Below are 140,388 nucleotides of genomic sequence, written 5' to 3'. Positions count from 1 at the left end.
GCCGTCCTATCGCCTCCGACCACAAAACATCTCCCCCGTCATTTTCTGTTACTTTCCTGACGATTCTAACAACATATTGAATCACCATTTATCGACATCCAGGATGTAACCTACAACTGCCCGACGCTCATTATGGTTGACTTGAACATTGTGCCTTTGTGGTTGTGTTACTATTCAGACACATGAGTGGGTCAAAAGTTTACATACACTAAGTTGACTGTGCCTTCAAACAGCTTGGAAAATTCCAGAAAATAATGTCACGGCTTTAGAAGCTTCTGATAGGCTAATTGAGATAATTTGAGTCAATTGGAGGTGTACCTGTGGATGTATTTCAAGGCCTACCTTCAAACGCAGTACCTCTTTGCTTGACATCATGGGAAAATCAAAAGAAATCAGCCAAGACCTCAGAAAAAAAATTGTAGACCTCCACAAGTCTGGTTCATCCTTGGGAGAAATTTCCAAACGCCTGAAGGTACCACGTTCATCTGTACAAACAATAGTACGCAAGTATAAACACCATGGGACCACGCAGCCGTCATACCGCTCAGGAAGGAGGCGCGTTCTGTCTCCGAGAGATGAACGTACTTTGGTTTGAAAAGTGCAAATCAATCCCAGAACAACAGCAAAGGACCTTGTGATGATGCTGGAGGAAACAGGTACAAAAGTATCTATATCCACAGTAAAACAAGTCCTATATCGACATAACCTGAAAGGCCGCTCAGCAAGGAATAAGCCACTGCTCCAAACCGCCATAAAAAAGCCAGACTACGGTTTGCAACTGCACATGGGGACAAAGATCGTACTTTTTGAAGAAATGTCCTCTGGTCTGATGAAACAAAAATAGAACTGTTTGGCCATAGTGACCATCGTTATGTTTGGAGGAAAAAGGGGGAACACCATCCCAACCGTGAAGCACGGGGGTGGCAGCATCATGTTGTGGGGGTGCTTTGCTGCAGGAGGGACTGGTGCACTTCACAAAATAGATGGCATCATGAGGAAGGAACATTATGTGGATATATTGAAGAAACATCTCAAACATCAGTCAGGAAGTTAAAGCTTGGTTGCAAATGGGTCTTCCAAATGGACAATGACCCCAAGCATACTTCCAAAGTTGTGGCAAAATGGCTTAAGGACAACAAAGTCAAGGTATTGGAGTGGCCATCACAAAGCCCTGACCTCAATCCTATAGAAATGTTATGGGCAGAACTGAAAAAGTGTGTGCAAGAAAGGAGGCCTACAAACCTGACTCAGTTTCACCAGCTCTGTCAGAAGGAATAGGCCAGAATTCACCCAACTTATTGTGGGAAGCTTGTGGGAGGCTACCCGAAACGTTTGACTCAAGTTAAACAATTTAAAGGCAACGCTACCGAATACTTATTGAGTGTATGTAAACTTCTGACCTACTGGGAATGTGATGAAAGAAATAAAAGCTGAAATAAATCATTTTCTCTACTATTATTCTGACATTTCATATTCTTAAAATAAAGTGGTGATCCTAACTGACTTAAGACAGGGAATTTTACTAGGATTAAATGTCAGGAATTGTGAAGAACTGCCAGTATTTGGCTAAGGTGTATGTAAACTTCTGACTTCAACTGTAGTATGGGCCCTGGTCAAAAGTAGTGCACTATATAGAGAATAGGGTGCCATTTGGGACGTAGACATAGTTAATTGGGGTATTCATGAGTCACTTTAATGTAGTTACATTGAGAACTGTTGAGTGACATGCCTGTTCTCTCCCTGTTGGACATTTCTCTGAGGGCACAAATTGGCTTCTTTCTCTCTGAAGTCTAGCCACCTTTGCTCTTTGCTCAGTCCAACCCTTAATTTCACGTCCGTTTTCTAAGAAAATAGATTTACTGTTCATAAACACCTCTCTGTCTTTTTATCAATAGGCGAACATGAAGGCCAAGTGGTTGAAATGAAAAACAGCGCCATAGCAACCGCATTCTCAGTGAGTACACAACAAACCAGACAGCGTTCTGAAAGAGCAATTATTCACTTTAGAGGAGAGATGAGAGCATTCTGCACTCAGAGAAAAACACACTGCTCTGCTATTGGTTTTCTAAATGACAAACAGGTTAGGTACCTAAAATGTATTCATAAGACTATACATGATAATAATAGTCTTATCCTATCCTTAATCTAACAATTACTAAGTGGGGATAGATGTGAAAGTGCATAAGCAACATTAATCAGGTCACAATCAACGTCCTCATCAATCACGGAGAATCAGCAACTGCAGAAATATAAATTGCATGGCTTTGAAATTGGGAGTCAAGAGTAATCTGCCACGGTCTCTGAGCGACACCAGCTTAGACCTTGCAGAACAGAGCAGAACATAACAGAGTAGAACAGGGCAGAACAGAGTAGAACACATTAGAAAAGGGTAAAACAGAGCCGAACACAACAGAGCAGAACAGAGCAGAGCAGAGTAGAACAGAACACATTACAACAGAACAGAACAGAATAGAGTAGAACAGAACAGGGCAGAACAGAGCAGAGTAGAACAGAACACATTACAACAGAACAGAATAGAGTAGAACAGAACAGAACAGGGCAGAACAGAGCAGAACAGGGCAGAATAGGGCAGAGCAGAGTAGAACAGAGCAGAACACATTACAACAGAACAGAGTCGAACAGGGCAGAAAAGAACAGGGCAGAACAGAGCAGAACAGAACCGAGCAGAACAGGGCAGAACAGCGCAGAACAGAGCAGAACAGGGCAGAATAAGGCAAAACAGAACAGGGCAGAATAGAGCAGAACAGAGCAGATCAAATAAGGTGACAGGGAGCTGAACTCAGCAGGCCTGTCTGGGCAAAACCAGAGAGGGAAAAACATGACATTTTGGTCTTTTATCCTGAGCACACAGAGTAGCAGGCGATGGAGAAACGTAGAGAACAGTCAGACTAAAACTTAATCAACACTACATCTGCACTGACTGTGGGGCCGTGCTGCACCAAAAACAAGCACAGAGGATCAGGAAGTGGTCTGGGGTTGAGTCTTGTGTGGTTGGGCTGTGAGTTCATACATTTCGTCTTGTGTGTTGGAATTCTACATGAATACTACTCTGGGGTGTGTTGCTGTTCAGGTGTTAGTTGAGTTTCACACCTAGGATGATCAACAACAGACCACAAGGCACTGCCATTGAAAGGGAATATGCCCACCGAAAATGTTATGGGGTTATCATCGGTTGACATAGGGGATGAATACTGAAGGGGATACATCGTGCCACATCCTAAATGTGACAGCCTGGCTCGATTCAGTCTTATGTAGCAACATTTTAAATAGTGTTTAAAAATGTTTTAAAGTAGAGACTCAGAGCTAGAAAACTGTATATTATACACTACAGTTGAGGAACAATGGGAAAGTAATTCTGCTTTGAAAGTTAAAAGACTTGTAACATCACGTTTGAGAAAATGGCCCTTGAATGTTTTGGTACACCTACTGGAGAGCTCTTCTTTGTCTGCACCCATTCAGCATCGTTCACACCCTCTTAAGCCTTAGCCCCACCCATCTCTTTGAGGATTCACATGTGAGGCCATGTACTGAACAACCAAAAATGTCAAGATTAAAGGCTGGTTTATACTACGCTTGCGTTCATAAATGAAATCTGGAGTGCCAGAGTGCGCTCAGAGCATTGTCAGATTGACCGGTTCATAAATTCAGAGCGTTTCCATCTCAGAGCGTTCAGAGTGCACACTGGACACTCTGGCCAAGGAGTAGGGTTGATCCGAGCATTCTGATCTAACAACAGCAATCAAGCACCCAAGCTAACTGGCTAACGTTGGGTAGCTTGCTAGCTATGTCCAGACACAAATGAGACCACTCTGACCATTTTACTCACCGTAGCAGAGCTGGTTAGGCTGTTTTCATGTTATCCAGAAAGTAGGTGACTGTAACTGTGCTGCTGGCAACAATTTAATTACGCTTTTTTTTGCCAACGTTTACTGACACTGGCCATATTCAACGGGTGTTGAGCGTTCGTAAATTAATTCTGTTATTATGGCACAATCAGAAGAGAGTGCTCTGAAAGAGTAGATAGCCAGAGCGAATTTACCATCTCCGTCTATCAACAGTTGTCGCAGTGATATCATGAACATTCTATTGAAATGGTTACGGGCATAGTCTTTTGTTTAGAAGTGTAGCTAGCTAGCTAAACAACGAACCATAATCCCAACTCATAATGTTACGACCCTGCATTAATCTCCTTCATCTCTTGATATCAACCTCATCTCTCAACATCAACCTCATCTCTCAATATCAACCTCATCTCTCAATATCAACCTCATCTCTCAATATCAACCTCATCTCTTGTGACACGGAGTATCTCCAACCCTTTTCCAGGTCTCACCGGAGAGGACCACCTCGATCAGGTCTCCCTCATGGATGTCCTCCGCTGACGTCAGTCTCTGCAGGATGTTCTCTGAGGTCAGATCATGGCGGAACAGAAGGATCTTGTCGTACATGCCAAAGAATCCACACTCTGGGAACTGGGAGGAGGATGACAAGTATTACAGGTATGTTTAGTTTACACAATATGTCACAGTGCAGTGCTTCCAATAACTGATAGTATGTATAACTCAGGCCTGGGATTCTCAATTAAAAGTAATTTTTAGTTCAGGAATCGGTTAAGGCATATAGAGCAATGTTTTTTTCTGAGAAGGGATTGTGGATGGGGCCCTTGTAGACCTACACTACAAGCAGGAAATGAGTGAAGCGCAGTTTGCATCGAGTGTGTGTGCAGCAACCAGCACAGCACAGAGCGAGTGACAGCAGGAAATTGAACCCACAGGCTCCGGACTGGTAGCTGCACAGCTCTCGTTAGGAGCTGCAGAGATGAATCTCGTCTAGTCATGAATTATGATGAGGTCCTGTCATTGACACCTTGCTGCCTTTAGCTGTCTGTCCTGCTACAGCTACAGATACAGTACAGCCCAAACAATATGACACCCAACTGACAAGACCATAACAATGTGCCATATTGACTGATTGACTGACATACTAAAATACACCACACCACAAGCCAACCAGCCCAGTTCAACCCAACAGCATACAGACACCCCCCAGAAGCAACAACCAACCACCTGACACACTGAACTACTAAAAGACACGGTGACCCCGAATAACACATCACCATAAAATATGCATATGCAGTCATCAGTCAAGCAGTAGCCCATGAAGACAAAACCACACAGTCCTGTGTGTGTCAAGAGACAATACTTTGTGTCTATAGAGGTCAACAGCTTGTTGAACTCTGCTAATAGTAAAAAGGCAGTGTCATTTATATTACAGTCAAAACTTTATCGACACATCGGCAACGGACAGCCATCCACCCAGGGGACAGGACACTGTATCTGTAGGAGTTAGAATCAGAACGTTAATCTGACTCCGAAATCCGTAATAGAGATAATGTTCATGCAAATCAGACTAAACTGAGCAAGACAAACAAGGAAGTGAGATGTCCTCTGTCTATCCTATCAGAATGAAGTATTTAGGTCTCCTATTGGATGGAGCCTGCATGGAATAATGTAAATGTGATGTGCCACAGGGTGGATGACTGTTTATGGTTGATCCCTCAACGTGATATGTCTCCATGTATTTTATGTCAGACATAGGGTCATCTCATGTTATACTTTAAGGATAAAGTAAATCTCATCATGATTCAATATCATAAAAATGAAAGATTATGATCTTGGGGCGATAGGGAAATGGAAATGTCAGGATATATCTAATCGGCCCCATGAGTGGAGGTCTCCCACTGGGCATAGACGTCAATTGTTAGATTACCTGTTAGATACCGCTGCACTGTCGGAACTAGAAGCACAAGCATTTCGCTACACTTGCAATAACATCTGCTAGCCATGTGTATGTGACCAATAAAATGTGATTTGATTTGAATTGAATGTCTATTCCACATTGGTTCAACGTCATTTCATTGAAATGACGTGGAGACAAGGTTGATTCAGCTAGTGTGTCCCCAGTGGGCTGCCTGGTCACATGATGCAGCATGACATTACTCTGTTTTATATTAGAGGCATAAAAAAAGCCAACTTCGTAGTACTGCAGTACTGTCTGTAATCCACATACTTGCCACAACGATAAGCAATTGTTGAGCACCACAGATATATCATATAAATCAAGTGCTATTTGCATGTGAAAATGTCATGGGATACTTTTGCTACCCCGTAACGTTTACAATTTTGCCGGTGGCCTAGTCTTTGATTGGGTGAGCACATCTTACAGAGTGTGACTTTAATGGGAAAAACTCAGCAGCGATGTGAACTCATGTAAGAACAGCCGATCCCCTCTGTGTTAAACCACTATTAACTAAGCTGAACTCTGGCAGACACACAATCTCTACTCTATTATCACACTCTCATCACACCCTAAAGAGGATTTTCTGATTCTGACGACTCAGTCTGCCACACTAGTAAGACGTTAAACATGATCAGATCACTGAGGAGACTGAGAGAGAGAGAGAGAGAGAGAGAGAGGTCTGGGTCATGCCTGAACCCTCATCCTCATCCTCCACCCCGTCCCTGCTCGGCTCACTACCCAGGAACCACAGCAGAGCAGCACAGCAGAGCAGACTGAGCATCAGTGGTGGCCTGGTTCCGTTACAGGATGCCTTTGGTACATAAGTCCATCTAAACAGCTGAGCCCCACCTCCCTGTCCTGTCGTACTACCTCTAATCTCTACAGTACTCATATGCCATTATCTGAGACCATTGACTCAGTAAGTCTCTATCGAGGGTAAATAATCCAACTCTGACGTGAACCACACACCAACGTCAGACTAGGATGGATGCCTGCCCACATGTACATACCTCTAGGGGTGGAAGGTAGCCTAGTGGTTAGAGTGTTGGACAAGTAACCGAAAGGTTGCAAGATTGAATCCCTGAGCTGACGAGGTAAAAAAAATCTGTCGTTCTGCCCCTGAACAAGGCAGTTAACCCACTGCTTCTAGGCCATCATTGAAAATAAGAATTTGTTCTTAACTGACTTGCCTAGTTAAATAAAGGTCAAAAAATACCTCGTAACCCTGCACTTTGACCTGCTACTCCCTGTATGTACTCTAGCTTCATTCGTGTGTTTTATTTATCTTGTGTTTTTCTTTTCTTATTTGAACTCTGCATCGATGGGAAGGCTTGTAAGTAAGCATTTCACTGTACAGTCTACACTTGTTGTATTTGGCACCTGTGACAAATCAAATTTGATTTCAATGAGATCAGGCCATATCAGTTCATCTGGAGCAGAGTCCTCCTCTCTCACAGGCACTGGCTCATGTAGCGTCTTTGTCAGGATGATTACCAGACTGCCAAGCCAAGGCTGTGTGATAATTAACTTTAAGACGAGTGTGTGAGGGGCCAGGGGGATCTATTTTCTGCTATGTGTGCATATCGCACAGAAGATACTGCAAATGCAGAACCAGCTGAAGTTGCAACAGACCAGGAAATAGGTGTGCTGTTGCACTGTACGGACAAATTTGACTGTGTTAAACAAAACCCGAGCCTCAACACGAAATCAAGCTATCAACTGACGCACAACAAGACCTTGAGTTAAATTCGGGTTGCACTCAACGAGACATCTAAAACCCTGAATCAGACACAGCCATTTTACTCCCGTATTAGTCTAAAATGTAAATAGCTGATTTGGTTCTGGTTGCTAAGATTACCCCCGTATATAGCTCTTGACAAGACATTAAGGGTACATCTATCAGTGTGTTGGATGAGCGGAGAGGCTCTGGACAGGGCAGCTCAATAGGAAACAAAAGGTAAACAGGTATTTGCTTGTTTCCCTGTACCTCACTGACCTGTCACCTCACTAGAACACATAGCATAGATGCCATAGGACAACAGGAAGTTAAGATAAGTGGGACATGGTTGCCATGCTGTCCACAGCCCTGTCAACCAGAGGGCCTCATTAATTTGGATGGTAAAGGCATTCCCCTCTGGATTAGTATCGACTATGAAATAGTTTTTTTTGTTATTCTAAAGGGGAAAAAATCCATTGTTTTTGTCTGGCCACTGTTTTGAACATCTTCAATTGCCATTATAGCAATTTATACTGAACAAAAATATAAACGCAACATGCAACAGTTTCAAAGATTTTACTGAGTTCAGTTGAAATTGAAATGAATACATTAGGCCCTAATCTATGGATTTCACATGACTGGGCATTGGTGGATCCATGGGTGGGCCTTGGATGGCATAGTGCCACCTGCTTGGCAGCCAGGCTCACCCACAGTCAATCAGAATGAGTTTTTCCCCACAAAAGGGCTTTATTACGTACAAAAATACTCCTCAGCACCCCCCCGCAGGTTAAAATGATGGATGTGGAGGTCCTGAGCCGGCGTAGTTACACATGGTCTGCGATTGTGAAGCCAGTTGGACCTACTGCCAAATTCTCCAAAACAAAGTTGGAGGCAGCAAAATGAACATTACATTTACACTTTAGTTATTTTGCAGATGCTCTTATTCAGAGCCACTTACATGAGCAATTAGGTTTAAGTGTGTTGTCTTGGCTGTGTGCTTAGGGTCATTGTCCTGTTTGAAGGTGAACCTTCGCCCCAGTCTGAGGTCCTGAGCGCTCTGGAGCAGGTTTTCATCAACGATCTCTGTAATTTGCTCTGTTCATCTTTGCCTCGATCCTGACTAGTCTCCCAGTCCCTGCTGCTGAAAAACATCCCCACAGCATAATGCTGCCACCAACATGCTGGTGCCAGGGATGGTGCCAGGTTTCCTCCAGACGTGACACTTGGCATTCAGGCCAAAAAGTTAAATCTTGTTTTCATCAGACCAGAGAATCTTGTTTCTCATGGTATGAGAGTCCTATAGGTGCCTTTTGCAACTCCAAACGGGCTGTCATGTGCCTTTTACTGAGGAGTGGCTTCCGTCTGGCCGTCTTCCGTCTGAGGAGTGGCTTCCGTCTGCAGAGACGGTTGTCCTTCTGGAAGGTTCTCCCATCTCCACAGAGGAACTCTAGAGCTCTGTCAGAGTGACCATCAGATTCTTGGTCACCTCCCTGACCAAGGCCCTTCTCTCCCGATTGCTCAGTTTGGCCACGCGACCAGCTCTAGGATGTGTCTTGGTGGTTCCAAACATCTTCCATTTAAGAATGATGGAGGCCACTGTGTTCTTGCTGCAGGCATTTTTGGTACCCTTCCCCAGATCTGTGCCTCGACACAATCCTGTCTTGGCGCTCTAAAGACAATTCCTTCGACCTCATGGCTTGTTTTTTTCTCTGACATGCACTGTCAACTGTGGGACCTTATATAGACAGGTGTGTGCCTTTCCAAATCATGTCCAATCAATTGAATTTACAACAGGTGGTCTCCAATCAAGTTGTAGAAACATCTCAAGGATGATCAATGGAAACAGGATGCACCTGAGCTCAATTTCAAGTCTCATAGCAAAGGGTCTGAATTCTTATGTAAATAAGGTATTTCTGTGTTTAATTTTTAATACATTTGTAAAAATTCCTAAAAAACCTGTTTTCACTTTGTCATTATGGGGTATGGTGTGTGGATATATATATTTTTAATCCATTTTAGAATTAAGGCTGTAACGTAACAACATTTTGAAAAAGTCAATGGGTCTGAATACTTTCCGAATGCACTGTATATAGGACGAACCAACCATGTTGCTTTGAGCCAGGTAATTACATTCTGTTAGGTTTTGAGGCAGATCAAATCGAATCTATGTACTCGTACAAAACATGGCCACATTCAAAGGGACCCCCCACCAACGCACAGAGACTGCATCCCAGATGGCACCCTATTCTCTACATATTGCACTACTTTTGACCAGAGCACTATGGGCCCTGGTTAAAGGTAGTGCACTACATAGGGAATAGGGTGTCATTTGGATTTACCTGTGAGCATTAACAGCGTTAGCATTAGGCTACTATCATCTGTCTAGGGCTCCCGAGTGGTGCAGCGGTCTAAGGCACTGCATCTCAATGCTAGAGGCGTCAATACAGACCCTGGTTCGATTCTAGGCTGTATCACAACTGGCCGTGATTGGGAGTCCCATAGGGCGGCGCACAATTGGCCCAGCGTCGTCCGGGTTAGGGTTTGGCCGGGGTAGGCCGTCATTGTAAATAAGAATTTGTTCTTTAACTGACTTGCCTAGTTAAATAAAGGTTAAATATAAATAAATATTGCCAACCCTTAAGCCTCCACACAGATACTGTTCAAATGTACACAACTTTCCCTTACGAAATATTGATCAACCCCTACAAAAATGTTCATTAATTATAATCCACATAGAAATTCCCATCTCCTGTTGCTGCAGGAATATTTTCTGGTGTAGCAAACTGTCTTAAATGAAGATAATGTATTATCATCACGAAAACATATAGTGTCTTTAGCTAGCTTTTTACCAGGGCACCAAACATGACCTTTACCCTTAAGAGTGCATTCCTGGCTGTGATGTCATGTGATAATCTGCTGCTGAGCGGTGTGTGTGTGTGTGTGTGTGTGTGTGTGTGTGTGTGTGTGTGTGTGTGTGTGTGTGTGTGTGTGTTTGTGTGAGCCAGTGCACATGTGTGTGTGTGTGTGTGTGTGTGGCGTGTGTGTGTGTGTGAGCCAGTGTGTGTGTGTGTGTGTGTGTGTGTGTGTGTGTGAGCCAGTGTGTGTGTGTGAGCCCATGTGTGTGTGAGCCAGTGTGTGTGTGTGTGTGTGTGTGAGCCAGTGTGTGTGTGTGTGTGTGTGTGTGTGAGCCCAGTGTGTGTGTGTGTGAGCCAGTGTGTGTGTGTGTGTGTGTGTGTGAGTGTGTGTGTGTGTGAGCCAGTGTGTGTGTGTGTGAGCCAGTGCACGTGTGCATGTACTAGATGTTGTTCTCACAGAGCTTTTAGGCATTTGGAGCCTTACATAAAACAATCTACAGTGAGTGTACAAAATATTTTTCCATGATATAGACTGACCAGGTTAAAGCTATTATCCCTTATTGATGTCACTTGTTAAATCAACTTCAATCAGTGTAGATGAAGGGGAGGAGACAGGTTAAATAAGGATTGTTAAGCCAATTGAGATATGGATTGCGTATGTGTGCAATTCAGAGGGTGAATGGGCAAGACAAAAGATTTAAGTGCCTTTGAATGGGATATGGTAGTAGGTGCCAAGCACACCGATTTGAGTGTGTCAAGAACTGAAACGCGGCTGGGTTGGTCCACCACCCAAAGGACATCTAGCCAACAGCAGGCCAGTGGTTGAAAACAGGTCATTGATGAACGAGGAGAAAGGAGGCTGACAGTCCAGTACAACGTTGGTGCCCAAAGACCCATAGAAGAATGCACAACTCGTCACACCTTGACACAATTGGGGTATGGCAGCCAACGTTCTTACAGAGTTCCACTTCTTTCATCAAAAACCAAGAAACTACGGTTGCAGTGGGCTAAGGACGAAAAACACTGGACACTGGAGTAGTGGAAAAACATTGACTGGTCTGATGCTTTCTGGTTCCTGCTGTTTCAGGCTGATGGGAGGACTAGGGCATGGAGAACCACATGAGTACATGCATCCATCATGCCGCATGTCTTCATTGCAGGCTGGTGGTGGTGTGATGGAGTGGGGTGTGTTTTCATGACACACATTGGGCCCCTTGATAAAAGTGGAGCAACGTTTGAATGCCACAGGATATCTGAACATCATTGCCAATCAGGTGCATCCCTTCATGTCAGCAGTGTATTCATCTGTGAATAGATTTTTCAGCAGGATAATGCCCCATGCCACAAGACTAGGATTGTCCAGGAATGGTTCCACGAACATGACAGTGAATTCAGCTTACTGCAGTGGCTTGCACAGTCACCAGATCTCAATCCAATTGAGCATCTGTGGGATGAGATGGAACGACCTATTCCGAGTCGAGATCCACTACCAGCCAACTTGACACGGCTTTGGGAAGCATTGGAGTCAACATGGGCCAGCATCCCAGTGGAACGCTTTCTAACAGCATCCTATGCCCCGACGAATTGAGGCTGTTCTGAGGGCAAAAGTGGGTGCAACTCAATATTAGGAAGCTGTTTGCACACAGTGTATATAACCCATGCTGTTAGCATCAGGAATCAGGCAGAATACCATTACAGATGGAGTTTAACAGCCAGCTATGCATTCCCATCTGTATCACCATCAGTTACCCTCATCTAGTCTATATACCATACATACAGCCCACAGCACATTGTTGCATTCATTCCCCTTTTAATGACCTGTCTCCATCAGATATCATCAACTTTGCAATAGAGGCCTGATCCTGGTGGATAGCATAAATAACTCTTGAATTCTCTCGATCACGCAACTCTGACTTAAGCATAAATCATGTCAATAGTATATTTGTGAGAGAAATCGAGTCACGCATGCAGACCTCAAGATCTCATGGATTCAGCCCTATATGACAGAACAAGCTATTAATATATATATATAAAAAACTCCCAATTGTCTAGGTAGAGAAAATTGTGTTTTTTGCCATGCATACCATAGCCTGAGTATATGGTTGCCAAGTTACAAACCGCTTGTTCCTGCGCAGAGGAAGTGCTGTCGTCTGTAGAAGGTACATAGCTCTGAGTCTTCACAGCCCAACAACTGAGAGATAAAAGTGTATTTTGTGGCTCTTTGTGGAACAGAGGTAGAGTGTTTGTGCATTCCATTCTTCTGCTCTGAAATGGGGCCATGAACAAGGCTCAGGGTACAAATTGAAGATAATAGTCTGTGATGATCTGAAAAGTTAGAAACAATCAACACACACACACACAACATCACAATCATACAAAGAACAGCTATGTGAGAACACCATCACCCAGCCCTCAGAGACAAATTGTTCTCCAGACAGACAGAGAGACAGACAGACAGACAGACAGACAGACAGACAGACAGACAGACAGACAGACAGACAGACAGACAGACAGACAGACAGACAGACAGACAGACAGACAGACAGACAGAGAGTTTACCTAATCATTTAGAGACAGTTGGACATGTGGAGAATATGTAAACACACTCTGACTGCTGCAGAGTCTGACTGTATCTCCATCCCAAATGGCATCCTATTCCCTGTTTAGTGCGCTACTTTTGATCAGGGCCCATAAGGCTCGGGTCAAATATAGTGCACTGTGTATGGAATAAGGTGCCATTTGGGACGCGTACTGTGTGTATGTGTAACGTCCTGACCAGTAAAAGGGTCATTTGTTATTGTAGTATGGTCAGGGCGTGGCAGGGGGTGTTTGTTTTGTGTGTTTTGAATTTTTTTGGGTTCTAGGGTATTTTGGTTCTAGTTTTCTATTTCTATGTTTCTTTTTCTATGTGTGGCCAGGTATGGCTTCCAATCAGAGGCAGGTGTCTTTTGTTGTCTCTGATTGGAAGCCAATCTTAGGCAGCCTGTTTTTTCCTGTGTTTTTGTGGGTGGTTAGTTTTCTGTATAGCCCGTGTGCCTTATGGAACTGTTTTATCGTCTGTTTATTTTGTTTTGAGTGTTCTTTTCTAAATAAAGAAGAAAGATGAGCACTATACCCGCTGCATTTTGGTCACCGTTCATCGACGCACGTGACAGTATGTAGGAGTCTGAGAGGTAGCATTGAGAAAATGCAGTGCTCGACAAAAATACCAGACACATATCATGTTTTAATAACATGCTGTTGATAAATTCAGACTGCATGGTGGACTAAATGTGTATAAAGAGAGTCCATATGAGACCAGTGATTTGACTATGTGTTTTAGTTCTAATGCATGACCTCTTCCTCTGCCCCTCTTGCCCCCTTAATAAGGGATGGGATTGTGTTTGTGTGTGTGTGTGTTTACACGCACATTTGTGTGAGTATGTGTGTGTGCAAGTGTGTATGACTGCAGAACCTTTGCTATCCCTATGTCATTTATTTACAATGGGTTAAATTCATGTTCAAAAGAGTGATTTGAGGCTCAAAAGACACCAACAGTCAGCCATCTTCCATCTTCTTCTTCTTCTCAGATTCTGAGACATGCAGTTCTTAGCAACTACTCCAAATAGCAGTTCCCTTCTGTCACTCTTCTTTCTAAGCCATCAGTCGTCATGTTTGTTTGTGACTCAGGAAGTCACTGCTATGTCAGAGCAAGGCAAGGCAGGCAGCTGACCCCACCGAGCCATACACACACCATACACCGAGCCATACACACACCATACACCGAGCCATACACACACCATACACCAAGCCATACACACATAATACACCAAGCCATAAGCCCATACACCGAGCCATACACACACCATACACCGAGCCATACACACCATACACACACCATACACCAAGCAATACACCCACCATACACCGAGCCATACACACTTCAGACTAGGGGAGGAGAAGGGGTACACATAGCCTCGTCACATCAGACCAGAGGAGGAGAAGAGGTACACACAGCCTCGTCACATCAGACCAGAGGAGGAGAAGGGGTACACACAGCCTCGTCACATCAGACCAGTGGAGAACGGGTACACCAGCCTCGTCACATCAGACCAGGGGAGGAGAAGGGGTACACACAGCCTCATCACATCAGACCAGTGGAGAACAGGTACACACAGCCTCGTCACATCAGACCAAGGGAGGAGAAGGGGTACACACAGCCTCATCACATCAGACCAGTGGAGAAGGGGTACACACAGCCTCGTCACATCAGACCAGGGGAGGAGAAGAGGTACACACAGCCCCGTCCCATCAGACCAGTGGAGGAGAAGAGGTACACACAGCCTCGTCACATCAGACCAGGGGAGGAGAAGAGGTACACACAGCCTCGTCACATCAGACCAGGGGAGGAGAACGGGTACACACAGCCTCGTCACATCAGACCAGGGGAGGAGAAGAGGTACACACAGCCTCGTCACATCAGACCAGGGGAGGAGAACGGGTACACACAGCCTCGTCACATCAGACCAGGGGAGGAGAACGGGTACACACAGCCTCGTCACATCAGACCAGGGGAGGAGAACGGGTACACACAGCCTCGTCACATCAGACCAGTGGAGAAGGGGTACACACAACCTCGTCACATCAGACCAGAGGAGAAGGGGTACACACAGCCTCATCACATCCATAGAAACCCTTCACCCTCCTTCAATGGATGTTAGTTCTCATCCCTCCTTTTCCACAGACCAGAGGAAGAGAAACAAGTCCTTCATGACATCACCAGGGAGTGTATTTTTACAACATAACTACAGGGCAGCCTCCCAAATGGCACCCTATTCCCTACATAATGTACTAATTTTGAGTAGGACCCATAGGACAATAGTCGAAAGTAGTGCACTATGTAGGGAATAGGGTGCCATTTGGGCCGTAACCCAGGAGAGTGATGGTGTCATGTCAATGCTTAGAAGAAGAAAACACACTGGCGTGCTCGTTGATTTGATTTGTTTAGTATGAGTCACAGCCAGTGACCAAGTTCCTTTAAAATGGTCTAAAAGTCTCTTACTAAAACATCAAACTGAAAAATGCACTTTGATTTAATTAGTTTACACAATCCCTTATGCTTCCTTGCTAGCTGGTTGTAAGGATAAATTAGTAAACAGTGCTAAGAAAACACACGCAGACACGCGCACACACACACACAAGCAAAGACAAGCAGTGTCCCAGGAAATGACTCCAGCAGGTCAGTACGTGAGGAAAAGTCATCTCAGATTTGAACACACCACCAGCTTATTGCAATACATTCACTGCAAATGATGGTACATTTTCACAGCAACTGAGGGAGGAGGACTGGACTGTTGTTTCTGTGATATCAGTGACATCACTGCCACTAACGGTTGCTGTGGATGTACTGCATTGTTGAGTAGATGAGGGGGCAATGAGTTTATAGATACACTCACTGTTTCAGGAAAACAAACACCTCTCAATATCTACAGTGCCCATATTAGGACAGCCTCAACACCATAAACACCAGTGTAGTACAAGGAGCTGTGGATGTCTCATCTAGTGACAGAGAGGTTCAATCTTTATGCATCCAGTCCTACACCAAAGAGTATGTCATCAGGACTTAAGCAGGTTAAACCTATAGCTAGAGATGCAAATTAGCCTCGAAAGCTTCAGATGTCCCTGTCAGTTTCAGCACGTTCAGCAGCATGGAATAAACAATTAAGTAAGGTATATGGTCGTGACTTATTTCCTTCTTGTCCTGTTATAGGATAACATAATGAGAGACAGAGCTCTATCCACTTCCTCCTCTTCGCCTAGAGGACAAGGCAGACCAACGGTGGCAGCGCAGCAGGTAGACTCTGACCACAGAACATCGGCCGTCATTTTCTATTCATTTCCAGATGATTCTACATGTTGAACCGCCACCGTTTGTCGACAGACAGCAGGCGTCTACTGCGCATGGCAAACATTCATTATGGTGTGTTTTAAGAGCACAGCAGACACACGCAGGTGAGGAACAATGTGTGAGGTGACTAGAGATCATCAACCCCCCATTTACAAAATTACAATTACACTCTCCAATATTACCAGAATGCCTGTCTATGGACTGAAGGGCACTTTGATATAATAATCACTTAAAGCCTAGTGGATGAAACTCGGCTACTCTTAATGGGGATTGTATAATCGTGCCCTTGCCTGGCCAGAGGGATAATCCCATCTCAGTGCAGAAGCCCATGGTTGCGTCCCAAATGGAACCCTATTCCTTATATAGTGCACTACTTTTAATCAAGGCCCATAGGGCTCTGGTTAAAAGTAGTAGTGCACTATATAGGGAATAGGGTGTTATTTGAGTCTCAGGCCATGTTTCCGTAGCACAAAGCCAGCTTTGAAACAGGTCTGTGGGGCTGCAGGGTTATGGCACATGGCCTTGCCTGGCCCACTTGGAACTCATCCCTGGACCTCCAGGGAATAAACACACCTCTGTGTGTGTGTGTGTGTGTGTGTGTGTGTGTGTGTGTGTGTGTGTGTGTGTGTGTGTGTGTTGTACACACACCACACACACACACACACACACACACACACACACACACACACACACACACACACACACACACACACACACACACACACAACCCAGTACATATAACCACATTAATGCACATACACATACGCATACACACACACATATAGTACCGGTCAAAAGTTTGGACACGCCTACTCATTCAAGGGTTTTTCTTTATTTTTACTGTTTTCTACATTGGCGAATAATAGTGAAGACATCATAACTATGAAATAACACATATGGAATCATGTAGTAACCAAAAAAGTGTTAAACAAATCAAAATATATTTTATATTTGAGATTCTTCAAAGTAGCCACCCTTTGCCTTGATGATAGCTTTGCACACTCTTGGCATTCTCTCAACCAGCTTCATGAGGTAGTCACCTTGAATGCATTTCAATTAACAGGTGTGCTTTGTTAAAAGTTAATTTGTGGAATTTCTTTCCTTCTTAATGCTTTTTAGCCAATCAGTTGTGTTGTGACAAGGTAGGAGTGGTATACAGAAGATAGCCCTATTTATTTTGTAAACGACCAAGTCCATATTATGGCAAGAACAACTTAAATAAGCAAAGAGAAACGACAGTCCATCATTACTTTAAGACATGAAGGTCATTCAATCCGTAACATTTCAAGAACTTTTTAAGTAACTCTTCAAGTGCAGTCGCAAAAACCATCAAGCGCTATGATGAAACTGGCTCTCATGAGGACCACCACAGGAAAGGAAGACCCAGAGTTACCTCTGCTGCAGAGGATACGTTCTTTAGAATGAACTGCACCTCAGATTGCAGCCCAAATAAATGCTTCATTTAACAGAGACATCTCAACATCAATAGTAGGTGAATGGATGATCTCCGCATGTGTGGTTCCCACCGTGAAGCATGGAGGAGGAGGTGTGATGGTGTGGGGGTGCATTGCTGGTGACACTGTCGGTGGTTTATTTAGAATTCAAGGCACACTTAACCAGCATGGCTACCACAGCATTCTGCAGCGATACGCCATCCCATCTGGTTTGCGCTTAGTGGGACAATCATTTATTTTTCAACAGGACAATGATCCAAAACACACCTCCAGGCTGTGTAAGGGCTATTTGACAAAGGAGAGTTATGGAGTGCTGCATCAGATGACCTGGCCTCCACAATCACCCAACCTCAACCCAATTGAGATGGTTTGGGATGAGTTGGACCGCAGAGTGAAGGAACATATTTTTTGGTTACTACAAGATTCCAGATGTGTTATTTCATAGTTTTTATGTCTTCAGTATTATTCTACAAAGTAGAAAATAGTAAAAATAAAGAAAAACCCTTGAATGACTAGGAATGTCCAAACTTTTGACTGGTACTGTACACACACACACACACACACACACACACACACACACACACACACACACACACACACACACACACACACACACACACACACACACACACACACACACACACACACACACACACACACACACACTGGTTATTTCATGCAGAGTTAGATTAGATTGTGAGAGATACTTGTAAATAGCAAATCTCCTCGACTCTCAATTGGATCTCCATGGAAGACTGGAGCCAAAGATATAGTCGTATGATTACAGTATAAATTCAATTCACTATAAAACCTTTAACACAATTTAATTACAAAGTATAGTTCATGACATCCATTTCCAAGAACTTGGTTTTCCAAGAACTTGTTTACAGAACGAAAAGCAGAATGAGATCGCTTGTCAAGGTCACCATGACAACTTCCATTTAGCAGAGCAAAACTATGTGAAAAACTAAAAAGAGCTTGCATCCTAAATGGCACCCTATTCCCTACAGATCCTGGTCAAAAGTAGTGCACTATATAGGGAATAGGGTGCCATTTGGGATGTAACCTATGTGAAGAAAGTGTTTTGAGGTAAAGTGAATGTTTCCTGGTAGGTATGAAGAGAGGTCAGTCCCTGTTTGTGTTCCAAATGGCACCATATTCACTATGTAGTGCACTACTTCTGACCAGGGCTCGTAAGGAATCCCATAGGGCTCTGGTCAAAAATCAGTGCACATACACATACACACACACACATACAGTACCGGTCAAAAGTTTGGACACACCTACTCATTCAAGGGTTTTTCTTTATTTTGACTATTTTCTACATTGGAGCATAATAGTGAAGACATATAAGGGAAAGGATGCCATTTGGTACACACACCCCTGTCCACATGGCAGCAGTGTGCTTTCTCCTTGGATACCTCCCTGGATACCACCACTACACTGCCCTACCTGTTCTCTGGCCTAGTCTCTGTTACCGGGGCAACGCTCAACACGCTTAAAAGTGATACCCGACCGACAAGGACCTTTTGAGTAAAGAGTGGGAGACTGATAGAGAACTGGGATGGGGTGGGGTGGTTGAGGTTCTCTCTCTCTGGTGATGTTTTATAGTCTTTGATAGAGGTAAACAAGCTATTCAGCATAATAACAAATGGATAGACACCTTATGACATTTTTCATTACTTTTCACCACATACTGATGGAATTGGAAACAATGAACTACCTGTTTGCTCCCCATATGCTTAAAAGCCGTTACGGGGAGTCAAACATAAAAGCTGAGAGGAATTGAAACAGAAGAATGTAAAAAAGTCACAAAGGCCAATTGATTGAATTAGGGCTACAGTTGTGTAACCATCACTCACTGTGCAGTGCACCAACCAGGAGAGGAAAGGAAGCCACACACTCAAACTGTTGCCTGCTATAAGACATCAACAAACACTGGCCTTCCAACCACAGAGGTAACACATATACATCCCAGGGAGGTAAAGCTATTCATTAAACTGCCTTTAGGGGCAATTTGAGACCGTGTTTCCTATTCGTAAGCCAAAAACCCCATATATCCCTCCCTGTGCAAATTAGAAGCTCTTTGTAAATGGTAGGTTAAACAGTATAATCAAATCTCAATTAGTTTGCTCTCTGAAAAGATGGTCTTTTGTATTATGGTTTAGGAGACAAGTATGTCATACCAGTACATGTTTGCCTCCCAAATGGCACCCTATTCCCTATATAGTGGACCATTTTTTTTTACCAGGGGGCTCTTGTCAAAAGTATTGCACTATGTAGGGAATAGGGTGCCATTAAACATTTAGGGAAGATTCTCATTGACAGAAGCTTATTTTAAGCATTATCACATGCACAGGGATAACTCTCCCTTAACAGGCTAACCATACACGAGAGACTGATCACACATTGACTACTCTATTGACCAGATAAGAGTGCTGGTCTCTGAGGGTGGTAAACTGGAGCCATATACACCCCTATTAGACTCAGATAAGCAACGAAGAGCACTCTCTCTTTCTCTCTCTCTTGCGTGTGTTCTCTCTCTCACTCGCTCCCTCTCTCTATTTATCTTGCTTGCTCTCGCGCTCTCTCTCTCACTCTCTCTGTCCTGCTCTCTCTCTCTTGCTTTCTCTCTCTCTCGCGTTCTCTCTCTCACTCACTCACTCCCTCTCTCTATTTATTTTGTTTGCTCTCATGCTCTCTCTCTCACTCCCTCACTCTTGCTCTCTCTTGCTTTCTCTCTCTCTCACTGTATCTCTCTCTCTCTTTTCTGGGAGAGATAAGGAAAGGTCTGGCTCATCATGTATAAAGCAATTGATTTAAAATAATATTATTTCAGACCGGGAGGGGTTGATGACACAATAGGCCCGTCAAACTATGGGTCTGAAATAGTGAGGCTATTCTACTTTGGAAGATACAGCTCTAATACAGTTCTGACACAGTTCTGATACAGTACTGATACAGTTCTGATGCAGTACTGATACAGTTCTGATACAGTTCCGATACAGTAATGATACAGTTCTGATACAGTACTGATTCAGTTCTGATGCAGTACTGATACAGTTCTGATACAGTTCCGATACAGTTCTAATACAGTTCTGATACAGTTATGATACCGTACCGATACAGTTCCGATACAGTTCTAATACAGTTCCGATACAGTTATGATACCGTACCGATACAGTTCTGATACAGTTCCGATACAGTTCTAATACAGTTCTGATACAGTTCTGATACCGTACCGATACAGTTCTGATACAGTTCTAATACACTTCCAATACAGCTCTAATACAGTTCTGACACAGTTCTGATACAGTACTGATACAGTTCTGATGCAGTACTGATACAGTTCTGATACAATTCCGATACAGTAATGATACAGTTCTGATACAGTACTGATTCAGTTCTGATGCAGTACTGATACAGTTCTGATACAGTTCCGATACAGTTCTAATACAGTTCTGATACAGTTATGATACCGTACCGATACAGTTCCGATACAGTTCTAATAACGTTCCGATACAGTTCTAATACAGTTCTGATACAGTTCTGATACCGTACCGATACAGTTCTGATACAGTTCCGATACAGTTCTGATACAGTTCTAATACCGTACCGATACAGTTCTGATACAGTTCTAATACGGTTCTGATACAGTTCTGATACAGTTCTAATACAGTTCTGATACAGTTCTGATACAGTTCCGATACAGTTCTAATACAGTTCTGATACAGTTCTGATACCGTACCGATACAGTTCTGATACAGTTCTAATACAGTTCCGATACAGTTCTAATACAGTTCTGATACAGTTCTGATACCGTACCGATACAGTTCCGATACAGTTCTAATACAGTTCCGATACAGTTCTAATACAGTTCTGATACAGTTCTGATACCGTACCGATACAGTTCTGATACAGTTCCGATACAGTTCTAATACAGTTCTGATACAGTTATGATACCGTACCGATACAGTTCTGATACAGTTCTGATACAGTTCTAATACAGTTCCAATACAGCTCTAATACAGTTCTGACACAGTTCTGATACAGTACTGATACAGTTCTGATGCAGTACTGATACAGTTCTGATACAGTTCCGATACAGTAATGATACAGTTCTGATACAGTACTGATTCAGTTCTGATGCAGTACTGATACAGTTCTGATACAGTTCCGATACAGTTCTAATACAGTTCTGATACAGTTATGATACCGTACCGATACAGTTCCGATACAGTTCTAATACAGTTCCGATACAGTTCTAATACAGTTCTGATACAGTTATGATACCGTACCGATACAGTTCTGATACAGTTCCGATACAGTTCTAATACAGTTCTGATACAGTTCTGATACCGTACCGATACAGTTCTGATACAGTTCTAATACGGTTCTGATACAGTTATGATACCGTACCGATACAGTTCTGATACAGTTCTAATACAGTTCTGATACAGTTCCGATACAGTTCTAATACAGTTCTGATACAGTTATGATACCGTACCGATACAGTAATGATACAGTTCTGATACAGTTCCGATACAGTTCTAATACAGTTCCGATACAGTTCTAATACAGTTCTGATACAGTTCTGATACCGTACCGATACAGTTCTGATACAGTTCCGATACAGTTCTAATACAGTTCTGATACAGTTATGATACCGTACCGATACAGTTCCGATACAGTTCTAATACGGTTCTGATACAGTTATGATACCGTACCGATACAGTTCCGATACAGTTCTAATACGGTTCTGATACAGTTATGATACCGTACCGATACAGTTCTGATACAGTTCCAATACAGTTCTAATACAGTTCTGATACAGTTATGATACCATACTGATACAGTTCTAATACAGTTCTGATACAGTTATGATACCGTACTGATACAGTTCCAATACAGTTCTAATACAGTTCTGATACAGTTATGATACCATACTGATACAGTTCTGATACAGTACTGATTCAGTTCTGATACAGTGTACTGACACTCCAATAAGTGTAGGTCAAATCACGCCAAGCATTCAGGCATGCCGTAGCCTATTGGAATTAAGTATGCAAACTTAAGCAAAACAGGTCATATAAGAAGCGATGCACTGTTATCAATGAACAGAATCTACATGATAGAAACACACCACATCACTTTTCTGTTCCTCATCAGCTGGGTCAATGCTTGTCCTCCAGCCCTCACAACAAGTTAATGGGCTTGACATTGATGCCAGTCAAATCCTATGTTCTCATTCCTTGTGTGGGCAGTTATCAGTAAGTCAGGCTGATATTTCCTCATATGGGAAGCTATCAGCAAGCCAGGCTGATATTTCCTCATGAGATGGTATGACCAGCAGGGTCATTACATTTAAATCTAAAGGACTAAACAGACCGCACTGACTAACGGTTAAAAGCAGCATCTGACCACAGAACATCGGCAGTCATTTTCTGATAATGTTCAGATGATTCTATGTGTTGAATCACACCGTTGGTGGACAAGAACAACCAGCAGCTGATCTACTGTGTGTGTTCTCATGTAGATCTGTATCAGTCCTAACCCCACTGTATCACTGTAACAGTCTAGCTTCCGTCCCTCTCCTCGCCCCTACCTGGGCTCGAACCAGGGATCCTCTGCACACATCGACAACAGCCACCCTCGAAGCATCGTTACCCATCGCTCCACAAAAGCCGCGGTCCTTGCAGAGAAAGGGGAACAACTACTTCAAGGTCTCGTATCAGTCCTAACCCCACTGTATCAGTCCTAACCCCACTGTATCAGTCCTAACCCCACTGTATCATTCCAAACCCTCTGTATCAGTCCCAACCCCACTGTATCAGTCCTAACCCCACTGTATCAGTCCTAACCCCACTGTATCAGTCCTAACCCCACTGTATCAGTCCTAACCCCACTGTATCAGTCCAAACCCTCTGTATCAGTCCTAACCCCACTGTATCAGTCCTAACCCCACTGTATCAGTCCTAACCCCACTGTATCAGTCCTAACCCCACTATATCAGTCCTAACCCCACTGTATCAGTCCAAACCCTCTCTATCAGTCCTAACCCCACTGTATCAGTCCTAACCCCACTGTATCAGTCCAAACCCTCTGTATCAGTCCTAACCCCACTGTATCAGTCCTAACCCCACTGTATCAGTCCAAACCCTCTGTATCAGTCCAAACCCCACTGTATCAGTCCTAACCCCACTGTATCAGTCCAAACCCTCTGTATCAGTCCTAACCCCACTGTATCAGTCCTAACCCCACTGTATCAGTCCAAACCCTCTGTATCAATCCTAACCCCACTGTATCAGTCCTAACCCCACTGTATCAGTCCAAACCCTCTGTATCAGTCCTAACCCCACTGTATCAGTCCTAACCCCACTGTATCAGTCCAAACCCTCTGTATCAGTCCTAACCCCACTGTATCAGTCCTAACCCTAACCCCACTGTATCTGTCCTAAACCTAACCCCACTGTATCAGTCCTAACCCTAACCCTGCTGTATCAGCCCTAACCTCACTGTAATAGTCCTAACTCTACTGTATCAGTCCCAACCCTAACCCCACTGTATCAGTCCTAACCCTAACCCTACTATATCAGTCCCGACCCTAACCCCACTGTGTCAGTCCTAACCCCACTGTATCAGTCCTAACCCTACTGTATCAGTCCTAACCCTACTGTATCAGTCCTAACCTGACCCCACTGTACCAGTCCTAACCTCCACTGTACCAGTCCTAACCCCACTGTATCAGTCCTAACCCCACTGTATCAGTCCTAACCTTACTGTATCAGTCCTAACTCACCCCACTGTATCAGTCCTAACCCCACTGTATCAGTCCTAACCCCACTGTATCAGTCCAAACCCCACTGTATCAGTCCTAACCCCACTGTATCAGTCCTAACCCCACTGTATCAGTCCAAACCCCACTGTATCAGTCCTAACCCCACTGTATCAGTCCTAATCCCATTGTATCAGTCCTAACCCACTGTATACGTCCTAACCCCACTGTATCAGTCCAAACCCCACTGTATCAGTCCAAACCCCACTCTATCAGTCCTAACCCCACTGTATCAGTCCTAATCCCACTGTATATGTCCTAACCCCCCTGTATCAGTCCAAACCCCACTCTATCAGTCCTAACCCTAACCCCACTGTATCAGTCCTAACCCTAACCCCACTGTATCAGTCCTAGCCCCACTGTATCAGTCCCAACCCTAACCCCACTGGAGCAGTCCTAACCCCACTGTATCAGCCCTAACCCTAACCTCACTGTATCAGTCCTAACCCTAACCCCACTGTATCAGTCCTAACCCTAACCCCACTGTATCTGTCCTAAACCTAACACCACTGTATCAGTCCTAACCCTAACCCTGCTGTATCAGCCCTAACCTCACTGTAATAGTCCTAACTCTACTGTATCAGTCCCAACCCTAACCCCACTGTATCAGTCCTAACCCTAACCCTACTATATCAGTCCCGACCCTAACCCCACTGTGTCAGTCCTAACCCCACTGTATCAGTCCTAACCTTACTGTATCAGTCCTAACCTTACTGTATCAGTCCTAACTCTGACCCCACTGTATCAGTCCTAACCTCACTGTATCAGTCCTAACCCCACTGTATCAGTCCTAACCCCACTGTATCAGTCCTAACCTTACTGTATCAGTCCTAACTCTGACCCCACTGTATCAGTCCTAACCCCACTGTATCAGTCCTTACCCCACTGTATCAGCCCTATCCCTAACCCCTGTGATTCAGTCCTAACCCCACTGTATCAGCCCTAACTCTGACCACACTGTATCAGTCATAACCCCACTGTACCAGTCCTAACCCTAACCCCACTGTATCAGTACTAACCCTAACCCCACTGTATCACTCCTAACCCCACTGTATCAGTCCTAAACCACCTGTATCAGTCCTAACCCTAACCCCACTATATCAGTCCTAACCCCCTGTATCAGTCCTAACCCCTCTGTATCAGTCCTAACCCCACTGTATCAGTCCTAACCCCACTGTATCAGTCCTAACCCCCCCTGTATCAGTCCTAACCCCACTGTATCAGTCCTAACCCCACTGTATCAGTCCTAACCCCACTGTATCAGTCCTAACCCCCCTGTATCAGTCCTAACCCCCCTGTATCAGTCCTAACCCCCCTGTATCAGTCCTAACCCCACTGTATCAGTCCTAACCCCACTGTATCAGTCCTAACCCCTCTGTATCCGTATGATTCACAATAAGGAGCACATGATGTTGATAGCCAGCTATACCTTAGGGAACATCAGACTGACTACATGGCATTGACTACTGAGACAACTTAGATAACGTCATTTCATTTCCAAGTGTTTGAGTCAAATACTCATTAACACGCTTCTGTACAGCTCCAAAGATCCTTGGCTATTTTTACTCTGTATTGTACTATTCCTGTTCCTTTTCGCAGTGGACAAAGGGCTTTCAACGTAGAAACAAATAGCACTGTCTGACAGGGACAGCCAGTAATTCAGATCAAATCAAATGTTATTCATCACATACACAGATAACAGCAGGTATAAAAGCTGCAGAGAAATGCTTCTGCGCTAACTCCCTCAACAATACTCCCTCAACAATACTCCCTGTCACGGATCCCCCTGGTACTGCTGCTCATTCCGTTCACCAGCTCCGGAGGTCTACGTCACTGGCCTTCTAGGCATCACTGAACTGGATTCATTACCACCAACCCCGGACTGTCTTGTCTCATTACACAGATCTGGTTCCCATTCCCCCTGATTAGTATGTTATATATGTGCCCTCTGTTCCCAATTGTCCTTGTCAGTTATTGTTACCATGTCCGTTGGTCTTGTGAGCACCTGTGCTGTTGTATCGGCTTCCATGCTTCGTGTTGTTGTGCACTTGTTTTACGGGTCTTGTCCCGTGTATTATTTAGAGGTTTACACCTCACTCTTTTGTTTGGGTGGAGAAAATTAAACCCCCTATTACATATTCCTGCGCTTGTCTCCTATCATTATACAGCGTGCTAGAATAACCGACCCACTAAATAGAGACAGCAGGAAAGACCGAGCTGTTGACCTTCGTAGAGACAGTCCAGCACCATCCTGCGTTTGGAGGGGAATGTGCAGTCCCTCCAGTCTCCAGCACCGGTTCCGGCGCCAGCCCCCATACCACTACCTGCCTCCGTCCCATCTGAGCTGGTTTGCGAAATACCCCTGTCCTTCCCGGAGCGCTTTGATGGTGCACCAGCAAAATGCATGGGATTCCTTCTGCAATGCAACCTGTACCTCGCTATGCCGAGGCTGTCTCCGGGAGACACAGAGTTGCCACCGTCATCTCGCCACTGACCGGACGGGCCCTGGACTGGGGTGCTGCGGTCTGGTAAACGGGCGGACCCAAGGTCAAGTCCTACGAGCGCTTCACCCTGATCTTCCGCTCAGTGTTTGATCATCCTGTGGAGGGCCGAGAGGAGGGTGAGCGCCTACTCCGACTACGCCAGGGATCTAGGACCACCTCGGTGTTCGCTCTGGAGTTCCGGACCATCGCAGCCTCCACCGGATGGACGAGTCGGCTCAGGTCACCGTGTTCCGCAGCGGACTGCGGGAGGAGGTACAGATGGAGTTAGCCTGCCGTGATGACAACCTGTCACTTGACCAGCTCATCAGCATGGTGATTGTTTGGACAACCTCCTGCGGTCCCGACGAAGACCTGAGCGGAATCCGGAGCCCATGGCTACACCTGCTCCATGGCCAGAGCCGATGGAGGTGGGCTCTGCACGTTTGCCCGAAGGCAGAGCATCGGAGAAGGAGGAATATAGGCCTGTGCTCCTATTGTGGATATTGGGGTAATTTCTCCACAACCTGCCCTCTATCCACTAATAGGCGAGGAGGTGACAAGCCTGGGAATTCTCCTGCTCCAACCCAGGTAGGATGCAAAATCTCCCCTACTTCTCTGTCAACTCAACTAGTGTGTTTTCCCATTAAATTCCCTGAATAACCTAGCCCCTCACTACCATTAGCTCTGATTAATTCCGGAGCTGCCAGGAATCTTTTAGACTGGCCACTGCATTACACATTCCTTTGGTTCCCCTACAGTCACCCATTTTGGTTCCAGCCCTGGATAATCGTCCAATAGGGACAGGGCTCGTACATCACATCACTGTTCCCGTTTCTCTGCTGACCCATGACACTCATTTGGAACAGATCACCTTTCTGATTATAGACACCCCACACACCACGTTGTGTTAGGTCTCCCCTGGTTGAGTTGGCATAACCCTGTTATTTCCTGGTCCAAGGGGAGACTGCTGGTTGGTTGCAGGAGTGTCAGGGGACTTGTCTTGCTGTGTCTGTCAACACCACTACGGTGGAAAGTCCGGACCACGCCCCTTAAGTGGAGTTACCGGAGGAATACCAGGATCTGCATCAGTTTTTCTCTAAAATCCAATCTACACGCCTGCCTCCTCATCGCCCCTGGGACTGTGCCATTGACCTGCTGTCTGACACAGCCCTCCCGATAGGACACGTCTATCCTCTCTCCTATGCGGAGACCGTTGCCATGGAGACCTACGTACAGGAGAGCCTCCAGCAGTGTTTTATCCGCCCCTCTACGTCATCAGCCTCCTCAAGCTTATTCTTTGTTAAAAAGAAAGATGGGGGACTGTGCCCCTGCATTGATTATCGAACTCTGAATAAAGCCACCATTAAGTTCAGCTACCCTTTACCCCTCATCTCCACCATCATCGAACAAATGCACAGGGCGCAGTACTTCAGGAAACAGGACTTGAGAAGCGCCTACAATCTGGTGCACATTCGTGCAGGCGACGAATGGAAAACAGCCTTTTCCACGACCACGGGCCATTACGAGTATCTCGTAATGCCTGTCTAATGCTCCTTCAGTTTTCAAGGCCTTTATTAACAAAGTGTTTCGGGACATGCTGGGACGGGGCGCAGTGGTTTATATAGACAACATTTTGGTCTATTCTGCTGCCCATACCCAGCATGTCTCGTTAGTCAGGTCTGTGCTGGGAAGACTGTTGGAGCATGATCTATATATATATATATTTTTTTTTACTTTGTTTAATGAATTTTCAACACCTGCATTTACAAAATAATTGCACTATAAAGTTATTTGGTAGTAATACAAAACAACACATCAAAGACAACAATACAGCAAAACAAAGAGAGGGACAAACATATTTTTTAAAATAAAATAAAAAGACAAGAAAAAATATATTTTGATACAGTTGTTACCAGTCAACTAGCACAGATTGTACAGTCCTTAACATCTGAGATGTCGTGTATACACATACCAAGCCTCTTGCATCACCAATAGATAAATATACAGTGAGGGGGAAAAAGTATTTGATCCCCTGCTGATTTTGTACGTTTGCCCACTGACAAAGAAATGATCAGTCTTTCATTTTAAAGGTAGGTTTATTTGAACAGTGAGAGACAGAATAACAACAGAAAAATCCAGAAAAACGCATGTCAAAAATGTTATAAATTGATTTGCATTTTAATGAAGGAAATAAGTATTTGACCCCTCTGCAAAACATGACTTAGTACTTGGTGGCAAACCCCTTGTTGGCAATCACAGAGGTCAGACGTTTCTTGTAGTTGGCCACCAGGTTGCACACATCTCAGGAAGGATTTTGTCCCACTCCTCTTTGCAGATCTTCTCCAAGTCATTAAGGTTTCGAGGCTGATGTTTGGCAACTCAAACCTACAGCTCCCTTCACAGATTTTCTATGGGATTAAGGTCTGGAGACTGGCTAGGCCACTCCAGGACCTTAATGTGCTTCTTCTTGAGCCACTCCTTTGTTGCCTTGGCCGTATGTTTTGGGTCATTGTCAGGCTGGAATACCCATCCACGACCCATTTTCAATGCCCTGGCTGAGGGAAGGAGGTACTCACCCAAGATTTGACGGTACATGGCCCCGTCCATCGTCCCTTTGATGCGGTGAAGTTGTCCTGTCCCCTTAGCAGAAAAACACCCCCAAAGCATAATGTTTCCACCTCCATGTTTGACGGTGGGGATGGTGTTCTTGGGGTCATAGGCAGCATTCCTCCTCCTCCACCAAACACGGTGAGTTGAGTTGATGCCAAAGAGCTCCATTTTGGTCCTGACCACAACACTTTCACCCAGTTGTCCTCTGAATCATTCAGATGTTCATTGGCGAACTTCAGACGGGCATGTATAAGTGCTTTCTTGAGCAGGGGGACCTTGCGGGCGCTGCAGGATTTCAGTCCTTCACGGCGTAGTGTGTTACCAATTGTTTTCTTGGTGACTATGGTCCCAGCTGCCTTGAGATCATTGACAAGATCCTCCCGTGTAGTTCTGGGCTGATTCCTCACCGTTCTCATGATCATTGCAACTCCACGAGGTGAGATCTTGCATGGAGCCCCAGGCCGAGGGAGAGTGACAGTTCTTTTGTGATTCTACCATTTGAATAATCGCACCAACTGTTGTCACCTTCTCACCAAGCTGCTTGGCGATGGTCTTGTAGCCCATTCCAGCCTTGTGTAGGTCTACAATCTTGTCCCTGACATCCTTGGAGAGCTCTTTGGTCTTGGCCATGGTGGAGAATTTGGAATCTGATTGATTGATTGCTTCTGTGGACAGGTGTCTTTTATACAGGTAACAAGCTGAGATTAGGAGCACTCCCTTTAAGAGTGTGCTCCTAATCTCAACTCGTTACCTGTATAAAAGACACCTGGGAGCCAGAAATCTTTCTGATTGAGAGGGGTTCAAATACTTATTTCCCTCATTAAAATGCAAATCAATTTATAACATTTTTGACATGTGTTTTTATGGATTTTTTTGTTGTTATTCTGTCTCTCACTGTTTAAATAAACCTACCATTAAAATTATAGACTGATCATTTCTTTGTCAGTGGGCAAACGTACAAAATCAGCAGGGGATCAAATACTTTTTTCCCTCACTGTACATCACTCTGGAACTGCAGGGAAATGTAGTCATTTAACATAAGAAAAGAAGGGAGCCCACATTGCATAGAATTTGTCTATAGACCCATTGAGTGTGTGTTTAATTTTTTCCAACTTTATGCAATTCAAAATGTATTTAATCTAAAGAGCATGAGAAGGGGTTGCAGAGGATTTTCATCTAAGTAAAATTAATTGTCTCACTAACAAAGTGACAAAGGAAATGATATCCTTATTCATTTTGGTCAGTTGTATTGTGGATAAGGAAACCACAAATAATGCAATAAAAGGGTCTGGCTTGATCTGTGTGCCGCTTAATTCTGAGAGTGTGTTAAAGATGTCTTTCCAGAAACCAACAAGAGATGGGCAACACCAAAACATGTGTACATGATTAGCAAGAGACTGGTTACATCATACACAATTAGGGTTCACATCCTTGTAAATTTTGGATAATCTTGCTTTGGTCCAGTGGGCCCTATGAATGAGTTTGCATTGAATGAGACCGTGTCGAGCACAAATAGAAGATGTATGTATACTTTTGAGTGCGCTTCCCATAGTTCATCTGATATTTCCTCATCCAGTTCCTCCTCCCATGTGAGCAAATTTGACTATAGATTATTGACAAGGTGCCTTTCAGAGTAGGAAGTGGGATAAGAAACGTGTCAAACTGTGTTTCACCTGGAAGGGTGGGGAATCGGGGATCTATGCTATGGACGTAACTCCGGACTTGTAAGAACCTACAGAAATGATGTCTGGGAAGACCAAATTTAGCTGATAATTGTTCAAACATACTAAATGTATTGTTAATATAGAGATCTCTGAATCTTTTAATTTTTAGTTTTACATTTTTTAATTTCACCTTTATTTAACCAGGTAGGCTAGTTGAGAACAAGTTCTCATTTACAACTGCGACCTGGCCAAGATAAAGCAAAGCAGTTCGACACATACAACAACACAGAGTTACGCATGGAATAAACAAACATACAGTCAATAATACAGTAGAAAAAGTCTATATACAGTGTGTGCAAATGAGGTAAGATAAAGGAGGTAAGGCAATAAATAGGCCATGGTGGTGAAGTAATTACAATATACCAATTAAACACAGGAGTGATAGATGTGCAGAAGATGAATGTGCAAGTAGAGATACTGGGGTTCAAAGGAGCAAGATAAATACATAAATACAGTATGGGGATGAGGTAGTTGGATGGGCTATTTACAGATGGGCTATGTACAGGTGCAGTGATCTGTGAGCTGCTCTGACAGCTGGTGCTTAAAGCTAGTGAGGGAGATAAGTCTCCAGCTTCAGTGATTTTTGCACTTCGTTCCAGTCATTGGCAGCAGAGAACTGGAAGGAAAGGCGGCCAAAGGAGGAATTGGCTTTGGGGGTGACCAGTGAGATATACCTGCTGGAGCGCATGCTACGGGTGGGTGCTGCTATGGTGACCAGTGAGTTGAGATACGGCGGGGCTTTACCTAGCAAAGACTTGTAGATGACCTGGTGCCAGTGGGTTTGGCGACGAGTATGAAGCGAGGGACAGCCAACAAGAGCGTACAGGTCGCAGTGGTGGGTAGTATACGGGGCTTTGGTGACAAAACAGATGACACTGTGATAGACTGCATCCAATTTGTTAAGTAGAGTGTTGGAGGCTATTTTGTAGATGACATCGCCGAAGTCGAGGATTGGTAGGATGGTCAGTTTTATGAGGGTATGTTTGGCAGCATGAGTGAAGGTGTCACGAACGTTTAAAGGGGCGGACCAAGGCGCAGCGTGAGTTGAGTTCCACATACTTTATTATATAGTGAAACTACCAAAACAATAAACAAACATAAAACGAACGTGAAAGCCGTAGTGCTAAACACACTAACACAAACAATATCCCACAAAGCAGGTGGGAACAGGGAACCCTTAAGTATGATCCCCAATCAGAGACAACGAACATCAGCTGCCTCTAATTGGGAACCATACCAAGAGCACCAACATTGAAATGAAAAGACTAGAACACCCCCTAGTCACGCCCTGACCTACAACACCATAGAGAACCAAGGGCTCTCTATGGTCAGGGCGTGACAGAAGGATGCTTTGTTGCGAATACCGAGACTAGACCATGTTGAGAAAGCACCATCAACCATAGATGGGGGAAAAGCTGGGTTTGAGGCTACCGGAGCAAAAGAAGAAGTTGTCTGAAACCCAAAGTGGTGCCTAAATTGATTCCAGATCTTCAATGTTGTTTTGACACATATATTTTTGGTGGAGGAGTAAGGGCCTGTAACGGAGGAGTGAGCGAGGGAAGACAATGATGCTGGTATAGATGATACGGCCTCCATCTCTAGCCAAATTGGGGGTGGGAATATCTCTCTGCTCTGCAACCTGTACTGAATGATCCTAAGGTTAGTGGCCCAATAATAGAATCTGAAATCCGGTAGCGCTAGACCGCCATCTGGTTTGGGCCTCTGCAAAAGCTGTTTTCGTATCCTTGGGGGCTTTTTGTCCCATATAAAAGGTAGAATTAGGCCGTCAATCTTTTTGAAAAACGTATTGAGAAGAAAAATCAGTAGGCACTGATAGAGATATAAGAATTTAGGGATAGTATTCATTTTAATAGAATTAATTATTGCGACTAAGGAGAGGTGGAGCAAAGACCAGCATTCCAAATCGTCCTTAGTACGGGTCAAAAGAGGAGCAAAGTTCGCTTGAAAAAGGTTTTCAAATCTGATTGTGACATGAACCCCGAGATAAATAAAACTACTGTGAGCAATTTTAAATGGCAAGTTATGTAAAGGGGATTTTTTTTTGCGGCCATATTAAGCAGCATCAATTCGCTTTTATTGAGATTCAGTTTATACCCTGATAAGTGACCGAAGGATGTGAAAGTGGCAAGGACAGCAGGAACAGAGACAGAAAGGTTGGATGTGTATAATAAGCATGGTCTATATGTTAAACAAGAGAAGTATTTGTTTTTTCTCCAGTGGTCCGTGTCCTTTTTGGGCGACCTCATATCCATGGAGGGAGTGGAGATGGAGATGGAGATGGAGGAGCAACGCATCAGCGCAGTCAGGTCATGGCCCATCCCCAACTCTGTGAAAGCAGTCCAGCGATTTCTGGGGTTCGCCAACTTTTTACGGAAGTTCATCCGGGGCTTCAGCACGGTGGTGGCGCCTCTTACCTCCCTGCTGAGAGGAGGTCCCCAGCGGCTTCATTGGACGGTGGAAGTGGAGAGGGCATTTGAGACACTGAAGGCATGCTTCACCACTGCTTCCGTGCTGGCACATCCTGACCCCCTTCATCGTCGAGGTGGATGCCTCCAAAGTAGGAGTCGGGGCACTGCTGTCCCAGCGCACTGGAACCCCTCCAGAACTGCGGCTATGTGCCTTCTACTCCAAGCAGCTGAGCCCCGTCCAGAGGAATTACGACGTCCTGGACCGGGAACTCTTGGTGGTCAAGAAGGCTCAGAAGGCGTGCATGTTGTGTAAATCAAATGATACAAACCCCCCAAAAATCAATTTTAATTCCAGGTTGTAAGGCAACAAAATAGGAAAAATGCCAAGGGGGGTGCATACTTTCGCAAGGCACTACCTCAACAATGCTGCCTCAACAATGCTCCCTCAATAATTCTCCCTTAACTATTCTCCCTTAACATTTATCCCCTTAACAATTCTCCCCTCAACAATCCTAGCCTCAACAATCCTCCCCTCAACAATCCTCCCTCAACAATCCTTCCCTCAACAATCCTCCCTCAACAATCCTCCCTTAACAATGCTCCCTTAACAATGCTCCCTCAACAATGCTCCCTCAACAATTCTCCCTCAACAATGCTACCTCAACAAAGCTCCCATGACCAATACTCCCTCAACAATGCTCAAGCAACAATGCTCCCTATACAATGCTCCCTCAACAATGCAGTACAATAGCAATAACAATAATATCAATAAAAAAGTAAAGTAAAAAATAACAAGTAATAGAATAGGTAGTATGCATAGTAATAATATACTATATTTACTAATATAAAAGGTGTAGTGACTTGGTGTGGATGGCCCAATACATCACTGGAGGCCTATAGCAGTACTTTAGGTCTGTTTTTGCTTAAGACAGATAAATTCCAAATCTATCCAATAATTAACGTGACTGTCAGACAGGCAGGTCAGTGCGCTCTGGGCTTAGGAAGGAGTGCAGAGTTGGCCAGATAATAGAGACTACAGGAGATGGTTGTCTGCATGGCTGAACTCACTGGCAATATTTAACCAGGCTGGAATGCAGTGGGAATATCCATTCAAATTATATCCAGTCCCTATGTCTCCAAAAACACCATTCCTAGAGCTTGTCTACGTCGCAAATGGCACCGTATTCTCCTATGGGCTCTGGTCAAAAGTACTGCACTGAAAGGAGAATAGGGTGATATTTGGGACGCAGCCGTTGTCTGTCGCTTAACACATTAAGCAAAGAGTGAGCGTGACTAATCCACACCATCCACACCTTGTAAATGTTACACCCTACCCTGGAAGGCAGAGACCCCCACAATACAGACCCACACATACCGTAGATGTCACTTCTCTACTCTCTAGAAATACTACTGAGAACCAGTCACAGGAGATCAATTAAAAGGAAGAAATCTTTGTAGACAGGAACTGAAAATGTAATGTTCACTTGAAGAAACAATCAATGTGATGTAACTTATCATTCTATTTTGGTTTATCTCTGAAAGATGAATTCCCAGCGAATAACAAAACCAGTCAAGAGGAAGAACCTACATTCATTCCACGGGTATCCGATTACTCCACCCCCTACTTGATTGATGAATTAAGGTCGCTAATTAGTAAGGAACTCCCCTCACCTGGTTGTCTAGGTCTTAATTAGAAAGGAAAAACCAGCAGACCCTTGGCCCTCGGTGGAATGAGTTTGACACCCTTGACCTACACAATGTAGACTCTGAGAGTAGAGATGGCTTTATTTTTGGGGGGTAATAAATTACATTGAATCCATTCACTTTGGACATCACTGGTATTTCATCTGAAAATGCCTCTATTGAAAAACTCGACATTTTAGAAAAGGCTTCACGCACATCATTTGTATTTATTATGGATCCCAATTAGCTGCTGCCCAGAATAAAAATATTACATTTCATAACACTTTTCACAGCCCATTAAGTGTGTTATCTCTGGCCACTACTCTACTACCACATATCTACAATACAAAATCCATGTGTACGTGTGTGTATTATCATATGTATGTTTCTGCGTGTGTCTGTGCCTGTGTGTGTGTATGTCTCTTCACAGTCCCGCTGTTCCATAAGGTATATTTTTATGTTTTTTTAAATATTGCGTCAGCTTGCGTCAGTTACCTGATGTAGGATGGAGTTCAATTTAGTCATGGCTCTATGTATTACTGTGCGCCTCCCATAGTCTCTTCTGGCCTTTGGGATTGTGAAGAGACCTCTGGTGGCATGTCTTGTAGAGTAGGCATGGATGTCCGAGGTGTGTGCTAGTAGTTTAAACAGACAGCTTGGTGAATTCGGCATGTCAATACTTCTTACAAAAACAAGTAGTGATATAGTCAATCTCTCCTCTACTTTGAGTCATTAGAGATTGACATGTTAGCTCTCCGTGTAGATTTAAGGGCCAGCTGTGCTGCCCTGTTCTGTCCCTCTTTATGGCACCTGACCACACGACTTAACAGTAGTCCAGGTGTGACAAAACTAGGGCCTGTAGGACCTGCCTTGTTGATAGTGTTGTTAAAAAGGCAGAGCAGCACTTTATTCTGGACAGACTTTTCCGCATCTATTTGCTACCGTTGCATCAACATGTTTTGACCATGACAGTTTACTATCCAGGGTTACTCCAAGCAGTTTACTCACCTCAACTTGCTCAATTTCCACATTATTCATTACAAGAGTTTTAATTGAGAATTAGGGTTTAGTGAATGATATGTCCCAAATACAATGCTTTAAGTTTTTGAAATATTTATTGTCACCCATTCTGAAACTGAACCCAGCTTTTTGTTAAGTGGTGCAGTAATTTCACTCACTGTAGTAGCTGACGTGTAAAGTGTTGAGTCATCTGCATACATAGACACACTGGCTTTATTCAATGCCAGTGGCATGTCATTAGTAAAGATTGAAAAAAGTCAGGGGCCTAGACAGCTGCCCTGGGGAATTCCTGATTCTACCTGGATTATGTTGGAGAGGCTTCCATTAAAGAACATCCTATGTGTTCTTTTAGACAGGTAACTCTTTATCCACAATATAGCAGGGGGTGTAAAGCCATAACATATACATATTTCCAGCAGCAGACTATGACCGATAATGTCAAAAGCCACACTGAAGTCTAACAAAACAGCTCCCACAATCTTTTATCAGCAATTTCTCTCAGATAATCATCAGTCATTTGTGTAAGTGCCATGCATGTTCAATGCCCTTCCCTATAAGCCTTCTGAAAGTCTGTTTTCAATTCATTTACTGTAAAATAGCATTGTATCTGGTCAAAGACCATTTTTTCCAAAAATGTACTAAGGGTTGGTAATAGACTGATTGGTTGGCTATTTGAGCCAGTAAAGTTTTTTTTATTATTCTTGGGTAGCGGTCTGACTTTTGCTTCCCTCCAGGCCTGAGGACAAACACTTTCTTGTAGGCTTAGATTGAAGACATGGCAAATAGGAATGGCAATATCGTCCGCTATTATCCTCAGTAATTTTCCATCCAAGTTGTGAGACCCAGGTGGCTTATCATTGATAGACAAGAATACTTTTTTCACCTCTTTTCGGAATTCAAAATTACAGTTCTTGTCTTTCATAATTTGGTCAGTTATACTTGGATGTGTAGTGTCAACGTTTGTTGCTGGAATGTCATGCCTAAAATTGCTAATCTTGCAGATGAAAAAATAATTTAAGTCGTTGGCAATTTCAGTGGGTTTTGTGATGAATGAGCCATCTGATTCAATGAATGATGAAGCTGAGTTTGCCTTTTTGCAAAAAATGTCATTTAAGGTGCTCCAAAGCTTTTTATTATCATTCTTTATAGAATTTATCTTTGTTTCATAGTTTCTTCTTTTTATTCAGTTTAGTCACATGATTTCTCAATTTGCAGTATGTTCGCCAATTGGTCGTGCAGCCAGACTTATTTGCCATTCCTTTTGGCTCATCCCTCTCAACCATACAATTTTGCAATTCCTCATCAATCCACTCAATCCACAAGGATTTAACCGTTTGTACAGTCATTATTAGTAACTTCAATAAGCAATTTCATAAATGTGTCAAGTGCAGCATCTGGTTGCTCCTCATTACACACAACAGACCAGCAAATATTATTTACATCAACATAGAAATCATTGCAAAATGTACTGTATGACCTCTTATACACTATATTGGGCCCAGCCTTTGGAACTTTGTTTTTCCTAGACATGGCTACTATATTGTGATAACTACATCCTATGGATTTGGATACTGCTTTAAAGCAGATCTCTGCAGCATTAGTAAAGGTGTGATCAGTACATGTTGATGATTTCATTCCTGTGCTGTTTGTAACTAGCCTGGTAGGTTGACTGATAACCTGAACCAGGTTGCAGGTACTGGATACAGTTTGAAGCTTTTTCTTGAGTGGGCAGCTTGTGGAAAGCCAGTCAATATTAAGGTCATCCAGAAAATATACCTCTCTGTTGATATCACATACAATACATTATCAAGCATTTCACACATATTATCCAGATAATGACTGTTAGCACTTGGTGGTCTATAGCAGCTTCCCACAATAATGGGCTTTAGGTGAGGCAGGTGAACCTGTGGCCATATTACTTCAACAGTATTTAACATGAGATCCATTGAAGCTTTTCAAGAATGTGGCTCTGAATATAGACCAGAACACCGCCCTCAATGGCATTTCTATCTTTTCTGTAGATGTTATAACCATGTATTGCTACCACAATATCATCAAACGTATTATCTAAGTGAGTTTCAGAGATATGAATGTCATCTGTTACTAGCAAGTTATTGATTTCATGAACCTTGTTTCTTAGGCTACATATGTTAATGTGGGCTATTATTAGCACTTTTCTGGGATGCTTGATTTTTTTGTGTTGCTTTACTGGGAAGCTTTTCAGAAGTAGACATGACAATGTTATTTATATTTGAGCTGATAGTGCAGGATGAGCTGCACACAGTGGACTTCCGACTAGGGCACACCGCCTCAGTGCTAACAATATAACTCTGGTTCATAGGCACATGAATACTGTATACAATAGCTGTAGGATTGACAGAGGCATTCAGGGGAGTTAGAGGGACATCAATTAGGTTACTTACATTGTGAATGCCAATGCCCCTGGGATAATGTACATTTGCTGCAGCATTACGATAACTCAGCAACACAATGGTAGGGCTTATCTAGGCTGGGCTTGGATCATTGATAAGTCATTGTCTCAACAAAGCCATGAAATGCGTAGACAGAGTAGAGCATCTTCTGTTTCCAGAAGGTGTCAAAGTTATCTATAAAAGTGATTCCAAAAGAGCTACAGTAATCTTTTAGCCAGGTGTGTAATGCCAGTAGCCTGCTGAATCTTTCACACCCGCAGCCCAACGATGGTACCAGACCATAGTTGGGTGCTTCTACACCTGCATTGCTTGCTGTTTGGGGTTTTAGGCTGGGTTTCTGTACAGCACTTTGAGATATCAACTGATCTAAGAAGGGCTTTATAGATACATTTGATTTGATTCGACCTGAAATAATTTGCTGCTTTTTGGAATCATTACTCTTATTGGGCTCTATAGGGAACATCAAAATGTCTTTACCCGTCACCCTCACAATTAACTTAATGTGCATCCCAAATGGCACCCTCCTATTTTGTTTCATTACAACCTGTAATTTAAATTGATTTTAATTTGGATTTCATTGAATGGACATACACAAAATATTCCAAATTGGTGAAGTAAAATGAAAAATGTAACTTGTTTAAAAAAATTCAAAAAATGTAAAACGGTAAAGTGTTGCGTGCATATGTATTCACCCCCTTTGCTATGAACCCCCTAAATAAGATCTGGTGCAACCACTTACCTTCAGAAGTCACATAATTAGTTAAATAAAGTCCACCTGTGTGCACTCTAAGTGTCACATGATCTGTCACATGATCTCAGTATATATACACCTGTTCTGAAAGGCCCCAGAGTCCACAACACCACTAAGCAAGGGGCACCACCAAGCCAAGCAAGAGGCACCATAAAGACCAAGGAGCTCTCCAAACAGGTCAGGGACAAAGTTGTGGAGAAGTACAGATCAGGGTTGGGTTATAAAAAAAGATCAGAAACCTTGAACATCCCACGGAACACCATTAAATCCATTATAAAAAAATGGAAAGAATATGGCACCACAACAAACCTGCCAAGACAGGGCTGCCCATCAAAACTCACGGACCTGGCAAGGAGGGCATTAATCAGAGAGGCAACAAAGAGACCAAAGATAGCTCTGAAGGAGCTGCAAAGCTCCACAGCGGAGATTGGAGTATCTGTCCATAGGACCACTTTAAGCTGTACACTCCACAGAGCTGGGCTTTACGGAAGAGTGGTCATAAAAAAAGCCATTGCTTAAAGAAAAAAAATAAGCAAACACGTTTGGTGTTCGCCAAAAGGCATGTGGGGGACTCTCCAAACATATGGAAGAAGGTACTCTGTTCAGATGAGACTAAAATTTTGCTTTTTGGCCATCAAGGAAAACGCTATGTCTGGCGCAAACCCAACACCTCTCATCACCCTGAGAACACCATCCCCACAGTGAAGTATGGTGGTGGCAGCATCATGCTGTGGGGATGTTTTTCATCGGCAGGGACTGGGAAACTGGTCAGAATTGAAGGAATGATGGATGGCGCTAAATACAGGGACATTCTTGAGGGAAACCTGTTTGTCTTCCAGAGATTTGAGACTGGGAGGGATGTTCACCTTCCACCAGGACAATGACCCTCAGCATACTGCTAAAGCAATACTCGAGTGGTTTAAGGGGAAACATTGAAATGTCTTAGAATGGCCTAGTCAAAGCCCAGACCTCAATCCAATTGAGAATCTGTGGTATGACTTAAAGATTGCTGTACACCAGCGGAACCCATCCAACTTGAAGGAGCTGGAGCAATTTTGCTTTGAAGAATGGGCAAAAATCCCAGTGGCTAGATGTTCCAAGCTTATAGAGACATACCCCAAGAGACTTGCAGCTGTAATTGCTGCAAAAGGTGTCTCTACAAAGTATTGACTTTGGGGGGGTGAATAGTTATGCACGCTCAAGTTTTCAGTTTTTTTGTCTTATATCTTGTTTGTTTCACAATAAAAAATATTTTGCATCTTCAAAGTGGTAGGCATGTTGTGTAAATCAAAAGATACAAACCCCCAAAAAAATAAATTTTAATTCCAGGTTGTAAGGCAACAAAATAGGAAAAATGCCAAGGGGGGTGAATACTTTCGCAAGGCACTGTAGTGCACTACTTTTGACCAGGACCCATTGGGGAATAAAGGGAATAGGTTGTCATTTGGGACGCCGCTCTAGACTCCAAAACCAGAGATCCCACTGCCACCCTTTCATGGTCCAACATATCACACACGGTTCACATTACATAGTCTGAATAACCATGGGATTTCAGATGAGTTCAAGCCCCTCGGCAGCACAATCTTTTCTACATTAAACATTTCACAGAGTGTGCGTTCCAAATAGTACTCTATTCACTACTTAGTACCAGTGCTCTGGTCAAAAGGAGTGCACTATATAGGGAATAGGGTGCCATTTGGGATGCCAACAGGCCAGGGATGTTATACAAGGCCTAAGGCTCCTACAGAGATCGAAGCCCTTAAAGCTGAACACATTCTACAGGAATGTGATAATGACCCTCGCCTGTCCAATAAAGAGGTAACATGCCAACAGTGTCGGATGTAGCTCTGTTCCAGGCCGTTAGTGTGGCTTGCTAATGCCGAGCCTTCCTAAACATTAGCAAGCCGCACTAACGACCTGGACCAGAGCTAGAATAGACATAGAGTCCCACCAAGCACAGTCATCCATTCTGGTGATCCTGAGTTTTAAGAAACAGGAACAAGGCAAAGAAAGACTGAACGAAACCTGCTCAAGCGATTTCCCCAAATCCACCAGGGCCTTATATAAGATGATTTGTGGAGATTATGAAATGAGTGTGCCTCCCTCAACTCTAGTAATTGGCCTGGTTTATCAATCAAAAAGGGCAATCATAAAAGTTTATATAAATCCTTAGGAACCGTGCCGTGGTACTAAACAAATCAAATCAACGTTTATTGGTAGCGTACACAGATGACAACATGCTGAAACAACGGCAATTCCATTGTACGTATCTCACAGCGAAACTGAATTATTATTCTCCAACGCACAAGCAGCAGCATCACCAATGCATTAAAGGGGCTCAGTTGTACCCAGAGAAATCACAATCAGATACCATGTACATTTACCAAATGTTGATAACATGCCCTATAAGGCACTTGTTATTCCCTATGGGCTATCCCTGAATTCCACTATTACAGTGCCTTCAGAAAGTATTCACACCCCTTGACAGCCTAAATTTAAAATGGATTCAATTTAGATTTTGTATCACTGGCCTGCATGTCAAAGTGGAATTATGTTTTTTGAAATGTTAATAAATTAATAAAAAATTAAATGCTTAAATGTCTTGAATCAAAATATATTCAACCTCTTTGTTATGGCAAGCCTAAATAACATCTGGAGTAAAAATGTGCTGAACAAGTTACATAAGTTACATGGATTCACTTTGTGTGCAATACTTTTTGAATGACTACCTCATCTCTATACCCCACACATACAATTATCTGTAAGGTCCCTAAGTCAAGCAGTGAATTTTAAACACAGATTAAACCACAAAGACCAGGGAGGTTTTCCAATGCCTTACAAAGAATGGCACCTATTGGTTGTTGTGTAAAAATATTAAAAGCAGACATTGAATATCCCTTTGAGCATGGTGAAGTTAATAATTACACTTTAGATGGTGTATCAATACACCAAGTCACTACAAAGATTACAGGCGTCCTTCCTAACTCAGTTGCTGGAGAGGATGGAAACCACTCAGGGATTTCACCATGAGGTCAATGGTGACTTCAAAACAGTTACAGAGTTTAAAGGTTGTGATAGCAGAAAACTGAGGATAGATCAACAAAATGTTAGTTACTCCACAATACTAACCCAAATTACAAAGTAAAAAGAAGGAAGCCTGTACAGAATAAAAATATTCCAAAACATGCATCCTGTTTGCAATAAGGCACTAAAGTAAAACTGTAACAAATGTGGCAAAGAAATGTACTTTATATCCTGAATACAAAGTGTTATGTTTGGGGCAAATCCTTAAACACAAGTCCAAATATACACTGGAGTTACTTAGCAAGATGACATTGAATGTTCCTGGGTGGACTAGTAACAGTTTTGACTTAAATCTGCTTGAAAATCTATGGCAAGACTTGAAAATGTCTGTCTAGCAATGATCAACAACCAACTTGACAGAGCTTGAAGAATTTAAAAATAATAATCCAGGTGTGCAAAACTCGTAGAGACTTACCCAGAAAGACTGACAGCTGTAATCACTGCCAAAGGTGATTCTAACATGTATTGACTCAGGGGTGTGAAAACGTATGTAAATGAGGTATTTCTGTATTTCATTTTCAATACATTTGCAACATTTTCTACAAACATGTTTTCACTTTGTCATTATGGGGTATTGGGCGAGAAAAACAATATTTAATCCATTTTGAATTTGGGCTGTAACACAAGAAAATGTGGAATAAGTCAAGGGGTATGAATACTTTCTAAAGGCAATGTATTGTAAGTGTGTTTTGCAAGATGGAAAGTCTCTCTCACCCCCCCCCTCTCTCTCTCTCTCTTTCTTTCTCTCACATTTCCTCTCTTTCTCTCTCTCACATTTCCTCTCTTTCTCTCTCTCACATTTTCTCTCTTTCTCTCTCACACTTTCTCTCTCTCTCATGCACTTTCTCTCATCTCTACTCTTCCATATACCAGGGGTTCGTCCCAAATTGCACCCTATTCCATATATAATGCAGTACTTTTTACCAGGGCTTTTTGAAAGGGTGGTAGTCTTCGCAAGGGAGAGGAGGACCTCAGTCCTCTTCATACTATAACACCACACCATCAGATGCCTAATGATAAATTGGATTAAAAAATGTATAAACCAGATTCTAGGCTACATAGTTAACCTTTGTTCTCTCTGCTGTTCCAGTCTTGTCCTGTGCACTGGCTGAAACTAATTGTTAGCCTATGGCACTTTAGAGCAGGAAATACACTCCACCAACATGGCACAGCTCCACATGCAGTACTGTGGGAGGGGTGGGTGGTCAGTCAGTCACTCACCATCAGCACAGTTCTATGTCATTCATGTCACACAATGTGTGTAGTCTAATAATGACCATAAAAACAATGGCGGAATAATGAAGTTTCTTAACCTACTCCCTAGACTTGACGCCCCCACGGAAATAAAATTAGCATAATACAAAAATCCCCATAAAAATGTGTACATTTAAGCTAGAGATCTTTTTTTTTTCATTGGATGCGTCTCAATCTACCTCATCCGCCGATGTCGCACTTCCGCATCTGTGTGAAAGGTGACAGATTACATTTTTCAAACGTAACTTTTTTTAAAAACGTTCTGAGAACGAAAGTGAAAATGTCGCCTGTTAATTTGAAGGGAGGTTCTGAGAACGTTTTACTATGGTTCCCTGAAAGTTTTCTTGGGAGATTTTAATGTTCTGAGAACGGAAATTATTAGTTGGTTATTTGAAGGTTGGTTATTTGAAGGTTGAAATTATTGGTTATTTGGTTTTTGAATAATTTTTAAAACTAACTGAATGTTTCAATAAGACTGCTAGCTTAGGTTAACTGTTTTTAACTGCAAGCACAGATAGGACGCATGGAAAATGAAATGTGCTTAGGCATTAATCACACAAACACGTTTTATTTTATTTAGTATGGTATCAGTGAGATTCAAACCCATGATCTTCTGTTGTCTACCCATTGAATTAGTCCACTGCGCCACCAGGATGGAGATAGCATACTGTCTTTTTTTAACTAATACAAAGCTGTTCATTTTAGTCTATTCAAACAGACCCCATTTCAAAGGAAACAATCACTCATTAATATCAGGTGTGGCCAATTAGTGGATGCGGCCAACTTACTTAACAAGATAGAGAATAGAGAGAGTTTTGTTGACACTGAGAATGGAATGTATACGTTTTTTAAATAAAATTCTTAGAACATTCTTTGAGCGTTACTAATGTTTTCTTGTGGTTTTCCTAAGGTTCTGAGAACATTACTTTAAATGAACCATGAGGAAACCTGCAGAAAACCTTATGCTGAAATTCCCATGGCAGAATGTTGTTTCTCCTAATTTGAGAACATTACTTTAAATTCAACCATGAGGAAACGTTATGCTGAAATACTGAAATTCCCACAGAAGAACATTGTTTCTTAACTTTCTTTAAACTATTTGAGAACATTCCCAATGCAAAACCAGTTGGAGAATGTTCATAGAACATTACCAACATTTAAATTTAAATCTAACCATGTTTGAACTTTTAGGAAACTTTCTCTTAAATTAATGAAATTCAAAGAAAATAAAGTTTTTTTGTCAAGTTCCTTAAACGTGCTGAGAATGTTCTGAAGCCAAGCAACTATCCTGCACCATTCCCAGAAAGTTGTGGGAAGGTTGTTTGCAAAATAACCATGAGATAACAACGCTCTGACCAAGCTCTAAGAAACATGTGATTCTCAGAACGTTATGTGCTAGCTGGGTGGTGACTAATATTATTACAATGGCAAGGAGCTCAACTGTATCTCAGTAGCCCATCGCCTAGTGATTTTCAGAACTGATGATCATGATCATGATCTCTGTGAAACTTCACCAGCTGGAGTGTTCCAACCATAGAAAATAGAATGATGTGATAGAATAAAAACATCTAGTTCTGTAGTTCCAACACTGGGTTAAGAGTTTGCAATACAGACAGATCTGTTTATTAGAGCAAAGTGCAATTGTTTGGACTGCATCAATTAACTTAACAGTTTTAGCCTCAACTCTGTTTCTTCCAGCTAGAATATACACACATCACATATCGGAACCCCAATCTCCTTTTTTTTTTTTTACACACACTAGCACCTCTTTGTCTGCTGCCTACAGCAGCCTGCAACCATGGTATGTGACAGGACAGGGAGGGTGGGGCTGACTACGGAGCTGAGCCGGGCAGGCTGGTGCAGCCCGGGACAGTATGGCGGCCTGCAAGGGAGGGGAACTTCCCCACTGTCTTCCTGGACACCCCGGGGACTGTTCCTGTTCCCCTCCTACAGGAGAACAAATATTACATGGTCCAACATACCGTAAATATGGGCCCGGAGTTTCAATACTCCCACACCAGGGGGGATTACGTCTCAAATGGCATCCTATTCCCTATATAGTGCACTACTTTTGACTAGGTCCCATAAGGAATAGGGAGCCATTTGGGACAGTTTTTGAAAGTGAGGTGGTGGGAAGACATATCAACATCTCTTTATGGTATGAACCACCATCAGTAATGTGATGTACATGTAGTTTTGTTGTTGACCTATATAGTATGAATAGTGGATACTGGATACACTCATGGCTTCCAGAGAAGTCTAAGGATAATGCTTAGTGCAAGATTGAAGGCCAAGCAAGCAGCCTCATAACCATGTGGTTAAACGAGATGGGTCGATTGCAACGAACGCAGGTTAATGCTGGATTTCTTAAAATTCTACAAACGGGAGATGATATGCACCTGCATGTTAAAACAAACTTGATTGAAACCAAAACCTCACAAGAACAAACCAGCAGTTCAGTTGTTCTCTCGCTGTTACTGTGTCAAGTGATTATGATACTAGACAGCTGCATACGTTCTCGCCCCCAATGAAATATCAACATATCAGGAGCATCAGAAAATGTAAGGCTGATGAATTTAAAAAATACTTATTAGAGTATAGAAATATAGAAGTAGTAGGCCTATATTTCATTTAAACGTTTTTAATATATTTTAAATCAAAAATATGACATAGGCCAAAGTCATCGCGACTGAATTGATTTAATACACATTTGTAGTCTGGACAGTCCAGCAGTGGTGGTCAGTGTCATTTAAGTGAAGTAGGATGATTTTATTTTTTATGAGCATGGCCTTATTTCTATTACAGCATATCGGATGACTGTCATTCATATTCCAATCACCCAGCTCAATGTAACATCAATAGGTTTAGGCTACTACATGATACTAAAATTTTCCCTTTACCCATCATGAGGTTGCTACAACCTAGCCTATGAATGAAAGTTTAAAACGTAGGTGCACAGGTCGAGAAGTTTTTTTGTAATCAAAGTGACAGACAGTGACACATGCAATTCTGCCTTGCACACTCTTGCCTGCATCTAGCTGATCTAGGGTGTAATAATTAGTCCAAAAGTTGCAAATGTGAGTTTCTATTAGACAAATTCTGGTATTTTTATCCCCGTTACGTTCTGTTTGCTTCTGTTTAAGAAGCATTTTTCAACAGAATTGGCAGAATGAATACACCCCTGATCACACACAAACACAGTTCACTTTCATAGCAGCCACATAAAAACAGCACTTTGATCATTTTGTATATTATTCCTTCTCACAACTATCCTCTCACCTTTTCCCTTTGCTTGTGGACTTTAGTGCACAACACATCTCCTTTCTGTGACCAGACGAAAAAACCTTTACAAGCCAAACCTTCATATCGTGACCGCTAACTGCTACACACAGCCTACATCGTTGTCACTTCATAGTCTACATACACTACCGGTCAAAAGTTTTAGAACACCTACTCATTCAAGTGTTTTACTTTATTTTGACTATTTTCTACATTGTAGAATAATAGTGAAGACATCAAAACTATGAAATAACACATATGGAATCATGCAGTAAACAAAAAAGTGTTAAACAAACCAAAATATATTTTATATTTGAGATTCTTCAAATAGCCACCCTTTGCCTTGATGACAGCTTTGCACACTCTTGGCATTCTCTCAACCAGCTTCATGAGGTAGTCAACTGGAATGCATTTCTATTAACAGGTGTGCCTTCTTAAAAGTTCATTTGTGGAATTTCTTTCCTTCTTAATGCGTTTGAGAGAATCAGTTGTGTTGTGACAAGGTAGGGGTGGTATACAGAAGCTAGCCCTATTTGGTAAAAGACCAAGTCCACATTATGGCAAGAACAGCTAAAATAAGCAAAGATAAAGGACATTCCATCATTACTTGAAGACATGAAAGCTATGATGAAACTGTCTCTCATGAGGACCGCCACAGGAATGGAAGACCCACAGTTACCTCTTCTGCAGAGGATAAGTTCATTAGAGTTATCAGCCTCATAAATTGCAGCCCAAATAAATGCTTCACAGAGTTCAAGTAAAAGACACATCTCAACATCAACCGTTCAGAGGAGACTATGTGAATCAGACTTTCATGGTCGAATTGCTACAAAGAAACCACTACTAAAGGACACCAATAAGAAGAAGAGACTTGCTTGGGCCAAGAAACACGAGCAATGGACATTAGACTGGTGGAAATTTGTCCTTTGGTCTGGAGTCCAAATTGGAGATTTTTGGTTCCAACAGCCGTGTCTTTGTGAGACGCGGTGTAGGTGAACGGATGACCTTTGCATGTGTATTTCCCACCATAAAGCATGGAGGAGGAGGTGTTATGGTGTGGGGGTGCTTTGCTAGTGACACTGTTTGTGATTGTTTTAAAATTCAGGACACACTTAACCAGCATGGCTACCACAGCATTCTGCAGCGATACGCCATCATATCTGGTTTTGGCGTAGCGAGACTATAATTTGTTTTTCAACAGGACAATGACCCAACACACCTCCAGGCTGTGTAAGGGCTATTTTGAAGGAGAGTGATGGAGGGCTGCATCAGTTAACCTGGCCTCCACAATCCCCCGACCTCAACCAAATTGAGATGGTTTGGGATGTCGGACCGCAGAGTGAAGGAAAAGCAGCCAACAAGTGCTCAGCATATGTGGGAACTCCTTCAAGACCGTTGGAAAAGCATTCCAGGTGAAGCTGGTTGAGACAATGCTAATAGTGTGCAAAGCTGTCATCAAGGAAAATAATATTTGTTTACACTTTATGGGTTACTACATGATTCCATATGTGTTATTTCATAGTTTTGATGTCTTCACTATTATTCTACAATGTAGAAAATAGTCAAAATAAAGAAAAACCCTTGAATGAGTACTTGTTCTAAAACTTTGGACCGGTAGTGTAGCTACTAAAACGAACGCGTTAGTAAACCCAATGCAATCATGTAGTACAGTGTACAGTCAGAAAGCAGTTTAGCAGTTACACTGGTGGGCCCCGTTGGCACAAAACCTTACCTTGACTTGGATGATTTCCAGTGTTGAATAGCCATAGGTAGCTAGCTAACATTGCCTACCTCTCTGTTTGAGTAGGCTAAACTAGCTAGCTGCATTATTAGCTAAGTGAAAGTTAAAACAAATACAACCAAATATAGCTAGATCTCTCTCTCGCTCTTGCTCTCTTGCTTCTCCTTAATTTTGGAAGAAATGAATTTGTTCAAAACTGTTAAACTATTGTCTTTCTCTCTCTTTAAGTCAACTACTCACCACATTTGATGCACTGCAGTACTAGCTAGCTGTAGCTGATACTTTCAGAACTAGATTAATTCTCTGATCTTTTGATTGGATGGACAACATATCACTTCAAGCTGCAAGAGCTCTGATAGGTTGGAGGACATCATCCAGAAGTTGTCATAATTAGATCCAAGGTCAGTTTTGCGTTTCACCTCCTGATGATTATGATGACTGACCGTGTTACAATTTAAAAAAAACAAGGCTTAATCATGCTCTCTCTCTATCCATCTGTCTCTAATCTGCAGGTATGTTTTGATGTGAGAGAGGATGCCAGTCCCGTCATCGCCACCTCACCCGCTCTTAAGATAACCTTCGGGCCAACTGGGGGCCCAAGGCTAGTTAGGAGACACCGCTAGAGTCACTGTAATTGTGATGAACTGAGAGAATATTAGGGTAGCACTGTAATTCATAAATCATATGCTGTCTGCCTCTGTTCTTACCTCTTTCCCTTTTTGTCTTCTACACCTCTCTCCCCACCTCGTCTTTCTTCCTCGTTTTATAATGCACACCATATGCATTGAAGTACAGATTGAACTTGTATTTATAATATAATATTACAATTATCATAATTATAATACATGTATTATGTATTTATAACACCTGGATAATGAACTTCTTTCAATAAAGCGTTTCACATCAACTGAAATTAAGTATCTCATTGAAATACTATCCTGTGTCCTCAGATTAATGCAAATGAAGGGAGTTAGATATGCATAGTGTTTTTTCAGAATATATGAATTACAAATCAGCCTTTACTTAAATCATGTTTCAAGTTACAATGTGTAATCTTTTATGTCCCAGGAGCAGGAGTGGTAAACACTGTTGAAGTGTATAATTGTTATACATACATGCAGACACAGCATCATTCAAAGAATGAAGTTTGATACACCTGGTACTGGATATGACTAAAAAATAATGTCGCAGAGATTCATACCTGAACCACACCTTTATTTGCCAAGGAAGAGTACATGATCAGTGAATATATTCAATGTACAGGCTACAATGTGAGGATCTCATGTGTGGTAATAACTACAGTACACGTATATAGGACTTGCATCCTTGGCACAATAAAGTTATTATATTCTACTCAATCCATAGGCTTCATTAATGCCATTCAGACTTGAAGTTGATACAACAACTATGATAGCTGAGGTTCATACATTGGTATGAATATTAGTTCAGAACCAAACGTTTTAGGGTCCATACACAGATTGGCTACATACTGTAGCTAGCTACACATCCATAGGCATACAGTTATTTTTATCCTCCACTACACAATAAGCAAGTAAAAAGTTAGCTAGCTATGTTACTTCAGCTGCATTGCAAGGCAAGCTTACATTCAATTTGCAGTAAATGCTTTAGCTAGCTAGATTTTTACATCCACTGTTTCCCAAGACGACAGCCTGGTTTGCTGGTTTTCTCAAGAGTCCCTAAAACATTAAACAACACGAATTACAATGTCATACTGTACTCATGTCATAACACCAGCTAGCTGGCTAATGTTAGCTAGTCAGTTAACTTGCTGAGTCGTAATTTTCCAAAAATTGACTTTATGACAAAAATATGCACAATCGTTTGTTTGTCTCTACATTAACTAACATATTCCTCTCAATTGTACATTTTTAGCTTGACTCGTTATGATGTTGTAATTACTTACATTTGCTTCCCCGTAATGTTTTGTCAGCCATCTTTGTTGAAGAAAGCCACCAGGGACGGGTGGTTCGCGTCAAATTCGTCATTGGAACCACTCGATATGATTGGTCATATAAAAACCTTGGGACCCAAATGCAAAATGAGTGCTCTAACTCCCCCTTGTGGTGGTCTGGAGCAATAAAGCCGTGACGCTGGGTACCTCTAAGTCCCGCGGTGTAAGCTCGCAACTTGTAAAGGAGGAACCATTGTATGTAAGTCTATGGAAGAGGTTGAGAACCATGAGCCTCCTAGATTCTGTATTGAAGTCAATGTACCCAGAGGAGGACAGAAGCTAGCTGTTCTCCGCCTACACCATGGTCCTACCCTACAGAGTGCTGCTGAGGCTACCGTAGACCTTCATTACGAAAAAGTGTGTTTTAATCAACTATTTGGTGACATATGAATACATTTAGTATAGTTTCATCTAAAAAGGATAACTTTCTTTAATTTTTCACTATTTTTATTTCTATGAAATTCACTGAGGAGGATGGTCCTCTTCTTCCTCCTCTGAGGAGCCTTCACTGCAGTCCAGGGATATTTCCCCCCGATCTTGATAAGAAATTACCATACTTTTTCAAGCCAACTTACTTTTTTCCTTGTACTTTTACCACTTTCCTTCCCCAATTGGTAGTTACAGTCTTGTCCCATCGCTGCAACTCCCGTACGGACTTGGGAGAGGCGAAGGTCAAGAGCCATGCATCCTCCGAAACACTAGCCTTCCAAGCCACACTGCTTATTGACACACTGCTCACTTATCCCAGAAGCTAGCCGCACCAATGTGTTGGAGGAAACGCCATACAACTGGCAACTGAAGTCAGCTTGCAGGTGCCCGGCCCGCCACAAGGAGTTGCTAGAGAGCGATGAAACAAGGACATCCCGCCGGCCAAACCCTCCCCTAACCCGGACGACACTGGGCCAATTGTGCGCCGCCTCATGGGTCTCCCGGTCACGGCTGGCTGTGACACAGCCTTGGATCGATCCCAGGTCTGTAGTGTCGCCTCAAGCGCTGCAATACATTTTCTTTTTAAAGACAAGTTGTAATTAATGGATTACATAAATTGGAGAGAAAAAATTATAGTAACAATAGGGTAGACCATATTAGTTTTCCATTCATACAAGGTGTCGGGTAAATTGCCACATTAGATTTGTCGTGGTAAACGAGGAAATACTTTATTTCAGTTGTACGGACTGATTGTCAAAATAGATAATTCGTCGTCAGTCTACTAAAAAAGCAGGATCAATTTGTTCCATTGATAATACCCACCAGAGGGAGGAGTATTCTTGAAATTTTTTGGCAGCAATCAGGAATAAAAGATAACCTCGACATAAATCGATGGCAAGTGATGGTTGCAATTGAGATCAGCTGTGCGAGTGATTTTAGCGCAATGTTTTTTAACCAGAGATGACCTTGAGTTAGTGTAACAGTGTAGGTTCCGTCCCTCTCTTCGCCCCAACCTGGGCTCGAACCAGGGACCCTTGCACACATCAACAACTGACACCCACGAAGCATCGCTACCCATCGCGCCACAAAAGCCGCGGCCCTTGCAACGCAAGGGTAACAACCACTTCAGGTCTCAGAGCGAGTGACGTCACCGATTGAAACACTATTAGCGCGCACCACCGCTAACTAACTAGCCATTTCACATCGGTTACATTAGTACGCTGGCCAATGGTCGTTGCAATGGGCCCCATATGTTTAAATTGAGGATTAGAAAAGATCTGATGTTGCACTATGGCTCACACATAGAATGAAAAATGTTACACCCCTTTTCTTTGATAAAATCTATCACGGACAGTAAAAACATGCCTCTACAGTATATTGTGCCATCGCTGTTGTGTCAATCACTCATCATCATAACAAAATGTAGTTTTCATACTTTTACTCAAGAACCATACAAGAAACAACTTGTTATACATTGCTCTGTGTATTTGTCACACAAATAGAAACTGGGAGTGGTATGTGTGATAAGGCCATATACCTTACAAGAGCAAGTGAATATGTTGTTGAGTAATGTAGACTACTCTGGGAATCCTATATTATCTGTGTTTTCCAGCCTACCACAGTATTTCAATATTTTGCAAAGTAGGAGGGAGAAACCGTCACCTCTCATCTAATCAACCCCTGGGGCATCTATTGTGTGCAAAAAACAGGTGTAACATTCATAAGCAGAAACCAAAACAGAATATTACACCTGTGAAAACCACAACTATACAGTATATATCTGCCCTGTTTCAATTGTATTTCTCTCAAATGCAACCTCTTGTTGTTTTATCACACTGATGCTTACTTGACAATATAACGCCTCACCTCATGGTTCAACACTACACATCTGTACGCTCTATAAAAAAGTAATAACTACAAAAAACAGTCCAAATATGAGTTTTCTAACTCTTAGAAAGCAACAAGGTCTTTAAAAAGCGATGCCCTCTGTAACAGTCTAAAGATTGTAGCTTACAAATAAATAATGTGTATTACAATTTGCTATACAGACCACTAAAGGAGATTGTGTGTCATATTAAATTTATATATATATATATATATATATATTATTTTATTTTTTTATTTTTTGATGGTCGAATTAATAAACTAAACTAAACTAAAATCCCAATAAAATATGATGAATATAGCAAGTCACAGACAACTGTAAAATAATTTAGAGTGTATAGTTTTTGTTCAGGTTTTAATGCGACCTCATGTCTCCATGCATGCCCATCATGAGGACTATATGGCCAAGAAATGGTTTGTCTTTAGGGTTAGGTTAGGGCTAAGGTTAGGGTTAGGGTTAGGTTAGGGCTAAGGTTAGGGTTACTGCTGTAAGTACATTGTCATAATGAATCATTATAATATTTGTTGCACTGTAATTACATTGTAGTTAGTTACACAGTAATAACAGCACTGTGATGTAAATTGTTACCTTACCTTTTGGTCCACTATTGAACATACGAGCTCCTTCACCGCAGATAGCCCGGACAGATCGCTGGCATCCAGGTTCACCGTTTCCCTGGTGAGTCCGATCTGGAGAAGAAAAGACACCCCATGGAAAGAGCACCCGGAGTTGGTGGGGCTCGGGGCGCTGAGACTCCCATTTGACAGTCGACTGAAGAGTGTCGCCGGCGGGCTTGGAGACGGCGAAGGAGTCGGTGAGGTGACTGGATTCGGAGCCACAGAGAGGGGGCACAGTCTGGGTAAGGGTGGAGGGGAAGAACTGCTGCAGGCAGACATTGGCTGTCTTGTGTCTTCTTGATGAGGTAAAGAGGCAAAGTTGACCGACATTGAAGGTATTATTTCGAATAACAGCTCTCAAGTTCTATTCAACAACATCGGCTATGTTGCGTCTTGGTAATTTGTTTAGAATATCCAGTCGGTTGAATAAATGATAGATCATTCAGGGTGGGAAACGAATTCTAGCACCACTGTTTAGCTTACTTTTACAAATAAGACATCTTTGATGTATTATTGAACATCAACTCTATAAACAAATTAACAATTACTCTGAAGTGTAAATTGTGACAATTCCTCTTCACAGCTCACACGAGGCACATAACAATAAATAATGTTCAATGAAAGCATGTTGATTCTTCCTCCATTCTCAGCTCTACACCACTCCGAGGATAAAGTGCTTCTGCAAAAAGCCCCCAACCATTGGAGAATGTTCAGCCTCAGCGGAACAGAAGCCAGTTCTTATGGTGAGTAGAAGAAACAGCCACAGTGCAGTCCTTCTCAGTTGCAACTCCATGTAGTAGAACGTTTGTAATTCCCCGTAAATTATCTGGTAACAAATAAAACTATAGATGAGAGTAGGTAATGGAGAACATTTCTGAGGGGAAAAAACTATCCTGTCGGATCAATGAGTCAGATTGATTGATTAGCCAAAAGTTACTGTAAATGAATAGGCTGCAAAACAGCTTGTACTGTATACAATCATTTAATATAACCATTTAAAGGGTATCAATAATAACAACAATATAACAACAGTATTATTATCATCATCACTTGTTGTTCCTTTGCATAATGAATTTAAACTTGCCTAATACATCTGAAACCAAGACACATCTGGATATGTGCTCTCATTTGATTGGGAGAGGTAAAACATGTTCATGTAATTGCTTGTAATAGGATTAAATGTACATAGCCTATGCTTGATCTATTTCACTTATAAATGCCCACACAAAGTCCGTAGACGTGCTAATTGATAAGGAATCAAATCTTTGAAATACATTTACCTTTTCGAAAAGGACTGTTTTCACTCTCTGGAGATGAAAAATGTGTGTGTTAATTCTTATCTTCCAAGAAGTTCGAACGCTTGAACTGTGATATCACGATGGTCGGGTGTGAGTGTTTAGATTTGGCTCCAAACTCCCTATTTTGGCATGAGTGCAAAGCCTGAATATTTTGCCAACTATACTACTTTCCTTTCCAAACTTTCTTCATGTAGCCAGATAGCAACCAGTTCATCAGTATCCTATATCGCACTGTAATATGCCGCGTTCGGAACTAGTCGGAACTAGGACACTCGGAAATGGTTGAACGCGGTTGAACCTAACTGGTTGAACGCGGAACGTGTATATCGTCAAGTCGTAAATGTCCGTGTTTACTACTTTCGACTTGTGTGTAAACGCGGTATTAACCCTCCCGTCCCCACTCATTCGTAAACAACACAGCACAGGGCTTTCTGGGACTGGAAGTTCTAGTCTTTGTTCTGCGAGCCATCAGTTGATGGTGCGGCTGGACAAGAAGAACGACATTACCCAGTAGGCTTTGGGTGTGTGACGCTCTGGAATTATAGGCTAATTTCTCAGCTATTTATCCCGTTATTCTCAAAGCTCTATGATGGCTGTAGTATCTGCGACCTCTAACGGCGCAGATGAAAACCCCGGTGAGATAAAAGAGGACAAAAAAGGATGGTTATCCAAGCGCACTCATTTTACGCACCGGTGGAAACGCGCATGGTTTCAGTTGAAGGAAACTCTACTGTTGTATGGTGAAAATGAAGAGGTAAGAAGACAACAGTTAGTTTTCTAGGGAACTTGTCACGCAAGCTAGGACTAAATTATTATTTAGGAGACAGCATTTTTCCCCCTATGTTTATGACAAAGCAGCAAATAATATAGCTATGCGACCAAGCGTTACATTGTAACTTTCAGCGGTGTCAGTGCAACATGTTCCCCTACAGTGTTGTCCTGTTACCATAGCAGCGGGCCGTTTACTGACGTCTACAGTAGCAAGGTGGCAAGGTCTCACTTAACTAGGTGTTTTGAACACTGTTAAAGGAATACAAAATCAATAAAAAGTAGGCTATTGTTATTTAGACTACATGTATGCTTGAAATGTCGAGGCAGTAGGCTATATTGCATTTACGTTGGGATTTTATTACAAGGCAGCAAACTATGCCTAGGTCATAGATATGTTTCAAATTGCACCCTATTCCCTTTGTAGTGTGCTACTTTTGACCAGGACCCATAGGATGTACACTATATTTTTATTACATTTTTATTTAATCTTTATTTAGCCAGGGAATCATGCTGAGACCATGGTCTTTTTTGCAGTTGAGCCCTGCATGAACACATCAATTACACAATACATATCTATATTAACATCAATTATACGATACACATACATTACACTATACATATTTATATACACATCAATTACACTATACATAGCTACACTACCGGTCCAAAGTTTTAGAACACCTACTCATTCAAGGGTTTTTCTTTATTTTTACTATTTTCTACATTGTAGAATAATAGTGAAGACATCAAAACAATGAAATTACACACTTAGAATCATGTGGTAACCAAAAAAGTGTTAAACAAATCAAAATATATTTTATATTTGAGATTCTTCAAATAGCCACCTTTTGCCTTGATGACAGCTTTGCACATTCTTGGCATTCTCTCAACCATTTTCATGAGATAGTCTCCTGGAATGCATTTCAATTAACAGGTGTGCCTTTCTTTCCTTCTTAATGCATTTGAGCCAGTCAGTTGTGTTGTGACAAGGTATGGGGGTATTGTCACGTCTTGACCAGTAAAGAGGTTATTTGTTATTGTAGTTTGGTCAGGACGTGGCAGGGGGGGTTTGTTTAATGTGTTTCGGGGTTTGTTGGGCAATGTTCTATGTTAGTCTATTTCTATGCCTGTGTCTAGTTTATCTATTTCTATCTATTATTGGTTTGACCTTCAATTGGAGGCAGCTGTTTCTCGTTGCCTCTAATTGAAGGTCCTATTTAGTAGGGGTGTTTTTTCATGGGTTTTTGTGGGTAGTTGTTCCATGTGTAGCTGTATGTCTCACAGGACTGTTTTCTCATCGTTGTTTTGTGTTTGTTTTGATTTTTCATCTTAATAAAGAAGATGAGTATTCACATTCCCACTGCGCCTTGGTCCCATCTGTACGACGAACGTGACAGGTATACAGAAGATAGCCCTATTTGGTAAAATACCAAATCCATATTATGGCAAGAACAGCTCAAATAAGCAAAGAGAAATGACAGTCCATTATTACTTTAAGACATGAAGGCCAGTCAATACAGAACATTTCAAGAACTTTGAACTCTGATTACAACAGGTATACAACCTTACAGTGAAATGCTTACTTACGAGCCCCTAACCAACAGTGCAGTTTCAAAAAATCTGGATAATAATAAGAGATAAAAGTACCAAGTAATTAAAGAGCAGCAGTAAAAAATAACAATATATACAGGGGGGTGCCGGTACAGAGTCAATGTGCGGGGGCACCGGTTAGTTGAGGTAGTATGTACATGTAGGTAGAGTTAATTAAAGTGATTATGCATAGATGACAACAGAGAGTGGCAGTGGTGTGGGGGGGAGTGGGGCAATGCAAATAGTCTGGGTAGCCATTTGACTAGATGTTCAGGAGTCTTATGGCTTGGGGGTAGAAGCTGTTTAGAAGCCTCTTGGGCCTAGACCTGGCGCTCCGGTACCGCTTGCCGTGTGGTAGCAGAGAGAACATTCTATGACTAGGGTGGCTGGAGTCTTTGACAATTTTTAGGGCCTTCCTCTGACACCGCCTGGTATAGAGGTCCTGTATGGCAGGAAGCTTGGCCCCAGTGATGCACTGGGCTGTTCGCACTACCCTCTGTAGTGCCTTGCGGTCGGAGGCCGAGCAGTTGCCATACCAGGCAGTGATGCAACCAGTCAGGATGCTCTCGATGGTGCAGCTGTAGAACCTTTTGAGGATCTGAGGACCCATGCCAAACCTTTTCAGTCTCCTGAGGGGGAATAGGTTTTGTTGTGCCCTCTTCACGACTGTCATTGTGTACTTGGACCATGTTCGTTTGTTGGTGATGTGGACACCAAGGAACTTGAAGCTCTCAACCTGCTCCACTGCAGCCCCGTTGATGAGAATGGGGGCATGCTCGGCCCTCTTTTTCCTCTAGTCCACAATCATCTCAGGCCTTCATGGTCGAATTGCTGCAAAGAAACCACTATTAAAGGACACCAATAAGAAGAAGAGACTTGCTTCGACCAAGAAACACGAGCAATGGACATTAGACCGGTGGAAGTTTGTCCTTTTGTCTGGAGTCCAAATTTGACATTTTTGGTTCCAATCACTGTGTCTTTGTGAGACGCGGTGTGGGTGAACGGCTGATCTCTGCATGTGTATTTCCCAATGTAAAGCATGGAGGAGGAGGTGTTATGGTGATGTGGTGCTTTGCTTTATTTATGACACTGTGATTTATTTAGAATTCAAGGCACACTTAACCAGCATGGCTACCACAGCATTCTGCAGCGATACGCCATCCCATCTGGTTTGGGTTTAGTGGGACTATCATTTGTTTTTCAACAGGACAATGACCCAACACACCTCCAGGCTGTGTAAGGGCTATTTTACAAAGAAGGATAGTGATGGAGTGCTGCAACAGATGACCTGGCCTCCACACCCCCTGACCACAATCCCCCGTTTGGGATGAGTCGGACTGCAGAGTGGGAACTCCTTCAAGACACCTGGAAAAGCATTTCAGGTGAATCTGGTTGAGAGAATGCCAAGAGTGTGTAAAGCTGTCATCAAAGGCAAAGGATGGCTACTTGAAGAATCTCAAATATAAAATATATTTTGATTTGTTAAACACTTTTATGTTACTACATGATTCCATATGTGTTATTTCATAGTTCATTATTCTACAATGTAGAAAATAGTAAAAAAAAAAATGTTGACTGGTAGTGTATATACACATCAATTACACTACATATCTATATACACATCAATTACACTATACATATGTATATACACATCAAGTACACTATACATATCTATATACACATCAATTACACAATACATGAAAAACAAACAAAACATGAAAAGCAAAACACAATCATACACATTGTTCAGTAAAAAGGCCCTCTAACATCCGCCTGAATTACCCGAGAGGCACCAACTCCATCAACTTTAAGGACTTTTGGAGATCATTCAACATGAGAGGCCAAAAAAACAAAAAGCAGATGTACCTACTCAGTGGTGATTGAAGGGATCTCCAGGGTTAGTCATGAGTCCAGGTCTGGTAACATATGTCTGAAGGTTAATAATGAGGTAAGGTATGGCAGAAGTTTATGCAAGAGGGCTTTGTAGGCAAAACGAGTACAATGCATCGATCTACGAGACTTCAAGGAGGGCCATCCTACTTTCTGATACAAAATGCAATGATGTGTAGAGAACTTATCCCCCGTAATAAAGCGCAACGCACTATGATAAACTGCATCCAATACAGTGGCGGCTGCATTCATATACTGCTCAAAAAAATAAAGGGAACACTAAAATAACACATCCTAGATCTGAATGAATGAAATAATCTTATTAAATACTTTTTTCTTTACATAGTTGAATGTGCTGACAACAAAATCACACAAAAATAATCAATGGGAATCCAATTTATCAACCCATGGAGGTCTGGATTTGGAGTCACACTCAAAAGATAAGTGGAAAACCACACTACAGGCTGATCCAACTTTGATGTAATGTCCTTAAAACAAGTCAAAATGAGGCTCAGTAGTGTGTGTGGCCTCCACGTGCCTGTATGACCTCCCTACAATGCCTGGGCATGCTCCTGATGAGGTGCGGATGGTCTCCTGAGGGATCTCCTCCCAGACCTGGACTAAAGCATCCGCCAACTCCTGGACAGTCTGTGGTGCAACGTGGCGTTGGTGGATGGAGCGAGACATGATGTCCCAGATGTGCTCAATTGGATTCAGGTCTGGGGAACGGGCGGGCCAGTCCATAGCATCAATGCCTTCCTCTTGCAGGAACTGCTGACACACTCCAGCCACATGATGTCTAGCATTGTCTTGCATTAGGAGGAACCCAGGGCCAACCGCACCAGCATATGGTCTCACAAGGGGTCTGAGGATCTCATCTCGGTACCTAATGGCAGTCAGGCTACCTCTGGCGAGCACATGGAGGGCTGTGCGGCCCCCCAAAGAAATGCCATCCCACACCATGACTGACCCACCGCCAAACCGGTCATGCTGGAGGATGTTGCAGGCAGCAGAACGTTCTCCATGGCGTCTCCAGACTCTGTCACGTCTGTCACGTGCTCAGTGTGAACCTGCTTTCATCTGTGAAGAGCACAGGGTGCCAGTGGCGAATTTCCTAATCTTGGTGTTCTCTGCCAAATGCCAAACGTCCTGCATGGTGTTGGGCTGTAAGCACAACCCCCACCTGTGGACGTCGGGCCCTCATACCACCCTCATGGAGTCTGTGTCTGACCGTTTGAGCAGACACATGCACATTTGTGGCCTGCTGGAGGTCATTTTGCAGGGCTCTGGCAGTGCTCCTCCTGCTCCTCCTTGCACAAAGGTGGAGGTAGCGGTCCTGCTGCTGGGTTGTTGCCCTCCTACGGCCTCCTCCACGTCTCCTGATGTACTGGCCTGTCCCCTGGTAGCGCCTCCATGCTCTGGACACTACGCTGACAGACACAGCAAACCATCTTGCCACAGCTCGCATTGATGTGCCATCCTGGATGAGCTGCACTACTTGAGCCACTTGTGTGGGTTGTAGACTCCGTCTCATGCTACCACTAGAAGCACCGCCAGCATTCAAAAGTGACCAAAACATCAGCCAGGAAGCATAGGAACTGAGAAGTGGTCTGTGGTCCCCACCTGCAGAACCCCTCCTTAATTGGGGGTGTCTTGCTAATTGCCTATAATTTCCACCTGTTGTCTATTCCATTTGCACAACAGTATGTTACATTTATTGTCAATCAGTGTTGCTTCCTAAGTGGACAGTTTGATTTCACAGAAGTGTGATTGACTTGGAGTTACATTGTGTTGTTTAAGTGTTCCCTTTATTTTTTTGAGAAGTGTATAAACAATATTGCCATAGTCATTAACCAGAATGAATTTTCACCTTTATTTAACCTGTTGGGGGTAGGGGGCAGTATTGACACGGCCGGATAAAAAACGTACCCGATTTAATCTGGTTACTACTCCTGCCCAGTAACTAGAATATGCATATAATTATTGGCTTTGGATAGAAAACACCCTAAAGTTTCTAAAACTGTTTGAATGGTGTCTGTGAGTATAACATAACTCATATGGCAGGCAAAAACCTGAGAAGATTCCTTACAGGAAGTGGCCTGTCTGACAAGTTGTTGTTCATCTTGGCTCTTTTTATTGAAGACTGAGGATCTTAGCTGTAACGTGACACTTCCTACGGCTCCCATAGGCTCTCAGAGCCCGGGAAAAAGCTGAATGATATCGAGGCAGCCCCAGGCTGAAACACATTTACGCTTTTGGCAAGTGGCCGATCAGAGGACAATGGGCTTAGGCGCGTGCCCGAGTCGACCCCATGCTTTATTTTCTTTCGTCTGTTTACCTAAATGCAGATTCCCGGTCGGAATAATATCGCTTTTTTTACGATAAAAATGGCATAAAAATGGATTTTAAACAGCGGTTGACATGCTTCGAAGTACGGTAATGGAATATTTCGAATTTTTTGGTTACGAAATGCGCCATGCTCGTCACCCTTCTTTACCCTTTCGGATAGTGTCTTGAACGCACGAACAAAACGCCGCTGTTTGGATATAACAATGGATTATTTGGGACCAAACCAACATCTGTTATTGAAGTAGAAGTCCTGGGAGTGCATTCTGACGAAGAACACCAAAGGTAATAACCTTTTTCTTATAGTAAATCTGACTTTGGTGAGTGCTAAACTTGCTGGGTGTCTAAATAGCTAGCCCTGTGATGCCGGACTATCTACTCAGAATATTGCAAAATGTGCTTTCACCGAAAAGCTATTTTAAAATCGGACAATACGAGTGCATAGAGGAGTTCTGTATCTATAATTCTTAAAATAATTGTTATGCTTTTTGTGAACGTTTATCGTGAGTAATTTAGTAAATTCACCGGAAGTATGCTAGTTCTGAACGTCACATGCTAATGTAAAAAGATGGTTTTTGATATAAATATGAACTTGATTGAACAAAACATGCATGTATTGTATAACATAATGTCCTAGGTGTGTCATCTGATGAAGATCATCAAAGGTTAGTGCTGCATTTAGCTGTCTTCTGGGTTTTTGTGACATTATATGCTAGCTTGAAAAATGGGTGTCTGATTATTTCTGGCTGGGTACTCTGCTGACATAATCTAATGTTTTGCTTTCGTTGTAAAGCCTTTTTGAAATCGGACAGTGTGGTTAGATTAACGAGAGTCTTGTCTTTAAAATGGTGTAAAATAGTCATATGTTTGAGAAATTGAAGTAATAGCATTTCTAAGGTATTTGAATAACGCGCCACAGGATTCCACTGGCTGTTACGTAGGTGGGACGATTTCGTCCCACCGGCCCTAGAGAAGTTAACTAGGCAAGTCAGTTAAAACCTGTTGGGGCCACCCCTTCCCATTCGGATCCCGGTAACGGGATTGCTTGACAAGATACATGGCGCGAAATTCAAAACAGCAAAAATCTAATAATTTTTAATTTCTCAAACAATCAACTATTTCACACCCTTTGAAAGATAAACATCTCCTTAATCTAACCACGTTGTCCGATTTCAAAAAGGCTTTACGGCAAAAGCATAAAGTTAGATTATGTTAGGACAGTACATTGACAAAACATTACACACAGCTATTTTCAATGCAAAGACAGGCGTCACCAAAAGCAGAAAACCAGCTAAAATTATGCACTAACCTTTGACAATCTTCATCAGATGACACTCCTAGGACATTATGTTAGACAATACATGCATTTTTTGTTCTATGAAGTTCATATTTATATCCAAAAACAGCATTTTACAATGTCGGTGATGTTCAGAAAATATTTAGCCTCCAAAACTGCCGGTGAATCAGCGCTACAATTTACAAAATTACATTGCTAAAATATAATATTGTCATTCAAAGAATTATAGATTAACATCTCGTGAATGCAACCGCATTGCCAGATTTCAAAATAACTTTACTGGGAAATCACACTTTGCAATAAACGAGGTACTATGCTCAGAAAAATAGGCTAGGCGATACAGGTTACCGCCATCTTGGAACCATCTAAAATCAAATATACTATTGTAAATATTCACTTACCTTTGATTACCTTCATCAGAAGGCACTTCCAGGAATCCCAGGTCCACAACAAATGTAGTTTTGTTAGAAAAAGTTCATAATTTATGTCCATATAGCTCCTTCTTGTTAGCGCGTTCTGAAGGCTACTCAAAATGTACGAAGCGCGTGGGACTTGTCGTCACGAAAGTGCAAAAAAATATTATTTACGTTCGTTCAAACATGTCAAACGTTGTATAGCATAAATCTTTAGGGCCTTTTTCAATCAGAACTTCAATAATATTCAAGGCGGACGATTGCATTGTCTTACAAAACGTTTCGGAACGAGAGAGTACCCACGGGCACGCGTGTCATAGTAGAAATGGACTTCCCCCGTGACAAACTTTCCAGGCCTCTCGTTCGGTCAGTTTTTACCGGAGAAGACTCAAACCACTTTGTAAAGACTGTTGACATCTAGTGGAAGCCGTAGGAAGTGCTACATGAATCCTAATTTACAGTGTGTTTCATAGGCAAAGGCTTGAAAGTGATTCCACACATCAGATTTCCACTTCCTGTTAGGATTTCTCTCAGGGTTTTGACTGCCATATGAGTTCTGTTATACTCACAGACACCATTCAAACGGTTTTAGAAACTTCAGAGTGTTTTCTATCCAAATCTACTAATAATATGCATATCCTAGCTTCTGAGTTTGAGTAGGAGGCAGTTTAATATGGGCACATATTTTTTCCGAAATTGTCAATACTGCCCCCTAGCCCCAACAGGATAAAATTATGAACAAATTCTTATTTTCAATGACAGCCTAGGAACAGTGGGTTAACTGCCTTGTTCAGGGGCAGAACGACAGATTTGTACCTTGTCAGCTCAGGGATTTGATCTTGCAACCTTTGGGTTACTAGTCCAACGCTCTAACCGCTAGGCTACGCTGTGCTGACTGAATGAGTTGTTTTCTGTCATTTAACTAAAGACAGGACCTGTTCCTATAGAAGAAGACTATGTTTATTCTTAATTTGTTAACTAACTCATCAACATGCTTTTGGAAAGATAGCTTTTCGACAATCCAGATGCCCAGATATTTATAAGCGGTGACACGGTCAATGAGGTCACCATCCAAAGTTTCCATGCATAAATCATCAGATACATTTTTACGTGATTTGGAAAATAACATATACTTAGTTTTACTTCCATGAAGTACCAATTTCAGTTCAACAAAGGCTTTCTGCAGTCAGTATAGGGAATATGGTGCCGATAGGGACGCACAATATATAGGGAATAGGGTGCCAATTGGGAAGCACAGCATATCTGCCATCTAAAACAACATCACTTCTCCTTCATCCAGAAGCTTCTGAAGCCCATCAACCTGGTTGGGGCAGTGGTAGAGGTTGTTGAAGGAGGCGACGGATCATTCGAATGGACTATTACTCCTAAAGACAGGAAGCGGACCTTCTTCCTCCGGGCTGGCACCATAGCAGAACAGCAGGGATGGATGGAGGCTATATGTGAAGCACAGCTGAGCTCCAGGGACCATGCTACTAATGCATGTGTGGTGCAATAGATGATCACTTATTTGATTTTACATACCCTGAACAAAAATATAAAAGCAACATGTAAAGTGTTTCATGAGCTGAAATAAAAGATCCCAGAAATGTTCCATATGCACAAAAAGCTTATTTCTCTATATTGTTGTGCACAAATTTGTTTACATCCCTGTTAGTGAGCATTTCTCCTTTGCCAAGATAATCCATCCACCTGACAGGTGTGGCATATCAAGAAGGTGATTAAACAGCATGATCATTACACAGGTGCACCTTGTGCTGGGGGATAAAAGGCCACTCTAAAATGTGCAGTTTTGTCACACAACACAATGCCACAGATGTCTCAAGTATTGAGGGAGCATGCAATTGGCATGCTGGCTGCAAGAATGTCCACCAGAGCTGTTGCCAGCGAATTTCATGTTCATTTCTCAACTGTAAGCTGCCACCAACGTAGTTTTAGAGTATTTGGCAGTACGTCCAACAGGCCTCACAACTGAAGACCACGTGTAACCATGTCAGCCCAGGACCTCCACATCCAGCTTCTTCACCTGCGGGATCTTCTGAGACCAGCCACCCGGACAGCTGATGAAACTGTGGGTTTGGACAACCAAAGAATTTCTGCACAAACTGTCAGAAACCGTCTCAGGGAAGCTCATCTGCATGGTCATCATCCTCACTAGGGTCTTGACCTGACTGCAGTTTGGCATCATAACCGACTTCAGTGGGCAAATGCTCACCTTCAATGGCAACTGGCCTGCTGGAGAAGTGTGTTCTTAACGGATGAATACTGGTTTCAACTGTACCGGGCAGATGTCAGACAACGGGTATGCCGTCGTGTGGGCGAGCGGTTTGCTGATGTCAGCATTGTGAACAGAGTGCCCCATGGTGGTGGTGGGGTTATGATATGGGCAGACATAAGCTGCTGACAATGAACACAATTGTATATTATCGATGGCAATTTCAATGCACAGAGATACCATGACGAAAGCCAGAGGCCCATTGTCGTGCCATTCATCCGCCGCCATCACCTCATGTTTCAGCATGATAATGCACGGCCCCATGTCACAAGGATCTGTACACAGTTCCTGAATGCTGAAAATGTCCTGGCCTGCATATTTACCAGACATGTCACCCATTGAGCATGTTTGGGATGCTCTGCATCGACATGTTCGACAGTGTGTTCCAGTTCCCGCTAATATCCAGAAACTTTGCACAGCCATTGAAGAGGAGTGGGACAACATTCCACAGGCCACAATCAACAGCCTGATCAACTCTATGCCATGGAGATGTATCGCACTGCATAAGGCAAATAGATGTGAAATCCATAGATTAGGGCTTAATTCAGTTATTTAAATTGACTGATTGCCTTATAAGAACTGTGACTCAGTAAAATCGTAGAAATTGTTGCATGTTGTGTTTATACACTACATGAACAATATAATGTGTATACCTGCTCGTCGAACATCTTATTCCAAAATCATGGGCATTAATATGGAGTTGCTACCCCCTTTGCTGCTATAACAGCCTCCACTGTTCTGGGAAGGCTTTCCACTAGATGTTGGAACATTGCTGCAGGGACTTGCTTCCATTCTGCCACAAGAGCATTAGTGAGGTCGGGCACTGATGTTGGGCGATTAGGCCTGGCTCGCAGTCGGCATTCCAATTCATCCCAAAGGTATTCAATGGGGTTAAGGTCAGGGCTCTGTGCAGGACAGTCAAGTTCATCCACACTGATCTTGACAAACTGTTTCTTTGTGGACCTCGCTTGGTGCACAAGGGCATTGTCATGCTGAAACAGGAAAGGGCCTTCCCCAAACTGTTGCCACAAAGTTTGAAGCACAGAATCATCTACAATGTAATTGTATGCTGTAGCATTAAGATTTCCCTTCACTGGAACTAAGTGGCCTAGACCGAAACATGAAAAACAGCCTCAGACCATTATTCCTCCTCCACCAAACTTTACAGTTGTCACTATGCATTGGGGCAGGTAGCGTTCTCCTTGCATCCACCAAACCCTGATTCGTCTGTTGGACTGCCAGATGGTGAAGTGCGATTGCTCGGCCATGGAAACCCATTTCATGAAGCTCCCAACCAACAGTTTTTGTGCTGACGTTGCTTCCAGAGGCAGTTTGGATCTCGGTAGTGAGCATTGCAACCGAAGACAGACGTTTCTTTAAGCGCTACACGCTTCAGCACTTGCCAGTCCCGTTCTGTGAGCTTGTGTGGCCTATCACTTCGCAGCTGAGCCGTTGTTGCTCCTAGACGGCAGCTCTAGCAAGGCAGAAATTTGACAAACTGACTTTTGGAAAGGTGGCATCCTATGATGGTGCCACGTTGAAAGTCACTGAGCTCTTCAGTAAGGCCACAATGTTTGTCTATGGAGATTGCATGGCTGTGTGCTCGATTTTATACACCGGTCAGCAACGGGTGTGGCTGAAATAGCCGAATCCACTAATTTGAAGGGGTGTCCGCATACTTTTGTATATATAGTGTATTTTTGTTCAGTATAGATTGTTTTATACTTTTTTACTCATGTAGGCCTACTGGACTGTGGCTAGGTGGGATTTTTATGTGTTAATGTTTTGGCAATAGGAGGCATGGCATTAATATGCTTTTTTTTGTTACTTTATAGGTCATGCCCTTAGTCTTGCATATAATCAGTGCTGCTAAAATAACCTGAATAGTGTTTTTCACTATTTCACTTTTCACAATCGTATTTTCTTTCAGTTTAATGCTATTCTTTAGAGATCAATACTCTTCTACTAGACATTGGTAGGAAATGGACTTTTGCAGGACCTGTGCTTTTCATGCTACAAAAAAAAACAGTAGCCTATGTAATTATTTGTGCTTCGACTCTCCAGTAGAACCGTTTCCTGTGCTACATGTATAATACATCATCGTTCCGACCTCCACCTCCTCTATCTTCATCTACATACAGCAGAGCCACTGGACCTGGCCACAATGTATTGTAAATATTGGCAGTTAGTTGCCATGGTATAATTCTCTTTTACAGTAATCCTGATCCTAAAGGATCGGCCTAATAGGTGAGTGTGAGTGTGCGTGTTCGCGTGCATGAGTTTTATGGAGTAGAAATGGAAAGACCTTTTAACAGGAAACACAGTAGTTAGAGGTTAAAGATTAAATGAAGGAAAGAGACGACTGACAAGTAGGTGGTACAACATAATGAAACTGGATCTGACAGCATGTAGAATGAAAAATACAGATTGGCGCCAAACCTCAGGTTAATTTGGAAAATGAAGGAAAGTCATATCTACATGGATGTTCCTCTTATAGTCCAGTTGTCCTCCACCTTGGTGCCAGAACCAGACCACCCTCTGAGAGGCATTTTTTGCATCCCCAAATGGCACCCTATTCCCTGTATAGTGGTCAAAAGTAGTGCACTATATAGAGAATAGGGTGCCATTTGGGACGTAACATTGATTACCCAGGTTATGCACACTCATCCAAACATGCTGACAGAGAGGGAGAGGGAGAAATAGTGTTTTAGACCTAAATTCCATCGTCAGCAGAAAAATAAGTTGACTGTCAAGACTAATTAATGTTATGTTTAACAGCAAGTCTTGATATGCCAACGTTTTCTAGTATGAGTCATTCACACATTTCTAAAGCAAAACACAGAGCTCTGTGTCAGACATCCAGTTCAACAAAGTATTTTGAAACTTTGGCTCCAGGCTCAGTGTGAGAGGCTGCTTATCAAATGGCACCCTATTCCCTATATAGTGCACTACTTTTGACCAGGGCCTATAAGGATCTGCACTTTGCCGGGGAATAGGGTGCCATTTGGGATGCATCCAGTGTCTCAGCCAGGTTATGTACAGTAACAAGCTTTAAAGCCAGACTCCCAAACAAAATAGAACTTTTTTCTGGTTTTACGTATCTCAAAATGTTTAGATGAAAGAGGAATTTGCCATTTGGATCACTTCAAAATTATTCAAATGAAGGTTTTACAAGTTATAAGTACAGTCTTTATGTAGTGTTGTGGTATCTTGTCGTGATGTGTGTTTTGACCTATATTTTTATTTGTAATCCCAGCCCCCGTCCCCGTAGGAGGCATTTTACATTTTGGTAGGCTGTCATTGTAAATAAGAATTTGTTCTTAACTGACTTGTCTAGTTAAATAAAGGTTAAATAAAGGTTAAATTAAAGAAAAATAAAAGCAGCTTTGTTTAGAAATTGCAGGTGGGATTTCTCAAGGTAATTACGCTTATTGATCATTTATCTCATGCACATTCTATCTGTCCCTCTGATCGTTCCAAGAGTACAGCAACACATCAACAGTACTTATACTACATGACCAAAAGTATGTGGACACCTGCTTGTCGAACGTCTTATTCCAAAATCATGGGAATTAATATGGATTTGCTCCCCCCTTTGCTGCAATAACAGCCTCCACTCTTCTGGGAGGTAAAGCTCCACCTTATCTCAGCTCACTGGTCACCATAGCAACACCCATCCGTAGCACTCACTCCAGCAGGTATATTCACTGGTCATCCCCAAAGCCAACACCTTCTTTGGCCGCCTTTCCTTCCAGTTCTCTGCTGCCAATGACTGGAACGAATTGCAAAAATCACTAAGTTGGAGACTTATATCTCCCTCACTAACTGTAAGCATCAGCTGTCAGAGCAGCTTACCGATTGCTGCAGCTGTACACAGCCCATCTGTAAATAGCCCATCCAACCAAATACCTACCTCATCCCTATATTTGTTTTTCTGCTCTTTTGCACACCGGTATTTCTTCCTGCACATCTGCACATATATCACTCCAGTGTAAATTGCTAAATTGTAATTACTTCGCCACTATTGGCCTATTTATTGCCTTACCTCCTTACTTTATTTGCACACACTGTATGCAGATTTTTCTATTGTGTTATTGACTGTACGATTGTTTATCCCATGTGTAAGTCTGTGTTGTTTTTGTCGCACTGCTTTGCTTTATCTTGGCCAGGTCGCAGTTGTAAATGAGAACTTGTTCTCAACTGGCCTACCTGGTTAAATAAAGGTGAAATAAATAAAAATAAAAAGGCTTTCCACTAGATGTTGGAACATTGCTGCAGGGACTTGCTTCCATTCAGCCACAAGAGCATTAGTGAGGTCGGACACTGATGTTGGGCGATTAGGCCTGGCTTGCAGTCGGCGTTCCAATTCATCCCAAAGGTGTTCAGTTGGGTTGAGGTCAGGGCTCTGTGCAAGCCAGTCAAGTTCTTCCACACCGATCTTGACAAACCATTTCTGTATGGACCTCACTTTTATGCACAGGGGCATTGTAATGATAAAATAGGAAAGAGCCTTCCCCAAACTGTTGCCACAAAGTTGGAAGCACAGAATTGTGTAGAATGTCATTGTATACTGTAGTGCTAAAATATCCCTTCATTGGAACTAAGGGGCCTAGCCCGAACCACGAAAAACAACCCCAGACCATTATTCATCCTCCACCAAACTTTACAGTTGGCACTATGCATTGGGGCAGGTAGCGTTCTCCTGGCATCCGCCAAACCCTGATTTGTCTGTCTGACTGCCAGATGGTGAAGCATGATTCATCACTCCAGAGAACGCATTTCCACTGCTCCAGAGTCCAATGGCGGCAAGCTTTACACCACTCCAGCCGACGCTTGGCATTGTGCATGGTGATCTTAGGTTTGTGTGCTTGGCATTTCGCATTGTGATCTTAGGTTTGTGTGCAGCTACTCGGCCATAGAAACACATTTCATGAAGCTCCCGACCAACAGTTTTTGTGCTGATGATGCTTCCAGACGCAGTTTGGAACTTGGTAGTGAGTGTTGCAACCGCGGACAGACGTGTTACGCGCTTCAGTACTCAGCAGTCCCATTCTGTGTGCTTGTGTGGCTGAGCCTTTGTTGCTCTTAGACATTTCCACTTCACAATAACAGCACTTATAGTTGACCAGGTAAGCTCTAGCAGGGCAGAAATTTGACAAAGTAACTAGTTGGAAAGGTGTCATCCTATGATGGTGCCATGTTGAAAGTATGATGGTGCCATGTTGATGGTGCCATGCTGTGTGCTCGATTTTATACACATATCAGCGGGTGTCTGAAATAGCCAAATCCACTCATTTGAATGGGTGTCCACATACTTCTGGACATGTAGTGTATCTAGCTATATCCCTCTCAATACAAACGAGACACATAAATGAGAGTTGAGTGATACAGAATAAATGTGTAATTTAGCTAACAAATGCATGTCGTATTGGCTCCTGGCTGTCAGTCCATCTGATTTGAAAACACTGCTGGGTCTGTCATTACAGAGTTGCTTTGATGTTGCTAGAGTGAGCTATGAATGAAAACTGGAATTGTGGGTGATTTTCATTCAGCAAACGATTGAGAATATTTTCCTAATGCAGTACTTGCTAGTTTGACCATATTTCTTAATTCTCAGCACCACCAGTGCCAGCAACATGCTAACTATGGATAATAATCACAAAAGCCAGCTCTGTCTACTGGTGAGTGAAGCAAGCTAGCTAGCAAACTTTGCTGGAATTTCTAGCTGGCTAATTGTTTTCCTCTTGGATGTGGAGTTTACTATTGCAACCTTTTGATGGCGAATTTATTCAACCCTATAGTTGCTAAGGGTCTACTTTTCCTGGAATGTTTGCACAGCAAGAGATCAAACGGATAACGGCTCTACCGTTGCACCGCTTTAGACGGCCTATAATGTTGAACTTTGTAAATGATATGTAAGTGAGAATTCCATTTTACTGCATTCATAGCTGACTCTACTTGTACATTTTTATACAGTAAAGTAACCTACAGTACATGCTAGTTGTAGGCTACAATCAAATGAGAACACCAGCTGTCAGATGCTGACTGATGCTGGCTGCCTGGTCTCAGAGCATTTCATATTATTCTGAATGTAAATCCGAGACACTTAATTTAGTATAATATGTTACGTTTTGTATGGTATGTATTAATTTGTGGATGTCATCATCCATTTCGTATGATATGTTACAAATTACAATTCGTATGATATGTTACGAATTAGCAAAATGTACAATATGTTAATGAATTTGCAAAATGTATGATATGTTCCGAATTCTAATTTGTTGTGGCTAACATTAGCTAGGCTAGGTGTTAAGGTTAAGTTTAGGAGTTAGGTTAAATGGTTAATGTTAGGGTTAGAGTTAGGGGAAGGCTTAGCTAACATGGTAAGTAGTTGCAAAGTAGCTAAAAAGTAGTACGTAGTTGAAAAGTTGCTAATTAGCTGAAGTTGTCCCTGATGAGATTTGAACACACAACCTTTGGGTTGCTATACATTTGCATTATTCACCCACCCACCCATCCATCCATCCATCCATCCACACCAACCAACCGCTCTCTTTTCATTTTTGCCCTAAGTAACCTTCTGTATTATGTAAACGTAACATAGCATACTAATTTGAGTGTGTCGGATTTACATTTACTATGTTACGTCTAGTCTATGAGACCAGGCTGGATCGAAGGGTGGCTGGCTAGAGAACTCTCAGATAGAGCATGTTGTGATGTCTTGCCTGTTGTTTTTTTTAAACATTATGTCTTGCCTGGGTTTGTTTTGTCCCCCGACAGTTTGATATTTCGCAATCACAAACGATGACCAATGCTCAAGGCAGAACAAGAATGCATCAGTCACACAGGAAGTCTCATCTGAACACAGGACGTCTAGAGATACACTACAAGCGAAAAGCGTACTGCACTGAAAGAAACAGGTGTTACAAAGGCACTGATGGAGATTGTACTGTATATTGGCACGCCAAGTCAAGGACCAAAAAGATAACATTTTGTGATATTCTCAGTTCAATATCACACATATACAGTACAAAATGTCATATTATTGTTTATGCAATAAATTGTACACGCACGTGTGCATGCAAGCACACACACACACATTCTTGTTAAAGAGAATGTCTATTTTTCCTCTCTGTGTAGCTCTCATAAAGGACATGGTTTTCCACTCCTAACAAAACCAACTGAAGGACAAACTGCTGCATTGATCAACCTGAGCGCCGTGCCCTTGTAACACCGATACATTTTCCTGGCCCACAGTGAATTTCCTCCAAACAAATCATTATTTTGTTCTATTAGTCTTGGCCTGTGGAAAACTACAGAATAGCAAAACCTTGGAACACAAGAGTGTCAAGCATAGAAAGGAAAATATTGTTCAGAACAAGTTTATATTTCGGCAGAGGAGGGCTTACTTGTCAATGTCTGAACAAGTTCTACATTGCATTCATTAATGAATACCCAAGTAATCCTGCATATACAGTACAAGTCTGTATTGCGAGCCTAATGTTATAGTCATGGATTAGTCTGTGCATAGCGATCCTATTATATTGTATTCTGTATGTATGCAACTATATTACTCTGAGCCTCAATGAACAAGCTCACCGACAGATTCACGTAAAGAAAGTGCTTCTTCCAAATAGCCAATCTGAGCAAGTTAGCTATGGAGATAATGTAAATACCAACTTATTTTTTCAGTTGGTACATGTATATTGGGGGAGTTAGTATTGACTTCCCTGTCAAGTGTTCTCCAACTGCTAAAGTCAAGTACAGATGTGTAACGAGTGCGCTGAGAGTCGGGAAGCAAGTTCAGGGAGTGTTTTAATAAATAAAAGAAACAATAAACACGAAACTTGAAGCACAAACAAGCACCGACATGAAAACAGAGTCAATAACACCTGAGGAAAGAACCAAGGGGAGTGACAGATATAGGGAAGATAAGCAAGTAGGTGATGGAGTGTCATGAGGCGCAGGTGCGCGAGACGATGGTGACAGGTGTGCGGGATAATCAGCAGCCTGATGACCTAGAGGCCGGAGAGGAAGTATACATGACAGCCTTTGGGTTGCTAGATGTTCGCATTGTGACACCTGATGAAGGAGAACCTTCCTGCAATGCAGTACATTTAAAACGTGTAGTGTATTTGAGGTTTAAAAAGGCTTCAGCAGTTTGTTTATGCAATAAATTGTACAATTGCACACACACTCTTGTTACAGACAATGTCTATTTTTCCTCTCTGTGTAGCTCTCATAAAGGACATGGTTTTCCACTCCTAACAACAAAACCAACTGAAGGACAAACTGCTGCATTGATCAACCTGAGCTCCGTGCCCTTGTAACACCGGCTCAAATTAAAATCCTACAGCTGTTACTACCCAATGGGCACAGACATAAATTCCAACACACAATGACAGTTTATTGTGAAATAGACACACATTTTTGACAGTCCTCCGAAAAAGTCCACCTTTTCATGTATATTACGATTTCTTACACGATTTTCATCATTACGCATTTTGTGTGTATTATGATTTTATTTCTACATAACTCATTTTGGTACATTACACGAATTCCAATTTGTTGCGGCTAACGTTAGCAAGGCTAGCTAGGTTACTAACGTTAGCTAGGCTAGGGGTTAAGGTTGGGGTAAAGTTTAGGGTTAGGTTTAGGGGTTAAGGTTAGGGCTAGTTAACATGCTAGTTAAGAAGTTAAATGGTTAGGTTTAGGAGTTATGTTATAGGGGAAGGGTTAGCTAACATGCTAAGTAGTTGCAAAGTAGCTAAAAAGTAGTAAGTAGTTGCAAAGTAGCTGATTAGCGAAAATACTGGTTATCCGTGATGAGATTCAAACACACAACCTTTGGGTTGCTAGACGTTCGCATTGTACACCCACCCATACTCCCGACGAACCTCCCTTGTTTCAGTCTTATTAAGTTACCTACTGTCTTTATCTGTGATTGAAATGCAGTGTATAGAAAATGTTGTACTGGACATGAAAAAATGTACTTTGTGTCTATTTCACAATAATCTGTGAAACTGGGTTGATCAATTCAAAGTCTATTCCAGGTTGGTTCAAGGTAACTCCATTGAAATGACGTGGAAACAACATTGATTCTACCCGTGTGCCCAGTGGTAGTAGGCTAGTCTACATACAGCAGCAGAAGACAACCAACCTCCTGTTGTCAGAAGAGGGCAGTCTTTCCTTAAATAAAACTTTTACTTCTCAAGATGTTTTACAGGTTGTGGATTGTATTGCCAGACAAATGAATGCTACGATGTTTCTAGATATAGTGGCAAAGCCTGTCATTTATCCAGTCCCCCCCAAAATTATTATGAACTTATTGATTCAATTAAACATGACACCCACCCACAATAAATTGTGTTGTTGTTCGTTTACACCCTTGTCATCGAAAAATTATTCTCATAACCCATGTAACCCAAAGTCCCCATAAAACCCTTAAAAGTCCTGTCCCCTCATGTCTTGTGTGATATCACTGCCCCCACATCAATGTTGCCTGCACTCTTCCCATGGGAAACTTTTGGGACCTAAAAAAGTCACATCAGGAAACACCCAACACATGAATAGATGGTTTAAGACTTAGAAAATATGAGGAGTCTAATTAGAGACCACTAGATCAAACTGTTGTGTGAGAATCTGTCCTGAGAAAGTTTGAGATACATTTCTAACACGTCACATGTTTTTCATAATAGTAGGTTAGGTTAGGTTAGTGTACTGTATTATTGTCATAGAAACCTGTTGATTAGTACATTCATGAAGTTTCACAATAAACTTCGCTATTTGCCTGCAATAGACTCTAGTAGAATTGATATATGTAACGGTTTTAGTTGAATCGGGTTGATGACCTGAACTGTAATCGGACACTCCCGCCCCTTCTCATGTTTGCGCCGCTCCACTGTAAACTTGTTGTTTCCCCACATGCGATCGGTCTGTCATCAGGGCTGTAGCGGGAGAGGCGTACGTGATAGGACTATGTCCATGTATTTTCGTAGTAGTTACATGTCTATTATGCCTACTATGTGGAATTACTGATTTTTCATCAAAGCTAACCTAAAAGACAAAGAAAAAAAAAGCCGGTTCAATTTTAGAGAGCACCATTTCAAAGATGGATCCCATAACAAAGTGGACTTCTAAACAAGTTGTAGATTGGATAAGAGGTGAGTTGATTAGCCTTCCTAATTCTAACAAACACTGTTACCATTATATTAGCCTAATGTGTAATACATTTTTTGAATAGCCTATGTTTGTTTCACTTTAACTATATAATTCGTTGTTCGGCTATTGCATATTTAATTGTCTGTTAATTAATTAATTGTCAAACTTTCTGCTTTAATTATGTTTTTTTCTCAGGATTGTTGGGAAGGGCCGTAAGTAAGCGTATCAATGTTAGTCTACACCTGTTGTTTACGAAGGATGTTACAAATACAATTTGAGTTGATTTGATTTTCATTGGTTTTATTAAACAACGTTCAATTTAAAATTGCCCCTTATTGAGAATGTTGAGTGAGAATGAGTGAATAACAGTGTTACAAATAGCAATAAAAGTTGCATTTGACAGTCGGTATCTATTAGAAGCAGCCTAGGTGTCGTATTAATAGTTTGTAACATAGTGTTTTATTGCTTGTTTGGGCAGCTATTAAGTCTCATCTTTAAAGCCATTTTAAAATGACATTTGATGATGAAAGGAAATTGTGTGCCAACGGGGAGAAAGGTTTATGTTTACTTTAACGTACCTGTGCTCACTATGTGCTTTTGACAACCAAAGCTCAACTGTCACCTTCTAGGAACCCACTGGTAGGCTACCTTAAGAGGGTCAATCTGCAGTTTCTACACCAATTTTTTTTAACTTAGAAATGAATGATATATACCCATTGATTCTTGAAGAATATAACTCATGAATGCATCATGAGCTTAGTTCAACCCCATCAGAACCCAACATATAAGCTTGTTTTACTCCAATGGTTGTAAACATTGTAAATCTAAACAAACACTGTCTACATGCCTAAAACTATCATTTTGATATCATGGATGGCCAGTCCTTGCATCCATAGCTCTGGCTATGAATTTGAGAGTGGTTAGTTTCTCTAGCCCCATCCCTCAGCTTTTTACCGAAACAGGAGTGGAGGGTACTTTGTTATTGTTTCAACTGCATATTGCCCCTTTCATCTAAATCAGCACATTTCATTCCCTATTATGCTTTACAAAATCCATGTCCACACTTGTCTCCATTGAATAAATAACCATGGCAGTGGATTTCAGGCATTATGAACCTACTCCTGTCCAGTCACATATGACAAAATAAATTCCTAAAATTCCTAATGCATCACCATGCGGAGTGGATTCTATTGTGGGCTGCACACTTCTCCCTTCTGTTGGTGATCACTAAACTAATGGAGGCAGGGTGACATCTTAGTGTGAAAGTCAGAGGCAAACTTCTATTGCCTTCAATATAACTCTGAATGTATCTATTCTAATGCCTTGAATTCAACTGTGTTGATTCCAATGGAATGGTGTGGGAAACTGCCTTTAGGGGATGTCCCAGCAACACTGAACCAGGGAAAGCCTTGCTTATGCCCTTACAATATATGCCTACCTTATTATTAGTTATAAATTATGAGTTCTGTTTAGATCAGACTAGGGTTGCACATTTTCTGGATTATTCAGAGGTAGAAACTTTCCGTGGGAATTAACGGGAATATATGCAAATTAATATGAATACAATTTAAATGTAGATGTTTTTTGCATTGGATATATTTACCATATCATATGATGATAGAAACAAACTTTTACCTTATCATAAGTAGACATAATTGCAAATTATTAAAACCTTCCAATACAAATTTAAAAAACAATTTAGTTACGAATTGAACTTTAATTAAATGAGTTGACTCTTCACATGGGATGATTTCACTGAACAACAAAAGAAAGGGAATATTGAATGACTACCAAGAACCTTGCCCTCATCCAGGCCAAGGTGTCGAGACACGGTAGTGAAGACACCATACAGTAGGCCTTGTTGATCTCTGCACCAGACAGGATGCTCATCCCAACATACTTGGGGTCCAACATGTATGCTGCGGCGTGTATGGGCTTCAGGCAGAAGTCTTCATGCTTTTTGATGTATTTCAGAACTGCAGTTTTCTTTGCTTGGAGCAACAGTGAAGTGGGCAGGGCAGTACGGATTTCTTCTCTTACATCTGCGAGCAGAGTCTGAACATCAGACAGGATGGCATTGTCTCCCTCAATCCGTGCAATGGCTATTGCTATAGGTTTCAGGCTGCTTACCACTCTCTCCCAAAATACATCATCCAGGAGGATCCTCTTGATGGGGCTGTCCATATTGGCAGACTGTGATATGGCCATTTCTTGGAGAGACTCCTTCCCCTCCAGGCGACAGTCAAACATGATGACAACACCACCCCAATGGGTGTCGCTGGGCAGCTTCAATGTGGTGCTCTTATTCTTCTCACTGTGCTCAGTGAGGTAGATTGCTGCTATAACTTGATGACCCTTCAACTACCTAACCATTTCCTTGGCTCTCTTGTAGAGTGTATGCATTGTTTGCAGTGCCATGATGTCCTTGAGGAGCAGATTCAATGCATGAGGGTAGGACTCCTCCACTTTAGACCAAGCAGCCTTCATGTTCACAGCATTGTCTGTCACCAGTGCAAATAGACACGGAGACACCTGAAACCCCACCTCTTTAAGGAATACCTAGGATAGGATAAAGTAATCCTTCTAACCCCCCCCCCCCTTAAAAGATTTAGATGCACTATTGTAAAGTGGTTGTTCCACTGGATATCATAAGGTGAATGCACCAATTTGTAAGTCGCACTGGATAAGAGCGTCTGCTAAATGACTTAAATGTAAATGTAAATGTAAATATCTTCTGTGGCCCAAGGTCACAGATGACTGCCTTCAGCTCGTCTGCAATGTAGAGACCGGTGTGTCTGTTGTCCCTTGTGTCTGTGCTCTTGTAGAATACTGGTTGAGGGGTGGAGATGATGTAGTTAATTATTCCTTGCCCACGAACATTCGACCACCCATCAGAAATGATTGCAATGCAGTCTGCTTTCTCTATGATTTGCTTGACCTTCACTTGAACTCTGTTGAACTCTGCATCCAGCAAATTAGTAGATAAAGCATGTCTGGTTGGAGGGGTGTATGCTGGGCGAAGACCATTCAGAAATCTCTTCCAATACACATTGCCTGTGAGCATCAGAGGTGAACCAGTTGCATACACAGCTCGAGCAAGACATTCATCAGCATTTCACTGACTACGTTCCTCCATTAAGTCAAAAAAACTTCTGATTCCAGGAGGACCATGAGCTGTTGCTATCGATAAGGTGTCTGATTCATCATTTACACCGCGAATAGAAGTAGAGGGACTTTTGTCAGAGGTTGCTTGTTGTGAGCGCTGAGGGAACTTTATGCACTTGGCCAGATGATTCTGCATCTTTGTTGCATATTTGCAAATGTACACATCTTTTCATTCTTCATTAGCTGCAGTGAAATGTCTCCACACATCAGATAGTGCCAGTGTATTTTCCTGTAAAGATTAGGAAAAAATGTGTAAAAAAAATATATATACAATTCCATGTACAGATAAATAGTTAAGCAGTTGGATTAAACAACTCCTTTGTAAGATAAATGTTTTCAAATGTAACATGTATGGAAACAGGTGAATTAACACTCCTCAGTTATCAGGCTCAAGCAAGCTAAAACCCACATGGTAGCAAAAACTAACTAGCAGAAATTCTAAACAAGTTAAAAATGATTTAAACACACTTTGCTGTAGGCTACTATTTACTAGTTAACAAAAAATCATGTATGTCATATAAAATATATTCACCCCGCCCTGTGTTAAAATCAAAACTTACCAGAAAGCATGTAGTCCTTGGCCCAGACAGTGTAGTAGTGTGGGCTCAATAGCGTCTCATTAGTGTGCAAGATCTTGAGAATCAGCTGTACATGTGATGGAAGAATGCACAGTGCATGCAGAGGGTTGCAATTCCATTGAATTGGGGATAGTTTAACTAAAATATGCCACAAGACCTAGAATTGCTTTATGTGTATCCCACAAAAAAGGTTCACTGTTATAAGCTAACTTTTTTGATGAATTTAAGCGAAATTCCTCAAATTCCCGGGCTTAACTTCCCATGGAAAATTTCCGGGAAAATTCTGGAAATTTACTGAAAAGTTTCCGACCCTTTGCAACCCTAGATGAGACAGCATCTGTAGAGGATCTGACAGTACAGTACACACAACCCCTGCATGGCCATTGTGTCAGCATTTACGGCATGTGTTCATATTGAAGTGTCGTTAAGCTGTGATTGATGACATTATGATACGCTTGACCTGTTAGCAGCTCACCCCATTAAGAAGAGTGGAGCATCAGAGCCCCTTGAATTTGCATCCAGGAGATGGCAACGAAGGAAGCTGTCTTTATTCAGATGGTACTGCTGTCTTCCTTTAATTGTCCTAGGAGGGTTGTCCCAGTGAAAGAACCCAAGCCGTCTATCGAGGGCTGATGTGTTGCATGTTATGAATGCCATATGCTGCTTGTTTGGGGGCCGTCAATAATTAAATTAGCTATATCTCAGATCTTTCTTGGCATACCTTCAAATGCGTGTAAATATAGTGGCATAATTTAGTGAAGCTGTCTGTCAGGTATTTAGGAAGCATCCTTACTGCTTGCTTCACTGCCTGGTATGGCAACTGCTCAGTCTCCGACCGCAAGGCATGACAGAGGGTAGTGCGTATGGCCCAGTACATCACTGGGGCCAAGCTTCCTGCCATACAGGACCTCTGTACCAGGCGGTGTCAGAGGAAGGCCCTAAAAATTGTCAAAGACTCCAGCCACCCTAGTCATAGACTGTTCAGTCTGCTGCAGCACGGCAAGTGGTACCGGAGCACCAAGTCTAGGTCCAAAAGGCTTCTTAACAGCTTCTACCCCCAAGCCATAAGACTCCTGAACAGCTAATCAAAGGGCTACCCAGACCCCTCTTTTACGCTGCTGCTACTCTCTGTTTATTATCTATGCATAGTCACTTTAACTCAACCTACATGTACATATTACCTAAATTACCTCGACTAACTGGTGCCCCCGCACATTGACTCTGTACCGGTACCCCCTGTATATAGCCTCCACATTGACTCTGTACTGGTACCCCCTGTATATAGCCTCGCTATTGTTATTTTACTGCTCTTGTTTAATTATTTGTTACTTTTATTTTATATTTTTTACTTATCTATTTTTTACTTAACAATTCTTTTTCTTAAAACTTCTTAAAGCATTGTTGGTTAAGGGCTTGTAAGTAAGCATTTCACTTTAAGGTCTACACCTGTTCTATTCGGCGCATGTGACAATTTATTTTGATTTGATTAGATTTTTATAAACATATAAATAACCAGAGCATAATAATAGTAATAACAGGGAAATAATTGACAATGAACAGTAAAAAAGTAAATGTTTTATATATCCTGCCCCTTGTATATGAGACTTTGAAAATGCATAACTCGGATACAGTAGACGTAAACATCAGTGAGAAACACGCTCAGGCAAGTCTGCATTTTCCCGTGCTCTTCTGGCAGGTGCGATTATAGAGGATGATTGTGATTGATTGAAAATCAAGATTCAAGACTATAGATTTAGGTCATGCAACTCCCAATTCTGTTGAGTTATTTACTGAAGTTTGGGTTGTTATCAAGCGGTTATCCTTATTCTATTAGATAAATATAGATTTGCCCTTTTGATATTTTTCATTTGGGTGTGACATAACACACTCACTGTTATCTTTTGGATAAGAAAGACTGTATGCATGAAACTTCTTCCCACAGGACAGGAGCATCCAGTTTATGTGCTTGTTTAGAGGGAGGAGGAGGAGGAGGACTCCAAGGGTGTGTCCCAAAGGGCACTCTATTCCCTATATAGTGCACAACTTTTGACCTTAGCCCCATGGGTCAAAAGTAGCGCACTATAGGGAATAGGGTTCCATTTAGGATGCACCCCAAGTTTCATCTTGGAGACACCTCAGTCTGCGTCATAAGACTCTTTCACCTTACCACCACAACCCTCTGCCATTAGTTGAGCTTATCAGGAGTGAACCCAAACAAGCCTCTGAGGAAACAGATCAACCTCCTCTTCCTGTTTCTTTTTGAATTGTTCCTTATTATTAGGGGCCCACCTGCTACCACAGTCCATAGGGTGACACATCACATACACTTACCTACCTGTTGCAGTTATGTGTGACCACTGGTCACTAACGACTACAAGGTCATGTTGTTTAAATTGATTACAGCTTAATGACACCACCAGAACATCTTCAAAGTAATTGTATTGAATAAAGGAAGATAGTAATTTACATTTACACGTAACAGATGTACTGGCATGATGCTATACTAATGGTTGACCACATTATCACTACGCAGTACACACTAATGGTTGACCACAGTATCACTACGCAGTACACACTAATGGTTGACCACATTATCACTACGCAGTACACACTAATGGTTGACCGCATTATCACTACGCAGTACACACTAATGGTTGACCACATTATCACTACGCAGTACACACTAATGGTTGACCACATTATCACTACGCAGTACACACTAATGGTTGAGCGCATTATCACTACGCAGTACACACTAATGGTTGACCACATTATCACTACGCAGTGCAAACTAATGGTGAATCGCATACCGCATCAACAGATCCACAGATGACGCAATCTCAATCGCACTCCACACTGCCCTTTCCCACCTGGACAAAAGGAACACCTATGTGAGAATGCTGTTCATTGACTACAGCTCAGCGTTCATCACCATAGTGCCCTCAAAGTTCATCACTAAGCTAAGGACCCTGTGCCTAAACACCTCCCTCTGCAACTGGATCCTGGACTTCCTGACAGGCCGCCCCCAGGTGGTAAGGGTAGGCAACAACTCGTCTGCCACAGTGATCCTCAACACTGGGACCCCTCAGGGGTGTGTACTTAGTCACCTCCTGTACTCCTTGTTTACCCACGACTGTGTGGCCAAACACGACTCCAACATCATCATTAAGTTTGCTGACGGCACAACAGTGCCGACAACGATGAGACAGTCTATAGGGAGGAGGTCAGAGAACTGGCAGTGTGGTGCCAGGACAACAACCTCTCCCTCAATGTGAGCAAGACAAAGGAGCTGATTGTGGACTACAGGAAAAGGCGGGCCGAACAGGCCCCCATTAACATCGACAGGGCTGTAGTAGAGCGGGTTGAGAGTTTCAAGTTCCTTGGTGTCCACATCACCAAGGAATGGTCCAAACACACCAAGACAGTCGTGACGAGGGCACGACAAAACCTTTTCCCCCTCAGTAGACTGAAAAGATTTGGTATGGGTCCCCAGATCCTCAAAACGTTCTACAGCTGCACCATCGAGAGCATCCTGACCAGTTTCATCACCGCCTGGTATGGCAACTGCTCGGCATCTGACCGTAAGGCGCTACAGACGGTAGTGCGTACAGCCCAGTACATCACTGGGGCCAAGCTTCCTGCCATCCAGGACCTATATAATAGGCGGTGTCAGAAAAAAGCCCATAAAATTGTCAGAGACTCCAGTCACCCAAGTCATAGACTGTTCTCTCTGCTACTGCACAGCAAGCGGTACCGTAGTGCCAAGTCTAGGTCCAAAAGGCCCCTTAACAGCTTCTACCCCCAAGCCATAAGACTGTTGAACAGTTAATCAAATGGCCACCGAACTATTTACATTGACCCCCCCCATTTGTTTTGTACACTGCTGCTACTCGCAGTTTATTATCTATGCATAGTCACTTCACCCCTTCACTTCACCCCTACCTACATTTATAAATTACCTCAACTAACCTGTACCCCCGCACACTGACTCGGTACCGGTATCCCCTGTATATAGCCTCGTTATTGTGTTACTTTTTATAATTTAAAATTTTTTACTCTATATTTGGTAAATATTTTCTTAACTCCTCTTGAACTGCACTGTTGGTTAAGGGCTTGTAAGTAAGCATTTCACGGTAAGGTCTACACTTGTTGTATTCGGCGCATGTGACAAATAAAGTTTGATTTGATTTGGTTGACCACATTATCACAACGCAGGACACACTAATGGTTGACCACATTATCACTACGCACTAATGGTTGGCCTGAACTGACTCACTCAGAACCATACATCCTGGTTACGTGTTACCATTAGTTTCTCTGACGTACATAGGAACGTAGATAGGAGAGGCTGTTATTCATTTAGTATTATTATTATGACTCAGTTTTATGTCCAATCACTCCTCAAAATAGCAGGGCATGGAAACTTTCTCTTCAGTGGCTGAGTCTCAAATGGCACGCTAAAGTGCACTCCGGCTCTGTTCAAAAGTAGTTCAATATATAGGGAATAGGATGCCACTAGGGACACAGTGTCCCCATCCAGTTTATATCAGTCAGAAGAAGGGTTTCCATGGGAACAAACATACCATTAATTAACCCTGTTACAGTACATAAGGCAACCCTGTAACCTGTTTGCTACTCCCAAAATGTTGGAGAGATCTGTGAAGAGTAGGCACTGTCTGTCACTGGTTGTTTTGAATAGGATAGGCTACTATTACGCTAATTCTGGATTTTTCCCAGAACACACACACACACACACACACACACACACACACACACACACACACACACACACACACACACACACACACACACACACACACACACACACACACAATTGTTTTGTGCGGTGAAGGAAATCCTTTTTCCTCATGAATCTGTTTTCCTGAGATAGGGTGTTTCCTCTCCTTTCTGAGTGGGTTAGTGGAGTCTATAAATAGTCTGAATGCTTTAGAACCACTGTCAATTCCTTTCGATTGACGACCACCACCACCTCTGTTCTGTTGTGAAGGATGAAGTAAATATTCCCTCTGTTGACCCCAGCTCTGCAGGTCCAAACTCCACTCATTTATTGCCTGTCTACCCCAGACGGCACAACACGTGCCTTTGTGTGATGGGATGAACAAGCCAGAGGCAGCGTTCACTTCAGTTCAATGTCCAATCTATCAAACCTATTAAATATAGACAGAATGCATGCTGCTAGCTTGTTAACGCACTTATCACAGTTGGTTGGTTAAATGTTACCACTCACAACACAGTCTAGCAAAACACATCAAAGATGGTTTACTAGGCAAAGAAAGTGAAACACTTGAGGAGGAAAGCAACCAAATTCTAGATGCGTCTGGGTTTTGTTTGTTTTTATGTTTCCGATAAATGATTAACTGGATTTTTCTGTGGAATGTGATTGCAGCCTGAGTCATGCACAAGAGTTTACTGACCTCAGCCATTTTCTCAGTAACCCATTTCTTCTTTGCATAAATCTCCATAATCAGATGAGGAGGTCAATATTCATACACTCTTAGAAAGAAATGTTCTTTCTAGAACCAATAAGGGTTCTTCATAGGAGAACTCTTTGACGAGCACTTTCTGGTTACAGGTAGATCCCTTTTGGTTCGTATGGGGATAGCCGAAGATCCATTTTGTTGTAAGAGTGTAGTTACTACATGGTTCATCCTGTAATGGGGTTATTTCCTTCATCATAAACAGTTCAAGACTACTTTATAACACCGTTTTTGTGAACATGCATAGAGAAGAGATAAAACATGATCATTGATTTTACTGGTCAACGAGGGAATTCAGAGTTCTAATTTATCAAGTTCTTATCAAGTTCTGTCTCAAGTTGGAGCCATTTGTAGAATCTTGGGCTATTGTCAACTGTCAATAGAGCAGTGAAAACAATTAAGATGCTTCTGTCTGTTAAAGAGGTTGGTCAGTGTAAAAGCAATAGAGTCGTACAGCGCTCCTGCCTTTTGTACACAAACGACTAGCCCACTGTCAGTTCATTGGTTGTGAGGCCAGAGGGCCAGAGCTGTGAATACTAGTAAAGAGAGAGAGAGGTAAAGAGAGAGGCCTTGCACTATTCCCTCAGTTGTAACAAAACCTTGAGAAACTATATACTTGTTAGCCACAGGATTTGGGAGTAGGTCGGGCATGATCTGTGTCCAGATTAGAAGACTTTTCATTTGGCTGACTGTTTTTCGGTGTGTTTTCACATGTGAAATGTACAGTGTGGGGGCTTTCACACTGAGCAGATGTGTTAATGATCTAAGAGCTGCTGCTACATGTATCAATTGAGAGAAGATTAGATTGTTGCGGTGGTGGTTGTGCACATTATGTGAAAGCTTGATAAACAAACTATACAATTGTACGAGCACAATTTGATTCGGCTAAGGGACAGCTAGTACACAAACAATGATATTTTGCAGCTTATCAGAAGTTAAAAAGTTCTGCCTTTTTGCATCACTAGGCCTACTTAAATAACCGGAATTAGCTCCATTTGTGCTTCACTCATTTCCACAGCAGCCTATATACAGATGTAGGATCTTCATTTGATCACCCTGTTACAGGACAACTTTCCTGCAATGCAGTACATTTAAAACTTGTAGTGTATTTGAGATTTTAAAAGGCTTCCGAAATTTCAGACTTGATTTTCCCTAATGAAAAATGTATCAACCCCTACAAAAATGTCCATTAATTATAATCAACATGATAATTCACATTTCTTTTTGATGCAGGATTATTTTCCTGCTGTAGCAAACTGGCTAAAATTATGTCTGTATGACATCCAGCTGCACCAGTTGTTTGGTGTCTTTTTGAAGGTACAGTATACTGTAACTGATAGCAACATACTTTCCCTGGTCACAGATCTCTCAATGTAAATATTTAATGTGTGTGGGGACGTCTTTGCCTGTAACCATAGTGACTGTTAAGTAATTAACTCTTAGCTGGAATAGTCAAGTCTTTCTTTTTGAATAGCGTTCCTAAAGCAGGAAGACAGGGATGTTTTGAAATATTTCATCATTGTAATCCACACTAAGCCAGAGTTTAGTTGGGCTTTGAAGTTTGTCCCAACATTGGACTGAGCCAAACCCCAAGAAGGTTGAGGTTAAATCTAGTTCAAGAATGATACAAATGTTTTATGACTGTAAATTAATTTGAGAATCTTGCATTACTTTTGATGGGCTCTGGCCATTTGTGATTCACCTGTTGTGTGTCATCATTAACAGGTGATGGGCTGTGTAGCGTGACACTGGCTGGTCCTCTCTTGCTGTTGAGAGAGATTATTGCCCTCCTCAGGTGTCTGAAACGTGATCCTGCATGCTAGTTACCTTATCCCTTCATCACAGCCTTATAGACAACACATTAAGCCTTGTCAGCTGACCCATGCATTACTTTCCGCCCACCTACATCTCCACCCAATGGCACAGGGCTAATTTCTTTCCCCAACCATTTAGAATGAGCATTTCATCTAATATTTAGCAGTTCTATCCTCGTGAAAGGTCAAAACACTTAGAAACATTACTTTGGTTGAGTAAAGATTAACCAGAGTGCTTTAGTGTAACAACACAGTCATTAGCTTGTGCTAACACAAATGTGGCAGAAGGCAACACATTACATGCTAGTTAAGAGGCGTCTCTGCTCCGTAAACTCTGGAGATCTGTCCCAAATGGCACCCTATTCCCTATGCCCCCTGGTCAAAAGTAGTACACTATGGCACCCTATTCCCTATGTCCCCTGGACAAAAGTAGTGCACTATGGCACCCTATTCCCTATGTACCCTGGTCAAAAGTAGTGCACTATGGCACCCTATTCCCTATGTCCCCTTAAGAAATAAGGTGCCATTTGGGACGCAGTTTCAAAGTGAGTCATCTGTGGCGTAGCACGGCATTCCAAGCCAAACGGAGCAATGGTTGTCTGGGATTTTAATGGTCCCATGTGGTGGCAGTTGCTTTTTTCTTCACTATTTACAAACATGTCCGTTTTGGGGACCAGTTGCTAATGCCGTTTGGGTCAGAAGGTCTGAACAACAGATGAGATGCTGTATGTGATGGTCATAACTGCTGCTGCTATGTGCACGGTGTGGAATTTTGGGTGGTTAGATGTGTGGTCACTGGTGGTCAGAGATCAGTTTGATTCTGGGTGGCTAGATATGTGGTCACTGGTGGTCAGAGATCAGTTTGATTCTGGTTATTGCTGGACAGTGCTATCCTGAGAAATGCCTGAGTGATGGACTGGTAAACAGCTTATATTGACTCACTACCAGTGTTTTCTTCAACACTTGTGTGGTATCATAACAGGTCTTGGACTCTGAAAGAAGCTCTTTGTCTTACATCTGTCTCTCTCTCTCCCCCTCTACCTCTCGCTCTCTCTCTACCTCTCTCTTTATCCCTCTACCTCTCTCCCTCTACCTCTTTCTCTCTTTCTCTCTACATCGCTCTCTCGCTCTCTCCCTCTCTCTCTCCCTCTCTACCTCCTCCCCCTCTCTCTTTCTATCTCTCTCTGTCTATCTTTCCCAGGCCTGGACGACAGCCTGCAGCAGTATGTCCCGTACTTTGAGCGTGAGAAGATTGACGGGGAGCAGCTGTTGAAGATCTCCCACCAGGACCTGCTAGAACTGGGTGTGACCAGGATTGGACAGCAGGAACTGGTGCTGGAGGCTGTCGACCTGCTCTGTGCTCTGGTTAGTAGTCTAATAATCACCACACCTCCCACACACACACCTTCCTTCATATCCTATCAGAGCATAAGGTTTGGTCACACTTTATTTGAATAGTCCCTTAGGCGTATATATGATCTACAGATGTCAGACTATCAACCAACGTCATGTCCAATCATCCATTCAAATATAGCATAACTATAGTTTGATCATGGTTTGATCGTGTGTCAACTTCCCGTTCCCATGTCCCAAATGGCAATGTCATTTTAGGTCACTCTAAAAGTGGGAATTAGATCAAAGGGCCACATTCCAGCATGATAACATTCATGCCCCTGTAATTTCCAATGAACCTGGTGAAGTGATAGTGTATGGAGCTGGATGTGTGTAGTAGGCCTACTGAGTCTGGGTGGTGCTTCTGGTACTAGCTTTACTTCTGATAACTTTAGTTAAGCTGTAACAGTGAGTTGGTCAGTGCATTGTGCCAGTGCCTTGGTATCAAGTGGCTTTGACATTTTTATCTTATCTTGAACTACCATCTTGTTTTTGAGGGTCCTCTTGAATAAACAGTAAAAAGAGTAAACATCAAGAGCTTGTTGTGCCTTCGGCAGAGTGACTGTTATTTAGCCCAGAGCGAGCCCAGAGCGAGTCCAACTTGAGCGTGTCCAAACGGCCCATGGATGGGAGAGGCTGGCATTGGTCAGGACACAAGGATTAGGGAAGAATGTCCGGTCAGCTGCCTCTCTCTCTCTCTCTTTCACACACTCTCTCTAACTCTCTCTCTTTCTCCATCTCTCTCTCCCTCAGTCTAAGCGTGTCCAAGCGACCCATTAATGGGTCAGGGTTAGGGATGAGTGTGTCCAAGCGGCCCATGAACGTGTTAGGGTCAGGGTTAGGGATGAGTGTGTCCAAGCGGCTTTTTCGATACCGTCAATACTGTTGAAACTATTTCATTGAAGTTTTACTATATATTTTTATATTTGTAGCTACTTTTTATGTAAGTACCTGCAGTCAACTTGTGCAATACTTTAGGAGATAAAGCAGATCGCGTTCTTCATTTCATCTGTCACATTATTTTACATTATGTAGCTTATCATAGTTCCCCAGAACAGTTGAGCCAGTCACATGTTTGTTTGTAAATAGCTCAATGGGAGAAAGCAGGAGTCCAGCTGTGTAATGACAGGGTTTTATAATGAAAGTGAACAGTGCTTTTTTTGCTTCAATAGAGTAATTTATATGACGTGCAACTATAGTTTTCCTTCACAGAAAATACGTTATTGCAACACATTCGGCAGAATATAGCTTCATTTTCATCAGATGGCAACAGAAGTGCAACGCTATTTGGCTGGCGACCACACAAGCAAAAACGATGCATGTCCATCATATTTCTGATGTTTATCATAGAAAGAATGTAGCCAGCTACATTTCCTAATGTTTTGTTTAAAGTTAATCTTGCATTTTACTGGAGAAAAGTTGTCTGGCTACACCGAAAAAAGTACTGGAGAAGACTAGCTCCACATCAGTCAGAGTGCTGTCTGCTGATAGAATGATGGAGAACAGTAGCTCCACATCAGTCAGAGCGCTGTCTGCTGATAGAATGATGGAGAACAGTAGCTCCACATCAGTCAGAGCGCTGTCTGCTGATAGAATGATGGAGAACAGTAGCTCCACATCAGTCAGAGCGCTGTCTGCTGATAGAATGATGGAGAACAGTAGCTCCACATCAGTCAGAGCACTGTCTGCTGATAAAATGCCCATTCATGAATTCTCATCTGAGTTGAGAAGTGCAACTGAAGGCCAAAATTAGTCTGATGCCGAGCAGAAATTACAATTAGAAGCATTTTACATCTACATTTACAAAATGCAGGAAGATATTTCTTATGCGTTTTATATATATATATATATATATATATTGTGTATATAGTGTATATTTTTTTTTATACACTGCTCCAAAAAATAAAGGGAACACTAAAATAACACATCCTAGATCTGAATGAATGAAATAATCTTATTAAATACTTTTATCTTTACATAGTTGAATGTGCTGACAACAAAATCACAAAAATAATCAATGGAAATCCAATTTATCAACCCATGGAGGTCTGGATTTGGGGTCACACTCAAAATTAAAGTGGAAAACCACACTACAGGCTGATCCAACTTTGATGTGATGTCCATAAAACAAGTCAAAATGAGGCTCAGTAGTGTGTGTGGCCTCCACGTGCCTGTATGACCTCCCTACAACGCCTGGGCATGCTCCTGATGAGGTGGCGGATGGTCTCCTGAGGGATCTCCTCCCAGACCTGGACTAAAGCATCCGCCAACTCCTGGACAGTCTGTGGTGCAACGTGGCGTTGGTGGATGGAGCGAGACATGATGTCCCAGATGTGCTCAATTGGATTCAGGTCTGGGGAACGGGCGGGCCAGTCCATAGCATCAATGTCTTCCTCTTGCAGGAACTGCTGACACATTCCAGCCACATGAGGTCTAGCATTGTCTTGCATTAGGAGGAACCCAGGGCCAACCGCACCAGTATATGGTCTCACAAGGGGTCTGAGGATCTCATCTCGGTACCTAATGGCAGTCAGGCTACCTCTGGCGAGCACATGGAGGGCTGTGCGGCCCCCCAAAGAAATGCCACCCCACACCATGACTGACCCACCGCCAAACCGGTCATGCTGGAGGATGTTGCAGGCAGCAGAACGTTCTCCACGGCGTCTCCAGACTGTCACGTCTGTCACATGTGCTCAGTGTGAACCTGCTTTCATCTGTGAAGAGCACAGGGCGCCAGTGGCGAATTTGCCAATCTTGGTGTTCTCTGGCAAATGCCAAACGTCCTGCACGGTGTTGGGCTGTAAGCACAACCCCCACCTGTGGACGTCGGGCCATCATACCACCCTCATGGAGTCTGTTTCTGGCCGTTTGAGCAGACACATGCACATTTGTGGCCTGCTGGAGGTCATTTTGCAGGGCTCTGGCAGTGCTCCTCCTTGCACAAAGGCGGAGGTAGCGGTCCTGCTGCTGGGTTGTTGCCCTCCTACGGCCTCCTCCACGTCTCCTGATGTACTGGCCTGTCTCCTGGTAGCGCCTCCATGCTCTGGACACTACACTGACAGACACAGCAAACCTTCTTGCCACAGCTCGCATTGATGTGCCATCCTGGATGAGCTGCACTACCTGAGCCACTTGTGTGGGTTGTAGACTCCATCTCATGCTACCACTAGAGTGAAAGCACCGCCAGCATTCAAAGTGACCAAAACATCAGCCAGGAACCATAGGAACTGAGAAGTGGTCTGTGGTTACCACCTGCAGAACCACTCCTTTATTGGGGGTGTCTTGCTAATTGCCTATAATTTCCACCTGTTGTCTATTCCATTTGCACAACACTTAAAAATCAACCGTTCCATGAAAAAAATTAAAATGTATAATTGTATTTATGTCAATCAGTGTTGCTTCCTAAGTGGACAGTTTGATTTCACAGAAGTGTGACTGACTTGGAGTTACATTGTGTTGTTTAAGTGTTCCCTTTATTTTTTTGAGCAGTATATATATATATATATATATATATATATATATATATATATATTCTGGGTTAACCCGACCCCTAAATGTAACTTGCTAGTTATCTAAGTAAGTGGCTGAATTAATAAGGTGATAGGCATCATATGGTGTTAGCTTTCTGGCGTGTTTGAGAAGTCCTTTGGATGAGTCATCTGTACAGCTGCCACTATCTTCATTTCCTTGCGTTTTCTCTGGGACATTGAGGCATTTTTTCTTCTTTTGGCTCAAACAAACAATGCCTATGAGGTTAAAGTGTAGACTGTCCGCTTTAATTTGAGGGTATTTTCATCCATATCAAGTGAACCGTTTTTGAAATTAGAGCACATTTTGTACATAGTCCCCCCATTTTAAAAGGTTTGTGACTCTAAAAATTTGTTGGATGCATTTCCTTTTAGTTTTTGTTGTGTTTCAGATTATTTTGTGCCCAATAGAAATTAATGGTAAATAATGTATTTTGTTATTTTGGAGTCACCTTTATTGTAAATAAGAATATAATATGTTTCTAAAGACTTCAACATTAATGTGGATGCTACGGATAGGCCTGAATGAATCGTGAATAATGATGAGTGAGAAGGTTAGACGCACAAATATCATACCCCCAAGACATGCTAACCTCTCACCCTTACAATAACAGGGGAGGTTAGTATTTTTGGGGGTATATAACTTTTCCTTCAGGATAATCATGGTAGCATCCACATTCATGTAGTAGTGTTTAGAAACATATTCTATTCTTATTTACAATAAGTGACCTCAAATTGACCTCAAAAGGGGTATATTAGATTGTATATAAATGCTGGAAATTAGCTTTAGATGCCCCAACCATTTCTTAGGGAGGACCCCCAGATCCCCACCAGGTTATTCCCCCCCACTTCTAAAACCTGTGAGTATAAGAGGGACTTTATTGAACAAAACTAACATTTGTTGTGTAACTGGGAGTCTTGTGAGTGCAACCATATGAAGATCATCAAAGGTAAGTGATTAATTGTATCGCTATTTCTGACTTTTGTTACTCCTCTACTTGGCTGGTAACGGTTTGTCATGTTTTGTGTGCTGGGCGCTGTTCTCAGATAATCGCATGGTTTGATTTCGCCGTAAAGCCTTTTTGAAATCTGACACCATGGTTGGATTAACAAGAAGTTCATCTTTAAGCCGATGTATAACACTTGTATGTTTTCTGAATTTTTATTTTGAGTATTTCTGTTTTTGAATTTGGCGCTCTGCAATTTCCCCGGATGTTGGCCAGGTGGGACGGTAGCGTCCCACATACCTTAGAGAGGTTTTAAGAGAGCTTTGGTGGTAGTATACCGGACCTTATTATCTTTTAAGAGAGCTTTGGTGGTAGTATACCGGTCCTTATTATCTTTTAAGAGAGCTTTGGTGGTAGTATACCGGACCTTGTTATCTTTTAAGAGAGCTTTGGTGGTAGTATACCGGACCTTGTTATCTTTTAAGAGAGCTTTGGTGGTAGTATACCGGACCTTGTTATCTTTTAAGAGAGCTTTGGTGGTAGTATACCGGACCTTGTTATCTTTTAAGAGAGCTTTGGTGGTAGTATACCGGACTTTGTTATCTTTTAAGAGAGCTTTGGTGGTAGTATGCCGGACCTTGTTATCTTTTAAGAGAGCTTTGGTGGTAGTATACCGGACCTTGTTATCTTTTAAGAGAGCTTTGGTGGTAGTATGCCGGACCTTGTTATCTTTTAAAAACTCTCTAGGAGGTGTGGGACGGTAGCATCCCACCTGGCCAACATCCCGTGAAATTGCAGAGCGCCAAATTCAAATTAAATTACTATAAATATTTAACTTTCATGAAATCACAAGTGTAATACATTAAAATAAAGCTTAACTTGTTGTTAATCCAGCCGCCGTGTCAGATTTCAAAAAGGCTTTACGGCGAAAGCAAACCAACCATGCGATTATCTGAGGACAGCGCTCAGCAGACAAAACATTACATACAGTTACCAGCCAAGTAGACTAGTCACGAAAGTCAGAAATAGCAATAAAATTAATCACTTACCTTTGATGATCTTCATATGGTTGCACTCACAAGACTCCCAGTTACACAATAAATGTTTGTTTTGTTCGATAAAGTCCCTCTTTATATCCAAAAACCTAAATTCTTTTACGTTTTTTATCCGGCTGTGCAAATACTGTCGCCTAGCCCCAACAGGTTAAGAGAGCTTTGGTGGTTGAAGGAAATTAACTGGGATCTTGACCATGTCCTACATGAGAGGGAATATACATTATCTGGCCAATATAAAGTAGTGAGGGTCGAGTGTTGGCTGTGGGTGACTAGCAGGGCTGCATCACAAATGGCATCCTATACCCTACATAGTGCACTACTCCCTATAGGCCCTGGTCAAACGTAGTGCACTGTATAGGGAATTGGGTGCCATTTGGGATGCAATCTGGGCAGAGCTTTATGTTCTCGGGGATATCTCCTGGTGATCAGGAAACAGATGTGACCCCACCCCCCAACCCCCCTGTAATACACACATCCCGCTCGGGAAAAGCCGTTACACCATTGTTCCTGTGGTTTCCGTCTGGTGATTGGTTCTGCCCCTGCCTCTCCTCTCTCCGACCGTGCCCCATACATCATAACTGCTGTAGATCTCAGAGTCAACACTTTCTCCTTTTCCTCCCTCTGTCACATGCTCTCTTCCTCCCTTTCTTCACTTTCCCTTTCCCCTCTTCAGCGTCTGAACAGGAATAGGCATTCCATTGGCTTCAGAAGTTTCCATTGCTTCTATGCTTCAGGATAGGAACGATCGCGCTGAACAGCTGTCGTGCGTGTCTGTGTGCGTGTCTGTGTGCGTGTCTGTGTGTGTGTCTGTGTGCGTGTGTATCTGTGTTCATAGTGATCAAGGTAATAATTAAAGAGATTTTATTTGATCTCCATCAGACCTTGTTGGACTTTCTCATCCCACCATCCTTTGCACTTAATTAAGGCCTTTTTACCTCCGTCTACCATAGCTGTGCTACAGGGCTAGTGATCCACAGGTGTTACAGGGCCAGTGATCCACAGGTGTTACAGGGCCAGTGATCCACAGGTGTTTCGGGGCCAGTGATCCACAGGTGTTTCGGGGCCAGTGATCCGCAGGTGTTTCGGGGCCAGTGATCTGCAGGTGTTACTGGGCCAGTGATCCGCAGGTGTTACAGGGCCAGTGATCCACAGGTGTTACAGGGCCAGTGATCCACAGGTGTTTCGGGGCCAGTGATCCACAGGTGTTTCGGGGCCAGTGATCCGCAGGTGTTTCGGGGCCAGTGATCTGCAGGTGTTACTGGGCCAGTGATCCACAGGTGTTACAGGGCCAGTGATCCACAGGTGTTACAGGGCCAGTGATCCACAGGTGTTACAGGGCCAGTGATCCACAGGTGTTACAGGGCCAGTGATCCACAGGTGTTACAGGGCCAGTGATCCACAGGTGTTACAGGGCCAGTGATCCACAGGTGTTACAGGGCCAGTGATCCACAGGTGTTAGCCTGCTATTAAACCCCTAGAGCTGTGTAGATATGAAAGGGTTGATCGTTCTCCCTTGCCATCTTCCTCCCTCCCTTGTTCACACACTTACATTTACACTCAGCACAAACAAACACACACACACACACACTTAGAATTTGAGGTAATTCAGGTAGATGTGGATGGGAATATGTTTTAGTCAGATGATGGGCCATGCAGGTTGTCATGGTGACTGGTCCTGAGTGTAGGGGGACTTGAGAACTTGGTCATGAACTTGGTCAGAGAGACTTGGTCATGAGAAAGACCCTGGAGTCCTTAATCCTCTGTCACTCTACATTACAACAGAAAGGTAATGGTTGTGTCTGAAATGGCACCCTTTTCACTCTGTAGTGCACTACTTTTGGCCAGAGCCTATGAGGGCCCATGAGACTGGCCAAAGGTAGTGCACTATAGATGGAATTGGGTGCCATTTGGGACATAGGAAATGTTTGCTGAACTCAAGCCAGTTGGTTTTGAATGGAATTGATTACTTCATTTTAATTGTATTTATTTAACCTTTATTTAACTAGGCAAGTCAGTTAAGAACAAATTATTATTTACAATGACGGCCTACCCCGGCCAAACCCGGACGACGCTGGGCCAATTGTGCGCCCGCCCTATGGGACTCCCAATCACGTCCGGATGTGATGCAGCCTGGATTACAGCACACATGCTAATCACACTAATCAAAGCTCTGATAGCTACATGTATGGTATGTGACTATGATAAACTTAGTGAGTCAGATAACCTGGGTGTATTTCTTTCTTATTTTTGAATGTTGTGTTATGAGAATATGCCCTTACATTTAAGCAATAAGTCACGAGGGGGTGTGATATATGGCCAATATACCACGGCTAAGGGCTGTTCTTAACGCAACACGGAGTGCCTGGATACAGCCGTTAGCCATGGTATATTGGCCATACACCACAAACCCCCAAGGTGCTTTATTGCTATTATAAACTGGCTACCAACGTAATTAGAGCAGTAAAAATACATGTTTTGTCATACCCATGGTATAGGGTCTGATATACCACGGCTGTCAGCCAATCAGCATTCAGGGCTCGAACCACCCAGTTTATAATTTACATTTCGGTATTTTAGCGGACTTACAAGTCAGTGCGTTCAACTAGGGTGGTTAAAACAACCACAAATCACAGTCAATGCAAGTACATTTTTTATCTCTTTTTGTCTTCTAGAACTATGGGGTGGAGACAGACAACCTGAAGACTCTGGTTGGTCGTATGAGAGCGGCGTCCAACAACCTCCACAACTCAGCGTCGGAGCGCAGAAAGAACCCGTCGTACGAAGGCAAGAAGTCCCACAAACCCCCCAATGACTTCCTCACTGCTGTGGTGGAGCTCATCGGAGCAGCCAAGAGTCTACTGGCCTGGCTGGACAGGTAGGCAATACAAAACACACTTACACACATGCACGTAGGCAGTGGCACGCACACACACAGACACACACACACACACACACACACACACACACACAGACATACAGACACAGAGAAATACACACACACACACACACACACACACACTTAACATTTCACCTGGAAGGAATGCATTCTATTAGGGTCTTAAGTGATGCCCATATTAACATACATGTTATCTTGTTAAAGTCCTGACTTGAGGAAATGTTTTACTGTCTGGGAGTCAAAACAGCCACAGTGAAGTCTTTCCAAGTGAAGTAATGCAGCCGGTTGTATTCCTGTGCTTGTGTCGGCTTGAGACGCATTCCAGAAGGTCTGCGCTGCAAAATGAAACATCTGTATTGACAGACAACAGCAGATGCTGTTAGTAACCCCTCAAAACGTACAAGACGAGTCAAAGCACTTCTCATCAAGTCAACAACAATAATTGCTATTACATTTCTCACATACCTGGGTTGTTTTTATTTAGATGCTGTCTTCATGCATCTGTCACACAACAACACTCATAATTGCTATATTATACAGAACTGTCATCACATTCAGCTCCATAATTGCACCTGATATTGTTATGATTGTACACACAGAAATAGATAGATTATTGCTGTGTTATTTGGGTTGTTGTAATTGGAACGACTCCTGTCCTTCCTCTGGTCTCTATATAACAGGACTTCTCTGACGGGGATCAGTGACTTCACCTCCACTAAGAACAGGATCATTCAGCTGTGTCTGGAACTCACCTCCACCGTTCAGAAGGTTTGTTCTCTAATCATCACTATTCACTCTCATGAGGTTTCATAGGACTTTGGGATGACTTTGCCTGTAAGGAAACTGCTTGTGTGTGTTTGTTAAATTAGCATGGTGCATGAATATTTCTTTCATGCGCATAGTCAACACACAAATTAAAATAGAGCCCCTCTCATGAACATTCTGGGAACCAAAAATGTCCGTTTTTTTAAAGGCATGTAAAAAGCAAAACATCTCTGAGAAAATTCTCTGTGGTTTCAAAGGTAGCCCATCTCACATGAACTTCTAGGTTCACAACGTCTGTCACACGATACCTTAAAAACCCGGCATGAGAGGTTACTTCTTTTCATCTATTACACATTGAGGTGGAGTTCAAATAGGAAGTGTTAGCTGAAGGTGTGCCCCACACAGACACTCACCACAGGATGCAATAAGAACAGGACGTCTGAATGGTTAAAGCACGTTTTTATTAAATTGTTTTAATAATTTTTTTAGAGGGTGGATCAGCTTTAATATTGTGGATAGATTGTTGCTTTCATTAATGTAATTGTCTGCATCATTTCCAATCCCCCATATATTTTTGTGGTAAATATATATATACATACATACACATACACATTTTTATTTATTTTATTTATTTTATTTCAACTTTATTTAAACCAGGTAGGCAAGTTGAGAACAAGTTCTCATTTACAATTGCGACCTGGCCAAGATAAAGCAAAGCAGTTTGACAACATACAAAAACACAGAGTTATACATGGAGTAAAACAACATACAATCAATGATACAGTAGACAAAAATAAGACTATATACAATGTGAGCAAATGATGTGAGATAAGGGAGGTAAAGGCAAAAAAGGCCATGGTGGCAAAGTAAATAAAGTATAGCAAGTAAAACACTGGAATGGTAGAATTATAATTTGAAGAAAGTTCAAAGTTAAAATATAAATAATATGGTGCAAAGGAGCAAAATAATAAATAAAATAAATAAATACAGTAGGGGAAGAGGTAGTAGTTTGGGCTAAATTATAGATGGGCTATGTACAGGTGCAGTGATCTGGGAGCTGCTCTGATAGCTGGTGCTTAAAGCTAGTGAGGGGGATAAGTGTTTCCAGTTTCATAGATTTTTGAAGTTCGTTCCAGTGATTGGCAGCAGAGAACTGGAAGGAGAGACGACCAAAGGAGGAGTTGGCTTTAGGGGTGACCAGAGAGATATACCTGCTGGAGCGCGTGCTACAGGTGGGTGCTGCTATGGTGACCAGTGAGCGGAGATAAGGGGGGACTTTACCTAGCAGGGTCTTGTAGATGACCTGGAGCCAATGTGTTTGGCGACGATTATGAAGCGAGGGCCAGCCAACGAGAGCATACAGGTCGCAGTGGTGGTTAGTATATGGGGCTTTGGTGACAAAACGGATGGCACTGTGATAGACTGCATCCAGCTTGTTGAGTAGGGTATTGGAGGCTATTTTGTAGATGACATCGCCGAAGTCGAGGATTGGTAGGATGGTCAGTTTTACGAGGGTATGTTTGGCAGCATGAGTGAAGGATGCTTTGTTGCGAAATAGGAAGCCAATTCTAGATTTAACTTTGGATTGGAGATGATTGATGTGAGTCTGGAAGGAGAGATTACAGTCTAACCAGACACCTAGGTATTTGTAGTTATCCACAAATTCTAAGTCAGAACTGTCCAGAGAAGTGATGCTGGACAGGCGGGCAGGTGTGGGCAGCGATCGGTTGAAGAGCATGCATTTAGTTTTACTTGTATTTAGGAGCAGTTGGAGACCACGGAAGGAGAGTTGTATGGCATTGAAGCTCGTCTGGAGGGTTGTTAACACAGTGTCCAAAGAAGGGCCAGAAGTATACAGAATTGTGTCGTCTGCATAGAGGTGGATCAGAGATTCACCAGCAGCAAGAGCAACATCATTGATGTATACAGAGAAAATAGTTGGCCCAGGAATTGAACCCTGTGGTATCCCCATAGAGACTGCCAGAGGTCCGGACAGCAGGCCCTCCGATTTGACACACTGAACTCTATCAGAGAAGTAGTTGGTGAACCAGGTGACGCAATCGTTTGAGAAACCAAGGCTACTGAGTCTGCCGATGAGGATGTGGTGATTAACAGAGTCAAAAGCTTTGGCCAGGTCAATGAATACGGCAGCACAGTATTGTTTCTTATCGATGGCGGTTACGATGTCGTTTAGGACCTTGAGCGTGGCTGAGGTGCACCCATGACCAGCTCTGAAACCAGATTGCATAGCGGAGAGGGTGCGTTGGGATTCGAAATGGTCAGTAATCTGTTTGTTGACTTGGCTTTCGAAGACCTTAGAAAGGCAGGGTAGGATGGATATAGGTCTGTAGCAATTTGGGTCAAGAGTGTCACCTCCTTTGAAGAGGGGGATGACAGCAGCTGCTTTCCAATCTATGGGAATCTCAGACGACACGAAAGAGAGGTTGAACAGGCTAGTAATAGGGGTTGCAATAATTTCGGCAGATAATTTTAGAAAGACAGGGTCCAGATTGTCAAGCCCAGCTGATTTGTAGGGGTCCAGATTTTGCAGCTCTTTCGGGACATCAGCTGAATGGATTTGGGAGAAGGAGAAATGGGGGAGGCTTGGGCGAGTAGCTGTGGGGGGTGCAGTGCTGTTGAATGCAGTAGGGGTAGTTAGGTGGAAAGCATGGCCAGCCGTAGAAAAATGCTTATTGAAATTCTCAATTATAGTGGGCTTATCGGTGGTGACAGAGTTTCCTATCCTCAGTGCAGTGGGCAGTTGGGAGGAGGTGTTCTTATTCTCCATGGACTTTACAGTGTCCCAGAACTTTTTAGAGTTTGAGTTGCAGGAAGCAAATTTCTGTTTGAAAAAGCTAGCCTTGGCGTTTCTAACTGCCTGTGTGTATTGGTTTCTAACTTCTCTGAAAAGTTGCATATCGCGGGGGCAGTTCGATGCTAATGCAGAACGCCACAGGATATTTCTGTGTTGGTTAAAGGCAGTCAGGTCTGGGGAGAACCAAGGGCTATATCTGTTTCTGGTTCTAAATTTCTTGAAAGGGGCATGCTTATTTAAGATGGTGAGGAAGGCATTTTTTTAAATAACCAGGCATCCTCTACTGACGGGATGAGGTCAATATCTTTCCAGGATACCAGGGCCAGGTTGATTAGAAAGGCTTGCTCGTTGAAATGTTTCAGGGAGCGTTTGACAGTGATGAGTGGAGGTCGTTTGACCTCTGAACCATTACGGGTGCAGGCAATGAGGCAGTGATCGCTGAGATCTTGGTTGAAAACAGCAGAGGTGTATTTAGAGGGCACGTTGGTTAGGATGATATCTATGAGGGTGCCAGTGTTTGCGGCTTTGGGGTTGTACCTGGTGGGTTCATTAATAATTTGTGTGAGATTGAGGGCATCAAGCTTGGATTGTAGGATGGCTGGGGTGTTAAGCATGTCCCAGTTTAGGTCACCTAGTAGCACGAGCTCTGAAGATAGATGGGGGGCAATCAGTTCACATATGGTGTCCAGAGCACAGCTAGGGGCCGAGGGGGGTCTATAGCAGGCGGCGACGGTGAGAGACTTGTTTTTGGAGAGGTGGATTTTTAAAAGTAGAAGTTCAAATTGTTTGGGTACAGACCTGGATAGCAGGACAGAGCTCTGCAGGCTATCTCTGCAGTAGATTGCAACACCGCCCCCTTTGGTCGTTCTATCTTGTCTGAAAACGTTGTAGTTAGGTATGAAGATTTCAGAGTTTTTGGTGGACTTCCTAAGCCAAGATTCAGACACAGCTAGGACATCGGGGTTGGCAGAGTGTGCTAAAGCAGTGAATAAAACAAACTTAGGGAGGAGGCTTCTAATGTTAACATGCATGAAACCAAGGCTTTTACGGTTACAGAAGTCATCAAAAGAGAGCGCCTGGGGAGTAGGAGTGGAGCCAGGCATTGCAGGGCCTGGATTCACCTCTACATCCCCAGAGGAGCAGAGAAGAATGAGTATAAGGGTACGGCTAAAAGCTATAACAATTGGTCGTCTGTGACGTCCAGAATAGAGAGAAAAAGGAGCAGGTTTCTGGGGGCGATAAAATAGCTTCAAGGTATAATGTACAGACAAAGGTATGGTGGGATGTGAATACAGAGGAGGTAAACCTAGGCATTTAGTGATGATGAGAGAGATATTGTCTCTAGAAACATCATTGAAACCAGAAGATGTCATAGCATGTGTGGGTGGAGGAACTGAGAGGTTGGATAAGGCATATACACACATATATATAAACATTCATACACATACATATATATATATATATATATATATATATATATATATATATATATATATATATATATATATATATATATACAGTTGAAGTCAGAAGTTTACATACACTTAGGTTGGAGTCATTAAAAATCGTTTTTCAACCACTCCACAACTTTCTTGTTAACAAACTATAGTTTTGGCAAGTCGATTAGGACATCTATTTTGTGCATGACACAAGTCATTTTTCCAACAATTGTTTATAGACAGATTATTTCACTTATAATTTACTGTATCACAATTCCAGTTGGTCAGAAGTTTACATACACTAACTTGACTGTGCCTTTAAACGGCTTGGAAAATTCTTGAAAATGATATCAAGGCTTTAGAAGCTTCTGATAGGCTAATTGACATTATTTGAGTCAATTGGAGGTGTACCTGTGGATGTATTTCAAGGCCTACCTTCAAACTCAGTGCCTCTTTGCTTGACATCATGGGAAAATCAAAAGAAATCAGCCAAGACCCCAGAAAAAAAATTGTAGACCTCCACAAGTCTGGTTCATTCTTGGGAGCAATTTCCAAATGCCTGAAGGTACCACGTTCATCTGTACAAACAATAGTACGCAAGTATAAACACCATGGGACCAAGCAGCCGTCATACCTGTCACGACTCCCGCCAAAGTCGGTCCCTCTCCTTGTTCGGGCGGCGTTCGGCGGTCGACGTCATCGGTCTTCTAGCCATCGCCGCTCCACCTGTCATTTTCCATTTGTTTTGTCTTGTTTTCCCGCACACCTGGTGTACATCCCCTCATTACTCTACGTGTATATTATCCTCTGTTCCCCCCCATGTCTGTGTGTGGTAATGTTTTTTCATTACGTGTGTGTCTCTTCAGGCTGGTTTTGCGCCGGGTATAGTTATAACCCGTGGGTTGGTTATTTGTACCATTTTGTGTAATTTGTGCACTATCGCTTTGTTCCTTGGGCCGGAGTGTTGTGACGCAGTTGCGTCCGGCTGTTTTTCCTCTGCCTGAATAAAGTGTGCCTGTTCACTCATCTCTGCTCTCCTGCACCTGACTTCCTTCGACCAGTTGGGCATACTCTGACAATACCGCTCAGGAAGGAGGCGCATTCTGTCTCCTAGAGATGAACGTACTTTGGTGCGAAAAGTGCAAATCAATCCCAGAACAACAGCAAAGGACCTTGTGAAGATGCTGGAGGAAACAGGTACAAAAGTATCTATATCCACAGTAAACGAGTCCTATATCGACATAACCTGAAACGCTGCTCAGCAAGGAAGAAGCCACTGCTCCAAAACCGCCATAAAAAAGCCAGACTACAGTTTGCAACTGAACATGGGGACAAAGATCGTACTTTTTGGAGAAATGTCCTCTGGTCTGATGAAACAAAAATATAACTGTTTGGCCATAATGACCATCGTTATGTTTGGAGGAAAAAGGGGGAAGCTTGCAAGCCGAAGAACACCATCCCAACCGTGAAGCACGGGGGTGGCAGTATCATGTTGTGGAGGTGCTTTGCTGCAGGAGGGACTGGTGCACTTCACGAACTAGATGGCATCATGAGGTAGGAAAATTATGTGGATATATTGAAGCAACATCTCAAGACATCAGTCAGGAAGTTAAAGCTTGGTCGCAAATGGGTCTTCCAAATGGACAATGACCCCAAGCATACTTCCAAAGTTGTGGCAAAATGGCTTAAGGACAACAAAGTCAAGGCATTGGAGTGGCCATCACAAAGCCCTGACCTCAATCCCATGGACAAATTGTGGGCAGAACTGAAAAAGCGTGTGCGAGCAAGGAGGCCTACAAACACGACCAAGTTACATCAGCTCTGTCAGGTGGAATGGGCCAAAATTCACCCAACTTATTGTGGGAAGCTTGTGGAAGGCTACCCGAAACGTTTGACCCAAGTTAAACAATTTAAAGGCAATGCTACCAAATACTAATTGTGTGTATGTAAACTTCTGACCCACCGGGAATGTGATGAAAGAAATAAAAGCTGAAATAAATAATTCTCTCTACTATTATTCTGACATTTCACATTTTTAAAATAAAGTGGTGAAATCAGAAGCTTCTGACCTACTGGAATTGTGATACAGTGAATTATAAGTGAAATAATCTGTCTGTAAACAGTTGTTGGAAAAATTACTTGTGTCATGCACGAAGTAGATGTCCTAACCGACTTGCCAAAACTATAGTTTGTTAACAAGAAATTTGTGGAGTGGTTGAAAAACAAGTTTTAACTTCCGACTTCAAATGTATATACATAGACACTTTTTTTTAATATACCTTCCTTTATTATTCCCCAAACCCTACCACCGCTCCCCCATTGGAGTAAATTAGTGAACAACAACACTTAGGCTTCTACTTCCAGCTTATACATACTATATACATTTTACAGACACAATCTATTTTACAATAGTTATATTTTGTTTGTTTTTAGTCCTGGCCTTCATCTATTTCTGATGTCCATCCAGTTGGATTTATATTTGCCATATATTTTTAACTGTGCTATTTCACAAAAGTTCTGAACCTATATACATTTTACAGACCCCGTATGTTTTACATTTGTTATGGTGTTGGTATCAGTCCCACCCAACAGCTCCATTCAACCCCTCCCATCTATCTCTTAACACCATCCATCTTGGATTTTTATTTGACATATATTTATCAACTGTGCTGTGATGCTTCACAAAAGTACTGATGTTCCCGCTGAAGACCTCCACCAGCAGCACGTGGGAGGAGGAAAGATCAGCCTAATTCGGCTCTCTCCCTCAAAACGTGAAGTATACAGAGTCTTCTGTGTCCCAAATGGCACCCTGTTCCCTATATAGTGCACTAGCCAATAGGGTCCTGGTCAAAAGTAGTGCACTAAAAAGGAATAGGTTGCTATTTAGGACAAAATCATAGTGAAGGATACAGAGTGGGAGCAGTGTCCTCTCCACCTCACTGCTCCCTATAGTTAAGTGACGTCCCACAGATCTGTCGTGCAATCATCTTGTCACACTGTTTACAGGGAGTTGTTATTTAAGTGCCCACAAGACACAACGTCCTGTATATTTGGGATGCTTTTTGCATTCCTGTTTGGTTTCACTCCCAAGTTTTTTATTTCCACAAATATTTGTCCTTCGCTCACTGCTAATTTGTGTTTTCGTTCACTATTTCCTGCTACGCCTCAGAGGGACACAGCTTAAGTGTTTTACTGTAGCATCTTGTGAAATATACTTATGTCTCTGATTGCAGGACTGCACAGTTTATGACATGGAGGAGAAGATTCTGGAAGTGGTAAGTGGTGCATCCTCTTTTTACCTCTGGTCTGGTCTGTTCACCAAGTCAGCCCTGGAGCTTCAAAATAAACACACTGCATACAGATATACACACAGGAAGCACACACACATACACACAGATACACACAGGCAAAGCATGTACACACACACACACACACACACACACACACACACACACACACACACACACACACACACACACACACACACACACACACACTTCCCTTTCCTGTAGAGACTGCCATGGTTCTTGTGATGTCTGATGTGTTCCCGTATGGGTGCAGGGCTTTGTTTATACAGTTCAGAGCTGTTTTCCAAATGACACCCTATTCCCTATATAGTGTACTATTATTGACCAGACCGTTATGGACATGGTCAAAAGTCATGCACTACATGGGGAATAGGGTGCCATTTGGGACACATCCCAGTGCTGTGATGGTCTACAGAAGCCCTGCTTCCACATCCTGTGTGAGATAGCCCTGCCTGGGGGGCCGTTGGGCTACACAGTCAGCTGAAAACTTCATTAACTAAGTGATAATATTAGTTTGGATCAGGAGTTTCCCTCAGAAGCTGACCTACTGTATAACCTCAGCCTCCCATGCTGTGCTGTTTACAGCCAAGTTGTACAATGCTTATGTAAGTCTGGGTCAGGCTGTTGCAGCTTTAAAGCTAATATCCTACAATACTACCCATTTTGTCATGAGGCAGAGAGAAAACTTTGCAGTTTTAAAGTTTAAATTAAAGTGCATTTATGTTAAAAAAAAAATACAGAAAGTATTGAGTTGTGTATACCAATATCCCTGTAAGCCTCCCAGGCCCATGTTGCCCAGGGTTAAGAAATTGTAGATTAATAATATTAGAGTCTTTCCACCAATTGAGTGCCTTTTAAGAAGTGTAACTTGGTTACAAAATTCAAAAGGCACTCCACATCTGAGCAATCTTGTTGCAGGTGCATGGCAACAGTTGAAACAGGATGAAGGAAAAAAGGAAACCGCACACATCGGCCTCACGGCCTTCGTCAGAGCTTTTGTGAATTTTCTGAAAACAGCACCTCTATGTAGACCTAGCCCCACCCACATCCGTTCCAGTATGGAAAAGGGTTGGAGGCAAAGGAAAAATAAATAAGTGCTACCAAACATAACAATATGCATTTCACAAATATTACAAAAGTGTATAGATAAGACGCTTTGAATACGTCCATAAAATCACAATGAGGACATAGCAAGTTTTCATTAATCATTGGATACATCATACGAAAAACATCAGAGTAATCTTAGGGACATATTTCAAATTCACAACATAACATACATAGGCATTTCATCATTAAGTCCTTTAGGAAATAATGTCTGGAGGGTGAAAATCCCAAAACATTCTCTTTTACTCAGAGTATTATTAATATCACCTCCCCTGTCTGATATCTTGACTTTCTCTATGCCACAAAATCTAAAGGTAGAAATGTCATGCTTTAGGTCATTAAAATGTACTGCGACTGGATAATCCCTGTCGTTTCGCCTGATTGAACTTTTATGTTCACTAATTCTCTGTTTGAGAGAGCGGAGGTTTTACCGACATAGCAGAGCCCACATGGACATTTAATAATGTAAATAACATGGGTGGTGGTACACGTAATGATATCGTTTATTTGAAACCGTTTTCCTGTGTGGGGGTGGCAGAAATATTCACACTTCATCATATTGTTGCACTGTGCGCACCCTCTGCATTTATAGCTACCATTTGGTAGAGGGCGTAAAAGAGCCTGGCTGATTTTCTTTCGTGGCTGGCAGTTGGCATGAACCAATTTATCGCGTAAATTGCGACCTCTCCTATACACAATGAGTGGTGGATTTTTAAATTCAGCCGGCAAAGCTGGATCCGATGATAAAATATGCCAGTGTTTCTTGACCACACCTCCCACTTTTCGCGAATTCAAAGTATATGTGGTTGTGAACATTACGGAGTGTTCTTTTGCTTTAGCGGGTCTTTTTTGTAACAATTCATCTCGTGTTTTTCCCAATGCCAAATGAAGAGCTTCATCCACACATTGTGGCGAATAGCCTCGTCTTAGAAACCTAGTGCGCATCTCCGCTGCTTTTTCTAGATAATCATCATTGGAATAGCATATACGGCGCAGTCTGAAAAACTGGCTTCTAGGAAGTCCTTTTTTAATGGCTCAGGATGGAAGCTGTCCCCCTGTAATAGAGTATTTCTGTCTGTTTCTTTTCTATACAGAGTTGTAAACAGGGTTCCCTTTGATTTCTCAATCCACATATCGAGGTAATGAACGCGTTGAGTGTCACTTTCAATAGTACATTTGAGATTGGGATCAATGTCATTGAGTAGTGCCATAAAATCTGACACCTCTTGTTCAGTTCCTTCCCATATGCAAAACATTTCGTCAATATATCGATACCACTTCAGGATTTTTTTCAAAAATGGGTTTTCGTTTTTGTTATTGACAAAACGTTCTTCAAATAGACCCACATAAAGGTTAGCATAGCTCGGAGCGAATGTGGAGCCCATCGATGTTCCATTCGTTTGGAGGTAGTATTCATCATCAAACCTAAAATAGTTATACTTCAAAACATATTCTGCCAGCTCTAAAATAAAGTTTGTTGGTGGATATTCATTAGTATCTCTGTCTCCCAAATAGTGAGCTAGTGCTGCCAGCCCCTCCACATGGGCAATGCTGGTATATAGACTCTCCACATCTAATGTGACCAGAATACAGTCTTCTTTCAAACCCGTTATTGGTGAGATCTTGTTTATGAAGTCTATAGAGTCTTTTACATATGATGGTAATGTTTGCACATGAGTTTTAATAAAAGCGTCTACAAAGTTCGACAACGGCTCTAGCATTGAGCATATTCCTGCAACCACTGGTCTGCCTGGATAATTGCCTTGTGTTTTAGGTTTGTGTAATTTCGGTAAAATGTACAGGCATGGACGTATGGCACATTTACAGCAAAGATATTCATATTCAGGTTTTGAGATACGGTGGTTTAATAGGACTTGCTCCAAATTAGAGAATATATCTATTTGGAACACCTGTGTGGGATCAACACTCAGTTTTCTATAGAAACGTTCATTACTGAGTTGTCTCTGAATTTCTTCTTTATATTTTTCATAGTCTAAAACAACCACAGCACCCCCCTTGTCTGCAGGTTTAATAACCAACGATGAATCTTTCATTAATTCATTAAGTGCCTGTTCTTCTGTTCTAGTGAGATTTTTCTGAATGTGGTTTGTTTTGTCTCGTATACACTGACATGGCTTCTTGTTCGACTAACCTACAATAGGTATTAATCGAAGAGTTGTTAACTATGGGACAGAATTTGCTTTTGGCCTTAAAATGTGTGCCAGTTCATTGATGTATTTCTTGGCCCGAAACAGTGTTTTGTGAAAACACATACTTAAGTTTAATCTTGCGAAAGAATTTGAACAGATCTACTTTCGTATCAAATGGTTTATCTGTACATGTAGGTACAAAAGAGGCCCTTAGATAAGACTGAGACTTGAGCGTCAGTAAGGTCTTTTTTGGAGAGGTTAATTACCGCGTCCTGCTGTAGCTCCGTGTCCACGGCCTGTGATCCTGGTCTCCTCTTCGACCGCTTGCCACTCCTACATCGTTTACTTTTCTTTCGTAGAGCCTTGTGTTGCTTCCGGGCTAGAAAAACAGACACGTAAGCTTATTAAATATCAGTGATACTATCAAGAGCAGTGTGCGGTTTCCTTTTTTCCTTCAAGAAGTGTAACTTGGTAAAAAAAAAATAAGTTCATTTCACTGAATTTCAACATTCTGTCAGAAAAAGCACACAACTTCATAAAAAACATACTTTCCTATCTCAAGAGGTTGATGATTTGTTCTTAAATCAGCCATGAATCCCCTTGTGAAAGGGGGAATGGAATCTTGTTGTGTGCAACAGGGAGTGGCCATTGAATGCAAGCTTCACACCTTCTTTTAAATTATTTTTTAAATATATTTCTACCCTGTCTATCTATGGGTAACAGGTTTGACTTGTTATGCTCGACCTGCTCAGTTTCCCACCACAAAACATCATAAAATGTCCAAAAAGAGTAGAACTAGCTCATCTGCTTTTACACTATGATTTGAATATTAAATGTTCAATCTTAATTTAGAAAAAAAATATTTAAAGAGGAATAGTTTCACCATATAACAGTTACGTTCACGTTACAGGGTTGACCTTAAAATGAGGGACAGACGTCCATGGACCCCACTTTGAGAACCACTGCTGTAGAGTTCTCTAGGAACACACTAACACCTCCCTTTATTTTTGAAGACCCCTAACTACAGCCCCAACCACCAAGTAATGACAAAGCTATGACAACATGGATTGTAAAAGGGCCCTACCTATCTGCCCTATGTTATGACTTAGAATGAGTGACCCCTTGTGGTGCAACTGAAGTTCCTATGGTAACTTGTTTGTCAGAAGACAAATCCAAAACAGAAGGGTGTGGAAAACAACGAAATCGAATTCAATGAGTGGCAGTGTACATCTGACAAGGCAAAGTAACACCCATGCTAAAATGTCCCTTGAAGGAACCCCAGTCATTATGAGCCATTATACAACGGGTGGGTCTAATCCTGAATTCTGATTGGTTAAAAGTGCATTCCAGCTGGTGTCTATTCCACAAGTAACCACCTGCTAAATCAATTTACTCTGTTCCATCTGACCGCGCAATCCACTGTCTCATCAGCCTAGGCGGGGAAGTTATAAACTTGATCTCCACTATTAAAAGCATCTAGACATTATCTCACATTTCTTTTAGACTAACATTTAGTTTTCAAGCTGAGAGCTGACAGCTGAGATTTGTATAGACCTTGTTGTCTGTCTCTCCGACATTTGCAACATTGTTTCAATATTCAAATTCGATCTCCAACTGTCCCATAGTAATGAACGTGTAGGGGTCGGGAGGAGAGAGGCAGGCAGCGTTTCACATCCAGTCGAAATCATGAATTAGCTGGCATCATTTTTATGGATATATACAAAGAAATGTAAATTGAAAATGTTTTGAAACGAAGTGGAGCTAGTTTGCAGTCTTTCCAGCTTCAGATTGAAGTTATTGTGTTAGCTATGTTGTTGGCTAGCTCCTCTGAACAACAGTGTCCTAACGAGAGGGCACATTTTCTATACTAGGTGAAATTGTGCCTCATTAGCTCATTGTTATAAATGTATCCAAATAAATGTCACCAGAAAACAGCTTAAACAAATGCAGCTATTGTTGTTATTCTGGCTGCACTGTTTGACATGACTGTAAGTTAGCCGTAATTGGCTAGCTAGCAAGCAAGGGATAAGAACGTGGCTTTAGAACGAACGACTGGGTCGCGTCCATAGATACAGAACAAAAAGACTGAACGACTGGGTCGCGTCTCTGGCAATAGAACGAACGAGGCATCCCAGTTTGCCGACCCTCAACGACAACACCCGTGCCAATATATCATCCAAACACCGGCTTCTTCTTCAATAGGGTTTAACGGCGGTTGGCATCCAATGTTAATGGTGCATTACCGCCACCAACTCGACGGGTATTGAATAAGAAACAACAACAAAAAACATTCCAGGAAAGGGGGAAAAGACATCATACAAAATAAAACACTAAAAAAAATCATACTTCTTCAATCACAGTCCACTCCAAAATACATCCCTAGATAGGGCTACATTCACCGCCTCGGCTGTGAAATCACAAAGACCCAAAAAAGGTTCAGCGGCATTCACAATGATTCCAATTTTCTTAGACTTCTCAGCTTGTGCTGTACAGTTTATGACCATTACAATAAATAATACAAAGTTCACCTTTTAACATGTAGCATTTCAATATCCCTCAGTTGATGAGAAACCTTCCCTGGTCGTGGTGGCTCTACTACCATTTGTTCTTCCCCACCACTCGTTCCTTTCAGTTTTCTCACCGCCTCCAGATAGGAGACACTCTGGACCCTCCTTACCCTTGCCACCTCATTTTCCTTCACCCTAACAGGGCACCCCAAGAATTCAGGCGCATGTTCACCTCCACAGTTGCAGCATTTCCCTTCATCTGGCATACGATATTCTTTCCTTCTGCACACACTTGACACATGACCCAATCTTTTAAATTTATGACACGGGCTTGTGCACAAAAGCTCTTACAGGGTATCTCATGAATCCTAACTTTATACAGTGGTTCATCCTTTAAAAGTTGCAGCATACTGCAGCACAGCTTGAATGGTACCGCAGAATTCTATGACACATTATTTAAGTGTTAGCCATTGGAACTATTGAAGCTAGTTAGTGCTAGTTTGACCACCAGAGGGCATCTTTGAGAAGCATTTGATAGCCTTCAATAGTGGCTGTACTAGAGAATTTAAAACCTTTTTTTGAGAGAACATAGCTTATGGGACTGATTTTAAGAAATTTTGCTTAATTAATTTGCTTAATATTATGGTTTTTCAATTCCAAGAAAAACGAAAAACCCTCTGGGTTTCCATTAGGATGGAACTGAAAATATGGCGCTGTACAACATGACGGTCAGGAGTAGGCTACAGTACTGGGCTATTTAGCTAAAGAATCCCCATGTCGTGCGGGCACACGGGAGACCAGGGTTCCTTTCCCTCTCTGGGAGGAAGGAGTAGGCTGTCCTTGTAAATAAGAATTTGTTCTTAACTGACTTGACAAGTTAAATAAAGGTTACACTAAGGGGATAACATTTATACACCCTAATTGTAGTCTAACCAATACCCAAATGGAGATTCAGTGAAAATAAAATCTCATTGATTTATCAATACCAGTCCCCATGCTTGTCTCAAAGCTGCACGAAACAGTGCTAAAATAGTTGTAGGCTATTGCTTCAAATCCTATTGCTTCTAACTTCAATATGCTCTTTAAATAAATAAGACCTACAACACTTTTAACAGCACATTACTCAACACTAGTGAGACTCATGTCGCCTAAAGGGGGTCCACCCCCCCTCCCCCTTCATCCTCCTTCCTTCCCTATGGGCTAGGTCCGTCTTCTGTGCACAGCTCTGCAGCCCATCCCGTGCCCCCTGCCCTCGTGCTTTGAACCTCGCGCGCACATCGCTATTTCAGTGGATAAAGCTGGAGAACTGCAAAGCTGTCCCATTGTGTGCCCCTCGGGAGCCATGACCAATATGACCAGTATATATTGTCCTGCTCATAACAGGGTTAATAATATATCTGTGAGAACATCCAAGGGGCTTTTATATGATTCTAAATTAATAATAATAATAATCGCTTTGTTTAAAAAATAACAATATTTTGGAGATGATTTCATTTTCAAATAACGTAAAATGAGCGAGAAAAAGGCCTTTCTTGAACATGGGGTGAGATATTGTTACTAATTTGTAAATAAAGCCGGTTTGTTATTTAGAATTGTTTATTGTTTTTAGAGGGAGAGAAACCAAAAACCTACAGTGATCTCATGGGTCTCCCTGTCGAGGCCGGCACCGGTATTGAACCAGCATCGGTAGCAACACAGCTTGCACTGCTATGCAGTGTCTTAGACCGTTGCACCACTCAGGCGCTGTACAACGTGACTGGTCGGGAGTAGGCTACAGTACTACAGAAAAACAGTAGCGCCTTGGGACCCAAAAGCATAATCATTGCTCTAACTCCCCCTTGTGCTGGTCTGGTGCAATGAAGTAGTGACGCAGGGTACCGTACTAAACCACAAATTACCTCTAAGTCACGCAGCATAATCGCAAAACTTTTAGTGGAGCAACCACTGTAAGAGAAGGGAGAGATCCTTCATCAAAGAACAGTAGCATGGATGAAGTGAACTTCTTTTCTCCGTCCACCATACAGGTCAGTCGACGTGCACCAACCACTCCATCGATGTCTTCAGTTATGTCCTCTGCCTTTATTTCTTGCGCCACCCCAGAAATAACCCCCTTGATAGGTGCCCTGCTATGAAAATCCATGCAGGAAACATTCCACTCAGATATTTGTTTTAGTCTTAACACACGCTTCTTCTGCTCCGCAGACACACAAAAAATTGAAATAAGACCACTTCTTGTGACTCTCACCGACTCCACACTTTCTTCCAACACATTCCAGATTTTCCTGGAGAATAAACGGATTTCCCAAGTAGCATTGATCCAAAACCCTGACTCCGACAAAAAATCGATCATTCCTGCAGTCAGCATGCCAATTGTATGCTCCCTCAACTTGAGACATTTATGGCATTGTGTTGTGTGAAAAAACTGCACATTTTAGAGTGGCCATTTATTGTCCCCAGCACAAGTATGCTACATCTGTCAGGTGGATGGATTATCTTGGCAATGGATAAATGCTCACTAACAGGGATGTAAATACATTTGTGTACAATATTTTAGAGAAATAAGCTTTTTGTGCGTATGGAACATTTCTGGGATATTTTATTTCAACTTAGCAAATATTTTTGTTCAGTGTATATTGGTGTTCTGAGACAACGTAGCTGAGTGTATTCAGTTATATGTTCCATTCCAGTCTGTGGCGCTGAACGTGATCAGTGAGCAGACGATGAGGACGACCTCTGACCCCCAGAAGAGTCAGATGGCCTGTCTGGAGGAGGTCCATATCACCAACATCAGACCTAGGGATGGACTGGTGAGAAGAGTTAGCTTGCATCCCAAATGGCAACCTAAACCGTATACAGTGGTGTAAATACTTTAAAGTACTAAATTCGATTTTTGGGGTATCTGTACTTTACTTTACTATTTATATTTTTGCATACTTTTACTTCACTACATTCCTAAAGAAAATCATATTATTTTTACTCCATAAATTTTCCCTGACACCCAAAAGTACTTGGTACATATTTGACAGGAAAATTGTCCAATTCACACACTTATCAAGAGAAAATCCCTGGTCATCCCTACTGTCTCTGATCTGGTGGCCTCACTAAACACAAACGCTGCGTTTGTAAATGATGTCTGAGTGTTGGAATTTGAAATGGTTTATACTTTTACTTTTGATACTTAAGTACATTTTAGCAATTATATTTACTTTTGATACTTAAGTATACTTAAAACCAAATACTTTTAGACTTTAACTCAAGTAATATTTACTGGTTGACTTTGACTTTTAATAGTCATTTTCTATTAAGGTATCTTTACTTTTACTCAAGTATGACAATTTAGTACTTTTTCCGCCGCTGACCATATACTGTATAGTGCACAACGTTTGACCAGGGCTCATAGGGGTCAGGTCAAAAAGTAGTGACTATATAGGAAATAGGGTGGCATATAAGAAGCTGACTTATACTTGAAATTAGAGAAGAGTCTTACATGATCAGCCCGAGCTAGATGTACTGCTTGATTTCTCAGTCTCTGAGATTGATTGCTTCTTCCTTACATTATGCTGTCCTGTATTATCTCAGGGGTTGTATATCAAATCCACCTACGACGGGCTTCACATCATCACTGGAACCACAGAACATGTGAGTATCCCGTCTATCCCGATAGTAGTAGTCCAAGATGGTCTGGAGTGATCCAGTCAGAGTGAATGTACAGTACTGTGATGTCTCCTTGCTCACCGTCTGTCTTTCTGTTGTCCTCTGCACTCCAGTCTCCAGCAGACAGAACACACAGGATCCACGCAGGAGACGAGGTCGTCCAGGTCAACAAGCAGACAGTGGTAGCTACCTCATAGAGCTTCTCTCATCTGTCCATTATCTAACCCAGGGCTGAGAGAGACCAAAGATCTTTGTTAAATCAACAACAAGCTCTTACTCAATAATGATAGGAGCACAGGGATAGACAGAAAGTGTTGATGATGAAGGGTCTGCTGATGGGACTGATGATGATGGATGTGATGATGAGAGTGATGATGATGGGAGTGATGATGGTGGGAGTGATGATGATGAATGTGATGATGGGAGTGATGATGATGATGGGAGTGATGATGATGAATGTGATAATGGGAGTGATGATGGTGGGAGTGATGATGATGATGATGGGAGTGATGATGGTGGGAGTGATGATGATGAATGTGATGATGATGGATATGATAATGGGAGTGATGATGGTGGGAGTGATGATGATGATGGGAGTGATGATGATGGGAGTGATGATGATGAATGTGATGATGATGGGAGTGATGATGATGGATGTGATGATGGCAGTGATGATGATGGATGTGATGATGGGAGTGATGATGATGGGAGTGATGATGATGGGAGTGATGATGATGGATGTGATGATGGGAGTGATGATGATGGATGTGATGATTGGAGTGATGATGATGGGAGTGATGATGATGAATGTGATGATGATGGGAGTGATGATGATGGATGTGATGATTGGAGTGATGATGATGGGAGTGATGATGATGGATGTGATGATGATGATGTGATGATGATGGGAGTGATGATGATGGATGTGATGATGATGGATGTGATGATGATGGGAGTGATGATGATGGATGTGATGATGATGGATGTGATGATGATGGGAGTGATGATGATGGGAGTGATGATGATGGATGTGATGATGATGGGAGTGATGATGATGGATGTGATGATGGCAGTGATGATGATGGATGTGATGATTGGAGTGATGATGATGGATGTGATGATTGGAGTGATGATGATGGGAGTGATGATGATGGGAGTGATGATGATGAATGTGATGATGATGGGAGTGATGATGATGGATGTGATGATGGGAGTGATGATGATGGATGTGATGATGATGGATGTGATGATGGCAGTGATGATGATGGATGTGATGATTGGAGTGATGATGATGTGGGAGTGATGATGTGGGGTGATGATGGGGTGATGATGATGATTGGAGTGATGATGATAGGAGTGATGATGATGGATGTGATGATGGGGGTGATGATGATGGATGTGATGATGGATGTGATGAAAGGTCTGCTGATGGGAGTAGTGATGATGGGAGTGATGATGATGGATGTGATGATGAGGGTTGTGATGCTGGATGGGTCTGACGAGGTGTCCTATCTGTCTGTCTGTGGTGCCTCCAGGTGGGCTGGCAGCTGGAGAACCTGGTGGGTAAGCTGAAGGCGGACCCAGCAGGCGTTACTCTGGTGGTGAAGAAGAGGCCCTCGGGTACCTTTAGCTTCACCCCGGCCCCCCTGAAGAACATGCGCTGGAGGCCCCTTCTGGTGCAGGTAGAGCCGTAATACATACACACACACACACACACACACACACACACACACACACACACACACACACACACACACACACACACACACACACACACACATACAGCTTGATTGAAGAACAACCGTAGAAGAGGTAGACCCAGCCCCCCTTATCCCTGTTGATATCATAGTGTTGAATCAATTCTGGATTTATTTTCATCTGTCATCATAGGTGTGACATTGTTGTGTTTGGTATCCCAGAGCTGTTTGTTTTTGATGGGGTTTGACAAGATAGGACAAGTTCCTCAGTTATTCAGCCACCCGGGCTGCGTCTTTCAGTGGATGGGTTGTAACTAACAATTAATCCCTTCTTCCTATTTGTTCCTCAAAAAAAGAATAGCACAAAGTCCAACCATGTATTGATGTCAGACGTCTTTTGAAGGTGACTCATGTTCACAGATCATGGGTCTAGTGTGACTGAATAGGCTTTGTGTTTCAGAACCCGTTTAGGATGTGTGTTTTAAATAGATTGCATAGTGCTTCAAATGTCAGAAGTGGGCTGAGTCAGTGTGCCCCGACTACACTGTAATCTCGCCAGGTCTGGATTTTACCAAAGGAAAATTTGCTTAATTCGAAATAACACCATGTAACGCATTAGTATTTTGCTGATTATTTTGCTGATCGTTATGGTGAAGTTGTCTAATTTTAGCAGCTAAGCTACCTCAAGCCAATCATTTAACACAGATTTCTGTCGTTTTAGTGTTTTTATTTAACAACATTTGGAAATATCTGGGAATCTTCCGCTACACCCGCAATAACATCAATAACATCTGCTAAACACGTGTATGTGACAAATAAAAATGTATTTGATTTGATTATTATAACAACTATTTTGTTGTTTTGTGTGTTAGAGCGCCCTGAGTATGCCTAAGATCCAGTCTCCAAAACATGCCTGTGAAGCCCGCATGAAAAAAGAGAAGCCAGCCATTCTGGACCTATTTATCCCTCCTCCCCCCACTGTACCCTATACCCCACGGTGAGTATCTGTCTGCCTGTCTGTCTGTCGGTCGGTCGGTCTGTCTGTCTGTGGGTCGTTTTGACTGTCAGTCTGTCGGTCGGTTTGACTGTCCATCTGTCTGTCTGCCTTTCTGTCTGTATCTCTGTCCTCCTCAGGCTTTAGGAATGGGATAACACCAACTCTTGTTTAGTCCATTAAGTCCCAAACATGTACTTATAACTTCTGTTGAAATTACTGTTTGGGAAGAAAAAAATATTTGTACCCCAACAATGCTGGATACTGGTCTGTTAGCTGGAAACTGCTCTGTTAGCTGGGTACTGCTCTGTTGGCTGGAAACTGCTCTGTTAGCTGGAAACTGCTTTTTTAGCTGGATACTGCTCTGTTAGCTGGATACTGCTCTTTTAGCTGGGTACTGCTCTTTTAGCTGGATACTGCTCTGTTAGCTGGATACTGCTCTTTTAGCTGGATACTGCTCTGTTAGCTGGGTACTGCTCTGTTAGCTGGATACTGCTCTTTTAGCTGGATACTGCTCTGTTAGCTGGGTACTGCTCTGTTAGCTGGGTACTGCTCTGTTAGCTGGATACTGCTCTATTAGCTGGGTACTGCTCTGTTAGCTGGATACTGCTCTGTTAGCTGGAAACTGCTCTGTTAGCTGGAAACTGCTATTTTAGCTGGATACTGCTCGTTTAGCTGGATACTGCTCGTTTAGCTGGATACTGCTCTTTTAGTTGGGTACTGCTCTTTTAGATGGATACTGCTCTGTTAGCTGGGTACTGCTCTGTTAGCTGGATACTGCTCTGTTAGCTGGGTACTGCTCTGTTAGCTGGATACTGCTCCGTTAACTGGATACTGCTCTGTTAGCTGGATACTGCTCTGTTAGCTGGATACTGGTCTGTTAGCTGGATACTGGCCTGTTAGCTGGGTACTGCTCTGTTAGCTGGGTACTGCTCTGTTAGCTGGGTACTGCTCTGTTAGCTGGATACTGCTCTATTAGCTGGGTACTGCTCTGTTAGCTGGATACTGCTCTGTTAGCTGGAAACTGCTCTGTTAGCTGGAAACTGCTATTTTAGCTGGATACTGCTCTGTTAGCTGGATACTGCTCGTTTAGCTGGATACTGCTCGTTTAGCTGGATACTGCTCTTTTAGTTGGGTACTGCTCTTTTAGCTGGATACTGCTCTGTTAGCTGGGTACTGCTCTGTTAGCTGGATACTGCTCTGTTAGCTGGGTACTGCTCTGTTAGCTGGATACTGCTCTGTTAACTGGATACTGCTCTGTTAGCTGGATACTGCTCTGTTAGCTGGATACTGGCCTGTTATCTGGCTACTGGTCTGTTAGCTGGATACTGGCCTGTTAGCTGGATACTGGCCTGTTAGCTGGGTACTGCTCTGTTAGCTGGGTACTGCTCTGTTAGCTGGGTACTGCTCTGTTATCTGGATACTGGTCTGTTAGCTGGATACTGCTCTGTTATCTGGATACTGGTCTGTTAGCTGGATACTGCTCTTTTAGCTGGATACTGCTATGTTAGCTGGGTACTGGTCTGTTAGCTGGATACTGCTCTGTTATCTGGATACTGCTCTGTTAGCTGGGTACTGGTCTGTTAGCTGTTATAATATCCACCCTGCACAGCCAGAAGAGGACTTGCCACCCCTCATAGCCTGGTTCCTCTCTAGGTTTCTTCCTAGGTTTTTGGCCTTTCTAGGGAGTTTTTCCTAGGGAGTTTTTCCTAGCCACCGTGCTTCTTTCACATGCTTTGCTTGCTGTTTGGGGTTTTAGGCTGGGTTTCTGTACAGCACTTTGAGAATATCAGCTGATGTACGAAGGGCTATATAAAAATAAATTTGAAATTTGATACTGGTCTGTTAGCTGGGTACTAGTCTGTTAGCTGGATACTGCTCTGTTAGCTTGATACTGCTCTATTAGCTGGATACTGCTCTGTTAGCTGGGTACTGCTCTGTTAGCTGGGTTCTGCTCTGTTAGCTGGGTACTGCTCTGTTAGCTGGGTACTGCTCTGTTAGCTGGATACTGCTCTGTTAGCTGGGTACTGCTCTGTTAGCTGGGTACTGCTCTGTTAGCTGGGTACTGCTCTGTTAGCTGGATACTGCTCTGTTAGCTTGATACTGCTCTATTAGCTGGATACTGCTCTGTTAGCTGGGTACTGCTCTGTTAGCTGGATACTGCTCTGTTAGCTGGGTACTGCTCTGTTAGCTGGGTACTGCTCTGTTAGCTGGGTACTGCTCTGTTAGCTGGGTACTGCTCTGTTAGCTGGATACTGCTCTGTTAGCTGGGTACTGCTCTGTTAGCTGGATACTGCTCTGTTAGCTGGGTACTGCTCTGTTAGCTGGATACTGCTCTGTTAGCTGGGTACTGCTCTGTTAGCTGGGTACTGCTCTGTTAGCTGGGTACTGCTCTGTTAGCTGGGTACTGCTCTGTTAGCTGGGTACTGCTCTGTTAGCTGGATACTGCTCTGTTAGCTGGGTACTGCTCTGTTAGCTGGATACTGCTCTGTTAGCTGGGTACTGCTCTGTTAGCTGGGTACTGCTCTGTTAGCTGGGTACTGCTCTGTTAGCTGGGTACTGCTCTGTTAGCTGGATACTGCTCTGTTAGCTGGGTACTGCTCTGTTAGCTGGGTACTGCTCTGTTAGCTGGATACTGCTCTGTTAGCTGGGTACTGCTCTGTTAGCTGGATACTGCTCTGTTAGCTGGGTACTGCTCTGTTAGCTGGGTACTGCTCTGTTAGCTGGATACTGCTCTGTTAGCTGGGTACTGCTCTGTTAGCTGGGTACTGCTCTGTTAGCTGGGTACTGCTCTGTTAGCTGGGTACTGCTCTGTTAGCTGGGTACTGCTCTGTTAGCTGGGTACTGCTCTGTTAGCTGGATACTGCTCTGTTAGCTGGATACTGCTCTGTTAGCTGGGTACTGCTCTGTTAGCTGGGTACTGCTCTGTTAGCTGGGTACTGCTCTGTTAGCTGGGTACTGCTCTGTTAGCTGGGTACTGCTCTGTTAGCTGGATACTGCTCTGTTAGCTGGGTACTGCTCTGTTAGCTGGGTACTGCTCTGTTAGCTGGATACTGCTCTGTTAGCTGGGTACTGCTCTGTTAGCTGGGTACTGCTCTGTTAGCTGGGTACTGCTCTGTTAGCTGGGTACTGCTCTGTTAGCTGGGTACTGCTCTGTTAGCTGGGTACTGCTCTGTTAGCTGGGTACTGCTCTGTTAGCTGGATACTGCTCTGTTAGCTGGATACTGCTCTGTTAGCTGGGTACTGCTCTGTTAGCTGGATACTGGTCTGTTAGCTGGATACTGGCCTGTTAGCTGGGTACTGCTCTGTTAGCTGGGTACTGCTCTGTTAGCTGGGTACTGCTCTGTTAGCTGGATACTGCTCTATTAGCTGGGTACTGCTCTGTTAGCTGGATACTGCTCTGTTAGCTGGAAACTGCTCTGTTAGCTGGAAACTGCTCTTTTAGCTGGATACTGCTCTGTTAGCTGGATACTGCTCGTTTAGCTGGATACTGCTCGTTTAGCTGGATACTGCTCTTTTAGCTGGGTACTGCTCTGTTAGCTGGATACTGCTCTGTTAGCTGGGTACTGCTCTGTTAGCTGGATACTGCTCTGTTAGCTGGGTACTGCTCTGTTAGCTGGATACTGCTCTGTTAACTGGATACTGCTCTGTTAGCTGGATACTGCTCTGTTAGCTGGATACTGGCCTGTTATCTGGCTACTGGTCTGTTAGCTGGATACTGGCCTGTTAGCTGGATACTGGCCTGTTAGCTGGGTACTGCTCTGTTAGCTGGGTACTGCTCTGTTAGCTGGGTACTGCTCTGTTATCTGGATACTGGTCTGTTAGCTGGATACTGCTCTGTTATCTGGATACTGGTCTGTTAGCTGGATACTGCTCTTTTAGCTGGATACTGCTATGTTAGCTGGGTACTGGTCTGTTAGCTGGATACTGCTCTGTTATCTGGATACTGCTCTGTTAGCTGGGTACTGGTCTGTTAGCTGTTATAATATCCACCCTGCACAGCCAGAAGAGGACTTGCCACCCCTCATAGCCTGGTTCCTCTCTAGGTTTCTTCCTAGGTTTTTGGCCTTTCTAGGGAGTTTTTCCTAGGGAGTTTTTCCTAGCCACCGTGCTTCTTTCACATGCTTTGCTTGCTGTTTGGGGTTTTAGGCTGAGTTTCTGTACAGCACTTTGAGAATATCAGCTGATGTACGAAGGGCTATATAAAAATAAATTTGAAATTTGATACTGGTCTGTTAGCTGGGTACTAGTCTGTTAGCTGGATACTGCTCTGTTAGCTGGGTACTGCTCTGTTAGCTGGGTACTGCTCTGTTAGCTGGATACTGCTCTGTTAGCTGGGTACTGCTCTGTTAGCTGGGTACTGCTCTGTTAGCTGGGTACTGCTCTGTTAGCTGGGTACTGCTCTGTTAGCTGGGTACTGCTCTGTTAGCTGGATACTGCTCTGTTAGCTGGGTACTGCTCTGTTAGCTGGATACTGCTCTGTTAGCTGGGTACTGCTCTGTTAGCTGGATACTGCTCTGTTAGCTGGGTACTGCTCTGTTAGCTGGATACTGCTCTGTTAGCTGGGTACTGCTCTGTTAGCTGGATACTGCTCTGTTAGCTGGGTACTGCTCTGTTAGCTGGGTACTGGTCTGTTAGCTGGATACTGCTCTGTTAGCTGGGTACTGCTCTGTTAGCTGGGTACTGCTCTGTTAGCTGGATACTGCTCTGTTAGCTGGGTACTGCTCTGTTAGCTGGGTACTGCTCTGTTAGCTGGGTACTGCTCTGTTAGCTGGGTACTGCTCTGTTAGCTGGATACTGCTCTGTTAGCTGGGTACTGCTCTGTTAGCTGGATACTGCTCTGTTAGCTGGATACTGCTCTGTTAGCTGGGTACTGCTCTGTTAGCTGGGTACTGCTCTGTTAGCTGGGTACTGCTCTGTTAGCTGGATACTGCTCTGTTAGCTGGGTACTGCTCTGTTAGCTGGATACTGCTCTGTTAGCTGGGTACTGCTCTGTTAGCTGGATACTGCTCTGTTAGCTGGGTACTGCTCTGTTAGCTGGGTACTGCTCTGTTAGCTGGGTACTGCTCTGTTAGCTGGATACTGCTCTGTTAGCTGGGTACTGCTCTGTTAGCTGGGTACTGCTCTGTTAGCTGGGTACTGCTCTGTTAGCTGGGTACTGCTCTGTTAGCTGGGTACTGCTCTGTTAGCTGGGTACTGCTCTGTTAGCTGGATACTGCTCTGTTAGCTGGGTACTGCTCTGTTAGCTGGGTACTGCTCTGTTAGCTGGATACTGCTCTGTTAGCTGGGTACTGCTCTGTTAGCTGGGTACTGCTCTGTTAGCTGGGTACTGCTCTGTTAGCTGGGTACTGCTCTGTTAGCTGGGTACTGCTCTGTTAGCTGGGTACTGCTCTGTTAGCTGGATACTGCTCTGTTAGCTGGATACTGCTCTGTTAGCTGGGTACTGCTCTGTTAGCTGGGTACTGCTCTGTTAGCTGGATACTGCTCTGTTAGCTGGGTACTGCTCTGTTAGCTGGATACTGCTCTGTTAGCTGGATACTGCTCTGTTAGCTGGGTACTGCTCTGTTAGCTGGGTACTGCTCTGTTAGCTGGGTACTGCTCTGTTAGCTGGGTACTGCTCTGTTAGCTGGATACTGCTCTGTTAGCTGGGTACTGCTCTGTTAGCTGGGTACTGCTCTGTTAGCTGGATACTGCTCTGTTAGCTGGGTACTGCTCTGTTAGCTGGGTACTGCTCTGTTAGCTGGGTACTGCTCTGTTAGCTGGGTACTGCTCTGTTAGCTGGGTACTGCTCTGTTAGCTGGGTACTGCTCTGTTAGCTGGATACTGCTCTGTTAGCTGGGTACTGCTCTGTTAGCTGGATACTGCTCTGTTAGCTGGATACTGCTCTGTTAGCTGGGTACTGCTCTGTTAGCTGGATACTGCTCTGTTAGCTGGGTACTGCTCTGTTAGCTGGGTACTGCTCTGTTAGCTGGGTACTGGTCTGTTAGCTGGATACTGCTCTGTTAGCTGGGTACTGCTCTGTTAGCTGGATACTGCTCTGTTAGCTGGGTACTGCTCTGTTAGCTGGGTACTGCTCTGTTAGCTGGGTACTGCTCTGTTAGCTGGGTACTGCTCTGTTAGCTGGGTACTGCTCTGTTAGCTGGATACTGCTCTGTTAGCTGGATACTGCTCTGTTAGCTGGGTACTGGTCTGTTAGCTGGGTACTGCTCTGTTAGCTGGGTACTGGTCTGTTAGCTGGGTACTGCTCTGTTAGCTGGGTACTGCTCTGTTAGCTGGGTACTGCTCTGTTAGCTGGGTACTGCTCTGTTAGCTGGGTACTGCTCTGTTAGCTGGGTACTGCTCTGTTAGCTGGATACTGCTCTGTTAGCTGGGTACTGCTCTGTTAGCTGGATACTGCTCTGTTAGCTGGGTACTGCTCTGTTAGCTGGGTACTGCTCTATTAGCTGGGTACTGCTCTGTTAGCTGGGTACTGCTCTGTTAGCTGGTTACTGCTCTGTTAGCTGGGTACTGCTCTGTTAGCTGGGTACTGCTCTGTTAGCTGGATACTGCTCTGTTAGCTGGGTACTGCTCTGTTAGCTGGGTACTGCTCTGTTAGCTGGGTACTGCTCTGTTAGCTGGGTACTGCTCTGTTAGCTGGGTACTGCTCTGTTAGCTGGGTACTGCTCTGTTAGCTGGATACTGCTCTGTTAGCTGGATACTGCTCTGTTAGCTGGGTACTGCTCTGTTAGCTGGGTACTGCTCTGTTAGCTGGGTACTGGTCTGTTAGCTGGATACTGCTCTGTTAGCTGGGTACTGCTCTGTTAGCTGGGTACTGCTCTGTTAGCTGGATACTGCTCTGTTAGCTGGGTACTGGTCTGTTAGCTGGATACTGCTCTGTTAGCTGGGTACTGGTCTGTTAGCTGGGTACTGGTCTGTTAGCTGGGTACTGCTCTGTTAGCTGGATACTGCTCTGTTAGCTGGGTACTGCTCTGTTAGCTGGGTACTGCTCTGTTAGCTGGATACTGCTCTGTTAGCTGGGTACTGCTCTGTTAGCTGGGTACTGGTCTGTTAGCTGGATACTGCTCTGTTAGCTGGGTACTGCTCTGTTAGCTGACATTGATGTTGTTTCTTCTTTTCCTCTCATCACAGAGATGAGAAGCCTAAAGCCAGTGTCAAACTGAGACCGAAGGGTTCACAGTCTCCAAACTCCTTCCTGGATGAGGGCAGACGGTGCTTCACCATCGCAGACTATGACAACAAGATTAGAGTCTGCCCCCCTCTTGAGCCCAACCTCCAACCAGCCCCAGTAGCCCGCCTGAGACAACGGACATCCACACGGGGTCAGTACCCCAACATACACACACACACACACAAACACACTTTTACAAAGATTAATCACAGTAGCATTCTGCTTCCATTTCACTGACTTTTATTGATTCTTTACCATTGAAAAGATTGATATTTGAACTCTTTACAGGTAAATCACGGCCCCTGTCCATGCCTGTAGAGTCGTGTTTGGGCATGTCTGATTCGTCCTCCAGACCCTGGCCCCAAGGGAGAAAAGGTACGCCTGCTACATCTATAGCACTGGGTGCCAATTGCATCCCAAATGGCACCCTATATAGTGCACTACTTTTGATTGAGGCCCCGTTCAAAAGTAGTGCACTATATAAGGAATAGGGTGCCATTTGGGACGAAACCTAACTGAGGCTAATCCACTGTTATCAGAATGACCATTTCACAAGCTCACTTACACTGCAGAACACACTGAGGCAGACTCACATTGCATGCCTTGAATTCTTAAGTCGTTGTTCATTAACTTTGGGGTAAGCCCCAGCATAACCAGTGTTGACTTTGGCCACAACTACTTCTTAGACTCACTTATTCTTAAACAGCGATGGTTCAGCGGATGTTGTGAGACAAGTGTGTTCATTTGTGTATGTCTATGAGTATATCATGTGTGTTCGATGAGTATATATATACATGTACCAGTGTAAGTAGGCATAAAGGTTTTACTGGTCAGATCACTGTCAGGAAAAACTATTTTCTAGCTCTAGTTATGCATCTACAGTATATGCCAGCCCCATGCTGAGATTCCTGTCTTATATATGGTTCTTACATGGTGATGATGTTCTTGGATGGACAATGAAGTCCTATTCTATCCTACTCTTGCAGGAGAGGACATCCTGCACAGATACCTGAGTAACGAGCGCATCGCCACCATCTCTGAGGAGGCCTCGTTCTTCCCCCTACCCTACAGACCCCTGGAGGGGCGATCTGGCCAGCTGGTCCGTGGTGTCGACCACATCCGGGGCTCCCAGTGCTTCATCAATGCTGACCTGCACAACAGCGCCACCATCCCCTACCAGGAGGCATTGTCGAAAAAGGCCCCGGCTACGACTATGACCCCTAGTGCTGCTGCTGCTACTCCCAAACGCCCTCCGTCTGAACCCTCTTCGATCCTGGGAGGCTGGCTAGCCCGCCTCAGGCTGTTGAGTCATTGACGAGTGCCTCGACCTTATGGACAGTGGACCGTGTGTCGCCCCCACTGCCTTTACCTTGCTCTAATCTAACAGTGGTATGGTTTCTCCACTCAGTATTCTGACTAACACTTACCATACCTGGAACGTTCTGTTGGAACTTGGAACACTAAAACAGCCTTTGGAAGCTTTGCTTCATTTCAACGCCACATAGCCTAGGGGTAGACCATTTGGTTGGATCTCTTGCTTCATTTCAATGCCACATAGCCTAGGGGTAGACCATTTGGTTGGATCTCTTGCTACATTTCAACTCCTTGGCGTGACAGACTGTTGGTTTAGATTCAATATGCTGACAGATTCAGAATGTTTCGTGGAGGGATTGGAGAAAATGACAAGGATGAAGAAGTATTATAGAAACTTTCTGTTTCTGCTCATTTTCCTAATCAAGAGTAGGACTATCATTCAGGTTTAGGGAACATTAGCCTTGCTTCTGTAGGTGAACTGTCCTATGTGTAAATTGTTAAGTTATTTAGTTAGTGTCTGTACAGATTTCTTGTACGTATGTTTAAAATCATTTTAAGAAGTTGATTTGATTTTTGTACCAGTTTATTTTGTATTTCGTTTCATGAGTTGATATATAAATATAATTAAAGCCTATCATTTTTATTTGAGATAATGTGCTTCTCTTCATAGTGTTTCATGTTACTATGCGATGGACATAACTGCCAGTTGGCCTTTCTTAAAGCTACCGTATGAAAACCCTTGATCCACTGCTGTTACAAATAGTGTGTGTGTTTGTGTGTGTGTGAGTGAGTGTGCATATTTTTGTGAAGTTCAGGTAACATTTCAAAAAAGTGTAACTACTTCATCTCATTAAATGGTCTTCAATAAAACAGGTATGATTCAATGTGAAACTATAACATGATGTCATGACCAGGAAGACACTGAGACACAGATAGTGCCTTAGCAACACTAACCATACATACTAAACATATGCAAGAGCTGTGAAACTTGTCTTAAAGGAGGATAATCAGTGTCTTCATTCCAATAATAAAATAGAAAAAAAGTTTTACGCAGAAATGTCTAGCAACTCAAATCAAATGTTATTAGTCACATGCTCCGAATACAACAGGTGTAGACCTTACAGTGAAATGCTTACTTACAAGCCCCTAACCAACTGTGCAGTTTCAAAAAATATGGATAAGAGATAAAAGTAACAAGTAATTAAAGAGCAGCAGTAAAAAATAACAATATATACAGGGGGGGCCGGTACAGAGTCAATGTGCGGGGGCACCGGTTAGTTGAGGTAGTATGTACATGTAGGTAGAGTTAATTAAAGTGACTATGCATAGATGACAACAAAGAGTTGCAGTGGTGTGGAGAGGGGAGGGGGGGCAATGCGAATAGTCTGGGTATCCATTTCATTAGGTGTTCAGGAGTCTTATGGCTTGCAGGTAGAAGCTGTTTAGAAGCCTCTTGGACCTAGACTCGGCGCTCCGGTTCCGCTTGACGTGTGGTAGCAGGGAGAACAGTCTATGGCTGGTGTCTTTGACAATTTTTAGGGCCTTCCTCTGACACCGCCTGGTATAGAGGTCCTGGATGGCAGGAAGCTTGGCTCCAGTGATGTACTGTGCCGTTCCCACTACCCTCTCTAGTGCCTTGCAGTCGGAGGCTGAGCAGTTGCCATACCAGGCAGTGATGCCCAGTCTGGATGCTCTAGATGGTGCAGCTGTAGAACCTTTTGTGGATCTGAGGACCCATGCCAAATCTTTTCAATCTCCTGAGGGGGAATAGGTTTTGTCGTGCCCTCTTCACGACTGTCTTGGTGTGCTTGGACCATGTTAGTTTGTTGGTGGTGGACACCAAGGAACTTGAAGCTCTCAACCTGCTCCACTGCAGCCCCGTCGATGAGAATGGGGGCGTGCTCGGGTCCTCTTTTTCCTGTAGTCCACAATCATCTCCTTTGTCTTGATCACATTGAGGGAGAGGTTGTTGTCCTGGCACCACACATCCAGGTCTCTGACCTCCTCGCTATAGGCTGTCTCAACTCACAATACTTTTCAAGTGCTTTGCAATATGAATACCTCTATGATAGTTTCAACATTTTCTAAACTATAATAAAAAGGTGCAATTTCACTTTTGGTTGCTTCTTTCTTGTTTGTTCTTTCTTATCGCAACAATAATTACTTAGAAATAATGATCTGATTGCCATTTGAAAACATAATTATAACATATTGCAGAACTTCAAGAAGTTGTTTAATGCAGACAGATCATGAGGCAGAGTTTGACAAAGCTTCCCATTAGGTACAGATGTAAATTCAACGCAGGTTCAGTGTAATTTCATTGAAATGACGTGGAAACAACGTTGATTCAACCAGTGTGTACCCAGTTGGTTAACATTTACATTTACATTTAAGTCATTTAGCAGACGCTCTTATCCAGAGCGACTTACAAAATGGTGCATTCACCTTATGATATCCAGTGGAACAACCACTTTACAATAGTGCATCTAAATATTTTAAGGGGGGGGGGGGTTAGAAGGATTACTTTATCCTATCCTAGGTATTCCTTAAAGAGGTGGGGTTTCAGGTGTCTCCGGAAGGTGGTGATTGACTCCGCTGTCCTGGCGTCGTGAGGGAGCTTGTTCCACCATTGGGGTGCCAGAGCAGCGAACAGTTTTGACTGGGCTGAGCGGGAACTGAGGTAGGGGGGCCAGCAGGCCAGTGGTGGATGAACGCAGTGCCCTTGTTTGGGTGTAGGGCCTGATCAGAGGTTAAGGCTCTGTTACTGTTTGATCACAGAAAGGACTATAGCCTGCCCTAAATGGTATTTCACAATCAGATTGGAATCTAGGATTTAGGCGTTCTAATTCACTGGTACACACTACGCAGATCAGACAGGCAGCCCATGTCTCGAAAGAGGTTTAGTTGTGAATTGGAGAACAAATCCCAGATAAAGTATTTTATGAGAGTAATGCATGTGATGTAATATGATCATATGCCTAAAGATTAAGGCTCAGGTCCTCCATACTCAACTAGCGTATCAGCGGTCCCCAAAAAATAAGAATAATAAAAAAATGTTTTTTATTATTATTGTTGGTATCATATAAACACACGTAAGACATGGAAGAATGCATAGAATTGAAGGAAATTAGCTTAAAAACAGCAAAAACAACAAAAATATCTGCCCCATGCAAAATGTGTAGAATTGCGGGAAATTAGATTTAAATGGGCAACATATTCTCTCCACAAACAAGAGGGGCATGGGTTGCGATGTGGGGGTTTGTTACTATGCTGAAAAATTACATTATCCATCCGGACTTTTGCCACCTAAAACATTTGTGCAACCGGACCGTCTCAAATAGTACTTGAGTACCCTGGCCCAGGTGTTCTGAATGAACTATCAAGTTGTTTCCAGCTTGCATTAATTTGATTATCATGCCCTAGTAGCCTAAGGTATGCAGACTTTAAGAACTACGGCGACTTTCAGTGGCGGATGACAGAACAGCATACATCAAGCATATCACGGAGGAAACTGTCGTCACTAGTTACCACAGCCACAAAGTCATAGACTCCGCCCATTTGTACAATTCCTCGTTTTAAAAATGTATTTTAAACCTTAAACCAACCACACTGCTAACCTTATGCCTAACGTTAAATTAAGACCAAAAAGCACATTTTTGTTTTCATTTTTTGTTTGTTGCTATAGCCAATTTGGACTTTGTGGCTGTGATCACGAGTGGAAACTGAGAAATGTTGAACCAAATAGAAGATTAAGAATAATGACCGGAAATCGTTCATCATCAGCAGCAAGGGCAACAGCAGAAAACGCTTCTTGATGCTAAAATTGTGTATTTTCATGCAATTGCTGTCTCTTCACGAAGAACACAATGCTTTCAAAGCATCTGTAGAGTAGCCTTCTTCGTCTGATGGGTTGGATAATGCACTTTTTCAAAAGTTTGTTACAGGTTGAGGAGGCGTTGTGTAGTAGTTGTTTTTCGTCTGATCAAATTCATTCAGCCAATCACTATTCAGAAGTACCGACGTTAAAGTATCCGTGTTTCATTGAACCTTTTTTTTTTTTAAATGCGTGGCATTGTTATCCTCGTCAGACACTTTCTAAATTATATCTAACACACTGCCTTCATATTAAATGACATGCTACCTGTGAAATCTAGACTGCAAAATGAAGGTTCATGATTGTGATTTTCTTATATGAGCAAATGTATTTTCAATCTGTAGCCGAATACAAGTAGATAGTACACAGCGCGGTGTCTAAAATGTAAGAGTGGTGTTTGTCCAACCTGCCGCGATGAATTTGAAGATGAAATGTGTCCTCGTGCAGTAATAACCCCACATAACATTTGCAGTCAGCTCCTCTCACTTCCATTTGTGCCTACTAGTGGGCTAATGTCTTCATTTGATCTCTTGCATGTAGTTTGATCAAACCACGAAAACATATTTGGGGTGATAAATGCTTAACATGTATATAATTTTGTAAACCCATGTCACTACATTTTGGAGAGCAAGACAGACATGCTGTTGCCATGTGAAACCGGATGCTGTTTTATCTGTGAGTTAGTGGTTGGTGGTGACAGCAGGGGGGGGGTGTATGTAACTGTTGGACTGTACAATGCCCTACATGTAGGCTATACTTGGTTTGGTAACGTTAAGGAAGGGTATGCTCTTCATGTGCATCCTCTTGTCATTCTGAGAGTCTGTATGAGCTGTTGTGATTGATGGCTCCAGCATGCTGGTGACATGCTGCTGTAATAGGATCTCTCTTCTCTCTGGATCAAACTCTCCTGGTGCCGAACAGTACCTTCAGGACAGTGGTTGGAGGTAAGATAGCTAGACGTTCTAGAAAGGGTAGGATCAACACCTCTCAGCCTATTAGATTACATTACAATGTACAGATTCCATTATTTTAACATGGGCTTTTCCTAGTTAGTCAAATGTGGAATACAAAGGGCTACTTTATGGTAAAGTGTTGAAGAAAACAATACTTGCCTGCCTCACTGCCTCAACCAAAGGTCTAGATGACCTGGTTACAAATAACAAAGAGTAATATACTCTAACGACATAGTCGTCCTGTCTGTCTTCCTGTACTGTAGCTAATGTTGCAGTGCCTGGCTCTGTCTGTCTGTAGGTCCCATAGGTAGGCCTACCATAGGTGATTCTGTGATGAGCCGTCGCAAGGTTTCTTTGAAGGAGCTGGGTCAGGTGGACTGCCAGGGCTGGCTCTACAAGAAGAAGGAAGGCAAGGGCTTCCTGGGAACAAAATGGAAGAAGTACTGGTTTGTTCTGAAAAAGATCTCCATGTACTGGTACACTGGTCAGACGGTGAGTCCTAGTGTTGTGTTGTGTTATCCCATTGTGCTAATCTATGTTGTTGAGTTGTGCTAATCTAATCTTTGTTGTTTTTAGGTTGTTGAGTTGTGCTAATCTAATCTGTTGATCTGTGTTGTGTTAGATTAGCACAACTCTGTGACCTATGTCGTTTTGCTAATCTGTTGTTGTGTTCTAATATGTGTTATTGTTGTGTTGGGACTGAGTCTGTAAACATTTTATTAGCTAAATCTCAAAATGCTTTAGTTTAGGGCAGGGATGGGGAACTGGCGCCGGCCCCAATTTTGTAGCCCTGCGGACCAATTTAAAAATAAATAAATAAAAAAGAACTTACTGTTCAGTTAAAATAATAGAATACTCAAGGTGCTATTTAGACATTTAGTTGTGCATCAGCAGTCACTCAGTTACTCCAGGTCAGCTAAATATTTTTTGATTGTTAAATTAGTCTGGCGTCCAGCTATCTAAATTGTAGTAAGCATGGTCGAATTACCGACCGGGGTGGGGCCCATTGATCATCAGTTATCATATTAAAAACTGCAAACTTTTGCCTCCACCTTATGGCAAAATATGTAGAATTGCAGCAAATTTCTTTTAATACAGCAACATTTTCTCTACACCCAATGGCAACATGTGAGGAATTGCAGGAAATTAACTTTAAAACTTTGCTGTAACGAGGGGGGCTGCTTTGCTCGCAAGGTACGGAGGCCCCTCATGATGAGTTCCATTCTTTGTCCCAGCCCCATCAAAGTTGCCCATCTCTGGTTTAGGGTATACAAAAATGTATGCTCATATTCAATCAAATGTATTTCTAAAGCCCTTTTTACATCAGCCGATGTCACAAAGTGCTATACAGAAACCCAGCCTAAAACCCCAAACAGCAAGCAATGCAAATGTAGAAGCACGGTGGCTAGGAAAAACTCCCTAGAAAGGCAGGAACCTAGGAAAAAACCTAGAGAAGAACCAGGCTCTGAGGGGTGGCCAGTCCTCTTCTGGCTGTGCCGGGTGGAGATTATAACAGTACATGGCCAAGATGTTCAAGCGTTCATAGATGACCAGCAGGGTCAAATAATAATAATCACAGTGGTTGGCGAGGGTGCAACATAGAGTGCAACAGGTCAGCACCTCAGGAGTAAATGTCAGTTGGCTTTTCATAGCCGAGTATTCAGAGTTCGAAAAAACAGGTACCGGTAGAAAGAGAGATAGTCGATCATATGACCTATTGAAGAGATGAGTCTTCAATAAAGATTTAAAGTTCAAGACCGAGTCTGCGTCTCTCACAGATAGACAGACCATTCCAAAACAAATGGAGCTCTATAGGATAAAGCCCTGCCTCCAGCTGTTTGCTTAGAAATTCTAGGGACCATAAGGAGGCCTGCGTATTGTGACCGTAGCGTACGTGTTGGTACGTTTGAAGTCAAAAGTTTACATACATCTTAGCCAAATTCATTTCAACTCATTTAAACTCAGTTTTTCACAATTCCTTGCATTTAATTCTAGTAAAAATGTCCTGTCTTAGGTCAGTTAGGATCACCATTTTATTTTAATGTGAAATGTCCGAATAATAGTAGAGAAAATGATTTATTTCAGCTTTTATTTCTTTCATCACATTCCCAATGGGTCAGAAGTTTACATACACAATTAGTATTTGGTAGCATTGCCTTTAAATTGTTTAACCTGAGTCAAACGTTTCGGGTAGCCAGCCACAAGCTTCCCACAATAAGTTGGGTGAATTTTGGCCCATTCCTCCTGACAGAGCTGGTGTAACTGAGTCAGGTTTGTAGGCCTCCTTGCTCGCACATGCTTTTTCAGTACTGCCCACAAATTTTCTATAGGATTGAGGTCAGGGCTTTGTGATGGCCACTCCAATACCTTGACTTTGTTGTCCTTAAGCCATTTTGCCACAACTTTGGAAGTATGCTTGGGGCCCTTGTCCATTTGGAAGGCCATTTGCGACCAAGCTTTAACTTCCTGACTGATGTCTTGAGATGTTGCTTCAATATATCCACATAATACTCCTACCTCATGATGCCATCTATTTTGTGAAGTGCACCAGTCCCTCCTGCAGCAAAGCACCCCACAACATGATGCTGCCCCCCCCCCCCCACGGTTGGGATGGTATTCTTCAGCTTGCAAGCCTCCCCCTATTTCCTCCAAACATAACGATGGTCATTATGGCCAAACAGCTCTATTTTTGTTTCATCAGACCAGAGGACATTTCTCCAAAAAGTACGATCTTTGTCCCCATGTGTAGTTGCAAACCGTAGTCTGGCTTTTTTTATGGCGGTTTTGGAGCAGTGGCTTCTTCCTTGCTGAGTGGCCTTTCAGGTTATGTCGATATAGGACTCGTTTTACTGTGGATATAGATACTTTTGTACCTGTTTCCTCCAGCATCTTCACAAGGTCCTTTGCTGTTGTTCTGGGATTGATTTGCACTTTTCGCACCAAAGTACGTTCATCTCTAGGAGACAGAACGCGTCTCCTTCCTGAGCGGTATGACGGCTGTGTGGTCCCATGGTGTTTATACTTGTGTACTATTGCTTGTACAGATGAACGTGGTACCTTCAGGTGTTTGGAAATTGCTCCCAAGGATGAACCAGAATTCTGGAGGTCTGCAATTTTTTTTCTGAGGTCTTGGCTGATTTCTTTTGATTTTCCCATGATGTCAAGCAAAGAGGCACTGAGTTTGAAGGTAGGCCTTGAACTACATCCACAGGTACACCTCCAATTGACTGAAATTATGTCAATTAGCCTATCAGAAGCTTCTAAAGCCATGACATAATTTTCTGGAATTTTCCAAGCTGTTTAAAGGCACAGTCAACTTAGTGTATGTAAACTTCTGACCCACTGGAATTGTGATACAGTGAATTATAAGTGAAATAATCTGTCTGTAAACATGCACAAAGTAGATGTCCTAACCGACTTGCCAAAACTATAGTTTGTTAACAAGAAATTGGTGGAATGGTTGAAAAACGAGTTTTAATGACTCCAACCCCAGTGTATGTAAACTTCCGTCTTCAACTGTAAATATTAAAGCAGTAATGTGTACTACTCTCCCAGACAATGTTCCTCTAACCAACCATATTTATTAACTATGGTCTTGTTACATGAGCGTAATCAAGTATGCATGTTATTGTTGTTTCTCTCTCTGTCACCTCTTGGTGTGTAGGCTGAGAAAGCAGAAGGATACATCGACCTTACAAACTTCACTGTCGACCAAGCAACAGAGTGCAAGAGAAAGCAGTAAGGTTTTTCTTATTTAAAGTTTCCATTTGGCCTGTTGGAAACCCGAGTAGTGTGGGCTACACACCAAACGGTCACAGGAAATTGCTGGGCTTTTGCAAGTCGAGCTCAAATGTAGTCTTTGTACGGTAACTCTTCCTTGCTGTCCATTGACAGTATATTTCAAGCTGTGGTCTGTATTATCACATGTAGCCTTCTTTCCTCTGTGTAAGTCATCAACCCTAAACCAAGTTTATTTTGTTCTTTACGTTATGAACACATGCTTAAGATGTCTGCTGTTGACCCCATTTTTGTGGTTTCAATTTTGCTTCCTTCCAAAAATAACTCTCTCTCATAGTTAACACACAGAGCAGTGTTCTGCTCTCTCCTTTAGTGTCCTATCCTGTCGTAGTAATGATAATAATTGTATTTGTAGAGCATTTTTCATATGTATACGCTCAAAACACTCAATGTCGTATTTGTTGATCTGACGGCTATGTTGTTTTGCCTGATCTCATTCAGTGCTATGAAGGCCAGCCATCCACAGGTTGTGACACTCTACTTTGCCGCCGAGAGTCTGAGAGAGATGAACAAGTGAGTATGTAAAAGAGGAGGGCAATGGAGGCAGGCCAGGAGGTTGTAGCCTACTTGTGCCAAATATTTTTTATAACTAAACCAAGATAGACCACAGCCTGTCATTTCCAATGGGAACAGATGAGTCATAGTGGGCAGAACAAGGAAGGAGGTTTGCAGAGCCAAGCACGAGCTAGCGAGATCCTATTGGCCGGTTCTAGCATACATCTGCATATTTCCGTTAGGGAACGCCTACTCTGTGAAATGCGGTGTGCAATAACTTAATTCGACTTTGCACTCCTTCTAAACAATGTGATTTAAAAAAAAATTGGGCAAAGGCTAATATCTACAAAACTTTGTCCACTCTGTTCATAACATATGTTAATTTTTGGACATAAAACTGTATTGAGATCAAATGTTTAATGATGACAACATTTGCAAAATGTAGGCCAAAATCTATCTTCTCCCACTGCCCACAAGTGGGCTTCCTCTCACTACCAAATTTGGTAGTGAGTGGAAACGCCAAGCAGATGCTTCATATTTATACATCCAGTGAAATATCTGGATCATTGTTCTATCTGTGTTTGTGCAACGCCGATGTCAAAAGGAACACTTACTGGTAGAGGATGTGGGCTGACGCTATGAAAATATAGCCTATTTATGTGAACGGCTTTTTGTGTACTGTTTAAATGGTGTGAAAGTTGAATCTTATTGTATATTATCTCAGCTTCATTTGGTCTCATGGGGCCATATTAAAATGCCATTACAGTTACCCATCCTGAAGCTATTTCAGGAAGCTACAAGCTATTAGAGGAAGCATGTGCAAAGAGGACATTTGCCTCCTAAGTACATAAAACATTGGCCGTACTGGTCAGCTATTAGTGTTTTTTTTAAGTCATGGCTTCTCAATGTTACAGGTGGCTGTCTAAACTGGCAGCGGCTGCTACACTGAACGAGTCGTCAGAGAGGAACACTGGGGGTAATGGACTCAAGACATTACATGGATATTTTCTTATGAAGTAGTTTTTGTTTTCTTGATGGGGAGAGCCAGAAATAAGCTAGGCGAACGATAGAGGGGAACACCATTGGTGTAGTGGAGGGTATACCCACTTATTTTACAGTGGGCATTGCGTATACACATGTTTTAATCTCCACTGATGCGTATCAAAGTAGTGTAGTGGAAGTATAAGTCATGTCGATTACTAGGGCTGATGGAACAGATCACAATGTTTAGCTTCAAATGTTGATCAACTATTCCTTCACATTTTAGGCGCAGCAATGTACACACGGCGCTAGGCCTACGCGTGAAAGTTCCGAAATGCAATTGCGGGAAAACGCCCTTCTAAAATGCGCACCGCACAAAGTGAGCGGTTTAATGGACAGAAATCGAAATATCCGTTAGAAATTTAGGAAAGGGCGGGATTTAAAGATGCAACAACTTTCATGAGCTGCTACTGTGAATAGGATAATTCCTTTGGTTGATAGACAATAAAATAACTTTGAAAGAACCAATAGAACAGGAGAATGCATATGAGTAAATCTTTAGAAAAAAATGATTGCCTCCACGTTTCTGTGGTCGGATTTTGGTTATAGGCTACTTTGAAGCAAGGGAAGACGACATAATATTAAGTAAAACGTCCAGGTGTCAAACAATTAAGGAACAGGAACAATATCGTGATGGTAATGATTGGCCTAACTGTCTTCTGGTAGATGGAAAGGCTTTCCCAAAAACCTCTATTAAATGGCAACTAGCTACAAAGTAGCCTATGTCTACCTGTCAGAAGGATATGATGATTATTTGCATCAATCCATCGTCTAGAGTGCTACAGTGAGGAGAGTGACCAAGAGGAGGTGGAGTCACTGGAGACATCTGCCGTGTTCCACTCTGAGCAGCTGACCATAGACTCTGTTAATGTGAGTGCTCTGTCCCATTCTACTGCTTTGTATGTATGAAGATTGTTCAGCGTTGATGCTACTTTGTGCTAGTGTTTAGACTCAGCGTCGACTCAGACTCTGTCTGTTGCTGTAGATAAGACAATAAGCCTCATGTTAACCCAGTGTGAATGTTGTTCTCTGTTCTCTCTCTGCCCAGGGAGATGTCCCCCCATCTTGCTCCACCTCGTCCCCCTGTCACTCCACTGTCCCCATGTCTGCCCCTGACAGCATTGTGACTTCAGAGAGCATGGGGTCCTGGCTGGATGTCCCTTCTCCAGAGAGGGCAGTGGGACAGGGCGCTCCCTTCCACCCCTTCAGACTGGAAGAGGAGGATGGACCGGGGGCTGAGGCCCAGGGAGGAAAGGAGGGTAAACTGTTAGCTTCTCTGTATCGACACCACATCATCTCATTATCCTGGATTGACACCACATCATCTCATTATCCTGGATTGACACCACATCATCTCATTATCCTGGATTGACACCACATCATCTCATTATCCTGGATTGACACCACATCATCTCATTATCCTGGGTTGACACCACATCATCTCATTATCCTGGGTTGACACCACATCATCTCATTATCCTGGATTGACACCACATCATCTCATTATCCTGGATTGACACAAAAGATGGCAGAGTAGCCTAGTTAACACCCACACCTCTATACTGCCTGTTTGTTCTTATGAAATTCTTTTGAATGATAACATGTAAATTATGGCATATTTGTATGCCAAATTTTAATGTATTATTATGATGATTTTTAGAGGGCACATCTGATGAAATGGAGGCACTGTACATCCATCTAAAGCATGCCAGACTTTCTCCAACTGGAGAACTGAAGAGGGACTTCAGAGCGTCATTCATTCAACGCTGCAAAAATGACAGAGTCAATGAGAAGCTGCATCTGGTTAGGACCCTCAACAGCACTTTAAAGGTGAGTCACTTCATTCTGGGTTGATGAGATCTCTGCTTACTAGAACAGGGTCATGTTCTGTAGGGCACGCCTTTATATATTTTTCAAACAAAGTGTAAATGAGCATTTCTGCTGGACTAGTTTCAGGTAGTAGCTCCCCACAACCCTGATCTCTCATAGTTTGTCAATCAAACCCATGAACATGGACGTTTTTAGTTTGCTGATATTCCTTGGCTACAATACCCTTAGATGCACCTACATTAATTCCTGTTGAAATGTGAACAGCTGTACATGTCTTTTCAACAGTCTGATTTATATATTTGAATAGGCAAAAGAAGCCGACCTGTTGGCTATAGAACACGTGTTGGCAGATCCCATTCTTACTGCACAGAGGTATCGTCAATGGAGGGCTGGGAATGTGGTGCTACTGCAGGAGATTACTCGTCACAAAAAGGGCCCACCAGGTGGCAGCAGAGAGCAGTCTTTCCCCCTCGAAGCTCCACGGACCCACTGCACCGCTGAAACCAGTGTGTGACCAACACAGAACAATGATAGGCATAGAGGCATCGGATACGATTCTTCACGGCCCGTATTTATAAAGCGGCTCAGTTTAGGAGTGTTGATCTAAGATCAGCACCCCCCCTTAAGGCTAAACTGATTTTAGATCAGCACTACTCTGAGATACTTTGAGTAGGAGCCCAGGCATGCCCATAAACAAAAAAACAACAGCATTGTATTCCTTATTTTATCGAGAATATTCCTGAAAATGTGCCGTGGATATTCCTATGCTTTCTTGTATGAATGGTTATCCATGTTTCTTAGTATTTTAATCACATTTTCTTTTATGACATGTGCAGTATAGTGCCACTTAGGGATTTTGGGAACAAGATGGTCTCTCTTTTAAAGGGAAACGTAATTTTAATGGGACATTTTGCATTCCTTTAGAAATGTGTTTGCTAAATCACAGGGTCATGTATCCTATCACTGGGTACGGGTTGGGTGTTATACTATTGTTCTAGTCACCATTGTTTGTAACACTGATATTAGGGAAGGTTGTTCTAGGTACACACCTTGTTCAATTAGTTTCACATCACTGAGTCTGGCCTAAGTACAGTCTGTCTAAATAACGTTTCCTGTCATAAGTAAATCAGCATTGACTGAATTATGTTTTTAATATTTTAATATATTTTATCATTCAAACTTTGTAAATATTTTGTACATTGTGTATGGTTTTGTGGAACGAACTTGTACTGTTTACATGTATCAATTTAACAAGAATATGCTAAACAAATAAAGTCAGAGCTTTTTGCTAAGTCAAAGCCTAATGTGGTATTGACTTATTATCGGTAGGCCACATGGCTCCAAATAGGCTACTGATGGCACGCATTGAACCTGCTGGTATTTCTGTACAGCAGCATTCACACACTGAAATGAGTATTAAGCACGACATCTGCAGTGGCAATGAAAAGGTCAAAGTATTGTAAAGAAACTGCATATGATTGCAGAAATACTCGTCAAAAAGTTATGTGAATGAAGTTGATGGAAAGTAGCCTGGAAGATGCAGGTGATATCTTGGCCATCTGTTGCAGGACCTTTTGTGTAAAGCACAAAGAAGGATTCTTGGCTGGCTGCCCTCCTGTCAACCTCACTGCTGACACCAACTCAATTGAATGAGGAATGGGGGGGTTATTCACTGTCTCTCCACTAGAAGTCACTGTTATGCCTGACGGATGGAGAGCTTGTCTTTGACTGCTTTCTCAGATGGTGCATTATTCCCAACAAAGTGCACTACATTTGCCCAGAGCCCTATAGGGCCCTATATAGGGTACCATTGCAGATATCATTGCCTTGCTGTAGGCCTCAGGGTAGGTAGGGGGAACTCGCCTTGCTGCGTAACTAAGGTTAACAGAACTTGAAATGTGTTTCCCAGGAAAACACCTATGTTTTCCATGGATGCTATCCTATATGAGCCCCTGAGGGCTAACACAGTATATATTTAACTGGGGTCATACTGAAGGAGAAAGAAGACTGCAGTAGAGGGTATAGGAGAACTACCTAGTATACACTGCACTGTGTTATTAGGATGTTTAATGAAAAGGCTCTTTTCAAACTGACTATGTACTCTAAATTGGAGTGGTTACATGTGTGTGTGGTCTTGGAATGTCAGTGTGTATGAGCTAGAGCTGTTATATAAGCAGTCACATTCCAAACGCCTGATGACACAAGTTATCTAAATATAGAAGACGGAGTATGAGACGTCAAGAGGCAAAATGTCAAATAAACGATTAGATAGAATTTCAGAGTGCAGGTGTTTTAGAACAAACGGGTCAGGAAATATAACACTCTCTTTGTGTAGACACAAAGCAAGCTATTGTTGGGGCCAGAGGTGTGGAATTAAGGCTTATCTAGACCTACTCATATCCAACTATGGCTCTGCTGCTTACAAACGGTAAAATGGTCTCAAAATGATTTAATCATGAGAGGATTTGGATGCAGGGCTGCCTGCTTCCCCCCCAAAAAATATCAGCATGAACAGATTTTTTTGCAATTAACAGGAGATCCCTGGGTTATTTGCATATCTATTAGTCTCTCACGTTCTCCACTCAAGTGT

General features: G+C 42.7%; 4 protein-coding genes across 7 annotated transcripts in view; 3 read left to right on the top strand and 1 right to left on the bottom strand.

The window, feature by feature from the left end:
* Positions 1-55,574, bottom strand: part of LOC106571242 (serine/threonine-protein kinase D3) — a 76,502-nt gene extending 20,928 nt beyond the window's left edge. For both annotated transcript variants that reach the window (XM_014144035.2, XM_014144036.2), the window contains exons 1-3: positions 55,242-55,574; positions 53,938-54,787; positions 4,355-4,493 (exon numbers count right to left, since the gene is read on the bottom strand). In XM_014144035.2, the coding sequence (XP_013999510.1) occupies positions 4,355-4,493; positions 53,938-54,291 (493 nt within the window). In that variant the 5' untranslated portion in view covers positions 54,292-54,787; positions 55,242-55,574. The remainder of the gene's footprint in view (positions 1-4,354; positions 4,494-53,937; positions 54,788-55,241) is intronic.
* A 172-nt stretch (positions 55,575-55,746) lies between these two features.
* LOC123727306 (PH domain-containing protein DDB_G0274775) lies at positions 55,747-65,180 on the top strand. The gene is made up of 2 exons (XM_045696067.1): positions 55,747-56,013; positions 64,867-65,180. Exons 1-2 carry the CDS (start codon positions 55,846-55,848, stop codon positions 65,080-65,082), a joined length of 384 nt encoding a protein of 127 aa, XP_045552023.1. The 5' UTR covers positions 55,747-55,845; the 3' UTR covers positions 65,083-65,180.
* Positions 65,181-75,727: 10,547 nt separating this feature from the next.
* LOC106571244 (connector enhancer of kinase suppressor of ras 3) lies at positions 75,728-126,698 on the top strand. Of its 3 annotated transcripts, none has more exons than XM_014144044.2 (13): positions 75,728-76,022; positions 88,277-88,440; positions 96,669-96,871; positions 97,573-97,660; positions 105,145-105,186; positions 113,668-113,787; positions 114,560-114,619; positions 114,748-114,816; positions 116,170-116,316; positions 117,204-117,328; positions 124,454-124,644; positions 124,782-124,868; positions 125,480-126,698. In XM_014144044.2, the coding sequence occupies exons 1-13, from the start codon at positions 75,971-75,973 to the stop codon at positions 125,806-125,808; spliced, it is 1,677 nt and encodes a 558-aa protein (XP_013999519.1). In that variant the 5' UTR covers positions 75,728-75,970; the 3' UTR covers positions 125,809-126,698. The 3 variants fall into 3 exon arrangements, with proteins under 3 accessions (XP_013999519.1, XP_013999520.1, XP_045551578.1); XM_045695622.1 differs by lacking the exon at positions 75,728-76,022 and adding an exon at positions 86,523-86,578; XM_014144045.2 differs by lacking the exon at positions 113,668-113,787.
* A 2,709-nt stretch (positions 126,699-129,407) lies between these two features.
* Positions 129,408-139,091, top strand: ipcef1 (interaction protein for cytohesin exchange factors 1). Its single transcript, XM_014144046.2, has 10 exons — positions 129,408-130,356; positions 130,603-130,625; positions 130,933-131,126; positions 134,299-134,372; positions 134,874-134,945; positions 135,842-135,903; positions 136,744-136,838; positions 137,017-137,227; positions 137,629-137,798; positions 138,106-139,091. The coding sequence occupies exons 1-10, from the start codon at positions 130,343-130,345 to the stop codon at positions 138,310-138,312; spliced, it is 1,122 nt and encodes a 373-aa protein (XP_013999521.2). The 5' UTR covers positions 129,408-130,342; the 3' UTR covers positions 138,313-139,091.
* The last annotated feature ends 1,297 nt before the right edge of the window (positions 139,092-140,388 follow it).

This window comes from Salmo salar, chromosome ssa15 (genome assembly GCF_905237065.1).
Source record: "Salmo salar chromosome ssa15, Ssal_v3.1, whole genome shotgun sequence".
Lineage (NCBI taxonomy): Eukaryota > Metazoa > Chordata > Actinopteri > Salmoniformes > Salmonidae > Salmo > Salmo salar.
The sequence above is the reverse complement of the archived record's forward strand: the minus strand, read 5'-3'. Positions and strand labels throughout refer to the sequence as shown.

Excerpts from the sequence above, each read along its gene's own strand:
- ipcef1 (XM_014144046.2), top strand. Across the intron at positions 135,904-136,743 it reads GTCAGAGAGGAACACTGGGG|AGTGCTACAGTGAGGAGAGT; the intron begins GTAATGGACTCA and ends TCCATCGTCTAG. Across the intron at positions 137,799-138,105 it reads CCCTCAACAGCACTTTAAAG|GCAAAAGAAGCCGACCTGTT; the intron begins GTGAGTCACTTC and ends ATATTTGAATAG.
- LOC106571244 (XM_014144044.2), top strand. The coding sequence starts at position 75,971 with ATGGATCCCATAACAAAGTGGACTTCTAAACAAGTTGTAGATTGGATA. Across the intron at positions 97,661-105,144 it reads TCACCTCCACCGTTCAGAAG|GACTGCACAGTTTATGACAT; the intron begins GTTTGTTCTCTA and ends CTCTGATTGCAG. Across the intron at positions 113,788-114,559 it reads TCAGACCTAGGGATGGACTG|GGGTTGTATATCAAATCCAC; the intron begins GTGAGAAGAGTT and ends GTATTATCTCAG.
- LOC123727306 (XM_045696067.1), top strand. The coding sequence starts at position 55,846 with ATGATGGCTGTAGTATCTGCGACCTCTAACGGCGCAGATGAAAACCCC. Across the intron at positions 56,014-64,866 it reads TGTATGGTGAAAATGAAGAG|AAGCTTCTGAAGCCCATCAA; the intron begins GTAAGAAGACAA and ends TCCTTCATCCAG.